Source organism: Nansenia antarctica (genome assembly GCF_963989245.1).
Source record: "Nansenia antarctica genome assembly, chromosome: 7".
Classification (NCBI taxonomy): domain Eukaryota; kingdom Metazoa; phylum Chordata; class Actinopteri; order Argentiniformes; family Microstomatidae; genus Nansenia; species Nansenia antarctica.
In genome coordinates, this window is record NC_137677.1 from 55,533,188 (window position 1) to 55,634,707 (window position 101,520).

General features: G+C 41.5%; 8 protein-coding genes across 9 annotated transcripts; 2 read left to right on the forward strand and 6 right to left on the reverse strand.

Annotated features, from left to right (window-relative positions):
- Nucleotides 1–10,654: 10,654 nt before the first annotated feature.
- On the reverse strand, nt 10,655–13,895 carry LOC308162795 (glucose-6-phosphatase 2-like; the record flags this gene model as incomplete). Its single annotated transcript, XM_080536936.1, has 3 exons — nt 10,655–11,172; nt 11,264–11,360; nt 13,764–13,895. 3 exons carry the CDS (start codon nt 13,893–13,895, stop codon nt 10,655–10,657), a joined length of 747 nt encoding a protein of 248 aa, XP_080393062.1.
- A 6,217-nt stretch (nt 13,896–20,112) lies between these two features.
- LOC308161581 (glucose-6-phosphatase 2-like) lies at nt 20,113–21,930 on the reverse strand (the record flags this gene model as incomplete). The annotated part of the gene is made up of 5 exons (XM_080535608.1): nt 20,113–20,630; nt 20,723–20,844; nt 20,939–21,046; nt 21,361–21,474; nt 21,713–21,930. 5 exons carry the CDS (start codon nt 21,928–21,930, stop codon nt 20,113–20,115), a joined length of 1,080 nt encoding a protein of 359 aa, XP_080391734.1.
- A 1,234-nt stretch (nt 21,931–23,164) lies between these two features.
- spc25 (SPC25 component of NDC80 kinetochore complex) lies at nt 23,165–26,923 on the forward strand. Its single transcript, XM_080535607.1, has 7 exons — nt 23,165–23,202; nt 23,620–23,783; nt 23,870–23,935; nt 24,848–24,994; nt 26,289–26,393; nt 26,505–26,603; nt 26,790–26,923. The coding sequence occupies exons 2-7, from the start codon at nt 23,633–23,635 to the stop codon at nt 26,912–26,914; spliced, it is 693 nt and encodes a 230-aa protein (XP_080391733.1). The 5' UTR covers nt 23,165–23,202; nt 23,620–23,632; the 3' UTR covers nt 26,915–26,923.
- Nucleotides 26,924–29,206: 2,283 nt separating this feature from the next.
- nostrin (nitric oxide synthase trafficking) lies at nt 29,207–34,440 on the reverse strand (the record flags this gene model as incomplete). The annotated part of the gene is made up of 16 exons (XM_080535606.1): nt 34,369–34,440; nt 34,071–34,156; nt 33,734–33,817; nt 33,549–33,611; nt 33,369–33,450; nt 32,773–32,835; nt 32,382–32,480; nt 32,135–32,260; nt 31,848–31,946; nt 31,606–31,731; nt 30,542–30,650; nt 30,300–30,388; nt 30,059–30,184; nt 29,632–29,881; nt 29,455–29,538; nt 29,207–29,343 (listed from the first exon to the last, which is right to left on the reverse strand). The coding sequence occupies exons 1-16, from the start codon at nt 34,393–34,395 to the stop codon at nt 29,207–29,209; spliced, it is 1,650 nt and encodes a 549-aa protein (XP_080391732.1). The 5' UTR covers nt 34,396–34,440.
- Nucleotides 34,441–35,918: 1,478 nt separating this feature from the next.
- Nucleotides 35,919–58,176, reverse strand: cers6 (ceramide synthase 6). Its single transcript, XM_080535605.1, has 11 exons — nt 57,925–58,176; nt 55,302–55,407; nt 54,657–54,787; nt 49,007–49,064; nt 46,570–46,620; nt 46,318–46,410; nt 43,157–43,285; nt 40,161–40,267; nt 38,445–38,601; nt 37,295–37,318; nt 35,919–36,895 (listed from the first exon to the last, which is right to left on the reverse strand). The coding sequence occupies exons 1-11, from the start codon at nt 58,092–58,094 to the stop codon at nt 36,731–36,733; spliced, it is 1,191 nt and encodes a 396-aa protein (XP_080391731.1). The 5' UTR covers nt 58,095–58,176; the 3' UTR covers nt 35,919–36,730.
- A 645-nt stretch (nt 58,177–58,821) lies between these two features.
- LOC308162796 (kinetochore protein Spc25-like) lies at nt 58,822–62,155 on the reverse strand (the record flags this gene model as incomplete). The annotated part of the gene is made up of 6 exons (XM_080536937.1): nt 58,822–58,946; nt 59,133–59,231; nt 59,339–59,443; nt 60,757–60,903; nt 61,835–61,909; nt 62,005–62,155. 6 exons carry the CDS (start codon nt 62,153–62,155, stop codon nt 58,822–58,824), a joined length of 702 nt encoding a protein of 233 aa, XP_080393063.1.
- Nucleotides 62,156–64,301: 2,146 nt separating this feature from the next.
- stk39 (serine threonine kinase 39) lies at nt 64,302–86,804 on the forward strand (the record flags this gene model as incomplete). 2 transcript variants are annotated; one of them, XM_080535603.1, is made up of 18 exons in its annotated part: nt 64,302–64,414; nt 66,200–66,308; nt 66,577–66,685; nt 67,031–67,172; nt 67,799–67,854; nt 68,261–68,370; nt 68,989–69,090; nt 69,267–69,400; nt 70,192–70,240; nt 70,355–70,420; nt 73,074–73,196; nt 74,152–74,181; nt 74,738–74,794; nt 75,310–75,386; nt 82,746–82,798; nt 83,014–83,082; nt 84,164–84,228; nt 86,730–86,804. In XM_080535603.1, the coding sequence occupies 18 exons, from the start codon at nt 64,302–64,304 to the stop codon at nt 86,802–86,804; spliced, it is 1,539 nt and encodes a 512-aa protein (XP_080391729.1). The 2 variants fall into 2 exon arrangements, with proteins under 2 accessions (XP_080391729.1, XP_080391730.1); XM_080535604.1 differs by having other exon boundaries at nt 75,325–75,386.
- Nucleotides 86,805–90,160: 3,356 nt separating this feature from the next.
- b3galt1b (UDP-Gal:betaGlcNAc beta 1,3-galactosyltransferase, polypeptide 1b) lies at nt 90,161–91,159 on the reverse strand (the record flags this gene model as incomplete). Its single annotated transcript, XM_080535508.1, has 1 exon — nt 90,161–91,159. The coding sequence occupies exon 1, from the start codon at nt 91,148–91,150 to the stop codon at nt 90,161–90,163; it is 990 nt and encodes a 329-aa protein (XP_080391634.1). The 5' UTR covers nt 91,151–91,159.
- Between the last annotated feature and the right edge of the window lie 10,361 nt (nt 91,160–101,520).

A 101,520-nucleotide genomic window follows, 5' to 3' on the forward strand; every position in this document is an offset into this window, starting at 1 on the left:
ATTTCCATTTCCAGTGTCTTATCTAACAAGGGTGATGTAACTGCCAGAAGGGGTGAAATCTCTCTCCTCCTCTCACTCACTCTCCATCTTTCTCCATCTCTCTCTCTCTACCTCTCCATGTTTCCCTCTCTCTCACTGCATCTGCATAGATTTCAAGATCCTTCTGCTTGTTTATAAAGCTCTCACTGGCATAGCACCAGAATATTTGAAAGACCTTTTGCTAGCATATCAGCCCAATAGAGCTCTCAGGTCTTCTGACGCTGGTTTTCTCTGTGTACCACATGTACAAAAGAAAAGATTTGGTGAGGCTGCATTCTCATTTTATGGAATGCACTGCCAGTTTACATTAGGGATGCAACCTCAGCACATATTATGTTCATGTCAAGACTAAAAACCCATCTTTTTAATATTGCGTTCAAATGACTAAATAATTAAATTAAGATTATAAGAACCCATCCTTTTAATATCGCATTTAAGTTACAAAATAATTAAATTAAGATTATATAATGATTAAAGCACTTTGAGCTGCAACGTTTGCAGGAAAAGCGCTATACAAATAAAGTTATTATTATTATCATTATTATCTCTCTCTCTCTCTCTTTTCTCTCTCTCTCTCCCTCTCTCTCTCTCTCTCTCCCTCACTTCCCCCATCCATCTCCTTCTCAAATACAATATTGTCAAGGGGGGGGGGGTATACTGTATTGAATGAGTTTAATGAAATCCTAGGCAGGAGGGAGTGTGGAGAGGGAGGGAGGGGGGCAAGGGTGGAGACTGGAGAGGGAGTGAAGGGTGGAGAGGGAGGGGGGGAGGCAAGGGTGGAGAGGGAGGGAGGGAAGGGTGGAGAGGGAGGGAGGGAGGCAAGGGTGGAGAGGGAGTCAAGGGTGCAGAGGGGGGGAGGGAGGCAAGGGTGGAGAGGGAGGGAAGGGTGGAGAAGGAGGGAGGGAGGGTGAGGGAATGGTGGAGAGGGAGGGAAGGGGAGGGAGGGAGGCAAGGGTGGAGAGGGAGGGAGGAGTGGAGAAGGAGGGAGGGAGGGAGAGGGAAGGGTGGAGAGGGAGGGAGGAGTGGAGAAGGAGGGAGGGAGGGAGAGGGAAGGGTGGAGGAGGAGAGAAAAATGGAGGAGAGGAAGAGAAAACTCAGGGAGGAGAGAAAAGGGGGAGGTTCATTGTTGTCTAACGTGTCAGTTTGTACTGAAGCCCTGAAGGGTGAGACAGAGGTTCAGTTTTCATACTCTTTCTTCAGACCAGTTAAACTGTGAGATATATGCTTACAGACACAATTGTGGTTAGGCTACAGGCAGTGTTGCCAACTTGGCGACTTTTGGCAACTTAAATAGCCTGTCACGCAATGCTTTCTCGGTCAAATAAGACACTTGAAAAAACATGACAGCCGAAACAGCTACACCTAGCGTCGGAAGATATGAGAGATAAACGACATTTTCTTCTGCTGAAAACGTATGTTGGAGGAATATAATGTGGAGAAAAGTATATTGATTAGCAGTTTTAACCAGTGAAGTAGTTAACCGCACCGTTACAGTGTTAGCTAGCTACTAGCCCCAGAACTGACACCAAGCTTTAACCATGGGGCTATCTAGCTAGCTACTTGACAAACAAAACCAAACTGCTCCATAAACCATGGGCTTGCCAGCTACGAGTAACGTTAATAGTAGCTAAATTATAAGCAATGAATACGTTTATTTGCAGGTTTAGTCGGTTGTTTTGCATTGAACCACTTTTCCAACGGACACTTAAGACACTTACTGACTTGTTCCCACAGCAACACACCTCTTTGAATCGCACAGAATCGTAGAAAAAAATCTGAATTATAAAGGCTAGTAACTAGCTAGGAGCTAAGGAGAAAACATCGCTAAGATATAAAGGGGTGATATTATGGAAAACTCACTTTTTCAGTCTCAGTTCAGTTTCAGTTCAGAGAGTTCTCAGTTCGTGGTCTCTCCAGTTCTTGTCCGTTGGTAAGATGCGTCGCGTTTTGAACCAATACAGCTTCACGCGAGCTGCATGGAAAGTCGGAGCAAGCAGTGTTGCCAGATTGGGCTACTTTTGGTCACACTGGACGGGTGGATTCGGCAGCTTTTAGACTGGTTGGGCTGGAAATGGTCAATTCCGTCTGGCAACCCTGGTAGCAAAATATGTGCATATGATATGTGACAGGGCATGGTTAAAAAGTCCTCAACTAGGGCAAAATCTTTTTTCTGTTTTTTCCGGATTATGAAAGGGTAGATTGTAAGCTTTAAAATGATGTGTCATACATTGAAATCTGAAACAAGTTGAAGAAGTCATGGATAGTTTAATGATGATACTCCCTGAACCACCGTACTGAGATATCTAGCCTCAAACTTCTTCAGAGACGTTTTTCACAGAGGTAATGGGTGGGAACAATAGCTGGTTAACTCCACCCTAATCACTCCCTCAAGACAACCACACCCTCAAGACAACCACTCCCCCATTACACTACCTGTCATTACCTACCTGTCATCTGTCAGTGGGGTTGTCAGCTAACCCTCAGGAAGCAAAATTGCAGGGCTGACACGTTTAAATAGCTAAATAATAATAATAATAATAATAATAATAATAATAATAATAATTCAAGATTCATGATTCATCATCATTTTATTGCCATGTGTGCCAAACGTTTATTACGTCCCATTACAAGTACAAGAGAGTAGATTTCATGGCAATGGAAAAAAATAGGCAAGATACAATTGAGCAATACAATAATAGAATGGTAAATAATAATAATGTTGTCCGTGTGCATGCATTTATCATTATAGTCCATAAAGAATCTAGTGGGACTTCGGCGTAGTTCCTTCCCATCCCATCTGGGCATCAAAGCTGTAATAAAAAAAGAAGACAGTACATTTCAAATGATTGCCCACTGTTACCAACACCACTTTTACGAAATAGCCTACTACTATCTTCATAAAATAGAATTGCTTATGGAATGGAATGGAATGGACTTTATTTGTCAATGCTACAGTACAGGTACCAAACAACGAAATTTAGGAGGGGTGGCTCCCCTGGTGTTAGGAAAGGGGAAAAAAACACATTTAGAAAAATAATAAAATCACAAGAAGGTAAGGAGCTGGTTTACATAAATAAAGGCTATGTACACAATCCACTGTACTATACTGCACAGATAGTCAACTAGGGTTGTCATATTGCACAAAAGTATTTTTTCACGTTATTTTAAAGTGTCACAGTTTGCAGGCTTGAAATGTACATGTTTGTGCCTCAGCACTAGCTGCCATACAATCCGTCCGGACTGTCCTGGGCCCAGAACTTAGGCCTTTGCTGTGTTCAGGGCCTTGACGGCCCTGTGGTAGAAGCAGTTCTTCAGTCTGTTTGTCTTAGCGGCCGGGGTCCTGTACCTCCTTTTCGAGGGCAGCCTGATAAAGTGTACGTGCCCAGGGTGGGTCGGGTCCCTGGAGATCTTGGAGGCCTTCCTGAGACAGCGTGTGTTGTACAGCGGGGAGGGGGGCGCCGGTGATCTTCTGTGCTGTTCTCACGACTCTCTGAAGCGCGTTTCTCTCCGCTGTTGTGCAGCTGTGGAACCAGTTGCAGATGCCGTAGGTGAGGATGCTCTCCACTGCGCCGCGGTAGAAGGCCACCAGTATCTCCTGCTTGTTGTGTTCTTTCCTGAGGCATCTCAGGGTGTATAGCCGCTGTTGTGCCCTCTTGATGGTGCCTTTTGTGTTGTCCTTCCAGGCCAGGTCATCCCGCATGTGATGTCCCAGGAATCGGAGGGTTGAGACTCTCTCCACGCTCTCTCCGTTGATGAGCAGGGGCTGGATCTCTGACTTTTTCCTCCTGAAGTCTACGATGAATTCCTGGGTCTTTGACTTGTTTAGCAGCAGGTTGTTAACCTTGCACAGCTTGCTCAGTTGCTCTACCTCATCCCTGTACGCCGTCTCGTCCCCCCCCGAGATACATCCCACCACGGTGGTGTCGTCTGCAAACTTTACGATGTAGTTGCTGGGGTGGACGGGGGTGAAGTCGTGGGTGTAGAGGTTGTAGAGGATGGGGCTTAGCACGCAGCCCTGGGGGGACCCAGTGCTGAGGCTGAGGGCTGTGGAGGTGTGGGGGCCCACCCGCACCCTCTGGGGGCGGTCGGTCAGGAAGTCCTTGATCCACGCACATATAGAGAGTGATAGACCCAGGTCTAGTAGTTTGGTCACTAGCCTGTCTGGAAGGATGGTGTTGAAGGCGGAGCTGAAGTCCACGAAGAGCAGTCTCGCGTAGCTGTTTCCCCTCTCCAGGTGGGATATAGTGGCGTGGAGAGTCGTCGCTATGGCGTCCTCTGTGGACCTGTGGGCTCTGTAGGCGAACTGGTATGGATCCAGGTTGGGCGGGAGGCGTGTGAGTATGTGGGCCCGGACTAGTTTCTCGAAGCACTTCATGATGATTGGTGTGAGTGCCACCGGGCGGTAGTCGTTTAGGCAGCTCACCGTGCTCACCAGGTTTTATACAAGGACAATGACAAATACCTGAAGTGCTGGTGACTCATCAAGGTGTCATCTCTCAGAACCTCTCACCTCCTCATTCTGTAACACAAATGTCAGGTCAGAGGTGTGGACACTTCTCTAGTGTAGGTTTTCCATAGACTCAGAGTACTGTACTTGTACTGAAGTAGGCTAGTTAAATCATTTCAATTCACAGTATTATTCTACAGCAAATCTACATATCAATGAATTCATCATTCTTTTTGATTCCACATAACATTACCAGGGTTTTTCCTGGCTCAAAATGAGGCGGAGGTGGTACCAGTGGTGTTTGACATCGGGGGGGGGGACCCATGAAGCAGGGCTGTCTGGGGGTCCTTAAACGAGCATCAAACAGTTAATTTCTTGCATTCTGGTGAATTGATATGCACCAATTTGTGACCTTTCTGCATCAACTTATGGTGGAAATGTCATTATTTATGTAAAGGAAAACACAATATTCAGGCACCAGATGACCAATCAAAATATAATGTAATATAATGCAATATAAGGCTCTCAGGCATTCTGTACTTTCAACTTATTTGCGAAACAGCGCCCCCGCCACCACGTCGGCTCAGTGCCGCAATTGCAGTTAGAAATGACAGAAATCCACCGTAGAAAATACAACCGTCAGAGTTTTGTCGAGAGCTGGAGGCGGCTAGAAATATGACGGAGGCGGCCGCCTCAAAATTCTCTATGCAGGAAAAACCCTGATTAGCGTTCATTACAAAAGCATTTACTTTTTCTATAATCTATTACATCTCTAACAAAGCTACCTATCTAGCTAACAAGCTAACACTTGTTTGGCTAGCTGGTACACACAAACACACTAAAATGGTGCATGAAACATACTCATACTGTACAGTATGTTGCATGTTTAGTAGGTCTGCAACAAATGTGTTTATTCATTATGTTTTATCTTTGACAACCTATTTCTTCCTCCCACCATCTCATTAGTTTTGTAGAGGGGTGGCATCATTGTGGTGAGCAGTTTCAGTGGTCTGATAACTGATGCTAACAACGGCGCTATCTACGGTACCTTACTACGGTACCCCTCCTAAATTTCGTTGTTTGGTACCTGTACTGTAGCAATGACAATAAAGACCATTCATTCCATTCATTCATACTCACAAAACAACAAATAACTGTTTGGCTATCCTAAAGGGCTCTGCACACAGCGTGCGATTTCTGTTGCGTGTCAACATTCCATTTTGAAGTTTGAATGGAAGTCTATGAGAACATCGCATTTCAACACACGGCCCCGATTTGAATCGCACGGCGAAAATTCGATTCCATTCATTTTGAATGGGACAAAGCACACGGCGTGCGAGTTTTGTCGCACTGTCAAATTTGTGCTTTTTCCCATTCAAATTGAATGGAATCGAATTTTCGCCATGCGATTAAAATCGGGGCTGTGTGTGTTGAAATGCGATGTTCTCATAGACTTCCATTCAAACTTCAAAATGGAATGTTGACGCGCAACAGAAATCGCACGCTGTGTGCAGAGCCCTTAAGTAAACAACACAAAATCCTAGTATACAACACATGTAACTCACTAAAACTTACCCAAGAACACAGCAGAAGGTCTGTCTGCAGACGACTGTCCCATGAAAGTGAACTGATGTGGAGATCAATGTCTGAAATCCTGTTGTCTTCTTGTCATCATCAGATTCGGAGTTCGGAGTTCCCGTTATGTATAGTCCAATATGAAGGAGTTCATTAATTGCCCACTGTCGATATTTCTAGCGGCTTCATAAATTCGGTTTCTAGCATTAGCATACCTACCTGGCATTAGCATACATACCTGGGCTCCATCTTAGAGGCAAATCTTTCCAGAGATAAAATGGCAGCAAAAGTAATCAAAAAAGTGAACCATAAAACTAGATTCTTGTACAGGATATCCTCACTTGTCAGTAAAAACACACTGAGGACCCTATCAGGAGCTCTCATTCAATGTCACTTCGACTATGCCGTAACATCATGGTACTATAGAACCACAAAGGCCCATAAAACAAGACTCCAGACAGCCCAAAATAAACTGGTTAGGCTTCTGCTAGGCCTCAACCCTAGGACACATCTAACCGCTGCTCATTTTTTGAGCCTTGATTGGCTACGAGTAGTTGACAGAGTGCAGTAGCTTGCACTGGGCCTAGTCTTCAAGATACGCTACACCACAAAGACACCCAAGTACCTGTCAACATACTTCCAAAAAGTGAACAACGTCCACACTTACAACACCAGAGGAAGCTCCACGAACCACGTTCAACCGCGTTGCACCACAAACAAGGGTTTAAACTCGTTTACAAACTATGCAGTAAAGATGTGGAACGCCCTTCCTATAATCTTAAAGGAGTGTAAAACACTGCCCACCTTCAAAACCACTCTCAAAAAACATTTACAGGAGGCTGCAATCCGTAACTGGACCCTCTAAAACAAAAATCAGATTAAAAGACCTGAACTACCCACTGTACATACTTTGTGTTTTGTCCCCCGCCCCCACCTGTGGTGTATGTCCCCACCTGTCCTACCCGCTGTACATACCTTATGTTTTGTTGTATTGTTCTTCCCATGATGGATGTATGTTTATCTTGTAGATAGTAATAGTTATTTGTCTGTATTATCTTGTAGATAGTACTAGTTTTTCTGTCTGTCTTACATGTAACGATGAATTGAGAATCAAGGACCCCAATTGAAATAAGCCAGTGGCTTTCTTGGGTTTTTATCCTGTTAGTTGACCTTGTATGTAATATGTACTTTCATGTACCTACTTCTGCAAATCTTCTAATAAAGTTTTCAATCAATCAATCATCCGCATCCGTCTTGTAAATTTGTCAACAGGTCCAGATGGCTACTTAAATTCAGCTGGAGTGGGCGTGGCTACACACTGCCACAATAATACGAATAATACCCCCCACCCGACTTTGCTAACTAAATGTAGGTATTTAGTGAATGTAAAACTGTTGGATATGACATCGAGTGGGTTCTTCATCGCTTCGTTTGTCGTCCTATGCCAAAAAGCGGAAAACATTTTTTTTCACAACAAGACTTGTTTGGCTCGATTGCGAGGTTTCACAATTGCCGAGATGGGGACCTTTTAATGAAACCCTGTCACATATGTATCTGGTAGCCTACTGGTACTTTCAAATCGCAAGTTGTTTCATCCTCTGTTCTCTTTTTCGGGGTGGTGATGGAGGAGAGATTGGCAGTGTAATTCCAGATAAAATCCATGATGGGACTTTGCTCATCATCCTCCGTCCTCACACTCATGTTTTCCCCACCTCCATTAATCTTCTGTTATTCAACACGACTGTGAAAACGGATTGTATCCTTTATCTCAGAGACACTACCGTTTCTTAAATAGGCCTACTCACTTAATTTGGGTGAGATGATAGGCCTACTTTGCAACTTTACAGTTTTGGTAACTGTTTTTTCTTTCTCTACTGTAACATTAACACTATGTTTTTTTGAGGGACCCCCAATTGTTGTATTTGTTATTATTATTATTATCATTATTATTAATTACAATGTACAATACAAATACAACAATTGGGGGTCCCTCAAAAACATTTTTTTGCCGCTAACATCCTTCCCAAAGGCCTCATTCGGACCCAGGAAAAACCCTGGTATGTCCTGTATAACATGATGAGCAATGCACTGTATAAGATTTTCTGCTGCTGACCAAGGGGCTGAGTCCTGTTGATGGGGCCCAATTTTCTTTTAGACTCTGTAGGCTACTGTATTTGTTTATTAAGACTTACATAAATATGATATATTGTCTGAATTTGTCTTGTTTTATCAAATGTTCCAATTATTTTTATTTCTTGTGCTGGTTTATTATGAACAACATGTAAAATTGCAGGAAACTAGCACAAATAATTGTGAAGGAGAGAGGGGCCACCGCTGCCAAAACGTGCACAGTTTTGGGTCGCTCCACTCCTGTCCAATGTCACGCCGAGATAGACTGGCTCAGCGGAACTTGGCAGGAGAGTTCCAGAGTTCCAGAGTTTAGCCTCCCTGTTGTTAAGGTGGAAGGCAGCCGACACCGCCTTTGCCTCGCTAAGCTTCAATCTCCATTTCCGGAAATATGCCACTAGTGTCTGCATGTCCTGGCTCAGAATCCCCTCCACAGACTGCCAATTTCCAGCAGAGTACACCACTGCGAGGTCGTCTGCATAGGCGTACTTCCGCGAGAGTGTGTTGGCCAGGTCATACTAGGTGTAGATATTATAGAGGAGGGGGGCCAGGACCGATCCCTGAGGGACACCGTTCTTGAGGCGTCGAAGCCTGCTTAGCTGTCCGCAACCGGTGGTGAGGGTAAAGCTGCGATTACGGATGAGCTCCATGATCATTCTGACCATGATAATGACAGTGTATAATATTGTTGATAGTGTGTATTGCTTAGGACACTTTAAAGAACTGATAAGGTCTCGCTGTGGTTTGTTTTCTGTAAGGTCCCACTATATTCAGAGCTCTTATTGCAATGTTGTCTTTCCTTTTTCCTGATGAAGCCACAGACAACACCCAAAGGCAAATCATCAACTTGATATGTACATACAATAATACAATAAATTCCTCATTCTTCCTGACATATTTGACTTGATTATTAATCTGAGGTTTTGAAATGCCATCATCGATTGAAACGCTGAAGAAGGCAGCTTGCTGCCAAAATGTTGGTCCAATAAATAATTAGCATCAGAGCAAGAGTGTGTGGCTCTCTTTCTTTCTTTGAAAATCCATCCAACACCTCCCTTCATGAGGAGTGCTGAGCCAATATATGAATTAAGATCCCTCACATAACACCAAGCCTTTGTGAACAATTGATCATGTTTGGTGAGTACACTATGCAGTAGGTCTACATGCATACCTGTGGCACACTTACATGTGTGATGAATAGGTATACTGTATACTGAATCCTGCTGCTGATTTATGAGTAATGTGACTCTCTGCTGAACCCTCCATTTCCCTCTACCATCAGCACTGAGCCATAACAACAGACTGAATGATCACAGATGTCTCTACAGGCATGACTAGACGAGCGGACAGTTATATTGTATCATCAACAACAACAGATGTTGGGGGATATGTCATGTAAAGTGACATACACGAAAACATACATATTCCAAGAGTATAAGATAGTATCAACACAGTATCTGTAGGTCAACATCCGAATTGCCTTGTATAAGAGTGATTCATAGATAATGACTTGAATGTGACATTAAACAACAAAGTGTTCACTAAGAGGAACAACTCAATCAATCAACTATGCATATTCATATGAACAATGTCACTCTTTGGTACATTCACTGGCTACATGCCAACATGATATGGGCATGAGGTGAGGACTAATTTACATGGATTCTATAAAAATCCTGGAAAGGATATTGTGCTGTGAATGCAATGTACTGTATTTCATAAGTAATGTTAAAGATACTTTCCTGCCATTACAAATGCATCCCTTTTTAAAAGTAGAGTATGCCAAAATGATCCAACAGCGTATACAGTGAAGAGTTTCTAGTCCAAGATAGACATTTACCAGATATTTCTATTAATAGAAACTCACTTTTTAAATTTGACCCCAGTAAGGTTTGTGAAATTAGGATTATCCAGGACACTGCAAAGGAGTGCAATCTTTAATATAGGTGGGAGTGAAGAAAGTAACAGTGTTTTCGGTTGGCAGAAGAATATTATACTATAAGCCCGGCTTACAATTACATATTTACCTATTCATTCACAAATGGTCTACAAGATACATCATTATTTAAGAAAACACTCACCCAGAACCAACTACTGATAGAGCATTTCAAGACTTCTCAAGGGATATTTGATAATAGTGTTTTTATTAGAAGCCCTTTCTCAAGGAAGAACATTCATTAGAGGTTTATTTACACAGAAGTACAGTACTAGAACACATTTTATTTACAATTGACTTTCATACATATTCATGGAACAGTATCCTTCTCTTGTTTCACATTGTACATGTAATGTAACAAATGTGCAATGAACTACATACACATTGACTAACATGAAATATAGATGAGCTTATCAACAATCAACTACAGCACCACATAAAGAAATGGATATACAGTACAGTACAGGTCAGCCAATCTACAGTACTAATGTGTATTCTATGCTGTACGTCACAGCAACCAGTACAAACATCTAATCCAATTTCCTCTCCTCATCCTCGTTCCCTATCAACAAGTGAACACAGTAGGGGACGATGGCAACCACACTGAGAGGCACTGCTGCACTCTTACAGAAGGAGAGCGTATAGAACAAGAGCTCTGTGTGGGTGGGGACTTTAATAAAATCATAGAGCTGCAGAGAGGTCAGAGTGGCTGTCACACACATTAGTTTGAAACTGGTCTTGTAGCTGTTCTTCCCCTTGCAGCCCTGTATGAACATCTGAGAGTTGATGGCCAGGCCCAGTCCAAACAAGGCTCCTAGGTTCCTCACCAGACCTGCGAAGGGCGTAGTGTCGAGGTGGATCCAGTCAGGATTGGCACACCATTTTTTGGCTTTCGGTATCGACCACAATAAGTCAATGTCTATCATTTTTAGGAGCAAGTAAAAGCTGACGGCGAAGGAGAACATAAAGAGGCTAGTTTGAAGGTAGACTTTTAAACTTGCTGTGTGGATTGAGGGAATATGCTCAAATGCCTCAGCAACCAGCATACCTGAGAATAGAATAAAAAAAAGATACAAGTGTAACACTGGTAGTATAGTAGCAATGTCTACTATTATTTGCAAACTCATTTTTGGTCTTACCTGCTAAAACACCAAGGATGACCTGGTGAGGGAAGTGTGTGGCGATAAACACCCTGGAGATGCAAACACTAACTTGGATGACCCAGAAGGTCATCCACAAAAGGTAGGTAGTGGAGGTGGTAGTGGAGATGGTAGTGGAGGTGGTAGTAGAGGTGGTAGTGGAGGTGGTAGTGGAGGTGGTAGTAGAGGTGGTAGTGGAGGTGGTAGTGGAGGTGGTAGTAGAGGTGGTAGTGGAGGTGGTAGTAGAGGTGGTAGTGGAGGTGGTAGTAGAGGTGGTAGTGGAGGTGGTAGTGGAGGTGGTAGTGGAGGTGGTAGTGGAGGTGGTAGTAGAGGTGGTAGTAGAGGTGGTAGTGGAGGTGGTAGTGGGGGTGGTAGTGGAGGTGGTAGTAGAGGTGGTAGTAGAGGTGGTAGTGGAGGTGGTAGTGGAGGTGGTAGTGGAGGTGGTAGTGGAGGTGGTAGTAGAGGTGGTAGTAGAGGTGGTAGTGGAGGTGGTAGTGGAGGTGGTAGTGGAGGTGGTAGTAGAGGTGGTAGTAGAGGTGGTAGTGGAGGTGGTAGTGGAGGTGGTAGTAGAGGTGGTAGTGGAGGTGGTAGTAGAGGTGGTAGTGGAGGTGGTAGTGGAGGTGGTAGTAGAGGTGGTAGTAGAGGTGGTAGTGGAGGTGGTAGTGGAGGTGGTAGTGGGAATGGTAGTGGGGGTGGTAGTGGAGGTGGTAGTGGAGGTGGTAGTAGAGGTGGTAGTGGAGGTGGTAGTGGAGGTGGTAGTAGAGGTGGTAGTAGAGGTGGTAGTGGAGGTGGTAGTGGAGGTGGTAGTGGGAATGGTAGTGGGGGTGGTAGTGGAGGTGGTAGTGGAGGTGGTAGTGGAGGTGGTAGTGGGGGTGGTAGTGGAGGTGGTAGTGGAGGTGGTAGTGGGGGTGGTAGTGGAGGTGGTAGTGGAGGTGGTAGGTAGTGGAGGTGGTAGTGGAGGTGGTAGTGGAGGTGGTAGTGGAGGTGGTAGTGGGGGTGGTAGTGGAGGTGGTAGTGGAGGTGGTAGTGGGGGTGGTAGTGGAGGTGGTAGTGGAGGTGGTAGTGGAGGTGGTAGTGGAGGTGGTAGTGGAGGTGGTAGTGGGGGTGGTAGTGGAGGTGGTAGTGGAGGTGGTAGTGGGGGTGGTAGTGGAGGTGGTAGTGGAGGTGGTAGTAGAGGTGGTAGTAGAGGTGGTAGTGGGGGTGGTAGTGGAGGTGGTAGTAGAGGTGGTAGTAGAGGTGGTAGTGGAGGTGGTAGTGGGGGTGGTAGTAGAGGTGGTAGTGGAGGTGGTAGTGGAGGTGGTAGTGGAGGTGGTAGTGGAGGTGGTATTAGAGGTGGTAGTAGAGGTGGAAGTGGAGGTGGTAGTAGAGGTGGTAGTGGGGGTGGTAGTGGAGGTGGTAGTGGAGGTGGTAGTGGGGGTGGTAGTGGAGGTGGTAGTGGAGATGGTAGGTAGTGGAGGTGGTAGTGGAGGTGGTAGTGGAGGTGGTAGTGGAGGTGGTAGTGGAGGTGGTAGTGGAGGTGGTAGTGGAGGTGGTAGTGGAGGTGGTAGTGGGGGTGGTAGTGGAGGTGGTAGTGGAGGTGGTAGTGGAGGTGGTAGTGGAGGTGGTAGTGGAGGTGGTAGTGGAGGTGGTAGTGGAGGTGGTAGTGGAGATGGTAGGTAGTGGAGGTGGTAGTGGAGGTGGTAGTGGGGGTGGTAGTGGAGGTGGTAGTGGAGATGGTAGGTAGTGGAGGTGGTAGTGGAGGTGGTAGTGGAGGTGGTAGTGGAGGTGGTAGTGGGGGTGGTAGTAGAGGTGGTAGTGGAGGTGGTAGTGGAGGTGGTAGTGGAGGTGGTAGTAGAGGTGGTAGTAGAGGTGGAAGCATTGAATAAATTCGATGAAAGACATTTCTTGGTAACGATTTACTTCGCAGATTGGTCAAATATCTGGTAAAATGCCCTTACTATATATATTATAAATCAAATCAAATCAAATTCTCTAACTCTTCCATCCTTCTTATCTCATTCTCTTCCTGCATCTTTTAAATAATTTCCTCCATCCTCCCCATCTTCTTCTTCTCATCCTCTTCCTCCCTCTCCTCCATCTTCTCCTCATCCTCTTCCATCCTCTCCTCCATCTTTTTCTCATCCTCTTCCATCCTCTCCTCCTCCTTTTTCTCATCCTCTTCCCTCCTCTCCTCCTCCTTCTTCTCATCCTCTTCCATCCTCCACACTCTGACTTTACACTCTAAATAAAGAAAAATAATAATAATAATAATAATATTCCATAGAATTCCCTCTTCATCCTCTTGCGTCCTATTCATCCTCCACACTCTGGTTGAATAAAAAAATAAAAAAATAAATAAATAAAAAACATCCTCTTCCCTCCTCTCCTCCATCTTTTTCTCATCCTCTTCCCTCCTCTCCTCCATCTTTTTCTCATCTTCTTCCTCCATCTCCTCTTCCTTCTTCTCATCCTCTTCCTCCCTCTCCTCTTCCTTCTTCTCATCCTCTTCCCTCCTCTCCACCATCATCTTCAGATCCTCTACCATCCTCTCCACCATCTTCTTCTCATCCTCTACCATCCTCTCCACCATCTTCTTCTCATCCTCTTCCCTCCTCTCCTCCATCTTTTTCTCATCCTCTTGCGTCCTATTCATCCTCCACACTCTAAAAAAGATTAGTTGAGAATATTAAAAAATTCAAGGCAACCTTATGCACAAAGAATTTTGAATTTGTTGTTCCAAGCTTTTATTGACCATTGCACGCCATCAAACACTGACACAGTCACAATTCGAGGCACAGTCATAGCTTGGTATATCCCCTGGAACTCGAACTACCCCATACTTCCCCCTGTATGACACATCTACGGTTTAACCCATAAAACTTACATAGAATTTGCCCAGCCATAATCCTTTGGGGCCACTAATATGCAAATCAGTTGTGGCCAAGCGGCCAATCAAAAAATGCGTTGAGGTCTGAGCTGCCTTGTGCGCATGCGCTGCTCTTATACCAACGAACCAGATGTGCCAACAACGAATTGCAATTTCAGTTTATTCACAATTGTATGTTTAGAACTTATTGGGGTCCATTCCATTCCTCTGATTCCTCCTGTCTGAACAATTCAGAATACTAACTCTACTGAATAAAGCGTAGTTGTTGTTTTTACAGTGCATCTCATCCAACCTCTCCATCCTCTCCTCCATCTTTTAGTGAAATGTGTGAAAACAGGGTAAAAGGTGTGAAAACAGAGTCAAAGGTGTGAAAACAGAGTCAAAGGTGTGAAAACAGATCAGGCCTGAGAGAGAGAGAGAGAGAGAGAGAGAGAGAGAGAGAGAGAGAGAGAGAGAGAGAGGGAGAGGGGGGGAGTGAGAGTGAGAGGGGGGGAGTGAGAGAGAGAGCCATTGAGAGAGAGAGAGAGAGAGAGAGAGAGAGAGAGAGAGAGAGAGAGGGGGGATGAGAGAGAGAGAGCCATTGAGAGAGAGAGAGCCATTGAGAGAGAGGGGGGAGTGAGAGAGAGAGAGCCATTGAGAGAGAGGGGAGGAGTGAGAGAGAGAGCCATTGAGAGAATGAGAGGGGGAGTGAGAGAGAGAGAGAGAGACATTGAGAGAGAGAGAGAGAGAGCGCCATTGAGAGAGAGAGAGCCATTGAGAGAGAGAGGGGGAGTGTGAGAGAGAGAGAGCCATTGAGAGAGAGAGAGAGAGAGAGGGGGGGGTGAGAGAGAGAGAGAGAGAGAGAGAGAGAGAGAGAGAGAGACATTGAGAGAGCAGCTGAATACAATCAGAGTTGGGCATTAGCCTAACGCTAGCCAAACAGTCAGAGTAAATATTTAATTCTGAATAAATTGGAGAGAGAAAAACACATTAAAATTTGTCTTTTTGGAATTTCCATTTCCAGTGTCTTATCTAACAAGGGTGATGTAACTGCCAGAAGGGGTGAAATCTCTCTCCTCCTCTCACTCACTCTCCATCTTTCTCCATCTCTCTCTCTCTACCTCTCCATGTTTCCCTCTCTCTCACTGCATCTGCATAGATTTCAAGATCCTTCTGCTTGTTTATAAAGCTCTCACTGGCATAGCACCAGAATATTTGAAAGACCTTTTGCTAGCATATCAGCCCAATAGAGCTCTCAGGTCTTCTGACGCTGGTTTTCTCTGTGTACCACATGTACAAAAGAAAAGATTTGGTGAGGCTGCATTCTCATTTTATGGAATGCACTGCCAGTTTACATTAGGGATGCAACCTCAGCACATATTATGTTCATGTCAAGACTAAAAACCCATCTTTTTAATATTGCGTTCAAATGACTAAATAATTAAATTAAGATTATAAGAACCCATCCTTTTAATATCGCATTTAAGTTACAAAATAATTAAATTAAGATTATATAATGATTAAAGCACTTTGAGCTGCAACGTTTGCAGGAAAAGCGCTATACAAATAAAGTTATTATTATTATCATTATTATCTCTCTCTCTCTCTCTTTTCTCTCTCTCTCTCTCCCTCTCTCTCTCTCTCTCTCCCTCACTTCCCCCATCCATCTCCTTCTCAAATACAATATTGTCAAGGGGGGGGGGGGGGGTATACTGTATTGAATGAGTTTAATGAAATCCTAGGCAGGAGGGAGTGTGGAGAGGGAGGGAGGGGGGCAAGGGTGGAGAGGGAGTGAAGGGTGGAGAGGGAGGGGGGGAGGCAAGGGTGGAGAGGGAGGGAAGGGTGGAGAGGGAGGGAGGGAGGCAAGGGTGGAGAGGGAGTCAAGGGTGCAGAGGGGGGGAGGGAGGCAAGGGTGGAGAGGGAGGGAAGGGTGGAGAAGGAGGGAGGGAGGGTGAGGGAATGGTGGAGAGGGAGGGAAGGGGAGGGAGGGAGGCAAGGGTGGAGAGGGAGGGAGGAGTGGAGAAGGAGGGAGGGAGGGAGAGGGAAGGGTGGAGAGGGAGGGAGGAGTGGAGAAGGAGGGAGGGAGGGAGAGGGAAGGGTGGAGGAGGAGAGAAAAATGGAGGAGAGGAAGAGAAAACTCAGGGAGGAGAGAAAAGGGGGAGGTTCATTGTTGTCTAACGTGTCAGTTTGTAATGAAGCCCTGAAGGGTGAGACAGAGGTTCAGTTTTCATACTCTTTCTTCAGACCAGTTAAACTGTGAGATATATGCTTACAGACACAATTGTGGTTAGGCTACAGGCAGTGTTGCCAACTTGGCGACTTTTGGCAACTTAAATAGCCTGTCACGCAATGCTTTCTCGGTCAAATAAGACACTTGAAAAAACATGACAGCCGAAACAGCTACACCTAGCGTCGGAAGATATGAGAGATAAACGACATTTTCTTCTGCTGAAAACGTATGTTGGAGGAATATAATGTGGAGAAAAGTATATTGATTAGCAGTTTTAACCAGTGAAGTAGTTAACCGCACCGTTACAGTGTTAGCTAGCTACTAGCCCCAGAACTGACACCAAGCTTTAACCATGGGGCTATCTAGCTAGCTACTTGACAAACAAAACCAAACTGCTCCATAAACCATGGGCTTGCCAGCTACGAGTAACGTTAATAGTAGCTAAATTATAAGCAATGAATACGTTTATTTGCAGGCTTAGTCGGTTGTTTTGCATTGAACCACTTTTCCAACGGACACTTAAGACACTTACTGACTTGTTCCCACAGCAACACACCTCTTTGAATCGCACAGAATCGTAGAAAAAAATCTGAATTATAAAGGCTAGTAACTAGCTAGGAGCTAAGGAGAAAACATCGCTAAGATATAAAGGGGTGATATTATGGAAAACTCACTTTTTCAGTCTTAGTTCAGTTTCAGTTCAGAGAGTTCTCAGTTCGTGGTCTCTCCAGTTCTTGTCCGTTGGTAAGATGCGTCGCGTTTTGAACCAATACAACTTCACGCGAGCTGCATGGAAAGTCGGAGCAAGCAGTGTTGCCAGATTGGGCTACTTTTGGTCACACTGGACGGGTGGATTCGGCAGCTTTTAGACTGGTTGGGCTGGAAATGGTCAATTCCGTCTGGCAACCCTGGTAGCAAAATATGTGCATATGATATGTATCTGGTAGCCTGCTGGTACTTTCAAATCGCAAGTTGTTTCATCCTCTGTTCTCTTTTTCGGGGTGGTGATGGAGGAGAGATTGTCAGTGTAATTCCAGATAAAATACATGATGGGACTTTGGTCATCATCCTCCGTCCTCACACTCATGTTTTCCCCCCCTCCATTAATCTTCTGTTATTCAACACGAGTCTGAAAACGGATTGTATCCTTTATCTCAGAGACACTATGGCATACCGTTTCTTAAATAGGCCTACTCACTTAATTTGGGTGAGATGATAGGCCTACTTTGCAACTTTACAGTTTTGGTAACTGTTTTTCTTTCTCTACTGTAACATTAACAATATGTTTTTTTGAGGGACCCCCAATTGTTGTATTTGTTATTATTATTATTATCATTATTATTAATTACAATGTACAATACAAATACAACAATTGGGGGTCCCTCAAAAAAAAATGTTTGCCGCTAACATCCTTCCCAAAGGCCTCATTCGGACCCAGGAAAAACCCTGGTATGTCCTGTATAACATGATAGCCATCTATGAGCAATGCACTGTATAAGATGATGACCAAGGGCCTTTCTGCTGCTGAGTCCTGTTGATGGGGCCCAATTTTCTTTTAGACTCTGTAGGCTACTGTATTTGTTTATTAAGACTTACATAAATATGATATATTGTCTGAATTTGTCTTGTTTTATCAAATGTTCCAATTATTTTTATTTATTGTGCTGGTTTATTATGAACAACATGTAAAATTGCAGGAAACTAGCACAAATAATTGTGTAGGAGAGAGGGGCCGCCGCTGCCAAAACGTGCACAGTTTTGGGTCGCTCCACTCCTGTCCAATGTCACGCCGAGATAGACTGGCTCAGCGGAACTTGGCAGGAGAGTTCCAGAGTTCCAGAGTTTAGCCTCCCTGTTGTTAAGGTGGAAGGCAACCGACACCGTCTTTGCCTCGCTAAGCTTCAATCTCCATTTCCGGAAATATGCCACTAGTGTCTGCATGTCCTGGCTCAGAATCCCCTCCACAGACTGCCAATTTCCAGCAGAGTACACCACTGCGAGGTCGTCTGCATAGGCGTACTTCCGCGAGAGTGTGTTGGCCAGGTCATAGGTGTAGATATTATAGAGGAGGGGGGCCAGGACCGATCCCTGAGGGACACCGTTCTTGAGGCGTCGAAGCCTGCTTAGCTGTCCGCAACCAGTGGTGAGGGTAAAGCTGCGATTACGGATGAGCTCCATGATCATTCTGACCATGATAATGACAGTGTATAATATTGTTGATAGTGTGTATTGCTTAGGACACTTTAAAGAACTGATAAGGTCTAGCTGTGGTTTGTTTTCTGTAAGGTCCCACTATATTCAGAGCTCTTATTGCAATGTTGTCTTTCCTTTTTCCTGATGAAGCCACAGACAACACCCAAAGGCAAATCATCAACTTGATATGTACATACAATAATACAATAAATTCCTCATTCTTCCTGACATATTTGACTTGATTATTAATCTGAGGTTTTGAAATGCCATCATCGATTGAAACGCTGAAGAAGGCAGCTTGATGTGATGAATAGGTATACTGTATACTGAATCTGCTGCTGATTTATGAGTAATGTGACTCTCTGCTGAACCCTCCATTTCCCTCTACCATCAGCACTGAGCCATAACAACAGACTGAATGATCACAGATGTCTCTACAGGCATGACTAGACGAGCGGACAGTTATATTGTATCATCAACAACAACAGATGTTGGGGGATATGTCATGTAAAGTGACATACACGAAAACATACATATTCCAAGAGTATAAGATAGTATCAACACAGTATCTGTAGGTCAACATCCGAATTGCCTTGTATAAACTGAGTGATTCATAGATAATGACTTGAATGTGACATTAAACAACAAAGTGTTCACTAAGAGGAACAACTCAATCAATCAACTATGCATATTCATATGAACAATGTCACTCTTTGGTACATTCACTGGCTACATGCCAACATGATATGGGCATGAGGTGAGGACTTATTTACATGGATTCTATAAAGATCCTGGAAAGGATATTGTGCTGTGAATGCAATGTACTGTATTTCATAAGTAATGTTAAAGATACTTTCCTGCCATTACAAATGCATCCCTTTTTAAAAGTAGAGTATGCCAAAATGATCCAACAGCGTATACAGTGAAGAGTTTCTAGTCCAAGATAGACATTTACCAGATATTTCTATTAATAGAAACTCACTTTTTAAATTTGACCCCAGTAAGGTTTGTGAAATTAGGATTATCCAGGACACTGCAAAGGAGTGCAATCTTTAATATAGGTGGGAGTGAAGAAAGTAACAGTGTTTTCGGTTGGCAGAAGAATATTATACTATAAGCCCGGCTTACAATTACATATTTACCTATTCATTCACAAATGGTCTACAAGATACATCATTATTTAAGAAAACACTCACCCAGAACCAACTACTGATAGAGCAATTCAAGACTTCTCAAGGGATATTTGATAATAGTGTTTTTATTAGAAGCCCTTTCTCAAGGAAGAACATTCATTAGAGGTTTATTTACACAGAAGTACAGTACTAGAACACATTTTATTTACAATTGACTTTCATACATATTCATGGAACAGTATCCTTCTCTTGTTTCACATTGTACATGTAATGTAACAAATGTGCAATGAACTACATACACATTGACTAACATGAAATATAGATGAGCTTATCAACAATCAACTACAGCACCACATAAAGAAATGGATATACAGTACAGTACAGGTCAGCCAATCTACAGTACTAATGTGTATTCTATGCTGTACGTCACAGCAACCAGTACAAACATCTAATCCAATTTCCTCTCCTCATCCTCGTTCCCTATCAACAAGTGAACACAGTAGGGGACGATGGCAACCACACTGAGAGGCACTGCTGCACTCTTACAGAAGGAGAGCGTATAGAACAAGAGCTCTGTGTGGGTGGGGACTTTAATAAAATCATAGAGCTGCAGAGAGGTCAGAGTGGCTGTCACACACATTAGTTTGAAACTGGTCTTGTAGCTGTTCTTCCCCTTGCAGCCCTGTATGAACATCTGAGAGTTGATGGCCAGGCCCAGTCCAAACAAGGCTCCTAGGTTCCTCACCAGACCTGCGAAGGGCGTAGTGTCGAGGTGGATCCAGTCGGGATTGGCACACCATTTTTTGGCTTTCGGTATCGACCACAATAAGTCAATGTCTATCATTTTTAGGAGCAAGTAAAAGCTGACGGCGAAGGAGAACATAAAGAGGCTAGTTTGAAGGTAGACTTTTAAACTTGCTGTGTGGATTGAGGGAATATGCTCAAATGCCTCAGCAACCAGCATACCTGAGAATAGAATTTAAAAAAAGATACAAGTGTAACGCTGGTAGTATAGTAGCAATGTCTACTATTATTTGCAAACTCATTTTTGGTCTTACCTGCTAAAACACCAAGGATGACCTGGTGAGGGAAGTGTGTGGCGATAAACACCCTGGAGATGCAAACACTAACTTGGATGACCCAGAAGGTCATCCACAAAAAGGGCCATACAAGACGGAACCTAAAAGGATGAGGGAATTGAGGCAATTATGACATTATAAAGATGCACAACTTTTTTTTTTTACAAGGCAATATAACAGCTTGCTAATAGCTACCTCTGGCAGCCCTGTATTGAGGTGTCACTGGGGGATCTGGTTAAGTTGAGGGCTGAGGTGATCATCACATACCACACACATGAGGAACCCATGGCATGACCAGATGGACTACCTGTACAAACAAACACAGCTTCGCTGTCATACAAGCATTAGACATCATAACATCTTCATAAACATATTGCTCAGTTGACACAACAAATACATAAAGCAGTTTTGCTTTTTGCCAACTATTATACAGACGTGTTGAAGAAATTCAGATATAATCGTTATATCATGTTCATTTCTGTCTCAGTTTAAAACTATTGATATATTATTGATATATTGATATATCACTAGCTAGCTGCAGTACATTAGATTGACAGCAGTGTCTGTGCAATAACAGTATGGAAATTATTGTCATTATGCTACAAACACACTGCCACTGACCTGGTCCTGTCTCACAGGTGATGTGAAACTGTTCCAGGTGAGGGAGTGAGTGATTCTGGTAATAGTGAGTTTCCTGCACCCACCAGTAAGGCCGGTGCCCAAACAGAATCCTGAAAACAAGATGGAGTCAGTTGAACATTAAAAACAAAAACAAATGAGTGGCATTCAAATTACATTCAAATAAATGACTGATGCTGGGCATTGGATCAAAGGATTCATGCAATTGTCATACAGATCACTTTAACAGCTACCGTATTCCAAATTGTACGCATAAACATAATTCACATTCTCTCTATCTATCTATCTCTCCCTCTCTCTAACCTCTAATCCAACTAATTACAGGTTTACCATTTGAAAATGAGGTTGAACCAGTCTCCGATAACTGCAACCCATATCATCTTAGTGCCGACAAAATGGCTGAGCTGGAACCAGAGAGGGAAATAGACAGAAAAAATGTTATGAGGGTCTCCCACAGATGACATGAAGTTGAGGAAGTCATGGTAGTCCCTGTAGTTGTGCTGGAGATGCTGGATCACCAACACCTCACTGCTGTGAATGAAGTCCATCTGGGGTTGGCCTCACATACAGTCTCTGGCACAACTGGAACAGCTGCTCCCTTGGCCAAAGCTATAACCACCACTCCATGGCTCCCCCTTTTAACCCCAAAGTGATCCGTATTTATATAAAATCCTGGTATCATAAATCATTCACCAGCTATGGCAACCATGGGCAGATTGGCATGGTTGGAGTCACCCACAAGATGAAAATAAAACGTTGGGCATCATGAAAACTCAGCATTTTAAGGCATGTTACCCAAGGTTGTTTACAGGATAGGTGTGTGGACATTAGATTTTCCACAGGCCATTGCTTTTATTAGTTAATTATTAGTCATTCTATCTACTCCTGGGGGCAGTGTGCTCATGCAGATATACTGTTACAGCACTAAACAGGTTTAATATTTCAGATTGCAATGTTATGATTTTGCATTTCCTATTTCAAGTCCTGTCATCAAATGTTTATGGTTGTTTTTCTAAACTGGAAAAATTGCACTTTCAACATGGCAAAATGGAGAGTTCACTGGGACACTTAATGATTATGTTGAGGAACAGTTAGTAGGGTTAAATGAGCCAAACCATAATTGACAAGGCCCCATTATCTAGACAACATCCAAGTGCTATATCAAGGCTGGCACTAACTGTTAACGCCACAATGCTTTTAGAACATAGTGTATTTATTATCTGAACCAAGGTAGGCCTACCACTCCATTATTTTTGTTCAGTATAACTTCATACAGATACCTACATAGACATAATATCATGCATGAAATGCTGTTTAAACAAGAACAATGATAGCCATTGATACATAATAGCACATGTGTGGGAAAGGCCATCAACATCAGAATAATAACCATCACTACATACAACAGTGGTTTGAATCTCAGTTTGACCACCGGGTGGCGCAAGAACAACTTGAGCGCACTGCTTTAAAGAAACAACAACGCTTTGCATTGTGGGAAACCAGGAAAAGCGTGGCCCCCATGTACCATTTTGTAAATTTCTTGTAGGTAAGATATCTATATCATAATGGGTTAAAAAAAATCGTTTGATATCATTACTCGCAAGATTTTATTTCTGCGTTTATATTTTTTTATTGACCTTTTATTCAACCATATAACTACTTCGCTGCTACGAACGTCATTTCCGGGTGCTGTCACACAGGCTCCTCCTCCTCCTCCTACGTCACACAACGGCTCCTCTGAGTCCCGAGCGCGGAGTTTTGAAAACAACGGTGGCCAGATGACCCAAACCTTGGTCTGAAAAACATCCTACATTGGAAAGGTAATTACGTTTATTAAGTAGCAGAGATGGTGATATTTTATTTTAAATGTATTTTTTTCAAAATGTAATTGAATCACTAACGGTTAGAAACGTTTTTGTTCGCATTTGGCCCACTTCTACTGAGTACTGCTAGTACTTTTGTCTGCTTTTGACACTGGTTGGCTAATGTTAGCATTAGCTAGCACCTCCTTGCTAGTTATTTCTTCCAGGCAGTAAACGAGGCAAAGCAAAGCGCTGCACGGTGCAGGGGAGTCAGTGCATTTGCCCAGCCCTGGCTCCGTAAACGAGACATGAGACTCGTGTGTTGCTAATGTGTTGCTGGGATAATTAGCTTAGGTGTTCTCTGTCATTTAAAAAAAAAGTGACTAATTTCGCCACGGTGTCAGCAGAGCGTCTTAACTTGTGTTGTTGTCACAGAGATCCCATCATCATGGCCCGTATTACTGACCCAAACGTCGTAGACTGGTTCAGTGACAAGATGGAAGAAGTACGCAAGCAGGTCTTTCACACATCGGACGAGATGATTGAGGCAGGCATGGAATCGTGTCAGTCTCACAAACAGTTCACCAAATCAGTTCTCGGTAAGACGTCAGTTCATAAAAGTTGAGTAAGTTGGATAAACACGCTGACATAGGCCATGGACCTAATTTCCCATCTTTGTTTACAGATTCGTTTTCAAAGAAATGTGAGGATGACGAAACACTGTTTGAGACGATACATGCATACAAAAGAGGTAAGATGATATAGCCATGCTGTCATTGCACTCAGTGTACAGTGTCATCAACTGTCCAGCACCATACTCCTATTCTTACATGAACACTGAGTCTGTTTTGGTCACCTGTACTGTATAATAAGGACCTAGAGAAGGTGATCCATGCCTTCATTACAACCCGGCTGGATTACTGCAACTCTTTGTATGTTGGCATTGACCAGTCCCTGCTCCGTCGGCTGCAGCTAGTTCAGAATGCTGCAGCTCGACTACTCACCGGTACAAAGAAGCATGACCATATTACACCAATCCTGGCTTCTCTTCACTGGCTCCCCGTCCGCTCCCGCATTGATTATAAGTTACTTTTAATTGTTTTTAAAGCACTGAACGGGCTGGCACCCCCGTACTTGGCTGACCTATTGCGCCACCACACTCCATCCAGAGCCCTTAGGTCAGCTGAGCAACTGCTTTTGGAGGTCCCCAAGACTAAATTAAAAACTAGAGGGGACAGAGCCTTCTCTAAGGCCTGGAATAGTCTCCCCCTCCACATCAGAGCTGCCGAGAGCAGAGCATTGAGGCTTTTTAAAAAACTAGTCAAAAAACACATCTTTTCTCCCTGGCCTTTGACCTGAGGTGAGCCTGCCTTCCCGACACTGCACTCTTTGCACTTTTATTTATACTGCACCTTGCTTTTAGTGTATTTTTCTATTTGATCCGTTTTCTTTAATCTGTATGTTATCTCTTTTATCTTGTTTTTCTCTTTATATTTGATCTGTTAAGCACTTTGGGCGGCTCTTGTCGTTGTAAATGTTGTGCTATATAAATAAACGTTACTTACTAATAATAGATGTAATTTAAAAGCGCCTTTCTCAAACTCAAGGACACAGTACAAAAGAACAAAAAAAGTGAAAGAAAACATGATGTTTGTCCTTCTAGACAAGGAGCAGAAAAAGTCCTTAATGAAAGAGAAAGGGGATGCTATTTCTCAGAGGATGTCTGAAATGCAAGGGAAGGATGCACAGAAAGACAGCATTATCCAGAAGATAGACATGCTCAGAGAGGAACAAGCCAAGAAGAAAGAGTGTAAGTCTGAAAGAGAAACAATGGAACTTGTTTTGTTGCTAAAAATGTACAACATAGTCACTGTACAGGTGCATCTAAAAAAATGTGAATATTATTATTGTTAGTATTTTCAGTAATTTAGTATTTTTAATTCATAAAGTGAATTTGAAGTTCATATATTCTAGATTCATTACACATAAAATGAAAGATTTCAAGCCTTTTTTGTTTTAATGTTGATTACGGCTTACAGCTCATGAAAATCCAGTTTCTCAAAATATTAGAATATGACATGAGACCAATCAAAAAAGATGTACAATACAGAAATGTCGACCTTCTGAAAAGTATGTTCATTAATGCACTCAATACTTGGTCGGGACTCCTTTTTCACGAATTACTGCATCGATGCGGTCTGGCATGGAGGCATTCAGCCTGTGGCACTGCCGAGGTGTTATGGAAGCCCAGGTTGCTTTGATAGCTGCGGCCTTCAGCTCCTCTGCATTGTTGAGTCTGGTGTCTCTCATCTTCCTCTTGACAATATCCCATAGATTGTCTATGGGGTTCAGGTCTGGTGAGTTGGCTGGCCAATCAAGCACAGTAATCCCATGGTAATTAAACCAGTTACTAGCAGTTTTGGCACTGTGGGCATGTGCCAAGTCCTGCTGGAAAATGAAATCAGCATCACCATAAAGCTTGTCAGCAGACGGAAGCATGGAGTGCTCTTAAATCTCCTGGTAGACGGCTGCGTTGACTCTGGGCTTGATAAAACACAGTGGACCAACACCAGCAGATGACATGGCACACCAAATCATCACTGACTGGAAAATTCACACTGGACTCAAAGCAACTTGGATTCTGTGCCTCTCTACTCTTCCTCCAGACTCTGGGACCTTGATTTCCAAATGAAATGCAACATTTGCCACAGGCCGATTGTCTCCCTGTCACACCGCATTGATGCAGTAATTTGTGCATAAAGGAGCTTGACCAAGTGTTAAATGAACATACTTTTCAGAAGGTCAACATTTCTGTAATATGGTCTTATGTAATACTCATTAACATCATCAACATTCAAACGGAAAAGGCTTGAAATATTTCACTATGTGTAATGGATCTAGAATATATGAAAGTTTCACTTATTGAATTAAATTATGGAAAATAAATATTACACTTTTCCATGATATCCAAAAATGTGTAGGTGCACCTGTAATGTAGTACTGCATTCTTAGTGACACCAACACCGTGCCCACACTATCATGTTGGTTTCAATTTACATATTCAAAGCATATATTTATGTTCTCTCTTTTTCTTCTCTGCAAAGTGCTTGTGTGCCAAAACAAATCTAACAAAGACAGACTGAGAAACCTCAACAAAGCTAAGCAGGTGTTTCAGGATCATCTGGGATTGGAGATCAGAAAGATTCATGGTGGGAATTCATCTGTTGACAATTCCAATGATATTATGCTATGATGAACACACAGGCAGAAGTAGAAGTAGCTTAAGCCGAAATGTAAACATTTTAAAATCTTTTCTTAAGGTGAGAAACTGCAGTTTATCTTCCGAAACATCAACCATGTAAATCCAGACAGCGCATACACCTTCACATTGATTATAACGGGAGATGGGGTGTACCAAAGTAAGTATACAAAGGGGGAAACGTAGCTTCTAATGTAGGAGTTTATCCCTCCTTTGTGAGATTCCATGTCACCTTAAAAGTCTTGGCACAAAATAACACAATTAAAAGAAGAACAATGATTTATGGTATGACTGTGTATGAGAAGATATGTTGAGTGAACCTGATTCAAAACATTTCTCTCCACAGTTGTGTCGAGTGATCCACAGCTAGAGTGTATGCTCCACTTGGAGCAGAGGCTTAAGGAGACCAACAACTTCTCTGCCTTCCTTGGAAATGTTCGGAAAGAATTTGTAGCTCTGCCTAAAACCTGAGAAGTGTCCCTGTATTCCTCACACTTAGGCTGCATTTACACTGCAGGTCGTAATGCCTAGTTCTGATTAAGGCTGCGTATACACCGCAGGTCAAAGTGACAAGATTCAGATTTTTTGCTCACATGTGGCACAGATCAGATATGTAACATTAGGTGTAACATTAGGTGTTACATTAGGTGTAACATTAGGTGTAACATTAGGTGTAACATTAGGTGTAACATTAGGTGTAACATTAGGTGTAACATTAGGTGTTACATTAGGTGTAACATTAGGTGTAACATTAGGTGTAACATTAGGTGTAACATTAGGTGTAACATTAGGTGTAAGCACTAAAAAAGCACATTGGATCTGATATTCTCAGATCCGATTCAGGCCTCATCTCATGCCGGCCTCAATCAGATACGAATCGGATATGTGTCATTCTGACTGCGGTCTAAGCAGGCAGGTCGCATATAACGCTCAATTCCGATTTGCACATCATTGAAAATATGCCGGTCTTCGCATTTTGATGACAACATATCGGTTTATCGGTTACGATCTGTGCCACATGTGAGCAAAAAAACGGAATTGTGTCACTTGCGGTGTAAACGCAGCCCAATGCACATGGCGTGCGATGCGATATTGTCGCACGAGAACATTCGATTCTCCATTCACACCCACACAAAAATGTTTGCCAAAATAACAAAACAAAATGTTGCCATTATAGTGTTTGTTATGAAAGTATTTGTATTTACACTTTAAATTTTAAAAGATTTTGTAAAGTTTTAAAGATTAAACTGACTAGTGTGATGCTTTTGTATGGTGCAGTCACACATCATCAGGCATATTTAACACCTCTGGAATATGTTAATAAAACATTGGACAGCTCCATGATGATTCACTGTAGTTTTTGATTTATTCAAGACAAATAACACATTTAATAACCTAGTATTTCAGAGAATCAATGAAAAGATGTGTAGATGGTTGAATCATTTCAAAGCCTTTTCCTTGTATAGCATTTTAGTAAGGCATAATTTCATATTTGATTATAGACTAATGCCAGGAATACACTACAATTTTCTTGCCGACCAATTTCCCAAAATGGCATGAAATCCTAAGGATCAGGAGGATCCTTACTCACAGTGTGACAGGGTTGACAATACCAGATTTTACCGCCTCTATGACACCTGACAAAAAGTCTGGCGTGTCAGAATTGTTTGTACTTGCTTGTGCTGTGACCATAGGACGCAATCTTCAGACAAATACTGCATAGGCCAATGAGAACACTTGGAACATTGGAAACTGATCTGACAAAATGGTATGGTATGGGCTGTGCCCCACACACATACATAACAGTAAATATAGGAATAGGTTTACTTCAGCTAAATCAAAATGGCATGAAATATCCTCTTGATTGTCCAGCACATTGTATGTGTATAATACCGTTGAGGCCTGAATAAAGTAGGAATGCACCAATATTACTTTTTCAATGCCGTTTCCGAGTACTGAACTTTGAGTATCGGCCAGTACCTATGGAGGATAAATCGTGCCACAATGAAATACACAATACACACATCGAAATGCATGTCCGCTCTCAGTGTGGGCACGTTCCTCCTCGCAGGGATTCTCGTCAGTGAATAGTAGTAAGCTATCTAACTATGATTGGAAATGAAGTAGTATTCAGTTGTGGAATTATATTTATCACTACTTTAGCTGATGTGTTAAGACAGATCCATGTTAAACTTCATTTCGGCACAAATATTCTGTATTTTTGCATTGGATTTAATGTTACAGATGTATTGCATTTCGATGTGTGCATTGTATTTAATTGTGGCACGATTCATCCTCCATAAGTACCAGCCTGATAAAAGGCTCTTTACATTTTTTTTCATAATAATAATGCTACTGCCCTTAAAACACTCTTCTTGCAAATTTGAGTTTTACTGGTGTTTGTCTAAAGTGTGAAGTAATTCCAGACCGCAGATGGTTGTTATTGTTGTCACATCTCAGCTACCAAGCACATTTTTGGCAAGTTTTTACAGTTTGCGTCATGGCATCGGATCTGTATTGTTTCTGCATTCCATATCTCCGATTCTCAATCCAGCATATTAGGCCAATATCAGCTTGATACCAATGCTCAATATCGGATCATAGCATCTCTAGAATTAAGCATCTCACTGCTCTGCGACATATTCATCTTAAGAATTTTTAAAGTACACTAACAGTCTTCCTGGCATAAGGATTTTTATTAATCGGTATATTACTTTGAACTGACACACAGTCTCCATTTACTTAAGTGCAGGGTAATGTGTGTCATACATCAGATGACTTGACAACACTTAGCATGGGCAGCTCCTCAACGTAGGTGGATGGGAAATAGCCTATCTGTCTGTTCAATATGCCATACCACCAACCGCTGTCTTCCTTTAGATAGATGTCAAGAAGGTCTCCTGTGAGAATTCAGATAAGCAAACATGTTACTACAGCCCTTATTTCCCCATTTCTTTCAGTAAGACGCAAGTTTAATTTTACATATGTCATTTATTTGATTATTTTCTTACCTTCTTTCATATTCAACTCGTCATCTCTATCAGATGTGAAATCGTAAAGAGCCTTGCATTTCCCAATGGTAGGTAACTCTGCACCTGATTGAGACAAGTAATAATGCTTTTTGTAATCACGGTAAGATAAGATAGGGATGCTAAATCTTCATGATTGTGTGTGTGAATACTTGTCACCTTCTTCCTCATCATCAGTCTTGGACAAGCCTCCACTGACAGTGCTGCCACATTCCAGTGCTGCAGTGTCTTGGCTGACAACAGCAGTGGAGGTGAGGTTGGGGTCTACCCAAGAAGGCTCTTCTGATGATGTCACACTCTGAGAAGGTCCTTTGTAAATGATGGAGCTCCTCAGGGACTGACGGGGCCTGAATGGTGTCTTTCTGATCTTGACTGGACGGGCCAGCTGAACAATACTGTGCTCACTATCCTTTGAAAACAAAACATATACTGCGTTATGTTTGTGTAATGTGTTTTTGTGTATGAGCTCGATGCTAGTGCTGTCAAGTTTAAACACAAAACAAATGAATGATTTGCTCTTGATTTCACTGAAAACAAATATTTCTTAATCATGAATGATGTGTCTATGATACTATTACGAAGCTACCTTGTCTTTCCATTTTGTTATACTATTGCTGAATCGGTGTAAAGTCTTTGGTTTTCCCTCTAGTTCAGCCAGTGTTGTGGAGAGTTTGCATTGAGTTGCCTCGAGAAGGTCCAGCTTCAAAGTGATCTACAGATTTCAATAAGGAAATTCAACAATGTAATTAATGGAATATATACAGTATACTGTATATGAAAATAAAAAATATATTTGTTACGATGAAAAATCTGTAAATGTATTGTACCTCATCAAGCAACTGTTCTGATTCCTCCAGGTTCTTTCTGTTTGAGAATGATGGGTTTTCAGAGTAGGTCTTCACCAGTCTCTCAAGACCTATTATTATTGCAAGACATTATGAATAAGAGAAAGAGTTATCCAGAAATGACTGTCGGTGTATTATTGATCTCTGCATTAGAATGTTGTTACTTTGTGTTACAACAATAAAAGCTTTTAAACTTTAGCTTTAGCTTTTAAACTTTCACTTACCATCACAGTCTTTCTTTGTTTTTGTGATGCTGTCCTCCAAGCGCTGGAGTTTGGACTTAATGGCATCTCTTCTTCTGTCTTTTTCCATCAGTGTCTTACTGTCCTCCTCCTGTTGAACATGATAGTCCTTGTCAGTGTACTGTAGGCTATGATGTATTATAACACAACCACACCCATAGAAATACAGTACATGGATTTGCAGATAACAATGTAGGCATGATATTTTGCTCTAACTGGCTTTACTTACATTTCATCATCTACTGTATCGTAACAACAGACCAAGCACATTGCAGTGCCTGAGTTGGGTCACTTAAACAGTTGCAATCAAAATTATTCAACCCCCATTGCACATTAGGTTTATTGGCAACATATAACATTTCTCAGCTGTTTGAAATAAACAAATTACCCAAGAACTGTTTAAGTAGTTCAACGAAACCAAAATCGCAAAATGGTACTTTTAATGACTACTGCAGTCTCAAAATGATTCAACCCCTTCATGACAAGCATCTTCAGTACTTAGTAGAGCACCCTTTTGCTGTTATGACCTGCTGCAAACGTGATACATAGCCAGACACCAGCTTCTGACAGCGTTCCTGAGGAATCTTAGCCCATTCCTCATGGGCAATGGCCTCCAGTAATATTCTTGGGGTTGTGTTTTGCAACAGCCTTCTTCAAATCCCACCAGAGATTTTCTATGGGGTTCAAGTCAGGTGAATGAAGCCCTTGATTATAGTTGCACCATGTGTGCTTGAAACAGGGGGTTGGGTATTTTTTCTTAGTTGCATCAGGTGTGCTTGAGACAGGGGGTTGAATAATTTAGACTGCAGTAGTGATTAAAAGTAGCATTTTGTGTTGAATTTGGATAAAAACCATGGTAATATTAGTTTTATTGAACTATTTAAACTGTTCTTGTCTACTTTGTTTATTGCAAACAGCTGAGAAATGTTATATTTTGCCAATAAACCTAATGTGCAATGGGGGTTGAATAATTTTGATTGCAACTGTAGAAACAGAAACACATTGAAGAGAAACACAACATGAATGGTATTGTATATGAGCCTCACAAAATAATCAGCCATCAAGAACTCGGCCATGTTGTCCTCTGCTGTGACACTGGTTTCCTCCACCAGGGTTTGGATGTCTCTCTCCACATCCACTCTCTGGATGGCTTGGTCAATCTGTCTCTGGCTCTGGGAGGAATAGAGGACAGCAGTATAGAAATAAATACTATAATTCCAGGTAACATAGATTCTGACAGTCACAAGGTTGCAATATATGTTTGTTTGGGAGTGTATGAGAGTCTCACATGTACAAGAGTCTGTCCAAAGCTTGACATATGGAGCTGGTATTTATTCAGAATGTTGCAAAGAATTTCTAGCCTCTGTTTCTCCAGCTCCTGGATGATCTGAAATAGTAAATGTATTGTTAAACTACTACTGGGGGTTAGTAAAAGACTTTAGAAAATCTGAGAATGGTACAGCTCACGATATCACTTCTTGGGTGATTTAATTCTTTGACATGTCTGCAATCAGTAAAGGGAGTATGCTATACAGATGGCTGAAGTTAAGGATTAATTTAGCAACTTGTCAGAACCTGGTAGCAGTTTTTCAGTGTGTTTTCCCACTTCAGTCTGATTTGATGGCCATCCATGTTCATGTTGAAGTACTCCTCATCAGTTCTGGTCTGGGCCTCGGCAGACTTTATCAGTCTGTTCAGCATCTAGTTGACACAAGCACTTTTTCATTTGAATTCTTAAATTCAAGGGTTTTGTGAAGGTCAACTGATAGCACATAATAATAATAATTGCAGTGCCGCATAACAATTGCAGTGCCGACTGTACCTTCTGTTTTTCTTTCTCAGTGCAAATCTGTCTATTATTTTCAACAAAATTGAACAGAGCCTCATGTTCCCTTGTTAATCCAACCAATTTCTTCTTCATCTGGGACAAACAAAATGAACATAATGAACCAATATTATCATAAATATATCAACAATCGGATGAAAAAAACACATGTACAGTATGTTTTTATTTATAATTATGTATTGCATTGCATTTGTATGCACATTGTTTGATTGTATAACATGTGCAATGTGAAAAGAAACATGGTTCCACCATAATCACAATGTTGTTAAGCAAAGTAGAACTGAAATCTCCTACAAGGAGCTTGATTTATTAGACTTGACTGCTATGAAGGTTATGAAGGCCTGTTAAACTGTTATGAAGGCCTTACCTTGAGTTGTTCACTCCAATTAGTGACCACAAGTTTCCCAGTTTTCTCAACAACATTGTCAAGCTATACAAGTAAGGGACAGAAAATGGAAATCAAGTTTCAATATGTTATGGTTGTAGAGACTGATGTGTCAAGTCAATCAAACAATATGCTTCTTGATTCTTGAGAGAGGGAGAGAGAGAGAGAGAGAGAGAGAGAGAGAGAGAGAGAGAGAGAGAGAGAGAGAGAGAGAGAGAGGGATAGACTGTGTGTGTGTGTGTGTGTGTGTGTGTGTGTGTGTGTGTGTGTGTGTGTGTGTGTGTGTGTGTGTGTGTGTGTGTGTGTGTGTGTGTGTGTGTGTGTGTGTGTGTGTGTGTGTGTGTGTGTGTGTGTGTGTGTGTGTGTGTGTGTGTGTGTGTGTGTGTGTGTGTGTGTGTGTGTGTGTGTGTGTGTGTGTGTGTGTGTGTGTGTGTGTGTGTGTGTGTGTGTGTGTGTGTGTGTGTGTGTGTGTGTGTGTGTGTGTGTGTGTGTGTGTGTGTGTGTGTGTGTGTGTGTGTGTGTGTGTGTGTGTGTGTGTGTGTGTGTGTGTGTGTGTGTGTAAGGATGTAACTACACACAGGCCTCTTCCTCTTGTTGTGCTCCTCTAAGACTTGCCGTATTTCCAGAATAGCCTCTTGCTGAAAAGCATTTCCCAATGTTCTAAAACAAAGACATCATATTAACATTCTTCATATCTAAACATTGCTGCAACCTTTATGGTCAAGGGTAGGTAAACGCTTAAGGTCAACATTCAGTACCTGTGTGTGTCTGCTGTTGAGTACATTTCATCTGAAACATGGCACCATGCACTATAGGTGGAACTTCATGGAAATAAAACACACACGGACAGTTTAGAGCACTGTTACTCTATCATGCCTATTCAATAAATCTTTTTAAGGCAGACACATTCATAACATTGGCCTATTTTCAAGAGAGTACTCACTTGCTAGTCATGCCTTTGGATGCCTTGATGAGTTTGCCAGCAAGTTTTTGTAGTCCCTTGGCGTAAGTGTGCTCCATCTCAGCTCTAGTCATAGAGAGATCCCGTTCCCAACAAGACATAATACTTTAGTCACACTCATAGTAAAAGAGTAACTGCACAGGTGATTAACATTCATTCCGGAAGTTAAGGTCTCAGAATGCAACTGTGAATGACTGAGTTAGTACTGTGCATTCAGTAATTTAAAATAAATTGACATTATATGATTTTCATGTGGAAGGCACTTCTCAACTAGTTATTAAAATGTCTATGCAAAGCCATGACATAAAACTGTTGATACCTTTGCTGAAATACTGTCATGAGCTCCTTGCAGAAATGCTCCCCATTCTTTGAAAACCTTTTCAGATCTTGGTACAACAGATTGTACTAAAACACATTAAACAAGCCACAATGTAGTCAAGATGTCTTAAGATACAGTATCTGGCAAAAAAAACTAGCAATGCACATAGCTGTTGATACTGCTACTCCATCGAGCACACATATAAAATGATGATACAAACATAGTAATGCATGAGAAATACCTAGGCTTTAAGTTTAATTCACTACGTGTATTTTGAAAAGAGGTAGTCAGTACTCACAGTGCAAGCGCTCACCGGGTCCTTCATCTTAGGTCTTGGGCTGTTTGTTGACTTTGTACTTTGACCACTCACCTTCCCAAGGCACTCATGCGGAAATCACCTGAGGTAACAAATGCCAATGCCCAATAGGAAGGAACATTCCATTCCAGCCATAAAATGAGCCTATAGAATGATCAAAACTACAGTATACCTGAAATTCTATTGGAGCATTCAGACGTAGAATGAGCCTATAGAATGATTAAAAAAAAGAAACTGTCCTCCAACTCTTTTAATTGCCACCAACAGGCAATTAACATGACAGAACAATCATTTTCTGGGTCTACTAGTTAGGTATGCCCAGTGTAGCTGAATATGCGATTCCATGTGGCCAGAGATTCTTTTGCGTGATGAGGAGAAAACTAGAGATCAGATCGGCTCCGAAATTGCGTTTCGTCTTCGTCTAAATAGCCTACACTTGATAAACCAGTGCTGTGATATAACTGTGAAAACATATTTATTCTTAACTATTCAAACTTGTAAGTCCTTTTTGCATGATTCAACAGTCATATTTTTCTGAAGAATAAAGCATATCGTTAGCCTCATAGCATAATTGCCTATGTCATGCTTCACTTGTGGTCAGCCGAGCCATCTTTGTATGTAGTGTCAAAAATGCCTATGTCAAAGAGATGATTTGGGCAGATAGTGATTTTGGAATGTAACCAGCATTCTGATGGCATAGGCAGTAATGCACAGTGAATCAGCAGTGTTAGGAGAGTAGAGTTAGGCGGATATCTCAATTTGGCCAAAATATGACAATATGACATATGGCAATTATGCTATGAGGCTAACGATATTAGAAATAATTGGATATGGCCTTGTGTGTGTGATGTCGTCAGTGTTCATTCTTAACACACCACATCTTTCCTGCAGACAGGATAATCCAGACTTAATCCAGACTGAATCCAGACTGAATCAGGATCCCACCTCCAGATTATCAGCAGGGGGAATCTAATGGTAAATGGGATGCTACAGGGATGCTCAGTCACATGTCTGGTCACTGTCTCAGATCTAGGATACAGCATACCTCTGAGCCCCTGTGTCCTTGGATGACTCACACTATCCTGTACATGATTCTAAACAGATAAGACACAAAATGTAAATGGCAAACTGGATAGCTATTATTAATCTCTGGAACTAAATTGTTACCTTTATATAGTAGTCGTTAAATTTAAATGTTCCAATATGTCAAGAGACTGCATAAGCAGGGTGAGTCATGAATTAATAAAACAAAAACCACATTCAATGAATATCAATAATGACTCATTCTACTCTTGATTATTATTATTTTTACTTCAAAGCTTCTTGCAATAATAAAAACAGAATTATTCATAACCGACTATGTCAAACAGACTCAAACTGACTCATCATGAATCTAAAAGTGTGTCTAAATGAAATTAATCAGATTCACAATCATACTTTCTCACTTGCAATCTTTAATATCTTAATGGGTTTTAATTGTATCGATTATTTATTAATAATTGTAATACCTTGTGTATATTCCAAGAGGGCCATGGACATTTAATGAGATTCTTACCCAAAATGTTGTAGAATACGTATAACAAAATGCTTTAATTTTTAAATATAGCATGGCCATACTTTTGCACACACACATAATACTGTTTACCGATATCTCATTTACAGCTTATGGGTGGACACTGTGTGTTTGTATTTTCTTTTCCATAACGCTTTGTGAGTACACATTACTATTCATTTGTGAGGAAAACATTTGCAACCACTGTTTTGGCATGTGTTGGGGGGGGGGGGCAGCATTGAAAGCAAATCCAATTCTTCAGCATTTTGCCAATACTCATAACATACTGTATGAGTCTGCCTTTCATGGAATGCTGAACTGAAAAGCATTTGGATTGTTCATGATTGGACAATCTTTAACACTGACAAGAGAGTAGGTGAGACATATTGACCACAATTCGCATCTATAAAAAATAAATAACATAAAAAGACACCAACATAAGAAATGACCACCCCCAGAATGCCAGACTAGGTTTAAATAGCATGCTTACACCGTAAAAGTGGAATGCTTTTCATTCATTGGTTAAACAGAGAGTGGGCAGTACCGACTGGAGTGCTTTGATATCCATTGAGTGCAGTTTGATGCAAATATATAATAGAAAGAGAATAAAATGAGAGGAAACATGTAAAGAATCAAACTGAAATCAGAACTGCATTCACATATTCTATTAAGAACTTCCAGTACCAGACAGGCAATGTTGTTCATTTCTCACACGCACGCACGCACGCACGCACATCTATGAATGGTGTCTGCAGCTTGGCTCCAGTGCTTTTAATGTCTCATAGGGGGCGGTCAGTGTTCGTCTGGACACGGGGTTCCTGTCAGGTAGCCGTTGGTCCCGTGAGTTTTATTGGTTCCATTGGTGCTGCTGCTGCTGCTGCGGTGCTTCTGATTGGGCGGAGGAGCGTCGTCCTCATCAGAACTGGACTCAATGTCGCTGCGGTCGTCTTTAGAGACCTGTGGAGAAGGGTGGGGCTGTCAGATCAACTTGTCCACACTGTACAGTTTGATGTCATGATAAGGGGAATATGAGCAACTGGTGTTCGAATGAGTGTTGTCATTGTTAACGGCGCCATTGTTCTTTGATGGATAAACTTTTTATTTTATTTGATTGAACTTCAAATGTTCCATTAGGAAAAGGTGCTACTGAGAGTGATAGAAGGAGGATGTGAAATCTTGTGTTAAGAAAAATAACATTTGTGAGTAGTCCCTTCCTTCTCTCTGAAAAATGACATGATTTTTTTTATTAATTAAAAATGGGGTGTTTACATATTAGGACAGACAACAGCGAGATGATTTCTGACTAATCATACAGTAGATTTTTTATCAGATATCCCACCTAGAGGAACTACTTACATGTAAAGGATTCCATTTTCCAGCCTTGAAGATCGGAAGGTTAGCATAGGAGAAGAAAAGGTAAAGTCAAAAAAGGCAACATGAGGCCCTTTGTTTGTAACAATGAAACTATAGTACAGAGCATACCATGTCAACATTGGGATTTGACATTTTCCAGCGCCCCATCCTGGGCCGTCCCACCACCCCTACCACTGTCCTCATAGGATACCCCTTACATTTAGACAAGGGTACACACAGTCAATCCTAACATCACAACTAGGTAACCCTAGGATACCCCTTACATTTAGACAAGGGTATACACAGTCAATCAACCACCTGCTTCAGTGCAACAAGAATTGGGTTAACTAGTTCCTACATTAAGTGACTACAGGTGGTCAGAATCAGATACCCGGTTGAAAGTGAAATACTTTGAACATCCCTGCATATATATACATGAAAACACAAAAGGGCATATAAATTCAGCACATATTATTTATACATTACTTGACACCATGATGGAAAAGAGCAGCGCAATGCTACCAGAGATCATTTCAAAATGGAGATAATCAAGGCTGCGTTCGTAAATACTCTCTGGAAATCTGATCAGCACTCATGGAATGCCTCTTGTCCAATCAAATTACTTGGTCCCTTTATGACGTTGCACCTAGTGTGCGTTCCAGCGCTCTCAGAGCAAAAATTACGAACGCAGCCCAAGAAACGAGAGGAGACAAGTCAACTCCGACATGGATATCGCGATTGTGCGCATGCGCCAACGTCTAACAAGTGCCTACCATTCACATCTTAACATACTCCAAAAAATGTGTTCAATTCTATTATATAATAGGTTAAAAAATACGGGAGATTTACGGCAAAATATTTAAACGGGAGCACAGCGGGAAAGAAAGGTAAAAAGTACATATGTCAAACTTTACATATTCAAATAATGTTACAGCACTACTACTTTCTAACAAGCCTGGTCCCATATTTGTACTATGTACCGCCAGGTGCTTTGACCAACTCTATTGACTGTTATTACTCAGGATGCATGCATAAGATATGGTCCCAGGCTATTTCTTAATTACATAATGAGTACATCCATTTCAGATCACGGCTCTTATAGGGGCAATGTGACAATGTACGGTAACTGATAGGTGTGTCAGTTGTCCCTCACCTTCCCCCGGGAAATGGCCCTGCAGGCGATCTTCACTATGAGGTAGGACCAGAAGGAGTGCAGCAGCTGCAGCAGGATCAGCAGCAGGTTGAACACCCACCAGGAGGGGTACGGCCCCACAATCTCCCAGCTCTCAAACAATGTAGTGTTTAAAATCCTAATAGAGAGGAGGGGAATGAGGGCCAGGGAAATGGAGAGAGAGAGAGAGAGGGGATTTAGCCAACTTAGTTCATTCATAACAGTAAAGATAAAAGTGAAGTCCTTGTCCTCGGGGCTCCACGTCGGGAGGAGAAGACACAGACAGGTGGCTGAGGCCTCCCGGGGCTGAATAGAGGCCAACAGATAGACACTTCAAAGCCTTAAGCCCCTGCTCTTTATTCTTCATGTAACACACACACACACACACACACACACACACACACACACAAACACACACACACCCAAAAAAGCATGGCTCCCTAGCATTGACCGACTCCTTCTGAACTGCCAAGAATAATGAATACCCAGGAGAAATTGAGCTTTATGTCTTCACACTGGTTCACCGGTATGTTATAGCCTAGGGACAAGCAGTGGTTGGACATTTACAAAGTGAACTATAATAGCACCGAACCTACTTTGCCGGGGGGGGGGGGGGGGGGGAGGACACAATGTAGTGTCCATTACGCAACATTAATTGTGCAATGGAATGACAACAATTTGCTTGCTACAATATACTGTACCTATTGTGGTGACTTGACCCATAATTGCACATGGTATGAATCTTTCTGCCGATACTGAAGCCATGGCAACAGCTTTCCAGTTATGACGCCTTTCTGGCTGCTGTGGAGCATGCTGGCTCCACTGAAAAGAACAGTACAGTAGCACCAGCCCACGTCACAGTGCAATTACATCGAGAGAGAGAGAGAGAGAGAGAGAGAGAGAGAGAGAGAGATAACTAAGACCTTAAAATAGAAAGTCCAAAATACTCTACCTGTAAAACAGAGTCCTCATAACAGCCTAGATACTCATACAGCACTAGAGGAGAGGTAGTTTGTCATTTTGGCCTGCTTATCAACAGCTCTGTCCTCCAGTGTGGTGGCCTCAAAAGAAACATATCTAGTATGATGAAGTTGGGACACCATCTCAGGGTACGACAATCTGCTGCAGCAGGGCTCATTGAACCACTCAAGAAACACTCAATCTTGTCCCATTTCTCTTTGTTATATGATGTTTTGAACGTGTAATTTGATTTTTTTTGGGGGGGGGTCTAAAATCTACCTCTTGGTTAAATTGTTAGAGATGATCTTAATAATAATGTGCATCATCTTATTTTGTCCCCTCTTACTGAGGAACAGTAAGTCCATAATGTTGCTGTATCCATAGTAACTATTACTAAGCAACACAATTCACCAAGACCTGTATGTCATCATTGTGAGATCCTTATACTGTACATGCGGGAGGGAGGGACGCACACACACACACACACACACGGGAGGGAGGGACGCACACACACACACACGGGCGGGAGGGAGGGACGCACACACACACACACACACACACACACACACACACACCTTGCCTTCCCATCTACTGTACATCACAGAGATGTGTCTTACTGACAGAACACTTGGCCAACAGATACACTCCTTCAAACAAGCCCTTTGTTACAATTATTTACGCAGCTGCTTCACAGAGGCACGGCTACAGTCCAGACAGAGGCAGTTGGATCCTACTCACCAGACAGGATAGACTCCCAGCCTGGAGCTCATGAAGACCATTGCAAACATGACAAACAGTAAATTGCAAAGTCTCTGGCATTTGGCGTAGTTGGCCATTTTGGCAGCCTGCAAAACAACAAAATGAGTTTTTTTATTCATTTGACATTAAATAATTATCACATCATTAAATAGTATCACGCTGATCACTCAATGATCACTGTTATTCAGAGGTTAGAGAATGACAATGCAGCACATGCACAGACATCTACAGTTTGCAGATTGTTCCTCTGGTGCTATGTTCATTGACCTCACTGTTTGCTCTGGTGTACGTAGGTGCAGCAGTCGCTACTCGGTCACGACTTTTCACTGTCCTGGTGCCCCGCTGGTGGAATGAGCTGCCCACTACTGTCAGGATTGCAGAGTCGCTACCTATTGTCCGCCGTAGATTGAAGACCCATCTCTTCAGGCTTAATTGTCCCTCCTAAAGACCTCCTCATCCCCACTTTCCCCTGTACAGTTTCTCTACTATAAAAAATTATAATAAAAAAATAGTAAAAATAAATAAAAAACGGAATTCTTTGTTCTTCTAGCATTGTAACTGCCAATGGCCCCTGATAGCATAGTGTAGAATCTTCTTGTCTGTAAAATGATGGAATGGATCAATCTATTGAGGATTGTGATCTTAAATGCGTTGTGTCATCTCAGGATAGATTAGGTGCGCAGCATACACGATTTGACAAGAAAATAGAATGTTCAACACGGGTCGGAATCTCTGTACTTGATTTATTAAGACAGTCAGCGAATGGTCCATCAGCACAGTATCTCAGCATTCAGCATTCAACGACCATTCCACGACATACAGACAGGCTTAAATACTCTCTTGACCACCCTCTGTCTGTGCCCTGGCGCCTAACCCCCAAGGTCTTTAAGATAACAACCTCTCGAGTCTGTATATTGTGGCGTTATTGCTGCATATTGTGGCGTTATTGCTACCCCTGAAGAGCAGGCTGACCTGGAAGGAACAGAATGTGTGTGTCTGAGTGACCTGAGAATAGAGTACGTGTGTGTGTGTGTGTGTGTGGGTCTGTGTCATGTGTGTGTCTGAGTGACAGAAGCATAAATGTTGCTAGACAATCAGTAAGATCTAACAATAGCATAGCATAGATTACTTTTTCTTACGATGACTCATGGATAAATGATCCATGAGTCACTTACTTTGCCAAATGTATTTGTTGTAAGTTGCTTTATAACTTAACACCCTGCCTGAAAACCTCAACTATCATCCCAGTCCAGAAGAAAAGCACGGTGAGCTGCCTAAACGACTACCGCCCGGTGGCACTCACACCAATCATCATGAAGTGCTTCGAGAAACTAGTCCGGGCCCACATAGTCACACGCCTCCCGCCCAACCTGGATCCATACCAGTTCGCCTACAGAGCCCACAGGTCCACAGAGGACGCCATCGCGACGACTCTCCACTCCACTCTATCCCACCTGGAGAGGGGAAACAGCTACGCCAGACTGCTCTTTGTGGACTTCAGCTCTGCCTTCAACCCCATCCTTCCAGACAGGCTAGTGACCAAACTACTAGACCTGGGACTATCACACTCTATATGTGCATGGATCAAGGACTTCCTGTCTGACCGCCCCCAGAGGGTGCGGGTGGGCTCCCACACCTCCACAGCCCTCAGACTCAGCACTGGGTCCCCCCAGGGCTGCATGCTAAGCCCCATCCTCTACAACCTCTACACCTACGACTTCACCCCCGTCCACCCCAGCAACTCCATCGTAAAGTTTGCAGACGACACCACCGTGGTGGGCTGCATCTCGGGGGGGGACGAGGCGGCGTACAGAGATGAGGTAGAGCAGCTGAGCAAGCTGTGCAAGGTTAACAACCTGCTGCTGAACCAGTCAAAGACCCAGGAAATCATCGTGGACTTCAGGAGGAAAATATCTGAGGTCCAGCCCCTGCTCATCGACGGAGGGAGCGTGGAGAGAGTCTCAACCCTCCGATTCCTGGGGGTGCACATACAGGATGACCTGTCCTGGAAGAACAACACAGCAGCCATCATCAAGAAGGCACAACAGCGGCTCTTCTTCCTGAGAGTCCTCAGGAAAGACCACATCGGACAGGAGATGCTGGTGGCCTTCTACCGCTGCGCAGTGGAGAGCATCCTCACCTACTGCATCTGCAACTGGTTCTCCAGCTGCACAACCGCAGAGAGGAATGCGCTACAGAGAGTCGTGAGATCGGCCCAGAAGATCACCGGCGCCCCCCTCCCCTCTCTGGAAGAGCTGTACAACACACGCTGCCTCAGGAAGGCCTCCAAGATCTCCAGAGACCCATCCCACCCTGGGTACGAACACTCGGCTGCCCTCGAACAGGCTGTTCAGGACCATGTTCGCAAGGACAAACAGACTGAAGCTCAGCTTCTACCCCAGGGCCATTCAGGCCCTGAACACAGCAAAGACCTAGGTTCAGGGCCCTGGACAGTCTGGACGGATTGATGGTAGCTGCTGGATTGAAATCAGGTGTAGTGCTGAGGCACAAATGTGTACATTTCAAGCCTGCAAACTGCGACACTTTAAATGAATGTGCAATAACACTATGTGCAATATGACAACCCTAGTGTACATAAGGTTCAGAGAATAGGAAATGTTAGAATAGGTATAGCATAGCATAGAGTACAGCACAGTGTTTTATTTGTATAGTATAGTATAGTGGATAGTGTACATAGCCTTTATTTATGTAAACCAGCTCCTTTCCCTTCTTGTTTTTTAGTTTTTTTTTCCTAGCACCAGGGGAGCCCCCCCCTCCCAAATTTCGTTGTTTGGTACCTGTACTATATCAATGACAATAAAGACCATTCATTCATTCATTCATTCATTCATAAGAGTCTACAGAATACAGGATGCAGCCACACATCCATCTTTTAATCGGGTAGTTATCTACGGTACGGTACTGTATCTGTCCATCTATCAGGCGTGAATGTGAACACACAACGTCCCCCTCACCTCCATCAGGACGTCTGCGGCATCATGGAGGCACATGACCAGTGTGCCCACCCTGGCCATGTTGTTGACGTAGGAGAAGGTTATGAGGGAGATGGTGGCCAGGTGGTGCAGGAACATGATCAGGAAGTCCTGGGGAGGGGAGGGGGGTGATGTCACAGTATTGTCACATTATTACAGAGGACAGCATTCACAGGTCGCTTTTTATCTGAATCACAGCATGGGAAGACATATACAGTATAGTGTACAGTGAGCATGTGACTTCTATGAAAGCTTCTGCATCATGCGGTGAACATGACCTGTGTTCTTTGTGATCTCTTGAATACAGTGGTACAGGATGCTCAGTCTCGGTAGAAGTGCAGCATAATAAAGGAGCTACACATGACATGTTCACTATGCTATATACTGTATATATATATATATATATAACGGCCTTGATGGATTGTGGAGTGAGTGTTTAAAAGTAATAGCTTCCCACCAACATTTCGATTGGGATATTAGCGTAAAGATTTCTCCTGGCAGGTACGGACAGATCTGTTGTCAAATCTTAGCTTAATCATAATAATAATTGTTTTATTGCCATGCAATCAACTAGTCAGTCAATTGTTGGAATTGTCGCAGCTTGTTACAGAAAGTAGGCAAATCAAAACTGTCCTTAGCAAATATTTATTATTATCTGTTCACTTGACATGCCAGGATCTTAAAACGGTCAATGGTCTGGATTTTGTGATGGATGCTAGTCCACTGGGCCCAGTTGTTAAACACGTGTCAGAATGATCCAGATTATTTTTTGCCATCCAGGATCAGCTGGCTGATTTCCCCTATATGACTCAAAATCAGCCAGATAGATCTGATCCTGGATAGCAAAAAAAGAATCGGGATCATTCTGATTCAGATCAAACGTTTTGAACAACCGGGCCCTGGTTAGTGTAAACAAAGCTCACTGTAACTGCAATTTCTACTCGTGGCCACAGGGGAGCCGGATTTCATGTGTAGCTCCTTTAAGTCATGGCATCTCTACTCTCACTGCACAGGGGACTACCACTAGGACAAGAACACACAAGAACAGCAGATGCAGTAAATGGCTATACTCTACTTTCAACTTTCCTCCTTTATGCTGCTGCTACACAATGTATAAGAATTGTCTTATGTTTTCAAGCTGGATAACAGATTCAAGTATGTGCTGCCTTAAATTCTTTGTTTACTTCATGGCTTGACAGTTATCTTCGGAGTTCATTTCTTAACTTGGTAATCAGGTGAATATTAAATGCTTTCAGTTGACTACTGTAAGTCTAGCTGGGTTTGCATTGTGAATGAGAGACTGCAGGTGGATGACATGGGGAAATGAACCCTCCTTGAGCACCGTGACGTGTGGTTGAAGAGGCTCAGCAGGGCAGCAGCAGAGAGTAGCCGGCCCAGAGCAGGAGGAGGAGGAGGAGGAGGAGGAGGAGGAGGAGGAAGGGCAGCGATGCAAGATACATATATGGAAGCATGGCAATAGAGTGCAGGGGAACATACTGGAATTGGCGGGGGGTGCAGAGGCCCTCCTCAATGTGGTGTTGTGCATGAAAAAACTGAAAGGAGAAACAAAAACAGACAACATGCCAACAGTCAACAAAGAGATGAGAGGGTGAGGGCATAAACACCATGGCATCATGGGACAGCACAGCTGTGAGTGTGAGTGTTATGTGTGCTGTGGTTTGGACAGGGCGGGGCAGAGGGGAAGGAGAGAGAGAGAGGCAGGCATAGGTCCATGGGAGTCATGCAAATTGATATTCTGTGAACCACAACCAGGGAGTAAAGCTTTCCAAGAAAACTGGCAGTGGTCATAATGGATCATCCATTAATACAAATGTTTGTTCATATAAAATAGTGATGCTGATGCCCACAAACGGCAGAACTGAAAAGTTTACTATACACGCTGTATTTGCAGGATACTGTACTGTACTGCTGTTAAGCTACCAAAATAGATTAAAACAGTTTACCCCATATGATTATTGACCCCCCTCCCCTTAAGAGAGAAACAGATATTGTAGATAGCTCTGCTGAAATCAACAGAAGTAGAAGCAATATTTACAGCTCAAACATGAAGGAATAGCGATGTAAAATCGACCGAAAAGCCAGTGAGCTTGAAGTGTGTGTGTGTGTGTGTGTGTGTGTGTGTGTGTGTGTGTGTGTGTGTGTGTGTGTGTGTGTGTGTGTGTGTGTGTGTGTGTCTGTCAATGTGTAAACAGATTTGTTTACACAACTTGTGCAGCAGTCTTTTCTATTGTGGGTTTGTATCCATGGATTATTTCTCTTTAGTCAGGGAATTACGCTGGAGTGGGTCACAGAACTAGGCCTCATGACAGCACAGCTGTCCGCTTGACCCTCAAGTAGGATGTGTAATCATAATGCTGCATGAAATGGAGAGGGGTGCTACGTGAGGTAGATGATACACTTTTAAATATTCTTTGAGTCAGTACAATTCAGTGTGAATTAGATTTAACTGGAAACACTATTTCACAACTGCATTCAGCTACTGTATGAATTATCCAATTAGCCTGTAGTTGTTACTATAACTTGCGGGGGCAAGAGAAAATATTAAAGTTGGTAAAGATAAGTAATAACCTCCAGAACTGGGTACTGCAACAGGACTCAATCCAAAACAAATATTGAGGGAAAACATTTCAGAATGACTGCCAGTAAATCCGGTCATAAATGTTATAAGCAAATACTAATCCATCTCTTTCCAACAGATGTCTGTGATTTCACACACACCAGGGAGGCTATCCGGTACACAGGCAAAAAGACAAATGGCTCACAGGGACCCAGACCAAATAAAACAATGAGAGGAGGGCTGAATGCATGTCCTGACAAACAATAATGACTGAAATTACTACCACGTAAAACCAAGCTTCAGCTACACAAAGAATACAAAGAATGTGGTGTCAAATCCTTTCAAAGCCATTACAGAAGAGTTGTGTGGTCTGTCCTTTGCCATAACAGACTTGCCATAATGACTTTAATGTTACTGAGGCAAACAAATAGAAGGATCTTTGGAAGAGGAACTTGTGAATGTTAAACGATATTCATACACAGAAATTTGTGTTGGAGAACTATGACAAATACACTTTATTTTTATGTTATTTTAGATTCATTAGATTATTTAATTGGTGTCCTACCTTCCTCCTGATGTCTGTAAATTGGGAGAAGAGTAGGGAAAGGTAGAAAGACAGCTCCAGTATATAGTAGTAGTGGATGTCCACCGTCAGTGGCTGTACAAACACAAATCAACAAAATTATTTCTCTATTGGGTAATGCGGCATTCTTAACATATGTTATATGTTGTTATAGTAATTTGTCAAACATGGAAATATTCTGTATTCAATCTGCAGTGAAAAGAGCTGAGACAATTTTCAGGATTTAAACATCACCTGATAGGGGTAGTTGTACCAGCACTCCCTTGTATTCCATAGCCACGGGGTCTGTAGAGACAGTACGGATTACAATGTATGATGAACAAATTCACAACAATATTGTACAATGTGCAAACTCAAAATATAAGGGGGAAATGTAAACTATGCTCTCTCAATGTTCCTCTTATTTGGGAAAATTCATGTCTCTCATCAAACTGCAACTGAGGACATGCAATACATTGAGCTACTGTCAGGTAATCAGAAACAAAGCATACAGTATTAAAGTGTCTTTCAAGTTGACGAAGACAAGACAAGCTCACCAAAACAAGACAGAGCAGACAGCCTCCACCTCATATTTATTATACTGTTCCAAAAAGTATATTTACAGCTACATAAAGTGATATTGATCTCCAAACCTGAACACCGCCTCAGGCTCAATACTTGCTGTTTGATTAAGATCCAACAACATTAATATCAATGGGACCGCAGCCATGTAAGATTGTATTTTCATTAATGTGAAATGTAATGATAGTGAAGTAGTTTCTCTAAAGTGCAAAGTAATCATAAAACTGTTGTGTAAGTTTGTGGAGTGTGTGTGCATGTCTTGCCACAAGAGGGACCCAGACAAGACAGGATAACAAGCTGCTCATCTTCATCTTCTACAAGGAATGTTTGCCCATTATGGCATCAATCAATCATCAACCACTCTACAGTGAGCAGTCTTAAACAAATGTGCCCTATTTAGAAACACTCATTCTGCTTGAGTTGACATCAAAGTCCGAAAGTTACATTAGGAATCTCAGTGTATGTATTGTAGTGTACATGCTCATAATACAATTTAGTTCTCTACATTCTGTACACATATGTACTGTCCGGGAGAGATGAACATGGAAAGAGTTGTCTGATTGGTAAAAATGTAGAACAGGACCAATAAGTCTAATAACTAACTGGATTAAATTACTCAGTCATTTATACATTTTCAATAGTTATCTAAATATCAACTTCCAGCTAAGGAGAGACAATAAAATGGTAGTGGGTAATTGAAATAGATCGATTTTTTGAAAATGTGGATGTCAAGCCGAAAAGCGAGTGGCACTCCAAAACGAGGGGTAGGGGTAAAAAAGAGAAATAGGATTGGGCCAACTATCATGAAGTATTCTGTTCAACGCGTTCATATGGCAGGCACTTTTGTTAAATGTGTGTGCACTTTATTTTATGCCTGATGTTCTTGCTTTCTGTTTAACCAATAAATAGATCTTCTTAAAAACGTTGTTGTGTACAATAGTTCAGTAATAGTATTCAGTAATAGCAACAGCAGTCGACCACAAGGATTCTGGCTCTGACATGCCTTAAGAGTTGTGTCCATGAAACAGTTATGACGGTTATAACGATTATTTGCATGACAACCGACTGACCATCACAGCCGTAACCAATGGTATTTAAAGGGGAAATATGAGTTTCAAAACAACCCAGCTACTTTTTGGGGAAACAGCTGAGGAATGGGGTTGAAGAAATGCAACCACTCTCAAATTCATAGATGGGCCTATGGATGCAAGGACTGACCATCCATGAGATCAAAGTAATAGTTTTAACCATGTTTGACGCTATACAGTGTTTGTTTACAATGACATTGTTTACAAAATAATAATTTTCTTTTGGGTTCTACTGGGGTAAGACAGTTAAACTAAGCTCATTAGGCATTTCAAATGTATATCATTTAAGAATCAAATGCTATATATCATTAATTTTAAAGTAAAAAACAAATGTATGTACTAATCACAGATTGCCACTTGAAAGGTGTAAAACGGTGTGTTGAGGAGGGCCGTGACTTTAGGAAAGCCCATTAAGTTTGCATTTCCAGTGATGTTTTCTAGACCTGCTCTATTAATAATCCCCTGGGAGATTCGGCCCAACTTCAGGGAATGAACTAATTTCACAAAGTGCTTCGTCATGCAAGTTGTTTCAGTGAGAATTTCTCTCCGCTACAGTGTGTCTGCCCGCTTAATCATGATTAGACTGATCAAGCCCAGCCATGGCTGCATCACCATTCAATTACTGCACACACTCAGGTCCTGCTGGCCACAGGACAAGTTGTACAGTATTTGCAATGACGTTTATCCTTATACATCGACGTAGCGTAGCATCACCATTAAGACTAACGGTGGCAGTCCACGCGGTTATAGTTCTCAATCGAGCATTTTCTCAGACAGAAGGCTAATATCATAATGCATCCTGTGCTGAGAGCAAATGGATCCATTATTCCTCAGAGATCCCTGGTTGTTCGAGAGGGACACTATTTGTCTGCCGTTTCTTCTTGCACAGCAAGGTCCCATCAAGTACCGCCTCCATACTTTTTCATTTCTACAGCAAAGCTTCAATAACAGGCTCCCTCGGAAAAAAGTGAGTATAGCATTGGACTGTTTTGTATTCATGGGAGAAATTTGATCAGCCTTACCTTTTTTAGGAAACGCACTCCATAGGTAAATATATACAGGTAAAATGAAAATCTCCACCTATGAAAAAAAATACAAGAAAGAAATACAGGATTAAAGTTAGAGATTGGGAGTTGAATACATTTACTGTGGAACCTTAGGTCTATCAGATCTAGATACATACAACACCACTTTCATAAGTGGTTTGTTTTAATCCGATTTCCCCCATTCTATCATCTAATTTCCCTCCAAAGTAGGCCACGGACTGAATGCAGAATGGAGATGTGGGCACTCATTTGACTAATTTAGACCAATGAGTAACAAACAACTAAATATAACATCCAAAAGAACTAATCACAGAGCGAATTGAAAAAACCTTTTAGAATGAAAAACATTGGCCTGTCGACACCTATTTCTTTAGTATAGCTAATTAAGATGACAAATATGGTCCCTACAGTATCAGTTACAGAGAGGGGGGGGGTATAGTATAGCACTATTGTACAGCATAATGTGCCCTTAGGCCTGCAGTCATAGATGTGGCGGTGGCTGTGGCCCAAGCCAAGCACTCTCCCATCCCAACGTCTGCATTCCAGGGTGACTCAATAGATCCCGGGTGCCTGCCACCAAGCGCAACAGCACACTGCTTCAATGGCAGAGAGGGAAGAGAGGCACTCCCAGACCCAACCCCTGTTCTGGGACTTACGTAACCCTGTACGTCGTAGCCACAAATGCACATTGATTGGATGGGAAAGTTTTCCTGTGATCATGGGCTTCGGGGCTCTCGGGCAGAGACGGAGCCATTTCAGTTGACACTTTAGAGATCAAAGCCAAGCCAAGCTGAGCATGGAGGGAGATGCCCACAGCACGCAAGAATCCGCTACTAGATTAGCTAGCTCACAACGAATACATCTCCTTGTTATACTCTCTTCCTAAGGGGTTTTCATAACGTAATTTCATAATGACTTAAAATAATTGAAGAAGGGACTCCATAGGACACACTTGAGTGCGACAGATTTTCTGTTCATGCTTGTAAAGATGAGAAGAGGTATCAAATATGAATCATGAGTCACAAGTGGTTCTTGCCATTAATACGGCTTCTTAGACAGGTAGAACCCTCAATTCTGCAGGTGCAGCTGCATGCTGGTACCCACAGACAGGATGACTAGTATGATGTGACATGGATACTGTATGAAGCTAACATCCACTGACTGGACCCCGAGGGGGTTCTTTAAAGGCGTACTATGCTGTGTGTGTAAGAGAGTGACTTTTGCATGGTTTTAAGCTTTTCCTAGTGTAAATACAGTAGCTTCTGTTCGGCTTATGGTTTTTTGAAAGCCATAGACAGCAAAAAAACACCACATTATCTTACTAAGCAATGCGAAGCTGAATACATATACTTTTCTGAGGCATTGTAAAACTCATTGCGTGATCAAAGGTTAAATCTTGACATCATACAACAAAGATGTTAAGTGTGCTCTTGCTTGAAACAGATAATATATTCTTACATTTCTAATGAAAAGGACATCTGACGTTCATAGGATAGAGTCATTTTGCTCTGTGCTTGATTAATTGTAAAAACAAACGAGCTAGATTAATTTGCCTAATGATAGGTCAAGACTGTTGCTTGGCAACTGGGTAGCCAAACACAGCTAAGGAGTTTGCTTCAAGTGCTGCTGAATCAGTGCTATTTATGTAGAATTACTATGACTCACAACTACTCTGAAGAGAATGTTGCTGGTGACCGAAGAGACATTGTACCAAATATATGGTACAGTATACAACAATGTAGTTGCATGAAAAGCCATTTTGTCAGAATCTTCCTGCAAGGGTTAGAACTGGAAATCAAATCAACCAACCCCTCCCCCCCCCCTAAAAAAGGAACCCTCATATACTGTATATGTATATATATATATATATATAAACAAACAAAAAAAGTTCTCTCTACATTTGACATTTTCTTTCAGCAGTACATTGGTAACAAGGTTCAACCAAAATATTCTGGAGTGTGCCTTGTGTCTCTATGGTAACTGAATATATTCCTTGCTCAGTGGAAGCAGACAAAAGGTCCATTCTCCACCTCATGTTCTCTTTGTGAATAACCCATATGTTTAGGTGAAGAGATGTTTTAAGAAGCTTCTTGGTTTCTTGGAACTGCTGAGTCATGGAGAGATACCGGTACTTGGGGCAGGAGCCTATCTCCTGTTTCCGTAGCGTGAGGCGGCTTGATGTAGAAGTACACCCCCTGGACATGGTGCTGGTATGTTGCAGGGTCTTAACCCCAATCCAACCCTTAATGCTGAGCGCCAAGCAGGGAGGCATCAGGCACCATTTTTATAGTCCTTGGTATGACTCGGCTGGGGATGGATCTCACGACCTCCCAATCTCAGGGCGGATACTCTAACCGCAAGGCCACTGAGCTGGTAAACACTAATGGGAGTCTTTATTAATTATAATATACTGCCTATTGATATTTTGTTCTACAATAACTCTACAGAAGCAGAGGAGGGACAGAGAAGGGATGGAGAAATATCCATTCAGACAACCTCTGCTGTGGTAGAAAACAAAGCACATACACCACTGGGACCAGCCAGGACTGATGGAACTAGCTGGCAAATACATGAATATCTCTGCAGTGTCTTTAAGCTGGGCTATCCCCAGTCTGAATGTGTCTGTGTTACTCTCTTTGTTAGCATTAAGGGAAAAAGGAAAGCGCAGCTTGGCCGTCCTGAAGTGCCGGAGACAACAGCATCCTATCAAACCCAAACAGCTGTATACAAGGCACTAATTACAGCAGGATTACTGCTGAGAGGACTGCGGCTGGGTCGGTTTAGAGAACTGCATTGTAAGCAACTGAGGCAGCAGTTAGACAATAACAGGAGTCCAGTCCATCGTGACACTGCTAACAACATCAGATCAGCACTGCCTGAGAATATTAGAGAGCAAATCACCCATGCTTTTATCTCTTCCCGGTTGGATTACTGTAACTCCATTTTTTCTTGCTTAAGTGAGTCCGCAATTGCTTGACTCCAACTGGTTCAGAACGCAGCTGTGAGGCTTTTGACATACACCAAACGAAGAGAACATCATTATCACCCCCATTCTGGCCCACTTACATTGGCTTCCCGTGGCATGGCACCCTCCTATTTCCGATCTTTTAACCCAATACATTGCACCTAGATCACTTAGATCGTCTGACCAACGGCTTTTATTTGTCCCACGGTCTAAGCTCAAAACAAAGGGTGGCTGTGCTTTTACTGTTGTAGCTCCAACATTATGGAATCGCCTCCCCCTCACTGTCAAGTTAGCTGGGTCTGTACCACTTTTTAAAAAAACATTTAAAAATCCACTTATATAGGATGCCGTTTTTTTATAAGTTGTTTTCTCTTTTTTTACTTCTGATATCTGTATTGATTTGATTATTTTATCTTTTGTTTCATTGCTTTTGTGAAGTGCTTGTTTACATTTTAGGAATTACATTTCATTTGTTGGCTGTTTACTTGCTGTCTTATGCTGTATACTACCAAATGTACTGTGAAGCACTTTGTGACTGCTGTCTTGATAAGTGCTATACAAATAAAGTAAAGTAAGTAAAGTAACAGACACTGCATCCATTTCCATCGGAGGGATAACAGTTCTGACTACCATCTTTTCAATCAATTTCATGCTAGCAGAAAGAACTGGTTCAGGACAGTGGTATAGACCTCCTTTTCCTTCTTCCTTGACCCTACGCTTTAGGTCAGCCCGGGCAACCCCGAACAGTCCAGCCGTGTTGATAGGTCTCTTGTGGAGGGACAGTAAGCCCTTTGGACCTATCACCCTTCCAGCAGACTGGGAACCTAGCAGGGTATAAGCCTATCATTTGAGGAATTATTGTCAAGTTAGCAGGGGTTCAAACAATTCAAATGTATTTTGCGAGCATGCAAGCTTAGCCTTCTCATGTTCTGTAGCTCAGAGAATAGCAGGTGCGCACAAGGTGAACACTGTCAAACTTGGCTAACCAAATTCATCAATATTCTTCTTTGAAAGTCAAGCTGAACCGCAGGTTCAAGTAGAGTCAACTTAACGCCCCAGGAGAATCCTAGGGCTCAGTTATGCTAGCTATGAGAACACTCTACAGTAGCTTCAGACAATCAGCAAGTGGAAAGGGTAAAATGGGAGCGCTTGCTAGGTCCTATAGGACAGGCAGTAGGCTGGGCTATTTGCCGGCAAACGGCACCAGCCAGGAGTGATTGTATAGGGGTCTACAGCGAATAGGTACATAAAGTGCATCTTCCATAGTGAGGGGTTGACCGAAAGCGAACTCTGAGATTTTCTTCAGCTTCTAAGAGGAGCATGCTTTTGAGAGAGTGTTGTTGAAGTTCCATAGAAGTAAACCGAATCCTATTAAAGGTCCATGGTGTTCTTCACAGCAACCAACTGGTATTCAACCTCCCCAAATACTCGCATGTCACCCCTCTCCTTCGCACCCTGCACTGGCTCCCGATAGCAGCTCGCATCAGATTCAAGACCCTGGTGCTTGCATACCAGGCAGCTAAAGGGACAGCCCCTGCCTACCTGAAGGAAATGGTAACCCCCCAAACCCCTGCCCGCTCACTCCGCTCCTCCACCTCGGCTGGCCGACTGGCCCCACCTCCTCTACACAGCAGTCGGGCTGCCCGATCACGTCTCTTCACAACACTGGCTCCCCGCTGGTGGAATGAGCTCCCCACGGCTGTCAGAACGACAGAGTCACTACCCATCTTCCGTCGTAGACTAAAGACCCATCTCTTCAGGTTACATCTTAACTGCTCCTCCTGAGACATCTTCCGACCCTCACCACTACGTCTCCTAAAGACACCCGCTTTCCCCTCTACTGTGTCCCTAGAACTTCTATTGCCCCCCTTGTACTGTTTCTCAGTTTCTCCAGTAATAAAAAAAAATAACAAAAATAAAAAAGGTTTTAGTAGAAGGCGATAATAGGGAGAAGGTTTTTCCTTCTATCAGTGGCCCCGGGCCCGAGCTAGAGTACTCTTCCTGCAACGAATGGTGGACTGCTGATTCACATGCTTAGTATTCAAATGTATTGATTGTAAGTCGCTTTGGAATAAGGCGTCTGCTAAATGCCAAAAATGTAAATGTAAATGAATGATTCTATTTGATATAAGTCTCTGAAGGTAAAATAATGAACCATTCAGGCCTCAAACCAGAGCGTGCCTTCAGCAATGAGCTCCTGAGTGAGGAACCGCCCCGGGGATCAGACACACTCAGTACCTGGCTGCTTGTCCCACCTATTGCCAGCACGGCTCCACTGGTGTCAGCTCATATTTAGGCCTACAGTTACAGTGACTCTCCCCACGGTACAGACCGCCTTCCTGATGAAAAAGACTGGAATGCAGGGATGTCTGATCATATCCGTGCAAGGCCAGTTACAGTAGATGCGGGCTTTTCTTCTAACCAAGGCACACAAGATTCAACTCAATCAATTGAAGACTACAATTAGTTGATTGGTAGAATCAGGTGTTATTGCTTGGCTGGTATGAACACCAGCACCCACTTTCTTGGGTTATGACTGACCAGTGAACAGGCCTTCTGTAATGTGCACATACTGTAGGTGTTAACAGCAATTATGTGATGCAATGTATATGGTTTAAAGAGATGAAAGGCCCCATCTTGCAACTGTCCCGGAACTCTTACATGCTCTCACAGAACCGGGCCAAGGTGCTGGGCTTCTCCTGGTTCCGGCGCTGTCTGAACCACCGCTGGATGGTCCGAACATCCCAGTCTAGCTGTTTGGACAAGCCCTCCAACCTCTTCTCATCTGGGTGCTGGGAAGACAGAATTAAGAGACATGACTTAACAAGGCTGCCATTATTGTGGAAAAGATGTGGCATGAGTCAGAAGGCTGAAGCTGTGACAGAAATCAAACTTAATAAATTAATCGCAACGTTTCACCAGTAAATGGTCAGTGAAATTAAACCATCATCCAATTGGCAGCTGGGAAGGGAACAAACATGAAAGCTATTTGCGCTGAAGTGCCTTTGCTTCCACCTCTGAAGTCTCCCCTGTGGTGAGGGTGAATATGGCTAGGTTGCTTTTTTTATGTGAAACTAAAAATGTGTCAAAGAAACCTGCTTCTCTGCTGAGCTAAATATAACCATTGGTGCATCAATACAACAAGGCACAGGTAATAGCACAAATGAGGCTGTCTGAACCGAATGCAGTGACTTCCGCTTAAATACAGAGGATATTGCTCTTCATGTGTGTTATCTGTACGGTACTATTACGATCATCAAAGGTTTCACACATTTAAGTTCCTCTAGAAATACACACTCCCTTTACCTTGGTTATAGCAGTGAAAACTTTCTCCAAAATGGCATTAGGCTGGGCTCTCTGTGGGCCATTTGCTTGTATCTTGAGACCCAAGGCACATGGTCTTGCAATAAACCTGCAATAAGAAGAAGAACAAACATTTTCTCACACCATTTTCGATAGGGGCAATCATGGCACTGCCAATGACAACCATTTGTTATGAATACATCTCTAAGCTGGAAAATTATATTTATGAGTACAGTATGTGAGCTGCTGAATCAATATTTGCGGTGTATAGTCAGCATTTCTCTGGCTGAAAATGTATCCACGTTTGACTATATGGATGAAAAATGCATTAGAGCACATTGAAAATCTTGAACAGATAAGACGTTATGGACGTTAGTGGGTTATGGAAATAAATAGGAAATTCAAATTCTATCTGTTCTGATAGCTGGGTGTATTTATTAATATAATGGAATCATTCAGTATTACTGGGAGAACAAAAATGCTAGAGGGATTTGAGTATGAGCAATGAATTGTTGAAGATCAAAAATGGCATATGGTAATTTGAGCCCATCATCCTAAATACATTTCTGTAAACAATATTAGCAATACAGTAAAGAAGATTTGTACTCAAACATGAATACAATGATGACTCATGTCATTATTTAAGGTTAAATTGGGAGGGATTGAGTTTATTGTTGAAAGTGAGTACTGTGCAAATGAAAGGTGACAACATACAAACCTGTTCCAGAGTTACAGTGCTGTGAAAAAGTATTTGCCCCCCACTTAAATGTTTCAGATCATCAAACCATTTTTAATAAATGGAATGATCATTTAAAAACTGCATTTTCTATTTACTCAGGTTATCTTTGTGTAATATTAAAATTGGTTTGATGATCTGAAACATGTAAGTGTGACAAACAATCAAAAACAGACGAAATTGGGAAGGGGGCAAATACTTTTTCACAGCACTGTATAATTCAGTAATGGTCTGGTCACACTAATGGACAAAGGGCTAAGGTGAAGATTAAACTGCCATAGAGGAGTATAGAGAAGCAGAGCCTATTCATAAAAGTCCTTACAGTGGTAATGAAGTGTGTCACTCGTAAGCAATCCAAAATTATAATCTGGTGGGAAGAACAGCCTCAATTTAGCCTGTTCCAGATCTGCATCTGTTTTAGTCAACTCTGTGGATATTCATAGAAGGTAGTCTAAACCAAAGGGTAGCCTCAACTGACTTCTGAAATCTTAGAATAAAATGGCTCGTATTATTGTTGAGTTGTATTCATAAAAGTCAGATGTGTTCACTTCAAGGCTGCTGCTGCCGCCTTACAATTGAGATGAACTTTAGCTAAGGATAACAGTTCCAATTCTAACTGTGCTCAGGCAACATAAGGTCAACAGCCGTTGTTGGCAGATTGAATGGATACAGATCCAGCACTTTACTATCCTGTATAGTTTACATGAAGAGCTCTCTAAACCTATAAAACCTGATCTAAGATCCCCATAGGTTGTTATGGAAGTTAGGCCCAAGAAAGTTTTTGTTTAGTGACTTCAAGTAACGTAACAAGTAAGGTATGATGCCTTTTTCTGTCTTTCATATTCAGGACATATCCAGGACATATCCTATAAGTGTGATTAGATCCTATTGATTATATTTCATCCATTATTTTAAAAATTAAATTAAATAACAAGCCACTAAACTGTAGGCTACCATGAAGACCTAGACGTATTCCATCTGAACAAGAAGTGGTAGATAGACTGCCCTGAGTGAGGTGAGGAGACAATGTTATACAGACAATACATATCCAATTGTTGGGTACATGATTGAGATATGCATGATACAAATCTAAATCAAACACTAATCGTGAGTGTCTGCTTTCTACTGAGACACTTCGTGAGCTTAGAATGATAAGGTTCTATCTCCGTTTAGGGCAGTTCAGAGATATTGAGCGTCAAAGTTTTTACATTCCATTAGGTTTTGTGAGATGGAACTTTGTATTTTATGAATTACTAACTCAAAAATGTCAACATTTAAAAAATAACACCACACAGGCATTAATAAACACCTAATGGATCAGATTATGTAAAAAACTCAATTTTGGCAAAATTATATGAACCATATAATTCTAACGTCACGACTTGTCTAAGTGAGAATGCATTTAGCTGGTGAAAACGTAACATTTGTACACAACTATTTCATGACCCTGATCAGAGACAAAAGCACAGACAGAGAGGTCAATAGGAAATTGGACGAGCATGATTCCAATAATGCGCTCGCCTACTGACAGCTGCAACTTGCGGCCAGAAGGATGCTAGGCCAGCTGTATCCCATTAGAATAAATAACATAGTTCATTTGTCAACGTGGTTCTGTAAGCTTCAATTCATTAATATCTCTAATAAACACTGTTGCAACGAAGGGCTACAATGTAACAAGCTCTACCATAACAATAACCTTCCTGGCAGGATCGAATGTGTCATTCATTGTCTAGTAGTCTGTGAGCGAGACATGTTTCAATAGTAATAATACCCAAAACAAAATCATCTTTAAAACAGGCTCACGTTTTCTTCGAGCTGACCAGCAACACACACAATTATATCAATAATAGCATCATGGTTTAGCCTCTTCTTCAACCTAATTTCACCCACCTTTCGAAAACCAGCCGGACCATGAAGATGCAGAAGGCTAAAGGACACGCCAGATACAGGTCCTCGGCTTGCGGGAAGGTGGCCTCGTCTGTGTTCTTTAAATCGGCCCAGGTTACATTGTGAGGGAGCCAAAACCTCTCGTTCCAAAACCATGCCAAAATACCAGCCATGTCCTCCGTGTAATATGGACGCGTTGTCCCTAACCAACAGACCCGAAATAAATGCGATATCAATGGCCTAGTCAGTGCGTACTTGCAGCGGTCTTTCACGGGCGATCTATGCAGGTTTGAGTGTAGTGTGATGGGATCAGTGGATGTACCGCCCGTCTGTGTGAATCTCCCCCTCGCTGTTTCCAGTGTCGGGAAGTAGACTCAATCACCTCCTCCGCAAGTGATTGGTGCATTGAAATGTCACACAAAGGTATTCACGTCTGATGTGCCCAGCCTACGTAGCTTGAAATATGGTTTAAGCTTAGAATAAGTTCACATGTGGCAAATAGACTAGTCAATAGGAAATGCAAACTAAAGTGTAGGGCAACAATTGTGTTGCTCAATGATTCAATTCTCGTTTTGAGTTGGCAAAATATCAAATTCAAAGCGATGGGGGTAAGCACTGTATAAATGCATGGTAAATCACGCCACCTATTGACCGATTTCAGTGCAATTATTGATGACCTATGAGTAAGTTGTTGTATCCATGGATAAGATGTATTAACATTATTCCAGAGGTGATAATAAACATGCCGGATGATGTGGTGTCACTGCAACATTACAAAAGCACCACACTAGTCTGCAGATAGTTTAATCAAAGTGTAAACAAATATATTTTCATAACAAACACTATAATTTCATGTAAACATTTGGGTGAGTCTAAATGTGAGGAATACAGGGACACTTCTCAGGTTTTAGGCAGAGCTACAAATTCTTTCCGAACATTTGCAAGGAAGGCAGAGGAGTTGTTGGTCTCCTTAAGCCTCTGCTCCAAGTGGAGCATACACTCTAGCTGTGGATCACTCGACACAACTGTGGAGAGAAATGTTTTGAATCAGGTTCACTCAACATATCTTCTCATACACAGTCATACCATAAATAATTTTTCTTCTTTTAATTGTGTTATTTTGTGCCAAGACTTTTAAGGTGACATGAAATCTCACAAAGGAGGGATAAACTCATACATTAGAAGCTAAGTTTCCCCCTTTGTATACTTACTTTGGTACACCCCATCTCCCGTTAAAATCAATGTGAAGGTGTATGCGCTGTCTGGATTTACATGGTTTATGTTCCGGAAGATAAACTGCCCTTTCTCACCTTAAGAAAAGATTTTTAAAATTTAACATTTCGGCTTAAGCTACTTCTACTTCTGCCTGTTCATCATAGCATAATATCATTGGAATTGTCAACAGATGAATTCCCACCATGAATCTTTCTGATCTCCAATCCCAGATGATCCTGAAACACCTGCTTAGCTTTGTTGAGGTTTCTCAGTCTGTCTTTGTTAGCTTTGTTTTGGCACACAAGCACTTTGCAGAGAAGAAAAAGAGAGAACATAAATATATGCTTTGGATATGTAAATTGAAACCAACATGATAGTGTGGGCACGGTGTTGGTGTCACTAAGAATGCAGTACTACATTACAAATGCACCTACACATTTTTGGATATCATGGAAAAGTGTAATATTTATTTTCCATAATTTAATTCAATAAGTGAAACTTTCATATATTCTAGATCCATTACACATAGTGAAATATTTCAAGCCTTTTCCGTTTGAATGTTGATGATGTTAATGAGTATTACATAAGACCATATTACAGAAATGTTGACCTTCTGAAAAGTATGTTCATTTAACACTTGGTCAAGCTCCTTTATGCACAAATTACTGCATCAATGCGGTGTGACAGGGAGACAATCAGCCTGTGGCAAATGTTGCATTTCATTTGGAAATCAAGGTCCCAGAGACTGGAGGAAGAGTAGAGAGGCACAGAATCCAAGTTGCTTTGAGTCCAGTGTGAATTTTCCAGTCAGTGATGATTTGGTGTGCCATGTCATCTGCTGGTGTTGGTCCACTGTGTTTTATCAAGCCCAGAGTCAACGCAGCCGTCTACCAGGAGATTTTAGAGCACTCCATGCTTCCGTCTGCTGACAAGCTTTATGGTGATGCTGATTTCATTTTCCAGCAGGACTTGGCACATGCCCACAGTGCCAAAACTGCTAGTAACTGGTTTAATTACCATGGGATTACTGTGCTTGATTGGCCAGCCAACTCACCAGACCTGAACCCCATAGACAATCTATGGGATATTGTCAAGAGGAAGATGAGAGACACCAGACTCAACAATGCAGAGGAGCTGAAGGCCGCAGCTATCAAAGCAACCTGGGCTTCCATAAAACCTCGGCAGTGCCACAGGCTGAATGCCTCCATGCCAGACCGCATCGATGCAGTAATTCGTGAAAAAGGAGTCCTGACCAAGTATTGAGTGCATTAATGAACATACTTTTCAGAAGGTCGACATTTCTGTATTGTACATCTTTTTTGATTGGTCTCATGTCATATTCTAATATTTTGAGAAACTCGATTTTCGTGAGCTGTAAGCCGTAATCATAAACATTAAAACAAAAAAGGCTTGAAATCTTTCATTTGATGTGTAATGAATCTAGAATATATGAACTTCAAATTCACTTTTTGAATTAAAAATACTAAATTACTGAAAATACTAACAATAATTAGTGAACTTTTCCACAATATTCACATTTTTTTAGATGCACCTGTACAGTGACTATGTTGTACATTTTTAGCAACAAAACAAGTTCCATTGTTTCTCTTTCAGACTTACACTCTTTCTTCTTGGCCTGTTCCTCTCTGAGCATGTCTATCTTCTGGATAATGCTGTCTTTCTGTGCATCCTTCCCTTGCATTTCAGACATCCTCTGAGAAATAGCATCCCCTTTCTCTTTCATTAAGGACTTTTTCTGCTCCTTGTCTAGAAGGACAAACATCATGTTTTCTTTCACTTTTTTTGTTCTTTTGTACTGTGTCCTTGAGTTTGAGAAAGGCGCTTTTAAATTACATCTATTATTAGTAAGTAAGTAACGTTTATTTATATAGCACAACATTTACAACGACAAGAGCCGCCCAAAGTGCTTAACAGATCAAATATAAAGAGAAAAACAAGATAAAAGAGATAACATACAGATTAAAGAAAACGGATCAAATAGAAAAATACACTAAAAGCAAGGTGCAGTATAAATAAAAGTGCAAAGAGTGCAGTGTCGGGAAGGCAGGCTCACCTCAGGTCAAAGGCCAGGGAGAAAATATGTGTTTTGACTAGTTTTTTTAATAGCCTCAATGCTCTGCTCTCGGCAGCTCTGATGTGGAGGGGGAGACTATTCCAGGCCTTAGAGAAGGCTCTGTCCCCTCTAGTTTTTAATTTAGTCTTGGGGACCTCCAAAAGCAGTTGCTCAGCTGACCTAAGGGCTCTGGGTGGAGTGTGGTGGCGCAATAGGTCAGCCAAGTAAGTACGGGGGTGCCAGCCCATTCAGTGCTTTAAAAACAATTAAAAGTAACTTATAATCAATGCGGGAGCGGACGGGGAGCCAGTGAAGAGAAGCCAGGATTGGTGTAATATGGTCATGCTTCTTTGTACCGGTGAGTAGTCGAGCTGCAGCATTCTGAACTAGCTGCAGCCGACGGAGCAGGGACTGGTCAATGCCAACATACAAAGAGTTGCAGTAATCCAGCCGGGTTGTAATGAAGGCATGGATCACCTTCTCTAGGTCCTTATTATACAGTACAGGTGACCAAAACAGACTCAGTGTTCATGTAAGAATAGGAGTATGGTGCTGGACAGTTGATGACACTGTACACTGAGTGCAATGACAGCATGGCTATATTATCATTTGCGCTAATCTTACCTCTTTTGTACGCATGTATCGTCTCAGACAGTGTTTCGTCATCCTCCTCCATCCATCCTTTCTTTGAACACGAATCTGTAAACAAAGATGGGAGATTAGGTCCATGGCCTATGTCAGCGTGTTTATCCAACTTACTCAACTTACTCAACTTTTATGAACTGACGTCTTACCGAGAACTGATTTGGTGAACTGTTTGTGAGACTGACACGATGCCATGCCTGCCTCAATCATCTCGTCCCATGTGTGAAAGATCTGCTGGCGTACTTCTTCCATCTTGTCACTGAACCAGTCTACGACGTTTGGGTCAGTAATACGGGCCATGATGATGGGATCTCTGTGACAACAAAAGAGTTACACGTTTGAAAGACAGAGAACACCTAGTTATCCAAACAAACAGCAACACATTAGCATGCCCCGTCAACGAGTCTCCACTGCAGCGCTGGCTTTGCCTCGTTTACTGCCTGGTCAAAATAAATAGCAAGGTGCTAACTGAGATTATCCAAGTTAGCCAAATGAGAATAAAAACATTTCTAAACGTTACAGTGATTAAAACACCTTAAATAAAGATAAGGATAAAATATCACCATCTGCTACTTAATAAACGTAATTACCTTTCCAGTTTAGGATGTTGTTCAGACCAAGGTTAGGGGCATCTGGCCACCGTTGTTTTTAAAGTCTCGCGCTCGGGACGAGGATGCTGTTTGACAGAACCCGGAAGTTGCGTTCGTACCAGGGAGGTAGGTAGTTATGGTTGAAAAGGACAATTCGTAATAAATAAATAAAATATATGTAAAGGTCAATTCAAAAACAAGGAAATAAATATGCCAATCATATTCATTACTTTAGTCTAATAAAAGGTGGGATAAATAATCATTTACCCACATCAATATCTTCCGTCTCCACGTCGACGTATATGCAACCATATATGGATCGGCCTATAAGGATGATGACATCCAACCAAAACCGATATCAGGAATTTTCTGGTGAGATAAAACTGATCCTAATAAACAAACAAACAAACCAACGTTTTTCCCCTTTTTTATTTAAATTGTGTACGTGTGCTTTGATTGGGCAACTTTAATAAACAAGATTACATTTAAATATTTAGTCCTACGTAAGGAACCTAAGGTATTTTTTTGGGGGGGGGAGGAATAGCAGTAGTCTTCTGTATACTGGTTTTGAATGAATATTAATCGGCTTTATTCACATCAAGTTTTACCATTAATATTTGACCTCAATTGTTAGTGTTCTTCTGTTTCAGACTTGCTATTGCTTCAGCAAATCTCCAAGGCAAATAAAAGTGATATGTTACTTTAAAACGCCATGTAAATCTACAATCAAGTGTTCTGCCTCAGGCTATCTGTGCAGTATTTATGCATGTACGGAATAGGTTTATATTAAAAAATGACATTGTCTTGTTTTCGTATTTGTCATTCATTTATTTGTCATTCATTTAGACCTATTGTTAGACTTAAGATTGAAGTATTTTAACTATAGGCTACTTATCCACTCAGTTAAATAGGCTATTCGCTGTGAAGCATGTAGCTCATTTGTTGATTATAAAAAAGTAGTAAATAAATTGTTCTTCGTTCTTCAAAGTAGGCTATCCTCGGAGGAGAACTAATCATGTGATTCATTAATTTAATATGGACTGAATCCAGTATCTCAAATATATATATATATATATATTTTTTATGACGCAGAGGCTTTCTCAAGCACAGTGGATGTAGTCGAATTAACATGGTCTACTGCCATCTTGTGGACACACTTTGTGCTTCTCGTCGATACCATGTTGCAACTTTCATTGCATGTGACATTTCCGTCACATCATTATCATCACGATGCAAAGTTAACACATGCAGTCCGCTGCTGTGGCGTGATGTGTCATATTCAGGTTAAATTGTGCTGTAAGATGCAATAAACACACGACAGGAAATTGAAGAAAGCTAAACATCAAGTTAATATCAAACGGGCTAAGAGAATACATCATAAAATACATTACCTAAATAAGGCAGGCTTACATAAGTTACATTTGATTAGGTGAGATACCGACATTAAAAGTAATTGAAAATTCATTTTGAAAAAAAACCCGATTAGGGCAGCCTACATTTGGAAAGTCTACCTACTATAATATATACTTCAATACAAATACACTTGAATGAATCGATGATATGGCATGATATCTAAATAAAAAAAACATTACAATAATCTAATTGGGATGGCATATGCTGGTGTTTAGGCATTATTAGTTATTATGTCATTGTTGTTATTATAATATATGGATTCTTTTTTATTACTTTTTTAAAAATAATGTCAAAATAGTGGTGAAAGTTGCACAGTAGAATGTGGCCCATTATTTCCCGGATGTTTTCATCTCCGGCGGTAGTAATGCTCTCTGCAGCAGGCAGCAGTGACACTTGTGTAGTCAGGAGGTGAAGCAGGTTTACAGTCTGAGCCCAGCAGCATCATGGCGGAGCACGGCGAGTCTCCGGCTCCGGTCCACAACCATCCGCAACCAGTGCTGACAACCAGCTGGCCAATTACCCGGGAGTCGTACGAGTTACAGGAAGTCATAGGTTAGTACCACTATGATAAACCGTTGTGTGATGAATCATCTTTGATCATGGATATATGCAATATGGTTATGTGAATGACTTAGGCTGGGGCCTACCGGCTTTTTCATAATGCAACAGCGTCCTGTAATGCTTTGCAATGCGGATGTTAACAACCGCAATGTTCTTGCTGTAAGAGGGCGAGAGGATGTATATAGCGTCATATTGAGAAATCATTAGGATACATTATTTTACAGTTATATTCATATGGGTGCGGACATGTCATTTTCCCTAAGCGTTTATTATGCTTTGCATCTAGAGGCTAGGATTTCTTCTCGTATGCCGAACGATGCTCCTTTATGGCACGTGTCCAGTCCAGTAGCCTAATATTGAAATCATCACCCAGATGTATGAGTGATGCCTATGGGCTAGTATTGTGTGGATCAACCGGAGATGATGATCGCAGGTAATGTCCTGGTCATGCACCTGCATTCTGCACGGTAATGGCACGGGACCGTTCGGTAAGAGCAGGGATATTGAATTGCATGTCACCCTGAGTGTCCACTGTACAGTTCAAAGATGAGTCAGACTAGATTATTATTATTATTATTATTATTATTATTATTATTATTATTATTATGATTATTATGATTCATATTATTATTATCAGGCTATTATAATGATAATGATGATAATAATGATGATGATGATGATGATGATTATTATCCATTATAGGCTAATAAAACAATTCTCGACAATGCAGGGTATTTTTTCTGTCGGTAGGTTATTTTGTTTTGTTGATTCTAAAAAAATAATGTAGGACATTATTGTTTTACCAAGCACAATTGAATTAAAACTTATTGGGGTCCGAAGCATTCTTTTCTTAAATATCCTCCATGTCATTGTAACCCAAGTCCTAACAGTGGATAGGAATGAATGACTGCCTCAGCACAACCAAGTTTTAAGAGGTTTTAACGAGGCCTATTATTTGCACCTCTATTATTACAATCATGGTTACAATGATACTGAGCTCACTCGCGCTGCTACTGTAGTCAGGATATACTTATTTAGTATTTATCCGCGCCCTCTGCTGGCGATTAGTAGTACAGCCACCGTAAGTAAGCCTTAAATATTATGCAGTTCATTCAGGGCGTAATCATAAATACTCATAAATGTTGACTCATAGGAAGTCATTTGAATACGTATCATTTTTTTGGCCCAGCGGTATGAATATTAATTTGCATGGAGATGAGTTACTATATCAATGTTGATAACAGACAGCTGTACAGCCATGGGCTGCTGTTAGTAATCTTTTCTGTGCTCATAAACAACTGTTCAGCAGTCCGATATCCCCTCCTCCTTATCTGTCACCAGCAGTTGGCATGTTGTGTGCTGTGTGTCACATACATGTAGCTTATTTTTTCTTTCTTTCCTTGTGTGTGTGTGGCGGGCGGGCATCACCACTACCACATTTAGCTTGAATAACCACTAGCATGGCCTAGTTCTTAACAAACCCCCTTCACAACTTTGTTTTGTCTTTAGATACTCTTCCTGTTATGCATAGTATATGATGGAAAAGTTTGTTGCACATTGGGTTAGTTTAGTTTCGAACTGTCATTACTAACACCAACATCAGTTACAATAAAATAGTTTGTCACTGAATTATTACACAAATCTCACAAAAAACACTGAATGTCCCAAACAGGTGTACAACTGCATGTCACAGGGTAATCCTCTTTGCAGTTCACCTCTGTCTCTACAGTTGGTCTCCTCCTGCCATGTGTTTTAATTGTGCCTGTGTGATTCCAGGCAGTGGGGCCACAGCAGTGGTGCAGGCTGCCCTCTGCACCCCCAGACAGGAGCGTGTGGCCGTAAAGAGAATCAACTTGGAGAAATGCCAGACCAGCATGGATGAGCTATTGGTGAGTACAAGGATAAATAAGGGCTATTTTCTCAGCCTGAAATGTGTTTAGCATCCTTGAAGGGTGTCTTACTTTTAAGAGTCTGCTTCAATTTAGAAAATGTTCTAAGTGGTTTGTTTAGTACTCGAAATAAGGTCTATGAAAAACTACCTCAAAAACTATGTTTAGTTTGCAAATCATTATTGGTAAGACTTAACCCCCACCGACTCCCCCCCAAGAGCAAGGTTGTCAAAAGCTGTAAACTGTCATTTTTATCTCCTTATAATAGAAAGAAATACAAGCGATGAGCCAGTGCTACCATCCAAATGTTGTCACTTACTACACCTCATTTGTGGTGAAGGATGAACTTTGGTTGGTCATGAAACTTCTGAGTGGAGGTAAGATTTGATCTTCAACATTGTAGGACATACAACTGCGAGCTCTGACTAGTATGCTTTCCCACTATACATTGACAGTGGTCATAACGGCTATACAGTATAACATGGTTAAGCAGTAAGTCATGACTCCTTTTATATAATATATACTGTATATAAGTCTAATTGTAACCTTGATCTCATATGTAAGAAGATTAAACAACCATCAATTGTCCAACACTTTTGACAGTGTTACTGAATGAATGTACACTGGGCAGTGAAAGTAAAGTGCTAATCAAAGCGCAAAAGTCTGACTTCTCAGCAATGCGTATCGTAGGCTCTCAATTTGTATGGATCTTTTTTTTTTAGGATCCATGCTGGATATCATCAAGCACACCTTCAACAGAGGAGAGCACAAAAATGGAGTCCTCGATGAGCCCATCATTGCAACCATACTAAAAGAAGTCCTAGAGGGCCTGGACTACCTGCACAGAAATGGACAGATTCACAGGTGAGGCCCCCCACCTGTGAATGGTACCTGTACTATATTAATGACAATAAAGACCATTCATTCATTAATTCATTCAAGGTTTGAAGCATGAATCAACATTTTATGATAGATTAATAAGGATTTATACACTATTAATAAGTTGTGAAAACACTACGTGTAACAATGAGTAGTGCAACATTTTAATTACTGTATGAATTATTAGTTAGTATCCATTAGTAGTGAAAATGATCATAAAGTGTTACCACTCTAATTTGTCATTATGAACCTTACAGTAATCAATAGTTACATTGTATAAGATAAACACAGGGTTACAACATATTCTACATTCATCACATGTGTTTGCAATGATTCAATTACTTCACTGGTAATATAGAGGTTGTGTTCTTTGAACTTGCCTGGATGTCAAGGTCATTTAGAACTAAACCACTATTACCCCTGTGGGCAGTGCCTCGAATGATAGCAGGCTGAAAAACTCATTTACACACACATGGATGCAATCGATGCTGCCCCAGTTAGATCGCCTACTGTTGGTATTTGACCTGCGTTTTTTTGCTGTGTGTGTGTGTGTGTGTGTGTGTGTGTGCGTGTGTGTGTGTGTGTGTGTGTGTGTGTGTGTGTCACTTCAGGGATGTGAAAGCCGGCAACATCCTGTTGGGAGAGGATGGCTCTGTTCAGATTGCAGGTCTGTGAGTACTGATACAGTGTCACTCAACCTGTGATAATTACGTAAAAATACAAATATTTGTTTCTTTTTGAAATGCACAAAAAGTAAGGAGAAATAAACATTGAATTAATTGAATTCAAACACAGTTCAACACATTTACTTTTTCAACATGGGGATTGACAATATTTACTGAATAACATTGACATAAAGGTAGTCGAACAGGTCCCCTGTGGTATTCCACTGCAGGCCTATTTAACATTATTTTCAACTACTGGAAGTTAAACCAACGTAACAGGTTAATCCTGTATAGTTCTGCACAATTTGTATCAACTGTTCATACACCTGATTTTGTTTTAAATAAAAGCTCCTGCGCACAGCTTATTTTAATTCTGGTTTTAATTTATTTTTTTTATTTTTTTTACAGATTTTGGAGTCAGTGCTTTTCTGGCCACTGGAGGTGATATGACCAGAAACAAAGTACGGAAGACCTTTGTGGGCACTCCATGTTGGATGGCCCCTGAAGTGATGGAACAGGTGAGACTATTATGGGGCCAACTTTGGTATCATCCACAAGCTGTGTTCATGTCCTGTAGGCTTGCAGTAGATCAGGGTTCTCCATCTGCGGACCTGGACATGTTTCTCTTCCTCGGACCCCAGGAAGAGTAGCTACTGCAGGAGCAACAGTGGGCATCCTAATACGAAATGTACTACTGTAGGTGTGTGCAGGCTGTTGTTGCCAAGCACTTAAGTAAAAAGTGTAGAGATTACACACTTTCTTGTGAAGTGCTGACTAACTGGGTACAGTGAAGTGAAATAAAGAGAAGTGAAAGTGTCACCCTCTTCTCTATTTGCAACGAACTTTAGTACCACTGACATTTCATCTCTAGCTGAAACATTGAGGTCAATAAAGTTCACTGCAAAGAGAGAAGAGTGTGCGGCTTCCAGCTAAGCACTAACAGATCGGTTTCAAACAATCAACAATCAATAATCAACCAATGACGGTCCTCAATCTGCACCACAAATACAGTCGATGAATCAGATGTGTTAGTTGTGCAACAAAAGCTTGCACAACCATACTTCTCCAAGACCACAACAGAGTTGGAGACCATTGATTTAGCCTAAATACTAACACTAGTGCCGCCATGCCTACAGGTCCGAGGCTATGACTTCAAAGCAGACATATGGAGTTTTGGAATCACTGCCATAGAGTTGGCCACAGGGTCTGCCCCCTACCACCGATATCCACCCATGAAGGTAAGCTTAAGAAAGTATGTGATTGCAGTACTTTTTAGTACTTCAAAAATTCAGTAGAAGCAAATGGTGCCTAGTGGTGCTTGTTTTATTGACTATTTCATCTACCATTAAATACGTGTCTAAATAGCTCATATATAGTTGAAGTATTGATGGTTTCTTTTCTCTTCTCTCTTCAGGTCTTGATGCTAACCTTACAGAATGACCCTCCCACCCTGGACACAGGTGTGGAGGACAAAGAGATGCTGAAGAAATATGGCAAATCCTTTAGGAAGCTAATTACTATGTGCCTGCAGAAGGAACCTGCCAAGAGGTATGCTCTCCTCACTTTTCCCCCCCTTATTGTATGTACAGTAGCTGTATCCACAGTAAAGGGGAGGAGAGGGAAATCATGTATTTAAGTAGAATGATAATTGTTAAATTAAGTTAAGCTATAAGACATACGGCCGGTTTCACAGGTTAAACAGGGTATCCGCGGTGTCTTGAAAAGTATTCAAAGTTGATAAATACATTTTGGGAAAATCAAGACCCGTAATAAGTATTAAAAAGTCTTATCATGATTTTATGAGGTCTTGAATTTTGTAGGTATTTTTCAGAATAAGACTCTGTCCAAAGAGTTTGAGTCCTAAAAACGTTTAGTATAAGTTTGTGAATTCATTTGTTTTATTAAAATACAAAGATGAACCAGAAATTCTGTTGTATGATAGTGGTCTAGTCTATTGCAAACTAAAACGGTTAAGTTACTGCGTCACTGATGTCAACGGTTACAGCTCGAAGTGGCGGTGAGGTCTGGAAAAATATTGACAAGGTCTTTAAAAAGTCTTAGAAAAGTATTGAAATTAACCTCAAGATTCCTGTATATACCCTGTTAAAGCCTAGACTAAAAAGGATCTTCAATGGAGATTTTACATTGAAAGTGTGATTCAATCCAGGACTAAATACTAGTTGGCCCATTATGTCTCAAATGGGTAAAGCACATTGGTAAACGTATAGTAACCTGTTTGTGTGTTACCTTTTGGTGACTTAGCAGGCTCTGTCTTAAATAAGAACCATACAGCACATGTCTGAGTTCTAGTATCTCAAACGTGTTTTCTTTGTGTTTAGGCCTACAGCAGCAGAACTTCTGAAATGTAAATTCTTCCAAAAGGCCAAGGTATGCTTTTCCGTCATACTATATTTATTTTCTCTTTGTTTATTGATGGTATGCAAAGGATTTGGGTGTGTGTGGGAGTGGTTTGTTAATGTGTGGTGTGATTTTCATTTGCAGAACAGAGAGTATCTGATCGAAAAGTTGCTGTGCCGAGCACCAAACATCGCCCAAAGAGCCAAAAGGGTAATGTCTAAACAAACACGTAGCCCTCATTCTGCCTAATGAAGCCCCATTATTGACTAAACATTATGAGCAGCACAGCATTAGGGGTTGACGGCACACTCTCCCCTACCATGTTACATTTACAGTCAACAGATGCAGAGCGTCCTCTCTGTCTCTCAACACTTTTTTTTCACTTTGAGTATAAACTGTTGTGTGGGTACTACTAGGCTGCAAATATGGGCTGCTGCTGGAACAATATCAGTCAGGCAGAATAGATATGCTGACAACTAATGCATTAGCGGCCCGTACAGTGTCGCTCACTGCAAGTGGTAGGCAAAGACAAATGGGATTTAACAGGGAGGTGCACTTAAACACGCCATTTGCATGCTCAGTTGCCTTCCAGTCACAGTTAACTGGGTGTGAGTGCAGCAGAGAGGCAGGCCTGAAATTTTCCAGGTTTGCGATCATCATCCAACTGGCTGAGAGTGAGAGAAGGAGAGATGGGAGCAAAGATCCATTGCCAGAAGGCAGAGTGGCTAGGATGGATGGATGGATGGATGGATGGATGGATGGATGGATGGAAAATCACTGGGCCACAAATGGAGGACATGGTGGACTAACTGTGGATGTGTCACATGACCAGAACATTAAGCAGAGTGTGATGTCAATAGAGTGGGAGGTGAGGGGGTTGGCAGACCGTGGTAGGGGCAGGTAGTAGGTAGAGTCACCAGGACAGGGGTGGACATGAGACAATGGATAGAACCCGAGAAGGATGTGACATTGTCATTCCCCTAGCAGGGAATGTTGTCATAGTTAGCAGATCCATAACCATATTAACTAAGTATAATTACGTATAAAACACGTTCTCAGGTTGAAATGGAGGATGTTGTGTCTATCTCACCTGATTGCACTGGTAGATGAGGAGAATGAGTCGGAGAGTCGTGTCCTCTGTGTTCCCATGTCATTATAGGATGGGTGGGGTTTGTTTAAGTGCTGGTTTGACCTATAGAGTCACCCACATTGTCTACTCAGACACAGGCCCAGCCTGCATAGAGAGGCAGCATAGTAGAAACATTGTCATCTCAGGACACTATGACCTGTCCACATCAGCCTGTCTCTGCCTTTGACCTCCTCCCCACAGGCGCTCCACTCTCCTTCTGCCCTGCCCTCACCCTCTCGCCCTCACCCTCTCGCCCTCCCTCCTTCACCCTTTCTCCTCCCCTCCCCCTTCCCCGCTCCTCCAGCCTCTCTCCCCCCCCCCGCTCTCCCTCACTGCACTCCCCCATCCCCCCCTTCCTCAGCCTCTTTGCACTCTCTCTCTCCTCTCCCCCCTCCCCCTCCAACCTCTCTCCCTCACCTTCTGTCCTTTTCTGTCCTCCTTTCTCCGCTCTAATAGAATGTCCTCCCTGAGATAGAGGCTTGATAAACATTGTAATGGCAGCCCAGGGAGAAAAGGGTTAGCGGTACATTTTGAAGGTGAGGCAACATCAATTCTGGGGCTCGTGTCTTTTGCCACATACAGCACATAGTTTGATGCAGCTGTCCTTAGGTTAACATGATAGGGCTGACATTTTAGAATATTAACAAGAGACAGTAATGCAATAGGTTTGAGACATCGATCTGGACTCCAGATGACAGAACTGAGGCAGACATGCAATCGGCCAGCAGAGGGCACCCCTGCTCCTCGGCTGAGCTCGTCGCAGGGTGACGCTGCAGGGCTTCCTGATGGAAGATGAGACTGTAGATCTCGTGGCTGACTCTGAGGGAGAGGCAGCAGTTATTGATGTGTTATTCGAAAAGACTGATTGATTTGCCAGGCCAGTACACAGACAATAATATCGATCAAGTATACATGCTTCCTGTAATTCCCCAAACAAGGGGTACTTTGAGTACTTTATCTGTACATCTCTATTCAATATTGTTGTGTGTTTATGTGTGCATGCTTATAAATGTTCCCACTACTGTGTTTGATGGGCAATATATAGCTTACATGCTTTGGCATCCATCCAGACAGTTTTATGGTGAGTGTCTCTGTGTGTGTAGAAACGTCCAGGGCACTGCACTGTCACTTGCCTCCACACACAGTTTGCAGGTGATGATGATCAGAGTGGACTGATGCTTTTTTGTCTTGCTCAAGGAGCCAGAGCAGAATTCCAGGAGCATGGGCTCTGTGTCAGGTTCGGAGAAAGAACTTGATGCCATCAGAAGGGTACATGTTCTTTGACTTAGCCCTAGATGCTGGGTGCTTCCACTTAGATGACTCCACATATAGCTGCTTTTAAAAGGAGTTGTGTGTTTTATTTTCTTTGTGTTTTCTTTGTGTTTTGTACTCATGTACTCTTACCCCCGCCACCCCCCCCATTAGATTGGTCTCTCTCTCTCTGCTAGCTTGTATCCCTTTTGCAGAGCTTAGAACCCTTCAGAGTGGAATTAGAGCCCAAGATAGTGTTTTTGCCTTGCTAACTAGCTTACACGTACACTGTTAATCAAAGCTAACCAGCTTCTTTACTGACATGAACATAGTGTTATACTAGAATGCTACTAGTTTAATGTACACATACAGTATTGGTCTTGATGTTAACCTTAGGGATAGGGATGTCCTATATGTGTTGTCTGTCAAGTATGTATAGCCTACAGTCTGTGTTTGTTAACACTGGTGCTGTCTTCTGCCCAGGTGAGGAGAGTGCCAGGCTCCAGTGGCCACCTGCACAAGACGGAGGACGGAGACTGGGAATGGAGTGATGATGAGCTGGACGAGGGCAGCGAGGAGGGCAAGGCTGCTGTCAACCAGGGCAGGGTAGGTGAGACTCTCCGGGCCAGGGTCAAAGCTATGGCGTCATGGAGTCATGGAGCTTATTAATAGAACTACTGGTTTACCATTCCCTGCTTATGTAGTATTTTCACAGAAACAATATGGTAACAACAGCATAATTACAACATACATTATTGACCATGTACTTGTGGGGATTCATTGTGACAAATACAAATTTGTACCAAGCAGTTACCAATGTTGTTATAAATACTTACTTAATACATATCTTTAATAATATAGATTCCAGTGTTAATATACTGTAAAAACGGTGTTATAAACTGTGTTACCCACTAATGTTTTAGATTCAATAATTTTCAGGCATGTATTATTGCTACAATAACAGGCCTACTATCCCTGTTTGTCTGCCTTCCACACCCCCTCTACCTGCATGTTTCACTTTTTGTGAGCAGCTGGCTTTGTCTGTGTTTCTGAGAGTGGCTGTCACAGGCTGCTAGAGGTAGCTGGAATTTTTTTGAAGGTAGCTGCAGGGGGTTGGGGAGGGAGCTGGTAGACAGCTGGTAGACAGCCATGGTCAAAGATCCAAAGTTGCTTTGATACGGATGTCTCATAACTGGAAAAATTACACTAAGCAAATGATGATGATGATTATTTTTATTTTTTTGCGGAGGCTCCTTTATACTAGACCTTCTCATTTCTCTCCACTGACTTCAGTCACATATTTATTTAAATGAACACATAGTACCTGATTTATCACTTTCAGTTATGTTAATACAAATCCCCAACAAGTATGATTATGTTGATTATTGCGTGTTGTCATTAAAACATTCATGAAGAACATATACATAAAAGGATATTTTCCAACAGTTACAGTATCCAAATAATTTTGCAGAGGTTGTATTTTATGCCTGTTACATTATCTCATGTATAGCATTTTGAGAGTGTGAATATAATGTTGTATGTGTTTGATTTTCCCTTCCAGTCGAGAAGGGTCAGAGAGGAGAACAAAGATGTAAGTTAGCTATTTTCTGTTCTATAAACAGATTTGCATACAACAGTCATTGTTCAAATCTTTTTTTATATAATAGAAACAGAGCATCAGGTGTAATTTGGGTGTAGATAGATGGCAGTTGTCATGAGTGTGTAAACCTGTGCGTTGGAGAGGTTAATAGACTTTCTTCTGCCCTGTTTGCTCTTGCGTGATCTGATTACTTTACAGAGGGACATCATTGGAAAATGCAATTGCCTGCCTCAACAGGCAGCAGTTTATTTTGGAATTGTGACTTACGGTACTGTTTAAACCCAGCCCGAGTTTCTTGGAATTATGGATTTGACCAAGACCTCATATGCCTTTTGCTTCTCATTTTTCTTATTAAAAAACAGTGCCAACAAATGGTTCTACATCGATCGTTTCCTATTAACCTCTCTCTATTTGCTTGTTTTGATAAGCAATGACTTGCTACTGAACACGGATGTGTTAGTCGAAGATTCATCCTAAACAGACTTTTCTGGGGGAATTAAACAAGAATGCCGTAGCTTTACTTTATCCCTTTCACTTTGTGTCTTAGAATGAGGAGAATGCCAACAGTGTTCCTATTGAAGGACTGTCTATTCAACATCCCCAGGTGAGGGTTTGAGAAGCAGCCTTGATTTGTCATGATTCAGTGACCTTGATGCCCCGCTGTGTGTGTGTGTGTGTGTGTGTGTGTGTGTGTGTGTGTGTGTGTGTGTGTGTGTGTGTGTGTGTGTGTGTGTGTGTGTTAGTCTCCTCGAGGGACCCTTTCAGCAGTAATAACTCAAAGTGAACAGGTGTCTGGTTGACTCTGATTGTCATTTTGAAAATGATCAAAGTGGTGGACCCCTCATGTCTGACAATGATGAAGACCATAAGTGCTACTGCCGTTTTTTTTTTTACGTTTTACAAGAACTAGAACTAGTGCTGACTCTAAAACATAAAAACGGCAGTAGCACTTACGGTATACATCAGATCATCATCATACCACTCTTACTCTATAAGACTGTTCAAGTGTCCAGCTAGCTCTTTCCACCCCTCTGCTCTCCCCTGCAACTCTCTCCCTGGTCTTTGCTGTAAAAGAGAATATGTTCTCAGTCAAAATTCGGATTAATTAACTCATCAGACTCTTTCTACTTACAGGTTCAACCGTTAGAGAACAACCCCTTCATGCAAGGTGCTGTGAACATGGTCCTAAGGCTAAGGTGAGAGGGGTCACTCAGTTCGCCTTCCAATCTTCACTTTAAACACTGGTGCCACTCTAAATTACACAGACATGTGCAGCGCTAATAGACCTAATTATCTTTTGGTCGGCTAATGACATGATCTCCCTTCGCTAAGGATATCTTCTCCCTGATCTCCAAGGGAAGAGAGTGTTACACATCATTAGCTCTCCGCTTCACTGTGTTCTCAGGGACTGAACCAGAGTGCAGACAACAACCTGTGCTGACACCAGACATAGAGTACCAACACTGACCTCACTGTGTTTACATTTTAACCATTTAACAGACGCTTTTATCTAAAGCGACTTACAATTAGAGATTACAGGAACGGTCTCACTTAAGTAATTTAAGGCTAAGTGCCTTACTCAATGCACACTAGTGGTGGTGTTCCCAGGTGGGATTTGAACTCATGACCTTCTGATCACCAATCCTGTCCTGTCCACTAGGCCACCGTGTTTAGCTGTTCTAGACACTTCCGTCCACTGGGAGGTAGCAGGTTCTGAACCTATCCCTGAAAAAGATGTAGAGGTCGTCACAAGAGTTATAGAATTTGATTATTCTATTTAGATTTAGACTTAGACATAGGCTATGCTCAGTCTGTTTACATAATGATGTCCTTTTGTAATATGCTAACTAGTGTTGTGTTGGCTTCTGACTCCAATAAGCAGTAAAACACCCTCCTGAGAGGAAGGCAGTTTATAGAACTTATTGCGTTGAATTTACATCCTTTTTATTTCCCCCTAAGCAAAGTGGAAGCAGATTTAAAACACAATGTATAAGCAGGATTTGCAAGGCAAATGTGCAAAACTCTGAGTGACTTATTATCAGCACATATACACACACACACACACACACACACACACACACACACACACACACACATACAGAAACACACACACACACACACACTCACAGCGGTATGGATGCAGCCAGCCTCATAGACAATGGGGTGTATTTCGGGACAGTTTAATGTCTGCCTCCTGCTCCCTGTTGAGCTGAATGCAGCGCTGGGTACAGAGTAGGCTCTGGGTCGATGAGATAACAGGCGTCTGAAGGGCCCTCCCTAGGCCCCCTCCGTAACACACAAAGCTGTCCCCTCCACTGCTCACAAACACCAGGCCAACTGGAGGGCTCCCTGACTAGCTGGTTGGCTGGCTGTGTGGTGGGCAGGCCGGCTGTCTGGCTGGCTGGCTTCTGGAGAAGAATAATCACTCTAACCTTGACATGTAAACTAATGGACAGTTCTGTGAGAAGGGGGGGCTGTTGATATTTCTCAGTGGCCAAATCCATTCATCCATTGTAAGCGTTGCAGTCAGTTTTCCTTGGCTGTTTGTACTCAATGGGTATTATTGTATTACTCCAAACCCAGAGATAAAGTTGTGTGTGCAATGCATTAAACCAATATAGCTCTACATAGAGTTTTGTCACAGCAAAAGGACTTAATCTGTCACTTTTTGGATTACTAAAAAAAATCTACTGACAGGAATCCACGCCTCTGATGAGAGCTAACAGCTAGTCTCTGGCACACAGCAGCCGAAGGAGAGAGGTACAGTTATCAGAGCTCTCAATTTCAAGGCACGTCTTTGCAGAAGGAGAGGCTCAGATGAACTCAAATGGTTTTAGCTGCACCCTGTCAACTCCCGTAGAGCAATAATGGGCTTTTGTTCCAATCGGTTTTGACATGGGTTATGTAAAAATATGTTGTGGATGTATTTGAATATGGATTTCTGTATAACCCTGTTTATTCCATGAAGAGTAGAGAAGCAGTTCTGGAAGCACTTGAAGGAGCATTACATTACATTTGATTTGCTAGGAAGATTCTACAGGATAAATGGTACCGTGGTCACATTTCATAGCTTTTGGAATATGCTGTAAGCTAGTTGAATCAATATCTATAGAGCAGTACTGTAGCATTCTAGCCCTCAGTCCTGTATATAATGGCGTTTTTATCGTTTTCAAGGATTGAATCCATTCCGCCTACCTCTTGTGCTCTCAGCATCTTGCTTTATCACTATGTAGAGTATATACAGTATATATATGCCACTTTTTATGCAACTCACGCATCAAGTAATAATAATAACAATAATACATTTTATTTATAAAAGCACTTTAGATAAGAAATCTCAAAGTGTTAAGTCCCCAGGCGTGTCTATTTTTTGGGGGGGCACTTTTCAGGCGTCATATTGGGAAGATCCAGGTTGCACACATTTTGTATGTAGACTCATTCTGACCACTCATTATGGAATTTGTGCCCTATGGTAATGAACACATGAACTCATAACACCCCATGGCACCTTCTTCATACCTTTGCCACTGCACCCTGACAGACACAGCAGGTCACTGTATGTGGCAGCAGAGGATGACAATAGTGATACATAATTATGTCATGCCCCACAGAACTCTTTCTCTCTGAGGGGAAGGGTGGAACAGCTGTCAGGGGTTAGTGACGTTAGTTTAAGATGGAGTTTGAGCTGAGGGGACATGTTTAAGTATGGATTGTGAGGGGGTAGGTTTTTAGTGAGAACTTGACAACTGGATTGAGGCTACACTAAGGCAAAGAGGTAGAGAGGAGAGAGAGGAATCACAGGAATAAGTGTCTATTATGATCATCGGGATGCTTACAAATGTTTTAATTTTAATTACATTGTTGCTTTCTTCTAGTTTACATAATTGAATGAAGCGTGATGTAGTGTACATACTGTAATTTATTTCCAGTCCATGCACTTCAATAGTCTGTATGCTTTGTAACCCCTGGTTTAAATACCTGTACAAATTCAGATCATGTGGAGATGCAGACAGGGCGGGAGGGGGAGTACTATAGTTACCCAGACAGAACACCCTTTACATATTTTTGTCATTACAAAGGACTTGGAATTTCCATTTATTGTGTAGGTGTTAGCTTTGTAACAGTGATAAACAATGCAGGATAAAAGATTATCTCAATTATGTACAATTCAACAATATTTCACCACAAACAAAAATGTTGAACAGAAGTCTTATGGTTGTCTGTGATGGGAAATATAAAAACCCAATTGCCCTTTGAATACTAACACAATATACATTAATATATAACTTCCAAACTGATGATGGTGTTAAGGCTAATTAGTGGAGCATTTATGCTATTGTGATCAAGTCAATTAAAGGCCTTTAGAGACGTGCATTTGGATGGGAATGTGTTTCTTGGAAGCTGTTGAGGTATCTGTCAAAGAGAAACCATCTCATCAGAGATGCACAGTAGAGGGCATAACCTGCAGGAAATAAAAAAGGGCAAAAATCACTTTTAATAATCTGGGATTTAACAATGATTATATTGTGCATCGGAAATAATTAAATCAGTTCCACAAATCAGTACTTTGGCCAAATACTGATGTGGCATCCACAATGCCTATTGATTTTGGATTGAGTGGATATGTAATAGTGGGAGGTTAGAATTCGGCCAATGAAGTAATTGCACTCCAGGCTAGATGTGGGTGATTGGTGCATTCGTTCCATGAAGTGGCACTGTGCATGACCTCCTTTATGTGAATAGTGCTAAAAGCTTATTCTTATGCGTTATCTCGGAACCCAGAATCTCATTTAGATTAGATTAGATTCAACTTTATTGTCATCACAGAGTACAAGTACTATTCAACCAAAAGTGTAAAAGTGATATAAGAGCACAACATAGGCTAAATAAAACAAGAATGGTAGTCACAGGTAACTATGCAATATACAGTATGTGCAGAGGTAGTATTGTTAACATCAGTTTAGTTTATAGGTATATACAGTTATAGGCTATATATAGTTATGAGCTACAGTATGTACAGTTAGGTAGATAGATAGTACAGTGAGGTAGTGTATGTACAGTATCTAATGTGCAGAAGTATAAGAGAAGCAGTAGTTCAGTGCGGTGTGTGGAGGGGGGAAGTGTACATAGTATCGTTCAGTAAATTCACATTATATTCCAAAAGTCATATTATATAGAAAACTATGAGCAATTTGTTGTTGCTGCAGCACAGTTAAACCTGTACAGCACAGTTGAACCTTAATTACCTCAGTTATGTTTTCTCTCTCACATTGTGCCTATTCATGTTTTACTTTGTCAAGAGTAAAGCTCGGAAGTACTTGCCAGTTTCACTTCAAACTCTCTGCATTTACCTCAGATGTGTATAGATTGTTTTTGTTGGTGTGTAAATAAATTGATTATAGAAATAAATGCAACACGGGATTTAGAACCCACCTGACCAGTGCAATTTATACACATTAGACCATCTGTTTGTTTTGCCTTGTCTTCCATCTGTAGTGAATGCTCTCAGAGATCTATGGCTTGCTTTATACTCCCAACATACAGTACACTACCAATCATATTTTTGTCTGCTCTGCCAATACAGCACGTATAGTAGTGGAGACGGCTTCCCTAATAGACTGTGGTTCAGGAGTGTAATGTGATCTGTTGACAAACAGTGAGCTTATGTCCTCAGGGGAACCTGGCAAATGTTGACATGTTGTCATGTTCTTCTGTGGAGGAACCCCCTCTCTGGATTGGAATTTTCTCTCAGTCCCTTTGTTTGTCAGTGAAGTGTTTACTTGAACTCCCATGGCCTACAACGCCATGGGAAATCAGTGTTAGTGAATAGAACACGTCTTCTCTGCACACCTCTGAATTACCTCTCCCAATGTACTTGGTAAACACTATTTGAACACCTGGCAGGGACCGTCGGGAAGACTTGAAGCATCTCTTATTGGTTGGAGGGAGCGTTATGAGATTTGGAGTTGACTGAGCAAAAAATGATACTCATACTCATATATCCCTGTTCTGATGATATGATAATAACAAAGTTACGAGGAAGATTCAGACGATGGCATTTTTGAAAAGTATATTAATCCGAGAGAATTTGGAAACAGTTTTCAATCTGTGCAGCTTTAGCTCAAAACTGTCCTAAGCAATCTGTTTACCTCCCACAATGTAATCTGACAGAGACTCCAGGCATCTGTTGCTGATCTCCGTGGAGGAGGACTACAGTAAGTAGGCAGATAGAGACGCTGGAATCCGGCCCTCTGACACAGATGTGGTTTTAAACAGCCCTTACAGCATGTGTTCCCACTACGAGTGGATCAAATCTCATCCTACATCCATCTGTTCAGCCAAACTCTAGCCCCTGAGTTCTCTTTAGCTGCAAATCTGTAAAATGTAACAAGTTAAGTTCACTCACAAGCAAGCTGATGTTAAAATTCTCTCTCCCACTCCTCCAACTGCCTCTACAGTAGTAACTAAATAACCTCTCACAGATGTGCAGACTTGGTGCAGGTTTCTTACACATCAAATCTCTTGGGAAACGTGGGTCAGGGGGTAGCAGGCGTGCTGAGATGGATGTGATTTACACAGCTTAATTATAAACCAAATTAATCCAATCCCCCAACACAGCATTCCAGCTTTGCTACATGTGATGTGGCCTGTCATGTCTCAGTGTAAAGTACCCTGCCGATCCATGACGTTGAAGCTGTCACACCCATCACTCTGTCTAGGCAGCTGTTTTTAAAGGCGTTAAGAAGGATTGTAGTCGCTGTTTAGCAGCCAAATCAGATGTGGGAAGTGTTACCCAATAGCTATTTTTAATATGTAAATTATTAATGCAGAGGTTAGAAAGTAATTCAGATGGAGGTTGACATTGCTCAGTTCAACAGGACCAGCTGCTCTTTTGTAGCCAGTTGGATATATTTACTGATATATACTTCCTGAATCCTATCATGCAGTTATGAGGAACAGTTTTAGAGCAAAGAAAGTGATGTAAATATGTGCTATAGTACACAGCACAGTAGGTCTGCTACCCAGGAGGAGAGCTTGCAGTCAGATGTTACCTTCACACAAAGGATTGTATGGAAATGAAAAACTACTGACACATGTATTTTTACATGTTTTTTTTCTCCATAATGATCCTCTGTCAGAACCCCACCCAAGCCTCTGATACTGTATTTCTTCTATCACGCTCTGGAAGATGAAACGGGCGATTCTACCGGCTTTATAAATGAAATAGGCCTGATACATCTAAACTGCCATAGCCCACGTTTCAGCTGCCTTTCAACAATTCATCTTACTGCAATCAATCATGGGCATATAGTATATGACATCTAGAAATCTGCCAAAGCATGTCCTACCTATGTGGCTATTGGGGCTCCCGGGCGTGCAATTCCCCCTAAACCCCTAAAGATATGGTCAAGGACATTCACTTCACTGTTGCTGAAACACTTTAACACTAAAGTAACGCAGACATGCTTTCATTAATTATATCTCCATCAATGAGTTAATTAAAGTCTTTGGCAGGGTTGTGAATGTGTAACTGTAGTTGAATTAAAATGTAGCATATTTAGCATAATGTGTGTCATTAATGATCATACAACCAAAAACGTTTATATTCTTTCATATTTAACATTTCCACCATTATTATATTGTTTTAGCAGTGTTATGTCAACTGCCAGTGATTCTGATTTAGTCAGTGACATTGGAACTGGTTAATTAATGAAGTGATCATGTGTGGTTATTGGAATAATGTTCTGGTCATCCCACAGCCAGCCCTGTTGACATTCCTCTACAAGGCCACTTACAATCAGATGCTCCTGTCTCTGTCTGACTCTTCCAATGTCACAAGTAAATGATCCTCTTTAGTTCTTGAATTTTTTCTTTTTTTCTTTTTTTGCTGCATAATCATGTTACTACAGTAACACCTGAGGTGGTCAGAAAAATTCTAAGTAAGAGTTCTTCCCTAAAGATTTGGTTTGTATGATGTTTGCATATTCTGAGGACAAGCCATACACTCTAAGCCCTCCGTAGTAGATTTTGTTTAGTCTTGCCCTCCATGGTACTCATCTGTGGTCGAAACGTTGCCATTGAGTTGTGGGAGCAGCATTGCAGAAACCCATTGTTGGCGACTCAATAATCTTCTCAGATGTAGACGGAGATGGGTTGCTTAGTCAATCTTCATCAGGCATATGCAGAGATTACATTTCAAGACCAGCTGTGTTGATAGTCAACACAGGATGGATGTTATTACCACACAGTTAAGCAATTGTGAAGGATAACTTTGTCACACTAATTATGTTGTCCTTTACATGTGTTGTGCTAAGCCCAGTGGTGTAATGTTCACGTGTCAGCTCGGTTGTCTTTCGCTACTGCAGCGTTCATGGGTTCTGGTTGTCACGTCTCCTCAGTTGACAAGAGTGGAGTAGACCACATGGTCCTCCCACGTGAAACTCTGTTTGGACCTACAGTATGGTGGATGATAGACTGGTGGGATCCATGGTTGCATGTGATTGAGAAATGGAGTTTAGACTTCCCCTTAACCTCACCCTCTCATTTCTCCTCAGGAACTCCAGGAAAGAGCTGAATGACATCCGGTTTGAGTTCTCTCCTGGTCGAGGTAAGAACTAAGTTTTTGGGTAAAAAAAAAAGAAAAGAAAAAGAAAAAAATGTATGTTTTGACAAATGAGTTGTTTTGCATGTACTGTAATACGTATTTCTAGTTATTTTTGTAGCCTGTATTACAGATGAACTGGCTAATTGTGACAGTTGTACAGAGTGTTTATAGCATCACTCTAATGTTGCATCTCAGGTCTCATGTTGTTCTCTCCATAGACACAGCTGATGGTGTCTCACAGGAGCTGTTCTCAGCTGGTCTTGTCAATGGACATGATGTTGTTGTTGGTAATGTCACTCCCCTGTATTCTGATATACTGTACACTACTCCTTATTTAAACTCACATGCTATATATATATATATTTTTTTTTTAACAATCACAGTAAAATAACTTACTTACAATCAGTAGTAAGGACAAGAGCAGCTACAGTATACACTCGATTTATTTGTATGATGTATGATTATTAGATCATCACTCTCTATAGGCAGCTGTTTTTAAAGGCGTTAAGAAGGATTGTAGTCGCTGTTTAGCAGCCAAATCAGATGTGGGAAGTGTTACCCAATAGCTATTTGTAATATGTAAATTATTAATGCAGAGGTTAGAAGGTGATTCAGATGGAGGTTGACATTGCTCAGTTCAACAGGACCAGCTGCTCTTTTGTAGCCAGTTGGATATATTTACTGATATATACTTCCTGAATCCTATCATGCAGTTATGAGGAACAATTTTAGAGCAAAGAAAGTGATGTAAATATGTGCTATAGTACACAGCACAGTAGGTCTGCTCACAGGAGAGCTTGCAGTCAGATGTTACCTTCACACAAAGGATTGCATGGAAATGAATGAATGAATGAATGAATGAATGGTCTTTATTGTCATTGCTACAGTACAGGTACCAAACAACGAAATTTAGGAGGGGTGGCTCCCCTGGTGTTAGGAAAGAAAAAAAAAAAAAAACTTAAAAAAAAAAATCACAAGAAGGGAAGGAGCTGGTTTACATAAATAAAGGCTATGTACACTATCCACTGTACTATACTGTACAGATAGACGACTAGGGTTGTCATATTGCAAATATTGTTATTTCACATTTATTTAAAGTGTCGCAGTTTGCAGGCTTGAAATGTACATCTTTGTGCCTCAGCACTACACCTGATTTTTTCAGTCCAGCAGCTGCCATCAATCCGTCCAGACTGTCGAAATGCGACTGTTTGAAATGCAAAACTACTGACACATGTATTTTACATGTTTCTTTTCCATAATTATCCTCTGTTAGGACTATTAGATATGTACAGCATGTTATTAGATATGTACAGCATGCACTGTGACACTATTAACATAATGCATTCGGTGTATAAAATTACCTTTCAGTTGCTGCTAACCTTCAGAAGATTGTAGATGACCCGACTACCTACAAAGTGTTGACCTTTAAACTGGTGAGTTTACAGATGATATATTATGTCACAGCATGTCTCTAAATAGCCATGTGAAATAAAATAAGGAGTTTTCCATATTTCAACGGCAAAAACCTAAATGTTACATCACAGAGATCGATTGACTTCAATGTCTGTTTTACACCAATTGTTTAACCAGACAATACACTGCGTTAGAGCCGGTAGAGCCGGCGTCTAATGATCGCAAGGTTGGTGGTCCGATCCCCGGCTGGCCACGTGTCGAGGTGTCCTTGGGCAAGACACCGAACCCCAAATTGATCCCAAGGAGCGGGCTGGCGCCTTGCGTAGTGGCTTGCCGCCCATTGGTGTGTGAATGTGTGTGTGTGAATGGGTGAATGAGAGGCCATTGTAAAGTGCTTTGGAATAAGGAGCTATATTATAAGTCAGTTCATTGACCATTTCCATTACACTGAGGGGTCGTTGAATAGCCAGACTAAATCCAAAACGTGAAATGAGCCGTGGTGGAGGGTAAGCAGAGATACCTGTGATGACAAGCGTGTCACTAAATAGAAGAACTGATGGTTGACACTCCTAATCGGCACATATGCACCCTCTCTAAAGTCCACCGCTGTGCGATTCACACTGATCCAACATCATGCAGAACAATGCTAATTCTCAACAGAAAGAAAAAAAAAAAGTAAATCCCAGTGGATTAGCTGTAAAGTTAGGGATGTGTTTTGTCAGCGCTCTTTTACAAAGCGTGGACGAGGTAAACAACATCTGTGCGTCAGGTCACAGCACATCACGGTTCGACCTTTCCGCCATGTACCCCGTCTTATCAGCAGCTGTTGAATGTCGAAGGCGGAAACGCTCTCTGGGGAGCAGACAAGGAGAGAGGTGCATCAGTAGAGTTAGTGCTGCTGCACACTGGACTGGGCTGTTTGGGACATCAGTCAAATATATTGGCCAGAGAGAACACTTTTGCATTTTCATTTGTTAACTCTGCCCCAGACCAGACCATTCAACTCCAAATATCGACCCCCCCCCCTCCCCTTGGAGAACAATTCATAATATTACACCAAGAAGATTCATGCAGCTGGAGAAGGTGGGGCATGTTTATGATCCAGCCAGAGGTCGGGGCATTCTCAGTGGGCTGGCTGTGAGAGAGACGGCAGGACCAGTTTTTCACCACAGTCCCCCCTCCTGTCACTCACACGGCTGCTGGGCTCCCAGACGCTGAGGAGAGACAGGAGAACCCCTCCCTGCCTGCCTGGCTGTAAATTGCTGCTGGCTGGCTGATGTCGGGCCACTGACTCACTCTTTACCACTTCCCAGGGGGGATGGCCAAGTGAAAAAGAGCTATCGATTGGCTCTCAGGGACCACTCAACCCAATCAGAATGCGTGTAAGCAGTAATAAGGCCTCCTCGTGGGCCAGCGAAGCGGCATAATTAGTTTAGAATTTAGCAGGAGACGGCCCTCACTGGAAGGTAAAACTGTCAATAAAATTAAACTTGTGTTTTATCACAGCTGCTTGCTATGCGTGTGTAGTGTTCTCAGTAGGGAGAACCCATACTTATTATTTCTCTCTTTTCTTTTTGAATGGCATGTTTACTTGAACTGTTACAGTACATGTCCAAAATAATATACATATACTCACATATATACATAGAATATACATATATTTTAAAACTTCAAATGTAGTAGTAAATTACTATAACATACACAGCAAAGTTCCATTAAGCAGTTACTGTCTTCCTTTAACTGTAATTATACCTGACCATCACTACCTGACTTCAGTCCGACTGTCAGGGAGAAACTTATCACAGATGGTAGTCCTACTTGAACCAACACCACTAGACTACTAACAGTTAAAATCGCTTAACAACATCCCGATAGTTATAACGGTAAGTAAGACATAGCCTGCATCAGAGCTAATTTACGAACGCGGCCAAAGTATCATGAACATAGGAATTAGAATTACCCACAATCCTCTTTTCCTAATATTCCACTCTGGCTATGGCTAGCTATACCAATGATAATTCACACTGGGCTATGCTAAAGGATTGCGAGGTAATTCCAATTCCTGTTCATGTTGCTATATTTTCCTCATCGTATACCTTCCAGGGTTGTTATCACTTTTGACGGGGTTGGTTCCATGTACCATCTGTGATAAGTATAGTGAAATGTTTGGGACTGGACATTCTTTCCAGCCTAATGACACATGACTGCTCATCTGTTGATGTTGGTGGCTTGAGTAAAGCTTGGCAGTTTCAAAGTCATTGTGTATCCTCCATTACAGCCCTCACACTACAGTGTTAGTAGAATGTGTTGTTTTTTCTGACCATTTTGTGTATTTTTGTAAAAAACTAGGCCTGATTAACAATGGTTTAAACCTACAGTAAAGTTTATTATTTGCTTTAAAAACCAACAAGCTATCAATATTATTTTTAATACTGTACCTTGTGGATGTGTTGTGTTGTGTGGATCCTTGTCATGTATGTTGTTGTATCTGCAGCATTAACCCTGTCAATCTGTGTCTCAGGCGTCTGGCTGTGATGATACTGAGATACCAGACGAGGTTAAGCTGATTGGGTTCGCCCAGCTGAGTCTCAGCTGATGTCTTCCGCTTCCATGGCTGTACCAGGTTAAAGAAGCAGACAGTAAAGGCAGACCGACTGAGGAACACCACCCTGTCCCCCCCCCCACTTCCCCACCCTGTCCCCCCCCACTTCCCCACCCTGTCCCCATCCCCTCACCTGCCCTGATGCCCAGCTCTGCCACGGCTCCACCTCCACTCCATTAGCTCCTCCTCCCAGCCCACTGTCCCTCCACCCCTAACCCCCCCCCCCCCACCCCCCTCACGACATTCCACCGCCCAGCGCACGGACCAGGACCAGGATTCAGCCCAGGAAACTAAAGATGTACTCAGGTGGTATAGTAGCTGGCGAAAAGTGGCTTAGGATTTTTTGTTTGGTTTTTAATCATATTACCTCTGCTTTCAGTAAAAGTCTTATTATTATTTATTGAAATGAGAATGCCGTTTATTTGTTTCTCATTGTTTTGTCTTCACGGTGGAAAGATTTGCCTTTTCAAATTCCATTATATAGACCCACTCATTTGAGATAAGAAATGTTCCCTGTTGGTCTGTATTGTATTCCTCTTTCAGAATGTAAGATTTATTTTATTTATGGAAAAAGCACATTTTCATGATTACATAATGAATGTTTTCAAGAAGAATTAACGGTACTGTGTATAGATGAGTGTAATCCAATGAATCGAAGGGACCCATTTTCAGTGAATGTGAAGGAAAGATGAGACCTGAATGCTGCCGTGTGTAATTTGCTGCTTATTCAGACGACAGTGTTGATGCTTCAAAATGCTAGAGGTGCCTTGTTCATTTATCTGTGCCTAAGAACGTAGGTAATGAGTGAGACCGTGAACAGCAGAACTTGTTTATGTATGTTTGGAACCATTTCACAAAACATAATATTCCAGCAATGATACAATTCAATGGTAGTGTTTTCTCGAGTCAATAGTTTAAGGACAAGCTACAATGCACTTTTGGGCAGAGTATATGCACCTGACAAAATGCTTCGCCCTGGGAGACTCACTAGGAATTGTAATGAGAAATTTAACCTGTATGCTTTTGTCATCTGACGACAAAGGTCATTTCAACCATAACACAAACCTTAATCCTGCTGTAATGCTTTGGTTAATGTGTTTTTTGGACGCCAAATTAATTGGTAAGATAATGAAATGTTTAGTTCTGCTCTGTCTTACTGCACTACAAAAAAGTTTTATTTTCCCAAATATTAGCCTCTGAAATGTACTGTATAACAATGCATCTGCAAACGAAACCCAAAGGCAACTATTGAAAGGTTGACGAGCCATTTGTTTGTCCAAACAAAAAAGTACAGTAGCTCTAAATTATTTTTTAAAGTATTGAAGTGGTAAATAATATTAACTTGTACTAAATACTTTATTTTAAGAGGTAAGTTATTGTGTTTTCTATGTACAGTATGTGTACCATTTCCGCATATTATCCGTGTTCCCTTTCTGTAATCAGCTGATTTCAAATTTCTGCAGAGGAGCAACAAATAAAAATTGCTATTATTAAAACAGATATTGTGTGGATATTATATATTGATTCCACAGAATGTAATATTGAGTGGAAATATGAGTGAAAAATATTAAGTGAAAATATGAGTGAAAAATATTGAGTGAAAATATAAATTTGAAAGCCCAATGTTTACTCTGCCCACACCACAACCGGATATGGGTGAGGAAATACACATTTTCTTGGGATCCTCACAGCCAAATAGTGCCTCCATTTATTGCAAGCAAGTGACAGGTTTTGACAGTGCCACAGATAGCACTGCTGTCACAAAAGTCTGCCATCTGACACTATTTGGCAACATTGATGTGGATGGCAAATCCCCAGAGTGAGACTGAGTTGAATTCGCTACAGTGCAGGTCCACTGAAAGTTCATAATACCCTCAAGTTACAAATGCATACATAATGTAAGTTTGAAAATAGTTATTGTGGTAAGTAATGTGTGGATGTCACTATAGTCTTTTGATAAAAACACAACAATACTTAACAGTAAATGAATATGTTTATCCATTACAAAGTTATGATTATTCAAATTGAATCCCAAAATACATGTTAACTTGAATGCATTATAAGAGTCAACAAGTACAAGGCATAGAATAAGTTTGATTACTTTCAAGTATGTATATTTTTAATGTAAAAAAACCATACTGTGTATCACAACAACAGCCTTCAGGAAAGATCTTTATGAGTTCACAGTCAAATGTCACAATAGCTTATAATACTAGAAGAAAAAGAAACATTTGAAAATGACATTTTGGCCATAACAGCCATCCAAGTTCTAGAAAATATAATACTTTTCTGTTATTTCAACAGCAGTGCTTCAATATTGATCTGCCAAATACACATGATAATACATTCTACTTAGGAATGTATAAAGTTAGAATGTACATTGTCACTTGCACAAAATGATACTTGTTGATACTTGGTGTTGATGTATTGAAACAGCTCTCTACATACAGTATATAGAAATAGGATTAGTAGCCGGTTTGATCAGAAGCAAGTAGCCATGGCAACTTTAATGACTTAAAGTAAGACAATAATAAGAGTAAAAAATATATAAATTACATCTAAAATGCAAAAAGCCCACTCTTTACAGTGAAAGAGACAGGCTACATTTACACCGATATGTAAACAAATAGATCCAGGCAAATTCACATTAACAGAACATCTGTTTGTCAAACGAGCACTGTGCAATAGAGACATCTCTGCCAGTACATAATGGTATGTCCAGCAAATATATGTTTGATCTCTTCTTCAACAATCACATCTTCACTTAGTCTATGTTTGCGGATTGTAGATATTATTGTTGCAGTATAATTCTTCTGTAGTCTTGTTCAGCAGCCGAGTGACGGAGGAGACATGATGTGGGCGAGGCGACGTCCCTTTGTACAGGAAGAACTGTAGCAGCATAAACCAGCAGACTTGGCATGAGGCAATTAGAGATTTACACTGACATACTACTGTAGGTATAAATAGTATCTGTCTTTCAATAATACATCTGGTCTACACTTGTAAATGTTACTTTCAAAAATGTACATTACACTGTAAATGTTCTTCGAAATGAGTTTGTGAAGTCTATACTATTTGGAGTTCTGGAGCACAAGTTACAAAATGACTACACCATTTAAAGTGTTTGTTTTCATGAGAACATGCGCTTTACAAGCCTCATGCACCCATTAAACTGCTCAGGATTGGATTGAATACAAGTACAGTATACATGACTTTCAGTGAATCCAACTGCTGTCATAAAATGAAGACTGGCTTACAACAAAAAAAATCAAACTTAGTGTAACTCAGTTGGAAACAGCAGTTTGAGATAATAGGCAAAAACAAGTTCATTTGACCTCAGGTGCCAACCACTAACATCTGAGGTGTTTCTTGCTGGACATGTCATTCCAGATCCGGTGCATTTCTTCCGGTGAGATCTGGTGGACGGTGATAACTCGGCGGTACCTGCAGAGGCTGTAGGCCATTTTCCAGTGATTGAAGCCACTGTTCTGATAGGGGTGGATGCCAAGCTTACGCAAACAGAGCCCCACATACACGTCTTCCAGGTGGAGCAGTCTGGTGTGCAAGGATGTTTTATAGATAAGCTCAGCCACATCTGCTGAAAAGATGTATCCCGTGCCCGAACAGAATGGCGGGTACTTACTCTCTGGGTACAGGTCTCTGGACATGTACCACTTACTGCGCATGTCTCTGATCGGACCTCCGTTAATCACGTATCCCGTGAAGAAACGTCTCTTTGGCTTGGTGGCAGGCTTCAGAAGCTTGTAGACTAGGTTGTCCATGTTGACGAAGATGTCGCTGTCCGTCTTCATGACATATTGGGCCTTGGAGCAGAAGGTGGCCACCCAGCGCATGCCCATCAGGGTCTTAAGGGTGAGGTTATGGTAGGAGTCAATGAAGTCCTCCACCACAATGTCGTGAAAGATCTGGCTCTCCTGCTCCACCATCTGGTTGAGGACGGCGTCCGTGTTCCTGCCCAGCAGGAAAAGGGTGATGATATGGATGTCGCTGAAGGTGCTCTCATCACCCCATGTCTCCCGGATGGCCTGTCGGGCGTCAAACTCCTTGTGTGTGGTGCTGATCAGGATGACTAGGAATGGCGTGTTAGTCTCGCATTTCTTGGGTTCGTTGATGACAAAGTCGAAAGAGTGCGGGTTGAGGGGCCGTGTCCGTATGTTGCTGAACGTGATGTTCTTGTTGTTGGGTTTCGCAGTCTTCCGTATAGGCACAGACAGCGTCCCAACATAGGACGACGTTGGCCGGGATATACTCAAATACCAAAGAGCACTCGCCCAGCAAACAACTGTCAACACGTACAAGCATGAGACTTTTGAAGGCATTATGCTGCATTTAGGTGTATTTTGGTGCATTAAATATTATATAAGACTTTCTGTCCATTAGCAGTGTTTCTTCCAGCAAGGCAGCATTATGCTGCTCCGGAGTTCTGCTTGACATTAATTGCCAATAATGGATTGCTTTAGAGGAGAGTGATGGTATTCTGTTGTTTTCCGGTTTGAAACCGTACAGATCTCCAGTCTGTCTTCTTGACACTCCTGCTCCTCCATTTACATCTGCAAGAAGAGAGAAATGAAACATTAACAACAGAACTAAGAACAGAACATGTCTTTATGAGACCAGAGAACTCATCCAACTAAAATGACAGAATAAAAAGATGTAAATGAGGTATTGAAAAGTTCTGTTAAGAGTTCCTCGAAAATTGGTACTCAGCAGTTGTATTGTTCACACGAATATAAGCCTGCAATGAATATTTAGAGTAAGATATTCACAAACCAACAGCTTTTGATAAGAACTCTATCGTTAAACTGTCTCTGGACTAGGTAGAATTTAATCACAGTAGGGTGCACCATAAAACAAAATGATAATAAAGCTTTGTAAGGGTTCTCAACTGCACAAAGAAGCAGCACAAAGAACTAGGCCTAAAACGTGTTTAATAGATCTTTTGGAGAGCTAATTGAAAAGGCCCATACATTACAGTTTCTAGAATTAAGTAGCAGAGGTCCTGGGGGTCCTATCTACTCTGAAGCTACAGGAAAGAAGTCAGATGTAATCAGTATTTTACACTAGGTCTCTGTCAGTCTCTCACTCACACTAATGTATTTAGGAAATGCATGCTGCCATCTACAACTTTCCACACTAAACATCTGCATACTTAGGCCTTTTTACACTGCACTTAGAATAGCCCCAGGTTAAGAGAGATTTTAGAGAAAAGCAATTGTTCACACTTGCACTTTCGTAAGTGGGCTAGCACTCACTGAGGCTTAGCACCGACTTGGCCCTGGTCTAAGAAACAGCAGTGTGAAAATCCCTGTAAAATATCTCCTAAAACGCACTCCTCATTCATTGTAATATAATTTCACTCTGAATCCCACATTTCAAAACTAAACAGATAAACTACTATTAAACGTTTGTATTGGAGCGGTATTAAAACACACAAATTGTGACCGAACAAGAACAAGGACCTGCAAAAAGATGGCTAAACACTGGACATTTGGCATAGAACTCTCCACTATAAACACAACCTTAGGCTTTATAAAACTCTGTGATGATGGACCAGATAGTAGTAAATGTTTATAAAACTCTACTCTAATGCTCACATTTTAAATGTCAATCTAATTAACAGAATGGACTGTATCCATTACATTCAAGGCCACACAGAATACTTAATTTCAATGGTTTAAGAATAACTGCAAGACACACTTTTAAATAAAAGTAGTAGCATGAACATATTAAAGTAATGACATTGAATGTGGTGCATCAAATTAAACACTTATAAATACCATATCATATGATTAAAATACTAACAGAGGACACAGAACTATTAACAAAACAGTGTCATAATTGACTTAGACCAAGTCTAATTTTTTAAACCAGAAGGCATACAATATATTTTAAACGGCAACAACAAAGCAGTCTCAAAGCAACAAACCCACCAATTATTTGGTAAACAGCTGAGGGATGAGGCTGGAAAAATGTAACCACTCTCAAGTTCATATAGACAGAGTTTACAGACCTTCCATGAGATCGAAATTATAGTTTACCATGTTTTCACAAAATGTTATTACAACTGTGCATGCTCTGAGCCAATATGGGAAAGGAAGAGTTCACGTCAAATGCTTGTCTGTTAGTCTGTTATCCTAATAGTCAATATTTACCTTGTAATGCTCTCAGGGACACGATAAGGAACCTGGGCAAGCACCTGTCTACATGTCTACTCACACAGCAGTAAGAACACAGTACATCCCTGACTGTGCACTACTGACGGGAGCTCTCAACATTACAAATTGCATTTCTGGTTATTCTCCACAGAGACAACAAAAGGTTAAACAGCCCCTTTGGCAATCATACTGATTGAATAATTACATTAGGATAAGCACCTTTTGAGGAAGGGCTCCAAATAAAAATGGATGTAAAACTATGTTGCAGAACATTCCTCTCAGTCAACCCATGAGACCCCAAAAAAAAAAGCCTCATCTTCCATATTAAACTTGCGAGGACAAAATGTCCCCATACAGATAGGGCCAGAGGTAGGAATAGTGTGTGCTCTGTTTCCGTGTCCCTGGCACAGAATAACTTTAGTTTTGGCACTGTTCTCACTGACAAAGCCAGTGATATGCTGGTGATGGGGAACATCGCTCAATAATAAGCTTTTTCCCCAGGAGTGGAAATTGTTCCTTCTATGTCCCCCCAATTTCCAGTGGTATCATAGTGCTATTACTGAGCCAACTGAAATTACCCTCCTCTACTTTTCAATACCCTCTGGCCACTCAAACCTCAAGTCAGAGGGTGTAGAGCTGCTGGACTGAGCTATTCCATTGTGTCTATGCATTAGAGTGGGTGGTTGGTGTGGGGTGGACATTGACTCTCAGACTCCCCTTGTGAAAGCAATTTTCTTCTCACCCAACGCACACAGGAAGTGACAATGCACATTGCCACAACCATCTATCCTTCCTTCTATTCACATACTATATTTTAGCAGAAGAAACAACCACAGGCTGATCTCCTCAACCAAGCCCGTGTGATGGGTGGAAACCAGTTTCCTGATAAAATCTCCACATAAGCAAGGTAGAGCCACCGAAAGCCCCAGACATATTAACCTGACTAAATTAAGGTGTCAGATACCAGGTTGATAAAATCAGTCTGAGGCTCTAGTGATATACAGTACGGTACTGTGTACATACTGTATATAAATATACTATGTGCTGTGGAAAGTGGAAGATGGTGAGATTGTGGATTGGTGCAGTTTTGAGAATAGGCACGCTGGAATCAACAGCACATTTTTCTATAACATTGGAAAATGTGTCCATACATGCTGCACTCTCCATATTATGTGTGCATACATGCTACAGTCTCCAATATCCTCCCTGTCTGTTTGTAATGAATTACTCATGAGTCACACACAAAATATGGCCTACCCTGCCGTATACTGTGTATAATCATTTCTGTATTGGCAGCTCTCACTGACAGATACACCTCTCAATCTCTAGTTAGATTATACTGCCTGTTAGGGGTGTAACGGTACACAAATATTTCGGTTTGGTTTCGGTACAGCAGGGTTAAAAATTCACAAAACATAGAGCCTATATATTTTTTAATTATTAAACAGTGGTTTACTGTATTTAAACTGTACTGTACTTGTATAATACAATTACATTTGTGATGTAGGGCACAGGTACTGTTAAAAAACCTGTGGCCCTAGATGTCCACCCATCGTTCGTGAGAGCGATAGCAGGTGCCTTGGATAAGTCGTGGTCAACTGTAGTTTGTGTTTGCTGTACCCTGCACTGTGAAAACTTCAACACACAATCAACATTTGACACAAGATATAATACGAAAATAAAACACTGAAAATAGATGACGGGTCAAACATAATGATTATTTCTAATAGTCAGGGACATGCACATGATCGAACAAACTCATACAAGTGGTCACATGAGCAGCAGTTAGTTACAACCAAGTAATTTGATTGGACAAGAGGCATTCCATGAGTGCCGATATACAGTATAACAGCACTGGGACTTTTAACTATGTATCACTCCGCTGCACAGGCGTTCTATTGTTTGTGTTCAGGTTACTAGGCAACCGTCCAGTTGAAGTTCAGATGCAGAACTATTATTTGTTGGCGGAGCCAAAATAAATGATTAAATAAACAAACATCATAATCTGTTGTCGCTTATTACTGTTAACTAATAAATGACGCTATAGAACTATTGTATAAAAGCAATATCACACTTGAGGTCGTGCTGTTATCTGAATATCAGCACGGCTGTGATTCGGTCGTAGGTACGAGGCCGCAGGCCGAGTACTGAAGTATATATTCAGTATAACAGCACTCCCTTTGATTGATTGAAAACTTTATTAGAAGATTTGCAGAAGTAGGTACATGAAAGTACATATTACATACAAGGTCAACTAACAGGATAAAAACCCAAGAAAGCCACTGGCTTATTTCAATTGGGGTCCTTGATACTCAATTAATCGTTACATGTAAGACAGACAAAAAACTAGTACTATCTACAAGATAATACAGACAAATAACTAGTACTATCTACAAGATAAACATACATCCAACATGGGAAGAACAATACAACAAAACATAAGGTATGTACAGCGGGTAGGACAGGTGGGGACATACACCACAGGTGGGGGCGGGGGACAAAACACAAAGTATGTACAGTGGGTAGTTCGGGCAGGGGGACAGACATATAATATGTACAATGGGTAGTTCGGGCGGGGGGACAAAACAACAAGTATGTACAGTGTGTGGTCATGGTGGGGGGGGGGGGTACAAAAACACCAGTAGATTTAGGCGGGGGGGAGGGGGGGGGGCGATGTGATATTGCTTAAATGACAATGCTTTGCTAATCCCTGTGTGACAATCGATTATATCGGATCCTAGATTCCATTAAGAATACACAAAATGCTATTTCACCATGCACTCATGTTAATATAAATCGGCTTGCGAGGAGTTTACGTTCATGCTGTATAATCCGTCTAATTAACAATGCATGTGAACATTAGACATTGATGGTAAACTCTGTGATAACCTGGTCACAATTATGTCGTTTTGTCAGAAAATGAGAATAGTTCTCAAAGTTGATGAGTTTGTTGACACAAATTCTGACCAATCACAACATTTTTAGCAAGCATGTGGTGTTGAGGGCATATTCAGAATCACAGCAGACCTGGGGCCGGATTCACCAAGCGTTTTTAAGAACAAATTTGTTCTTAAGAACAACATTTGTTCTTAAGACAAAACTTAAGAAGATTTGGTATTCCCGAAGAAAATCTTATCTTAACTTTAGTTTTTTCTTAACTTTCTTCTTAAGATTTTTCCTAAGATAGAACTTAAGAACAAATGAGATTCTCCAAAACAAAGTTCTTAGATTTCTTCTCAAATGTCTTCTTAACTTTAAGAGAAGCTCTCACCTGTCTTAAAGCAGCTAAAGTGAAAGGTAAGTCTTACTTGAACAATTTTGTATTGCATTTATTTGATTTTATTAATATTTAGTTTAGCCCTAGACAATGTGTTAACACATATTGTTAATTCAAGTTGGTCAGAGTACTTTTGTATGAATGTTTTGTGTGAATGTGTGAATGTCTATCACATGTTTGTATGTTTGAGATATAACTGAAATGGGCCTTTCAGCCTGTGTCACATGTAGGCCTATTCCTAGATTACACCACAATGTACTCAGAAAGTAAATCAAGGAGGCAGTTGTTGTATACTTAATTAATCATTATGAACATGTTATTTAAGTAGGCCAAGTAACTGAAACAATGTCCTTACTATTAGTTATTTTATATTCACATTTTAGATGGAAGTTCTTCATAAGTTCAAAAGAGAGAGAGAGAGAGAGACACACAGGTGTAAAAATCACAGTTCAAAATCTAAGAACTTCTTAAGTGAGAAAACTAAGAAGTTCTTAAGACATAGGACAATTCTTAAGAAAAAAATGGTGAATAGCGTTTAAGAACATTCTTAGGAACATCTTGTCTTTTTTCTTAAGAATTGTCTTAAGAATTATCTTAAGAACACTTTGAAGACCGTTTGCTCTGTCAAGATTACAGTGTGAACACGAATCGAACGGGGTCCAAGTGCAACATTGTAACATATGTGTCACGGCTTGGTGAAAAAGTCTGCATGTCGGGAATTGGGAAACCTCGCAATCCAGCCAAACAAGTCTTGTTGTGAAAAAACGAAAAGCGATGAAGAACCTACTCAATATCATAACCAACACTTTTACATTCACAAAATACCTGCACTTTGTTAGCAAAGTCGGGTGGGTGGTATTATTCGTATTAGTGTGGCCACACCCACACCCCTGCTGTATTTAACGAGCCACGCTCTTGCTAATGCTATCAACAGAATTTCAGAAGCTGGTAGAAATATTGACAGTGGGCAATTAATGAACTCCTTCATATTGGACTATATACATAACGGGAACTCTGAATCTGAAGATGACGATGACGAAGAAGACGACGGAATTTCAGACATTGATCTCAACATCAGTTCTGACGAGGAGGCAGAAGAGGACTGTGGCACTGTGGCTGTGAGCATCGAAAAGATTTTAAGATCAGTAGATGCTATAACAGTAGATGCTGATTACGAAAAATAAATTGACATGATAAGAAACTTTGATTGCAAGTGCCAGCAGAGACGGAAAGTGGATTCCAAACAACAGGATGTCTCTTGCAGCCAAAGCCTGTCTCCAGAAGGTATATATAGTAACATTAACACAGCGTCATTGTCAACAGACAACAAAGACATGCTTGTTTTGGGAACTATACTGACATCTATGAACGATTCAGAAATGACGCAACGTACAAATAACATTTCTACGAAATGACGCTTCCGGCGAACAAGCTACACTATTCATGGCACAGTCGTCTGCAGACAGGCCTTTTGCTTTGTTCTTGCATAACTTTTAGTGAGTTACATGTGTTGTTTACTAGGCTAGCGTAACCTAGCCTAACCTGTTAGGATAGCCAAACAGTTATTTGTAGTTTTGTGAGTAAGGTAGATAGTGCCTTTGTTAACATCAGCTATCAAACCACTGAAACTGTATGTAACTGTAACTATGCCTCCCCCTATACTTAGAATTCTACTAAACTAATAGGCTAAATGGTGGGAGGAAGAAATAGGTCGCCAAAGATAAAACATAATGAATAAATACATTTGTTGCAGACCTACTAAACATGCAACATACTGTACAGTATGTTTCATGCACCATTTTAGTGTGTGTGTGTGTGTGTGTGTGTGTGTGTGTGTGTGTGACTGTGTGTGTGTTGGGGTAGGTGGGGTTTGCATTCATCATTCAGATTAGCACCTCTTAGCACCTATTTTTTCAGGATCAGCAAAAACCTTCTCCAATCAATTGCCCAGTTTTCCAACACTAAGGTCATCAAAGGGGTGGTGGTATTCATCATGAACTTTGCAGAAGACCACGCCATTGTCCTCCCTGGCAGGCACCCTGGTCACAGAGACTTGAGTGCAAAATTGCGGCCAACATGATGTCACCAAATCTTCTGTTTGGCGTCTCTACAAAGTTGCTGTGTAAAAGCGTGGTATGTGTAAAAGTTGTGTATAAGACTTGTGTCTTCTGAAGTGTAATAGAAAAGTGTAATGCTTTTGTAATGAATGGTACACTTTTGATTTGGTTTACTAAAACACACTACTACTGCCTAAGTAGGCAGATGTTGATTTTTAATGTATCTAATCTCTCCTTCTCTCTCAGGTGCACTTTCCTACTGACCCTCTGCAGCCTGGGCCCATGTATTATTATTATTTTATTTTTTAACTGTATTCTATTTTATGAACATAGTAGTATTTCGTAAACATGGTGTTTTGGTAACAGTGGACAATCATTTTAAATTCATGATCATTTTACTGTCTTGCTTCTATTTTATGACAGCTTTAATGCCCAGAGACCTGGTGTGGTTTTGGCCACTGAACATTGTGATGCAGAAGCAGTCGAGTTTCAGCTGCTGTGCAATGCTGATGTCCACCCCCCTATAGATGGTCTTCCTATGCAAGCCCCACCTGGACTGGACATGGCCAGGCAAAAATATATTTTTGAGAAGATCAGAGAACTCTGTTCGGATGAGGCACGAAACATCACATCCTCCACCAGAGTCATACATGCATACACACGCGGGCAACTGGATCTTAGACTTCCTAACCAACAGACCCCAGCTTGTCAAGCCCCTCCTCCACCCTAACCCTGAACACTGGTGTGTAGTGTGCTGCGTGCCTCAAGGCTGCGTGCTGAGCCCCCTCCTCTACTCCGTCCTCACCTACAACTGCATGCCGACGATGCATGGCACTAACTCCATCATCAAGTTTGCAGATGACACCACCGTCGTAGGCCTGATAAGTAACAATGACGAAACGGCCTACAGGGAGGAGGTCGAACATCTGGTGGCGTGGTGCGCTGACAACAACCTGACCCTCAACACCAGTAAGACCAAGGAGATCATTGTGGACTGGGCACTTTTGGTTAGATGCTAAACTGCATTTTGTTGTATAGTACTTGTACTCTGCGATGACAATGAAGTTGAATCTAATCGAATCAAATCATCGTATCGCTCAATTGTATTTTGCCTCATTGTTTCCTTAAAATATATAAATATTGCCATTTAGTTTTCTCTTGCTGCTGCAATGTCGACTGGAACTGAAGCCATGAGAATTTTACTTTCTTGTACAGTACTTGTATAATAGGATGTAAGAAACTTTTGGCGCTCATGGCAATAACAAATCATGAATCTTGAATTATTACTATTATTATTTAGCAATTTAATTTAAAGCAATGTCAGCCCTGCAAGTTTGTTTCCTGAGGGTTAGCTGACAACCCCACTGACAGATGACAGGTAGATAATTCCACTTTTCCTCTACCGTCCCGTACCGTACCAGAACCCATGAGCCCGCTTTGTTTTGCTTTCTCCACTGCCAACTGGGCTGTACCGGGCCGTACTGGGCCGTAGTACCCGTACTGATTTTAGCTACTGTGGCGGAATAATAGGCCTGATAAGTCATTTTATTTATTGATAAGACATTCATTACTTTTGAGACTGATTTCACAAGAGTCACTGGATCTGGGCAGAATTAACACATTGACGACCCCAGTCTAGTAGACAATGAAAACCAGTTTCTCTACTTGAAGCTTGACATTGGCTAGACAACAGACACATTTAAAGGATCACATAAGACCTGATTGCTCTATTTTCTCTTGACCTACGCCTAGACCAGGCCGAGCAATCTAAAGCAGTTCCTGGTCTTTGTGTTCCTCAGGCCAGACAATCTAAAGCCAGACTAGACCAGTTCCTGGCCTTTGTGTTTCCTTTTCCACCTTGGTGTCTCTAAAATAAAGTGGGAGTCAATCCCCCCCATAATCTCTTCACAATTTGCATCACAGCTAGCTCCCTCCTCCTCATACAGGAAATGCCTGTGATTGGTTTGACCTCACCTGAGGGCGGGTTTGTTACCTGTGTGTATAAAAATACATGTCCCCCCTCTGTCTACTATTTTCTGAGGATGACTGTCAGACCTTTGTCTGTCATGCTTGTAAACTCCTTTTTCAAAAGATAATTATATATTTTCTGTACAATCTGAAGAAAACAGGCTGCCTTTTGCTATTTTATATTTAGATACTTAGATAATTCCATAACACTACCCTTCCTGACTCGGAGCGAAAGGTACTATCCGTGCTACGATGTGACGCTGCAGACCGTTGATTGGTCAATGGAAATCGTCACAATAACATCGTCCCAGGTAGATATTCCAGTTCACCGCTAACCGCTATTTTTAACAGATTTCGCTCTAGGCAAATGTCATTTACCCTTTCTGAAATTCCTTTTTAATAAAGATTTGAAAAATTAGGATAACCATCTTATTTTCTTAGTTTAATGTCATTTCAATGCATTATAGAACTTTTCTTTACAACAAGCATAACAAATTTTTTTCGCTTTTATGGCGATGTGCTGTGCCTATGCTAGACCATTCCACAGTCCAGCGAGCTTCGGGTTTTGGTGCTCAGCAGTAGAGGCAGCACTCGAAATGAGGGGGGAATGGCATCCCCCCTGAAATAAAAACGGTCAAAATCCCCCCCCTTCTAAAACCTTCTAAGACTACTGAGCAAGACACCGGAGCACTCATATCTGCACGTTTGTCACAGGGTGCCAGTCACCCTGTTCCTCTGCAACAAACGCGGAGATTGTATGGGCGCCCTGGCGTCAGTCCAATGGAAGCATCAAGCACAGCCTTTCCATAGAAATACCGTAACCCCCCGTTACCGTATTCCATCGCTCCCTGTCTAACGTTATATATCTAGCGTTATGTTTTAAGGCTGATCTGTGCATGATAGTGCTGCATTTTGACAAGTGCTCTTATGACGCTTAACTCCTCCTACTGTCCCGGCTCGCTCCAGGTCTGTTGTGTATAATGGAGAAGCGTTTCTGAAAATATGGTACGGGTAAGATACAAATGCGTGCCGTACTGTGCCGTCCCGGTCTGGTCAATGGAATACTTTGAGGCCGGATTTCTCGGCTCACTGATTTGGGGGTATCAACATTCAAATATGCACAACTTCTTGAAATCTTACAATCTACCTTTTCATAATCTGGAAAAACCGAAAAATGTTGTGTGCGCATGCGTACTGAGATTATTTCAACACATAATAAAGTTCTGCATGTG

Excerpts from the sequence above, each read along its gene's own strand:
- spc25 (XM_080535607.1), top strand. The coding sequence starts at position 23,633 with ATGGCCCGTATTACTGACCCAAACGTCGTAGACTGGTTCAGTGACAAG. Across the intron at positions 23,784-23,869 it reads GTTCACCAAATCAGTTCTCG|ATTCGTTTTCAAAGAAATGT; the intron begins GTAAGACGTCAG and ends CTTTGTTTACAG. Across the intron at positions 26,604-26,789 it reads GGGAGATGGGGTGTACCAAA|TTGTGTCGAGTGATCCACAG; the intron begins GTAAGTATACAA and ends TTCTCTCCACAG.
- cers6 (XM_080535605.1), bottom strand. The coding sequence starts at position 58,094 with ATGGCTGGTATTTTGGCATGGTTTTGGAACGAGAGGTTTTGGCTCCCT. Across the intron at positions 54,788-55,301 it reads TTTTCACTGCTATAACCAAG|CACCCAGATGAGAAGAGGTT; the intron begins GTAAAGGGAGTG and ends CTGTCTTCCCAG. Across the intron at positions 46,621-49,006 it reads GAGTGCGTTTCCTAAAAAAG|ACCCCGTGGCTATGGAATAC; the intron begins GTAAGGCTGATC and ends CTGTCTCTACAG.